Source organism: Pempheris klunzingeri, chromosome 8 (genome assembly GCF_042242105.1).
Source record: "Pempheris klunzingeri isolate RE-2024b chromosome 8, fPemKlu1.hap1, whole genome shotgun sequence".
Taxonomy (NCBI): Eukaryota; Metazoa; Chordata; class Actinopteri; order Acropomatiformes; family Pempheridae; genus Pempheris; species Pempheris klunzingeri.
In genome coordinates, this window is record NC_092019.1 from 4832296 (window position 1) to 4952997 (window position 120702).

General features: G+C 41.0%; 4 protein-coding genes across 7 annotated transcripts; 3 read left to right on the forward strand and 1 right to left on the reverse strand.

Moving 5' to 3' along the window:
- Nucleotides 1–21914: 21914 nt before the first annotated feature.
- Nucleotides 21915–82682, forward strand: ncalda (neurocalcin delta a). Of its 2 annotated transcripts, none has more exons than XM_070835027.1 (5): nt 21915–21998; nt 67423–67833; nt 77328–77433; nt 79195–79314; nt 80840–82682. In XM_070835027.1, exons 2-4 carry the CDS (start codon nt 67456–67458, stop codon nt 79290–79292), a joined length of 582 nt encoding a protein of 193 aa, XP_070691128.1. In that variant the 5' UTR covers nt 21915–21998; nt 67423–67455; the 3' UTR covers nt 79293–79314; nt 80840–82682. The 2 variants fall into 2 exon arrangements, with proteins under 2 accessions (XP_070691128.1, XP_070691127.1); XM_070835026.1 differs by lacking the exon at nt 21915–21998 and adding an exon at nt 45273–45532.
- Nucleotides 82683–83996: 1314 nt separating this feature from the next.
- LOC139205072 (grainyhead-like protein 2 homolog) lies at nt 83997–95112 on the reverse strand. Of its 2 annotated transcripts, none has more exons than XM_070835162.1 (15): nt 95014–95112; nt 94062–94248; nt 93506–93943; nt 93357–93412; nt 92667–92823; nt 92288–92399; nt 90932–91026; nt 86915–87073; nt 86728–86785; nt 86339–86478; nt 86201–86238; nt 85859–85950; nt 85672–85757; nt 85435–85499; nt 83997–85193 (listed from the first exon to the last, which is right to left on the reverse strand). In XM_070835162.1, exons 1-15 carry the CDS (start codon nt 95025–95027, stop codon nt 85079–85081), a joined length of 1812 nt encoding a protein of 603 aa, XP_070691263.1. In that variant the 5' UTR covers nt 95028–95112; the 3' UTR covers nt 83997–85078. The 2 variants fall into 2 exon arrangements, with proteins under 2 accessions (XP_070691263.1, XP_070691262.1); XM_070835161.1 differs by having other exon boundaries at nt 92565–92823.
- Nucleotides 95113–96220: 1108 nt separating this feature from the next.
- LOC139205107 (zinc finger protein 706) lies at nt 96221–99982 on the forward strand. Of its 2 annotated transcripts, XM_070835211.1 has the most exons (3): nt 96221–96325; nt 97278–97426; nt 98386–99982. In XM_070835211.1, exons 2-3 carry the CDS (start codon nt 97292–97294, stop codon nt 98479–98481), a joined length of 231 nt encoding a protein of 76 aa, XP_070691312.1. In that variant the 5' UTR covers nt 96221–96325; nt 97278–97291; the 3' UTR covers nt 98482–99982. The 2 variants fall into 2 exon arrangements, with proteins under 2 accessions (XP_070691312.1, XP_070691311.1); XM_070835210.1 differs by lacking the exon at nt 96221–96325 and having other exon boundaries at nt 97228–97426.
- A 4675-nt stretch (nt 99983–104657) lies between these two features.
- LOC139204933 (14-3-3 protein beta/alpha-1-like) lies at nt 104658–118731 on the forward strand. Its single transcript, XM_070834967.1, has 6 exons — nt 104658–104745; nt 107272–107583; nt 113264–113387; nt 115230–115393; nt 115571–115666; nt 117553–118731. Exons 2-6 carry the CDS (start codon nt 107281–107283, stop codon nt 117607–117609), a joined length of 744 nt encoding a protein of 247 aa, XP_070691068.1. The 5' UTR covers nt 104658–104745; nt 107272–107280; the 3' UTR covers nt 117610–118731.
- Nucleotides 118732–120702: the final 1971 nt, after the last annotated feature.

Here is a 120702-nt window from a genome sequence, read left to right on the forward strand (position 1 = left end):
TGCTGTCGGTGACGTTTAACACTTCATTGGTAGGATACGGTGTGGATTAAACTTGGATTTAGGGGTCTTAACATTTCTTATCTGTTCTCTTCAGTCAGTCAGCTCGTTTAATTAATCTCTTTTTCCAGTTTTGTGTTTAGTACTGACCTAGCTGAAAATACTTTCTAATTAGGTCAGAAAAAGTAAGTTTCTCTGTCTTGTCTTGGTCCATCCAAATCCTCCATTGTTTAACGCTCAGTTATGGTTCATAGAATCCTGGGCAGGACGTGACTGTATGTGGTTAACATCTTATGAAATGCAGAAGAAAGAAAGGATCACATACAACATAATCAGAAAAATATGAGTGAAAAATTTCCTTGCATCTTTGCAGTTCAGAGGAAAGAGCCATTATCTTGATACAGACATATTTGCATGGCCTGTGTTAATGCACTTGCCTGTATATGAAGCATTACTCTCTCCATTCTCTACGTGGACGTGGCCTACATTTTCATAAAACACATCACAGTGACACACTGAGATCTAATATGGCACAGAGGACGGACCAAACCGAGTGGATGAATCCCACTGCTTTTATATGGGCCATTTATTCACATCCATCACTTTCGATTTGGAGCATCGGGAACAGGGGAGACTGGTTAATTCATCAGTCGTCTTCCTCCTTGGTGGGTTCAGGAGCATGTGAGAAAGCCATGCATGCGGTACAGACTCAACACTGGCACAGTCCACAGTGAAAGACCATTTGACATCAATCAGAGTGGCAGTGTGACATGCACACTGCAGTTCCTTATAGGTGCAAATCAAAGACTTGAAATGTGCACATGTGCAAAAAGAGAAAATCAAAAGGAATTCCCTGGTGACAAAAAATCCCATATTATTTTTGCAATATGGTGTCATTATTATAGAAATGTCAAAAATATGTTTTCTGTTATGGTTGAATGAATGACAGTAATTAGAATAGTAGAGGTTGAGCTTACGAATCTGAGGCTTCGTATGGAGAGAGTGTAGAGTGTACAGATTTTCAGTCACTTTATTCATTTAGTGTTGGAGGAATGAATCTTTTTCTTTTCTTTAGGTACTGTTTGTCTTTTTTTCCCTCTTGCGTGAAATAAAGAAAGAATAGGAAGAAAAGTGGACGTCGATTCTCCTGAGTCTGAATTGATTTTGATACAATATCCTTGCAAAAGAAGAAAAAGAAATTGCGGTGAAGCACAGAAAGGTGAGAGAAGAGCATAAGAGACGTAGAAAAGAAGTGGCACAAGAAAGAAAGTGAGATAGCTGGGAATGAGAGGTGAAAAAGAAAGTACACAGACAGAGAAAGAAAGGGAGAGGGTGGGAGGGAGGGAGGGAGGGAGGGAGGGAGAAAGGAGGCCCTTTCTCCTCTTACCTCTGAAGAGAAAAAGGAGAGAAAGGTAGACTGGAGGATGACAGCAGGGTGTGAAAGCAGCAGCCTTCTGAGAGGATCATACCTCCTGTCAGACCATCACTCTGGATGTCATAAATTCTCTCTCCCTCACACACACACACACACACACACACACACACACACACACACACACACACACACACAACACACACACACACACACACACACACACACACACAGAGGCATAAAAGCAGACAGCTCAGTGGGACCTGTCTGAGGAAAACACGAGTGAATGGAGGAGAAAACACCGAGGTCAGCAGAGGTTGTCAGCAGAGGTGGACACACTGTAGTACACAACACATACACACACACACACACACACACACACACACACACACACACACACACACATACACGCATACACACATACACACTTTCTCCACTTTTCTACAACAACCATTAGCTGCCATTCAGGGAAAAATTGAGAGGCCTGAAAGGACAACTCTGTCTCATAAAAATCCCTCTAATATATAACCAATTTGGGAAATATGTGTTATAAGAAACACAAAGTATTTTTTTTCTAGCGTATAGCTCTACCTTTCCACAAATCAGCAACACATGAGGTGAGACATAGACATGTTTTCCAAAATGTAACAAAAGCCACAAACTGTCCCTAAACCCAGTAACCCAGATGTGAACCAGCGTTTTCTGGGGTCAGTCCTGTGCTTTGTAAGCCCAGATATGTCCGTGTACTTTTTACTTTTGGTCCTTGGCTGTTCATCATGGCAGGTTTGAGTGACGTTTTGCAACAACATACTGTATACTAGTGTTTTAGACAGTAGTGTGCCTCCAACATTTTACTGAAGGCCCTTTCCTGTTTCAACATGACAGTCCCCCTTGCACAAAGCTCAAAGTCCATAACAACAACACCTTTGGGATGAACCTGAGCCCTGACTGTGATCCAGACCTTATCACCGAACATCAGTGTTGGACCTCACTAATGCTCTTGTGTCTGAACGGAGATAATCCCTGCAGCCAGGTTCAACATCTGGTTGAAAGCCTGAAACCAGAAGAGCGAAGGCTGTTATAGCAGCACATTAATGCCTGTGGTTTTGGAAAGAAACGATCAACTACCACATACTGTATGGGTGTAACACTCCTGTGTCCATTAAGTGTACTTGCCAAAGCAAATTCGAAGTCTATATGTGAGGTTTTACGTCATTCTTGTTAACAAAATGATTGCAGTAGATACATTTTCCTCTGTAACTACTGTATGGAGGAGAAACAGCGATTTAATTATCACACTGTCTGAACAAATAGCCCACTGGGTGTAGGAATCAGCTCTGTCAAATATAAGATTAAGTGAGCAAACTCATTTCTGAGGTGTAGCTAACTATTCCGTGTCACCAGTGTCACTAGTGTGCTTTTTGAGTGTTACTGCTCTCGATACCAGAGAGGGCCAAACCTCTCCAGCACACCCCGAGCATCAAGAAAGAGCCTCTTCATGCCACTCCTCTGTATTCATTATCTTGTTCTGTGCTACACTAGGTGTGTTGTGCCGCGATGTGTTGTTCAGTGTCGCACTGAGCTGTGTTGCCTGTGTACACTTCCCTCCTCTCTGCTGCGCTCCCTATCACTAATGCAACAGACATTAGCATAGTGTTTGATGTTGAGTTAGGAGACATTTAGATGCTCTCTGTTTAACAACTGTGTCAAGTGTTTGCTTCGTCTATTTACCTCTAGAACAACATCAAACAATGCACACACAGGGCCACAATGACGCCCCGGCTGTGGAGGATGATGAGAGGAGGAGAGGGGGAGGGAGAGAGATAAAGAGGGAGAGAGAAAGAAATGAGAGAGGAGCCCTCCCTCTCCAACATCAGTCCCAGCTCTGTAGAAAATGTGAGTGCTGTGAATCAGCAGCACTGTGAGCAGACTGTGGTGTCCACTGCAGGTCTTCATTAGAGCACAGCCAAGACAGGAAGAGCCGACTGACGGCCCAACTGGGCTGTTCAATACATTTTTTCTCTTTTTCTACTGTAATTTAGAATCAATCTGCATGATCCTTGTGTGTGTGTGTGTGTGTGTGTGTGTGTGTCTTTGTGCATGTCATTAAATGCTTGCAAATAGAATTTCCATTGTGATTCCTTCCTTTATGAGTCTAGAGTGAAAAACTGGCACGACTAAATCTGTTTGTGCCCAGTCAAGAGAAGTGTATGGAAGATTAAAATGCAGATACATTAATTTAAACATTATAGGGATCCTGAAGAGAAAGAGAAGATATAATTGTGCAGATGTTTAAGTTTCCTGCTGCACATGGAGGTTTGGAAACGAAATCTGTTGCTTTCAGTGTGTGTCGCATGATCAACGTCTCACCTGAAGTATGCTTTATGAACTTGTTAAAAACTAAAGCTTAACGTCTTGCACGAAGAAATTCCTCAGAATGGGCTCTGTGTTACCATGTGCTTTTATATTGCTATTATTATCACAGCTATTTCACATTACTCTTATTTTTCTTCTCTTCTATTGTGTTTCTTTCTTTCTTTTGTTTTCCTATGAAGCTGTAAAGCACTTTGGATGAACAAAGTTGTGTGTGAAGTGCTGTATAAATAAAGTTGAATTGATTTGAATCAGGTTTCTGTGCTATATGGGCCCTTTGTACAGTTTGCAGTCTTTCTTTGCAATTCTACAGGGACGACTAGGGGAATTTTAAATGTAATAACTGAAGAAGACCTGTTTTTATCACTGGGGTTCATTTTAAAAGTTTTTCTTTCTGTTAATGTGTTCACCAGCTAGTGAGGTTAGTTCATCAATTTGATATTAAATTATAAAAAACAACACCAAAGCTCAGAAAAAATGCATATATTATTTGTTGAGTGTATTTGTTGTGTTATTTCTTATGTAATGTGTGTTTCTGTGTGCCCATCCTTTGTTCATATACATTATTTTGCATATAATTTGATAACTGAATTAACCATTTGCATTTGCAATTAATTGGCATGTAAAATTGTGTGTCATCTGCATAAATGCGTGCATGTGCTCAGATGAGTATGGGTCTGTTTGTGAGTTTATTTTCTCCACCATGAAAGAGGTGAAGGAGGGAGATAAGAACACCCAGAAAGAAAGAAGAGTGAGAGAGCGAAAGAAAAGGGAAAGCTCTGTGGAAGGAGGGAGATAAGAGAGAAAAGGTGAACAGCAACACTTGTCACTAACCCCAGCCCTTCAGATTGGGACGGCTGGAATTTAATCGAATCAAGGCAGGAATGGGATGGGCTACTGGGATCTTTCTGCTGGGATGCAGTGTTATGTTAAACAGCACTGTAACAAAAATAAAATAAGATACATAAAAAGTATTGTGGTTTCATTATTTTTGGTGACCTTCCAATGAATCATACATTTTTTATAGTGGTATGTGACTCATATTATAGGAAATTTTTCTGTTTCTATCTATAGAGAGCAAAGGGCACAGATCAGTTAGAGCCGTAAAGTACTCTGTTGTCGTTTTTTTTACACACAGTTCATCATTGTTCATGCCTGCATTTCACCCCTGCAATCAATACCTGTCCATCAACCTGACCCAGTGTTTCAGACTGGTGGCTGTGTCCAGTTATAGCAGGTGTTTCTCTGTTTGGGCTGTCAAGGACAAATGGTGGGAGACGGGAGGGTCTGCGGTAAGTAACAAACAGCAATCTGTAAGGCATCTCTACTCTATTCAGCTCCATCAGCCACAGACTAAATGAGGCTACAGTCTCTCTGGCAACCGGCACTGACAGACTAAGTCATAAGGCGCTGTTGATGTGTGTGTTTCAACTGCATTTGTGTGTGTCGTGTGCACAGGTTTTTTGTTTTTTTTTGCATTGCATGTGTGTGTATGTTAAATGGACGTGTGTGTGCTCTGAAGCATTGTCCTCTGAATCTCTACTTCCTGTATAACAATCCAGCAGAGGTGTGCAGTGGCCAGAGGCCTCTTTTCTTTGATATGAAGAGCATCCAAAAGGTCTTTGGCTGGAGGCTGATATATGTCAATCAGCATTTTTTTTTTTTCACCCCTCACACAGCAGCAGCACCAGCAGCAGCGTCTGCCGTCCTGTCCGTCTCTCTCACCTACAGCGAATCCCTCCCCGGCACTGATAACACTCCAAATAACAGGTGAGCGACTGCTGGCAGAAAGGAGATTGCCTGACCTTATTGTTTGCCTTCGCCTCCTCTTTGTTCTTCACAAATAAAGGGTTTTTTAATAAACTGAAAGGTCCTCTGCCGTGGCCCATAGAGAAAATGAAAGGGGGCAGTGAGGTATGGTACAATGTGGCAGGAAAAAAAGAGCAGCTCATCAGAAAATAACAAAGGTGCAAGTTAAAGATAAGGCGCCTGTCAGAGATTAATCCAGGCCTGCTTGATTGTTTTCTTTAATACCAGACCTGCTACAGCAAGCGATAAGTTTGCTGAGTAATTTGGTTTTCTAGGGGACGGGCAGCGAGTGGGTGGCTGGGTGCTCGAAATAATATTCAGGTGTGCTCCATAATTGATTTTTTTCCACCCCTCAGTTCTCAAAGAAAAATGAGATGAAACTCAAAACTGCTTTGACTTGCCTTTCTGCTCACCCTGCTCTCTCTCTCTCTCTCTCTCTCTCTCTCTCTCTCCTTTCTTTTCTCTCCTCTTTCTCTGTTCTCTTCTCTTCTCTCTTTCCCCTTTGGATTAATAAACTGGCTTTGTTGAAGACAATAAAGGGAAGGAGAGAGTGTGCCTGAGGAAGCAGTTTTCTCTTCTTGCTAGTAGCTCCATTGTGATGGTTTCTGAAAGAGGCAGAAAAGAGAGAAGGATGGGTAGCACACAGTGCAGACAGACATTATAGTGTGTGTGTGTGTGTGTGTGTGTGTGTGTGTGTGTGTGTGTGTGTGTCACGTCCTGATGAGTCGGAGGAAAATGAATGCAAAGAACAATAGATTAAAATCTATTAGTTTTGTAATGAAAAGCGCGGAAACAGTCACCCTATGTTAATTTGGATGCAGGAATAAAATATGTAAATACGGTATGGGAGGGAAAACGAGTTGAGGAAAAAAAAACGCTGCCTAACTCATCTGAAAGGACTTTTTAATTTTCTGCAGCAATTACCATCCTTTCCCCTTTCTATCTCTTCCCTTAGAGATCATTCTTGTTAAGTTGCACTCACTTACCGTATAGGAAATGCTTTGGGAGGTATACTTCAAATTAGATTTATCCTAAAAGACAGCAGACTCAACAGACAATACAGACATCAGCTGTGGGCAAAGTTTCCCAGATTGTATTTTGTTTTTATTCAAAGGTGAGAGATAGGCTTTTGCATTTTTGAAAAGTATGGCAGCATACAAGCTAAATCTCAGTGAAAAATGCATTGTTAAATCAATCATTCATCAGCATCATTTTCCAGCCTTTGTATGCCATCAGCACTGTGCCCATTTACCTCTGGGTGTTTGAATAAACAACTTGTTTTTACCCTGAAAGAGGGTCTGCAGAGACAGACACAGAGGAAAAGAAAAGGTTCTTATATTTTTCATAATTTGGTGCCAGAATTGATCCGCCTCACAAATCCCTGATCTCTCTGCTTCTCTCCCCCATTCTTCTCACCCTTTTTCTCTCTCTGCCTCTCTCTATCGCTCTCTCTCCTCCATCCCAGCCACTTCTGCAGAAGATGCCCTGTACTCTAGGGCTGTTTTCCAATTATGGTCCAACCTTTTCAGAGAAGGTCATTATAATTAGAGATCCATTTAGCTTTTCTGTGAAAAGCACGAAATAATTTTTTTGTGATTGTGGTCCCTGGAAGAAGAAAAAGAAAAAAAGCTGTAGTGCTGATCTCAAGTGGCTCTATTATTATGGTTGGGTGGACAGGTTGCATGCATTAATGGCTTCACTTGGGGGAGAGACTGGCCTTTTGCACATTACTAGCGCATGAATGGAAAAAGACATCTTGGAAATAGCTCTCCAAATCAATACGAGGCCTGTATGTGTCTGTGTGTTCACCTCAGCAGAGAGCTGATAATGAACAGGGGAGGACTTCATCAGGAGTGGAAGTTGCTGTTGACTATTAAAAAAATGAATTCTTTATGTGTAATCTGAGAAAAAATTATTACAGAGCTACTCAGTCCCGTGCAACAAGTCCTGCTAAGATTGCTTTCATTATAAAACTGCTCCCGTGGATATTATGTATAGTTCTGTAACAGTCATGGCCTGGATTACAACCAAAATACCTATTTTCTATGTAGTGGTCATCTTTTCTCAACATTCATTGACCATTTGCTGACAGCAACCATAGCTCTTAGCAACTGTAACAAGGCACAACAGCCCTTTAAAGCTTTGGATTTATGTAATGAGACCCACGGGTCCAAAACCTAAAACACAAAAGCAAATATGTACAAAAATAAGTGTGTTTGTCTGCTTTAGCATAAGCTACGCTCGATAGCATCTCATGATTGTAGCTTAAGCAGCTGATGATCCGCAACAGTAATCAAACATCACTTTAAAACCAGGGTCCACATATTAGTGTGTTCGGTCTGGGATGCTGACAGATTTTAGGCTAATGTTAGCAACTCTCTGCTCTCTATTGGTTTTGTGGAGGTTAACACCCCAGGACCCACAACAAAACCGTTACCCGAGACAGTTCGGTTCAGTTTTTGGCAAGTTACCTTCAGAATGTAATTTATGACGTATTACTAGTCACTTTCATTTGAAAATAATACGTTACTTCACAACATTACTGGTGGTGTAATGTGTTACACTACTTGTTACAGTACTTTTGCATTACATTCACCAATTGAGCCCAGCACTGACTCCCTGTCTCACAGGTGGATGTTGTAAATGTGGTTTAGGCCGACTGAAGGTCGCTTGTCCGGTGGCTTCGGTGGCATAAAGATCCTTTTTTGAAATCAAAATACAAATATATAGTAAATTACCTAATTGACTGCCAATGAGCTTATTGCCAGTTTGGTTTTGTGAGGTTCTAATATTATCTATTGTTTCTTGTCACCTGCATCCTTTGATAATAGCTGACAAGAGAGCGTGAATTAGCAGACTGAATGACAGTGCAACGATAAAAAGTTTCACAGTACCGTGCTGGGTCCAAAAACACAACCTGTGACATAACTGTTCTGCCAACGGTGTTCAGCGTAGCCAAACCGTAAATACCAGCACGAGACCAATACTCAACAAGTAGGCCCACCTTAAGGGAAAGTAGAAAAGAAATTTGAAGAGAGAGTTCGCGTGAAACCGCGGTATACAGAGGTATCCAGGTGGGGTCACAGGTCTGCCCTCGTCAATTCCTCCGGGGTGGGCTGGAGCACGGAGGCTGACATTGGGCGAGACATGGGGTACACTATAGAATGATCACAGTCATTCGCAGGACTTAAATGTAATTGATTGAGGGATTATTTTCGTGTCGTGCAGACAATGTGCAGACAAACCTTCTTGGGTGTACAAGATAATAGAATTACAGTTGTAATGTTGCAGCATTTACATACTTTTCATTTATTTGCAAAGTTGCAGGTTATTCTACAGCTCGTTCTTAAATGAAGTATTCTGCCTTTCATAATATTCACAATAACAAAAGTTCCCGCCCTACAACATAACTCAAGTTGTTCAGCCAAAATAAATCAGCAAAAATGGACATTTTACTAGGAAGAACATCTCCTGCGTCCTTGTAAGCTGGACAGTTTTCCTCATTGTACTAATAATACTCCGACTAACTAGCCTGCAATACGAGGGGCAAGGGAAGGGTTAATTCTGACTTTGACCGGTCAGCCACCTCATCTTATCTGTTAGTTGAACCCTTTTAATGTAGAACAGGTGAAAATAGTTGTTCCGTTGTCATGTTTCCCACCCCATGATGAAGGAATGTAGAGTCCACATTCATCGTCAGCACAGTGTGTGTGCTACAAAGGAGGTGCTTTTCACAAAATATATGAGGCTGCGTTTATGGACAAAGATCCTAATTTAGATTCCCTCAGCAGCCATAAGCAGATAGGAAGTGGATCCTGGCAGCATACAATCTATACAACAGTATGTTTTCCCCTCTCTGTATTACAGAAGCAGATGGCTGGGGACCAACACTCAGAAGTGGTGGAAACCAACTAATTGGTTTGAGGGGAATCGATATGGTGCAGCAAACCCCTTCTTTCCCCTCACAGTCCATCAGTCTCGCTCTGCAATTACCCCATTGATTGGCCACTGCTAATTGCAGGTCTCATTATTGCAGGTTTCAGCCAGTTGCTATCGCAGCAGCTGAGTTCGGGGGTTAACAGTGAGGAGTACCTGCAAAACGTATATAGCATGAATGAGACTGTATACAGGTGCTCTGGGGATATGTGGGCTGAAATCTATACTGGTATAACTGACCCGGATCGTGATAATGAGATATTTTATTGAACCTTGTAGAATAGTTCCCTAATGCTCCACAGCAGCAGGAGGTCAGAGGTCAACTCCACACATCAGCTGCTAGAGAGGCAGTGTGTTGTGTAATACCCCTGAATAAAAACATTGTTTCTTAGCACTCAGCTTCACATCAGATTAAATACAGCAGTAGTTTTTCATTCCTCTGCACAGAAATGACTGATGTGGTCTCTCTGCAGAGCTCCACAAGGGGCACAACACGACTACAGCATTACTCCAAACTGCATGAGAAGCCACATCTTGGGAGCCAAATACTGCGGTGACATCTATGACATCTGAACAAAGAGCACTTTTGTTGTGATGTTGGGAGCTTTGACTGGACAACTTCTTTTCTATTTGTATTTAAGTCTCAATTTTGTCTCTATCTCAAAGCTGCGGATGTTTATATTATGCGGTAGATATTGGCTCTCACTCAGAATATTTGGTGGATTCTGCTGAAGCTTCTTCATGGTCCTATTTGACCTCCACAGTGCCATTGTGGAGAACGTTGACACGGAGCTATATGGACATGCTTTGTAGACATACAGTATCCTCATTAGGGTCTACCTGTCCAGGGGGGAGAGGATAATAACAACATGTTTTATTTAGCACAGCAGCAGTGCATGTGCTTACAAATGGGAAGGTAAAGCTTGGGCCAGTATTTATCAGGTGGTTTCCTTTACTTCCAAGCCACCCTTCTGCCTCCCTTCTGCCACATAACAAGTCTTTTTTGTTCATTTCGGCTTCATTTTGTTTCATATGACAGCACTGCTGTCTGTCGCAGGAAGAGTAACTGCTGAATAATGACTGGCTTCACTGTTATGTTAGCCAAAATTGAACAGAAAGCAGACTGTATTTTCGACTGGTGACAAAGGGGAAGCTCTGCAGAACAATGGCCTAAAGCTCCAGCAACATTACTCTGTTCACATTTTCTTCCCACGCAATTTTATCCTCTTGCAGTATGAAATTCCTTGCAGGAGAAGACATGAAGCAAAACAGGCAGTAAGAATCTGTTGCGTTGTTGATTTTAGTTAATCATAAGCTGGTAAATCATCTCTACCTATAGATGTGTCTGATGGAGAACTGGTTCAATCATCCAGTGAAAGTAGAAAAGAAAAACATGCACCGCATCCACACATTTAAGCTACTTAGAGATAATATTATGGGAGTTTCATGACACTAATTTCATAATGTGTGTGTGGTTCTGCCGTATTTCACAAAATCATCAGTGGATTCTACAAAGCTCGTGCAACAAGTAAAGCAGAATAAGAATCACAAAGGCTAAACAATGACATTTAAAAGCTCAAAATATGGAGCTTATTATTATGTTTTACAATAAAGACATAAAGAATAAATGTGTGATTGTAACAGACTAGATTCTCAGCCATCCTTCCCACACAGCAGGTGCTTATCTACTTATCTGTTCTCTGAACTGCTAAGATTCACATAATAAATGTTCTTTTTAGTTTCATATATTACAGAACTGATTCGTCTGATCAAGAGTTAAAGAGAGAAAGTAGAGGGTTGTGGTGACTTTTACTTTGAATTAGTAAAAGGAGGCATAAGTAGCAACACCACAGTGTAAAAATACTCTGTGGAATCTACAACGATTCTATATTTCAAAGCTCAGTGAGACTTAGAAATTTATTTAGTTTAAAAATACATTTTATACATTCACTAACCAGAATTCCCACTGGCCAAACAAGGCATCCATCCATCCATCCATCCATTATCTATACTGCTCGCAGGGAGGCTGCAGCCAATCCCAGCTGACTTTGGGTGAGAGGTGGGGTACCAGGCATACAGATAGAGAAAAGTTAAATTGAATTGATGACTTTGATGCAGTTATTTCACCATTTCTGTCCCAGTTTTCTCTGAAGCCGGTCAGCTGGAAGTGACGGTCATTTCAACAGGTTGTGAACTAAAGCAGCTACTCTGTTCATCTACTCACACAGTAAATGCAGCCACTGTAGGGTAATGCATTCAGTACACACACAGGTAAATACATACATAAACATAAACACACACACACACACACACACACACACAAACAGGGTCTCTGCTCGTCCTGTTCACTCCCATGGGTCCCTGTTAGAATTGACCTTCTCTGCCTTTCATCACAGGAAAATATCACCCCTCAAAGAATAATAAGGCCAGCAGACACATTAATTAGAGAGCATCTATTTAGATAAACGTCAAACACACACTCACACACGCACACACTCACACACACACACATGTTTACTGCTTTCTGACATTTTCTCATTCTTTTTATTTATTTTATTTAATACATTTTATGTTTTGTCTCATTTCATTATTGAATTGTATTATCGTTGACGCTGCGGCAATAGTGTTCATCTGACATTCACGCCAATGAAACATACTGAATTGATTTGAGAGGGGGTGGAGGCTTTGTAAGGGAAGTTATTGCTATGCAGCATGAAAATAATTGCAAATTTTTTTCTTAATATGTGGAAATGGCACCTCTGCCTTTAGCAAATCTGTTTTCTTTTTTAAATTTTCATCTTTTTATGGATGGAAATGAATGAGAACAGCATTTTGTGAGGTATGCATTTCCTGTTTGTATTACCTTGGTTCCTGTGATTGAAAATCCTGCCGGCAGTGCGGCATTCTGCTCTGTCAGTGTGTTTTTCCAGCTCTGCAGACGTACTGAGCCTCAGTTTTCTTCAGGTTAGGACAGTAACATGTTGTAATTGTCCTGGCTTGTTGTCAGTGTGTGTGCGTCCTGCTTCACACGCACAGCTGGTGGGGAAACGACAAAAGTGACTGTTAATTATAAAAGTGACGGCACACAACACACATCACTCTTTTCTTTTACAATACGTCTGTGTATGCATGTACATGTGTGCAGGTGTATAATTACCTGTAAGCAGCCCGCGTGCTTAAATGTGTGAATATTGCTTTTTGTGTATCCACAGGAGTTCTTACATGCATGTGTGTGTGTGTGAGACCCTCTGAAAATAGGATTCTGTGTTGTCCATCTGGTCCCAGCCAGAACAGTTTGAGGCAGCGTCTCAATCAGAGCTGCTGATTGGTGTTGTTTTCATGTCGGTGCTGCAGCTGCCCGGCTCTCAGACTGGCATCAGCTCTGCTCACACCTTCTTCTCACACAGCCAACTGCACAAAACAGCCCACTCATGCATCATTTGCCTTTTGCGTCATGTGTGCAGTTCTTTTGATAAACAATTAGCATGCCTTGCAGCGCATGTTGAGTTGGATTCTGTGCGGGACACAAAAAAATTACACAAATGAACTTCTGCCTTAACAATTGAAGATTTTGTTGTCGTAGACATTTAAATCCCCCTTTTCCCTTTTGCTGCCTTCAAGTGCTGTTGAAAAAATTTTTTTCTTTATGAGTTGATGACATTTTTCTAAATTAAAGAGGTACCTATAACACGGAAAGTGGTAATTTCACAGTATATCTAAGAAGCAGAGCCAGTAATCTGACAGGAGCTGCCATGTATGCCATAATATATCTTTATGGTTTTGTATGCTTATTATATGTTTTATTGTTTGTTATGTTGGATTTTATTCCAGATGAAAAATAAGGGGGCGTTTTCTCTTCTTTTCTCTGCCAGCACCCAAATGAATCCAACATCCAAGCTTTTGTTTGTACGACAGGTCACAGGTGGAGCTTTTTTTTGTCTGAATATTTGAGTTGTTGCTTCAGTGCCAATTTTCAAACACCTCAGTCAGCTTTGGAGGAGCCGTCAGTATCCGCGGAACCAGACAAGTTGTGTTTCTGTGTGTGTGTGTGTGTGTGTGTGTGTGTGTGTGTGTGTGTGTGGTGGTGGGGGGGTAGCATGATGGTTACCAAGGCGACAGGAAAGATCTTTTCCCTGTTCTTTTACAGCGGGAAGCAGGAAGGCTTCATCAACTCTGGATGACCCCCCTCCCCTCATCCCCCCCCCCCCCCCCCCCCAGAAACACAGGTGCAACATCTTTCCCTTTTTCTCTCTCCTACACACACGAAACCATACACCACACCCATACTCACACACACACACACACACACACACACACCATCTGCATAGGGCAAGGGCAGTTAGTTGGTTCATTGATTGGTCGAGCAACAGAAAATAGGTAACTACTTTGTCAATTATTCAATATTTTCTAGCAAGGTAGCTGAACGTTCCCTGTAGTTCCAGCTTTTAGTTCTAGTTTTTTTTGTCTTACTTCAAAGTACACTTAGTGTCTGTGGGTTGTGGGTTGTTGGTCAAACAAGACTGAGGATTGAGGATTAGTTTAGTTTATTACTTTTATTTGTCAGGGATAATGTACAACAACAGTAACCTCACTTATGGAAAAGAGACGTCCAGTACTGCTTGTGCCCCTGCTGTCCCGGGGCAGGTCGACACAAATACCAATACAACTACTGCAATTAATACGACTTAAAGTTCAAAACACACTAAACATAAAAATCACTCATAGATGGGAATATACACCCAATATTCAATATCTCTAAATAATGATTCCCTCTCATTCCCACTCCCACAAAATGATTTCTTTTAGTAAGAAAGAAGGAAAGAAAGAAAGAAAGTACTGTAGGCTAAAAGTAACATCGTGCTAACTATACACTCTAATGCCAGTGTGCTGTTGACTCCATTGCTTTGACATTTTCAGTAATAAAAAACAAAAGGACAGAAATCAGCGATCTGTGTGTGTCACTCACTCACAAACCTGATTACAGCACCTGATGGAATTATCATATTTACAATAAGACCTTTCCATTATGACGCTCAGCTTTTGTGCTTCAGATAGCTGCGGTGCGTGATGAAATACAACATGGGCAAGATGCAGCCAGTAAATGTCAGACCAATTTGACAGACAGGGAGGAAAAAAGCTGAGATAGATGCCTGACAAAATGAAGAATGAAATGGGGGGAGAAAAAGAGCAAAACGACACAGTGATTGTGATCTGAGGTCCCTGTTTTATATGCATATTAAACCGCATAGCAGATCAGAACATTTAAGACAAAGTTTAAAAGGTGTTTTTATTAGACTCTCAAAAATAATTGCATGTATTACCAGGAAGGATGCGTCGTCAACAGGAAATGGGAGGTTGAAGTGTAATTCAGATTGCTCTTGGTCACCCCTTAGCCAGGAAGACTTAGGGAATGTTTAACATGCTGCACTCTGGTTTGGACCTTTTCTTGGCTCCGTGCCTCACGAGTGTAATTTGGATGAGTGCAGCTCGCTTGCCTTTGGGCTCATTAACAACAATATAAACAGTAATTACTGTGATCGCCTAATTAATTCATTTAAAAATGCTGCACGGCGTAAAAGGCATGAACAAATCTTTTCTGCAGATAACAATTTTACGGAATCATTGTTGACATAATTAGCAATTTCATGTTCCAAAATACAGCCAAAATAATTAAAAACTTTTTTTTTTTTGTCCTATTTCACACATTTACTCTTTTATTATTCAGATTGTTCCTGCTTTTCTTTCCCTATTCACTAAGCCTTCTTTCTGAGAGTTATCCTTCTCTGATCCGGTCTCTGTCTGCACGGCAGCTCTGCAGTCCTGATAAATGTAATCCTCCCCTCTGGACACATTCTTTTGTTTTTGGGCCATTTCGACGCGCTCTTCTCATCACCAAGCTTTACTTATTATAACATTCTCTGCCTTCATTCTGTGGGTTTTGTTGAGGTAAAGAATGGTCATTTGGCCCTCAATTGTCCATTAATTCTATCTACTTTATTGGCCAGTTAATTGTGATTAACAGTAATTAAGATTCAGCCGAACAAAAAGTGGATTTGTTGTGGCTCTGCTCAATGAATGATGAAATCTTTACATTTCTTCTGCCTCACCCTCATCCTACACAGCTTTTCTCTCCAAAAACAATGTTTCAATTAAGCCGGACATAAAGCAGCGTAGATATGTTCCACGATAAATAGTGTTGTGCTTTCTATATAAAGGATTAGGTCATCTAATATATGAAACTAGCGACCCAAAAGAAGAACATATCACATCCATGTGTTGTGTTTATTTTACTCCCAGCAGCTGTCAATCCTATAATGCATCAGATATATGTGAATATATATATATATATATATATATATATATATCTTATCATTAATAAATCTACTTTGTGGATTCATGCGACACTTTAATGGAAGAAACATCAGCACATAAGATGAGGAGCACAATGTGAGAAGCATGTGACAGACTGGTTTATGTTACAGGCGGAGTCCTCTGACCCTTCAAAACCCCAATTAGTATTCCTGCAGAATTTATTACCACGCCTGGCATCACTTCTTGTTGATTACCTCTCTACTCATTAAAGTGAGAGTAGATTTATGGATGGATCTGACTGATGCATGGTGGGGGGAGGGGGGTCACACTATGTCAAAATGGTGACAAATCTATATGTGATCCATTGGAGTGCAGCTGATGTTTTAAAAAGTGCCAGAGATTAATAAGCACCATTATTTTGATGTAAACAGAGGCAGGGGTTATATGGGGTAACCTGCTTTAACCAAAATAGAGAGCAGCGACTCTGAAGTACAAAATGCCTCGTCCACACACACACACACACACACACACACACACACACACATATATATATATATATATATATATAACATTAAATTATTCTGTTTTCTTGTTCTAAGTTTGATCATAAATATGATCACCTGCAGCTAAATCAGACTTATGGGCCACAACAGTAATTCTAACTGACTATACGCAAAGAGAAATGTCTTATAAATGCAACCGTGTTGAGAGAAGTTGATCAGGATAAATACAAAAAAATAAAGTGAACAAATTCATTTATTAATCAGTCAATTAATCTTATTTTTGATGTTTCAACTTGTTTGAGATGAAGTGAGATACAGAAAATGGCCAAATAATGTAAAGCACAGCACTTGATCACCACCTGCTGGTCTTACACATAAACACCATGCTTTGCCTTTAAAACACTTTATTTGAGTTGTTAATTGAAAATAATTCTGCTCACATTTGGCAGCAAAAGCCGTCACAGGCCTTCATCAGTGTGTCACTAATACAGTGTCACTATGGAGCACAGACGATGGTTTTGGGCCCCAGTGCACAGACCTGTATGTGGTTTGTGTTTTGTCTGTCTGTGCAGGTGAACTCACACTCTCAGGTGCTGCCTTTGGTTAAAACACTGCACCTCAACATCAGTATTCAGTCCACGCTGGAGATGAGGTGAGGCTGTCGTCCACTCACGCAGGTATCATACTAAATACAACAGTGCACAACAGAAAATATTATAGGAAACCATCAACTAAAGTTACCTTAAGGCAGAGCTGCTCTGATTTAAATTACTTTGCTCATTTTAATTTAACCAAGTGGTCCTGTAGCTTCGGTTTGCTGTGATGTTAAATGAAATGACAGATAAAACGAACAAATATTGGGCTGAGTTTGGTTGGCAGGAAAATACCACGATCAGGACATTTTAAATGGAGCTCTGTTGACTTTCCAGCAAGATTCAATCAGTCATCTGAGCCCTTGGCCTCCTGAATCTGTGCTCGACTGGAGCGGTTTCCAAATATGTGGAAACATCTTCGCTGCTAAATAACAGAAACATGTAATAATACAATTTTGAAAAATTCTATTTATTTCTGAGAATTTTTCTTGAGCTTTTTTTTCTGGAATATATAAATTAAAACTTGTAAACACTGAAAACTGTATTAGAAAAGAAGCACATAGGTTCACCACCACTGTCCAGGTTAACTCACAAGAAGAGGCTGTAGTAGATTTCACCAGTACCTTGCTAGATTAACCAAAAGTTATACCATTAGCCCCTAAACAGTCAGGAGTGGAAAATTAGTTGTACGAAACTATTTAATGTCCCTACTTATCCCATTTGCATCTAAATAAAACAATCCCACAAATGTTTTTTGGGAATATTTTGTATAATTCAGATTTTATGAGCTGTATCTCCCAGAATAGTTTACCCCATTAAGATTTAACTGAGTCAAAATGGTGACACATTCTTGTTTTCCCTTGAAGCTAGATTTTGAATACAACACATTAACTAACTTTCTATGTCTAATTTAGTCAGAATTACTGCATCAATTCATATTGTTGTGTTTGTATTGAATATGACTATAATTAATAGACCTGTATAGTTACATACCACCTGGGGAGCAAATCCTGCAGCAGTGGTGGTCGTGATGATTTCTGATCAGGCTGACTGAACAAAGTCACATGACCAAGAAACTACAACCACACTTTTGATAAATGATACTTTAATCAGATAAATCCTACTTTATAATAGGCAAAAACCTTCAATCACACCCCTTTTTCTTGGTGCATGTGGCCTGTTTAATGTTAAATTGATAAAATTCAGCGTTTAACCTCAGGAATTGCAATGCAGTTTAAATTTGGATTATGTTAGTTTTGTGATAGCAAATCCCTTTAAAGGTCCGTTATCATGCAAAATGCGCTTTTTCATGTCTTTTCAACATCAACACGTGTCCCCAGTGAGCCTCCAGACTGCCAAACTATGAGGAAAGACCATCCCCTCTCTTTTTTCTCCTGCTCCATCCTTCAGGAAATGTTTGTGAAAAGACACCGTTTGGTTTTGGCCAGATCCCCTTATGGCGTCATGAGGGGATCTGGTGCACATGTGACCTCCTCCAGCCCTTCAGTAGGGCGACTGTCTACATCCACTGAAAACCTACTGAATCTTGTTGTTTTTCCTCTCTAAGACCAGTTCAAAGTGACACGAAGATGTCTAGATGAGAGTAAAACATGCAGACTGTTCTGTTCTCTCTGGAGCGTTCAGACAGCAGCCATGTCTGCTGAGAGAAAAATAATGTGTTTTTTGAACATTAGACCATATAAATACAAGTTTGAACTTTAAAATGAGCAGACCTTTACATGAGGGAATGCTCAGGTTTCCCTAATGTGTCCACTTGATGGCGCCAGAGTCTAAAAAAGTCATAATGCAATTCAGTCTAACGTGACTAGAGATGTTTAATAAAATTGAGCTCTCACTCTGCTGTTTTTCTGTAGTCCAAAAAATATGGCCTCCACATATTACCTCCAGGGTGCAGAATAAAAAAAAAATCTAAAACCAGCTGCTACTTGTTTCATGTTTTATTAAAAAGAAACAAAACTCCAATGATAAAGTTAATTCCTTGTGTAAGAGACACATTTTTTTGTAAACCGGAAGATGAGCCAGTTTCCTCTCACCTGCAGATCATCTTTTTTTCCCCTATCTTTGCTGTAACTCTGCACAAACACTGACACTTGTTGGGGATGCATGTGTTCCTGTGAGTTCCTCTGCAGTTTACCAACCTACCGGCACATGAAGAAGCCTCTTGTGGGGACGTTTCTCACCTATTTAGTAAGTCTCCTGCTGGAGGGTTGCGATTTACCACATTTACAGCTCTTAAAAACCCGCATATGGACTGAATAAGTGAGCCGTGTCATGTTGTAGTGAACTCTGGTCAAATGCAGTGCGTGTCCTCTAACTGCTTCAAATCACAGCAGCACATAAAACAATCCTTCCTGCACTTATTGTCGTATATAAAACACTCAGCCGGCTGCTTTTCTTTTCTCACTGTTTGAGCTGCAGTTTGTCCACAAACAGCGTGATGTGTGTCGCTTTTTTTTTTTTTAGCATCTTAGCTTTGCCATGCTAGCCTTAAATGAGCTTTGTAGCGCAGAAACCAACTCGTTTGTGTGTCTGCGGGTTGATGCTGCAAGGTTTTAATGCTTTAAAGGTCTTTTGGTCCGCTGTTGTAACATTTGCAGTGCGGCGTTCAGGGCCCTCATGTGTAAAAGTGTGTGTTTCCAAATGCTGAGAGGATTTCCGCAGGTTGTGCAGCAGGCGGATATAAACTGAAACCACTCGGTCGTGTTGGTCGTTTCCTGCGCTGAGAGCAGAAAGTTTGCAGGGATTCATGTGGAAGTGAAGCAGTTTTTAATCCTCCAGAGGTATTTGTGAGGAGCCCAAGAGCCCACGGGGGCCTGTGTGTGTGTGTGGAGGGAGGATGCAGTGGAGATAACACAGCAACGAGTTCACTCGTGTTTTAACATGAAGCAAGAAATGAATGGTGGGATGGTGTGGAGCACATTCAGCACATGTCTGCATCTCAGAGATTCTTCACTCAGTGCTGAATTTACTCAAGAACTGCATTTAGGAGCTGTGTGCACTTTATAGTCTACTTCAGTGTGTGTGTCAGGGGGAAATATTGTGCTATTTTAAAGCTTTGGTTACTTGTTATTTGGCATAAATCAGCCTACGATCAGTGAATAAAGAAAAATTATCTTTAAAAGCTGCATCTATTATATACAGACATCAGCTATTATGATGAGAGTTTATTGTGTATGGACACCAGAGCTAAAATAATTGGCATTTTTACTTGAAAAATGAAAAAGTGCCTCAATCATCAAACAATAAAGGCTTAAATCTTTTCATTTTACAGGCAGAAGAGCAGGAGGAGGTTTATTCTTGTGGCTCATGTGTGATTGACAGCAGTCATGTCTGTATGTATGTACCAGGGTTCAGCTGATGGTTGTGATCCTCTCATCATGTTGTGACCGATACGACACGATGAGCGCGGCCTGTTTCAAAGTGCTCTGATTTTACTCTTTCGATGCAACTTTGTTCCATACTTTGCTTCGTAGTTTACTTTCACAAGCACGCTGTATTGTGTTTTCTCGGATAAATGTCTCATTGTCAGGTTTGCCAAGTTGTGCCATCTCTCCGCGTTGTCAAAAAAGTCTGAAAAATCCATGGGTGCACAGCAAGAAGGCTCCAGGGTCGAGTCTGCAGGCCGGCTTGGTTTGCAGTTTGAACCTTGGATCTTTCCTTTTGAATGTTCTCCCCATGCTTGGTTTTCCTCTGGTACTCTGGCTTCCTCCCACAGACCAAAGACATACAGGTTATCTGTGTGTGTTGGGCCTCAGACCAATGGATGGATGACTAGTCAGTCAGTTGTCTAATAGTTACGGTTCTATTTAATTTGCATGAGAAAACAACTGAAGTGTATGTGACTTATATCTCTGGTATGGATGTTAAAGCCAGTATGCTGCTGGAGCTCCTCTGTATTTCTATGGTTATAAGACCTCTTCAATTAAAATACTCACTACACCAGTATTCATTGGTGGTGTGGTTTGACATTCTCAGGTTGTGCTAATTATTTCCCTTCAACAGTCAGAAAAATGATTTCAGCACACCTCTCTAAATCTCCGTCAGTATGATCACATGTTTTATATGTTGTGAAAGAAGTGTAAAGCGTCTGGTCACAGCATTGAGGAGGTGTTGGTGGTTGGAGATCAACAACATGAACGCAGTGGTAGCAGCCAGCTTCTGGATGTGCAAAGAAGATTTCTCAAATTATCTCCTCAGTTTATTACATGTACGGGGAGCCAGATGAGCCGACATCTGGGGGAGGTCGCACATCACCAGGCAGGGTGGTATTCCTCACAGCTGTAGTCAGCATCAACAGGCTGAGCAGGTAGGCGTCTCACTGCCACTGCCAGGGTAGTAACGGTAGCTCTGGTCACATTTCACCATGGGTTAATGAAACAGAACATAAATGCATTTATTTAAAAAAGTGTATGAGCCCTGATGTTTCTGTTAACCCATATTTATTTAGACTTCATACATGTAACATCTTTATTATTCATTTGGTGAAGGTACTTCTATGGTAGCGTTTATTACAAATCCAGTAGGTGTGGACTTAACCTTGCAGTGCATGATGATATTTCTGCTATTATCTTTTAAATGACCCCTGTCTTGCGCATAGAGTAGTCAGTGAGCATCGAAGCAGCTATAGCAGAGTGAAGATGGTACAGTAACATCATCCATGCTTTCCCTCAGTCTCTGTTTCATCTAACCCCGAGTACGAACTCTGAAGTCAAGCCAGGATCTCGTGCTTCTGTCGGGTCTGCAGGTCAGTGATCCTGACCCACGCAGGCCACACATGTCTGGACCTCAGTCAGTGATCTACAACCACCCACCGACCCACTTATTAGCTCAGTACGCACACTCATTAAGCCATTAAGAGACGCAGGCACGTTTGTGCACCCACACTTACACTGGCTGTTTTCTGGTCAACTGAATACAAGTACGACTTCAAATCTGGCAGTGAAACTAAGGTTAAAAGCGTCTTTTCTTCTCTCCTCAGGTGCTGTTAACTTCTAAATAAACCCATTGGTGGCTAAGGAGGGACACACAGTAAACCCAGACAGCAGAAGGAGTGACCCTGCAGGCGTCCACACGTTCCACCTGGTGAGTGACAGAACTACCAGCGCTGAATTAGTTATTGCCTTCATGTGTTCTGTCTTGACTGTCGGTATGAGATGCTGTTCGAACATATGACGACATCAAACTTGCTAAACAGCTGCGTACATGAGAAATTCTCTGGGGCGTCGTGGAGGACAGCCACTGTAAAAGATTGATTTGACTACTGTGGATGTGTCTTTATTAGGGCAGCAGTGATTTCTCATGTCATCCCATTGCCTTCTGTCACACATGGCGTTTGTCAGTAAAAACGTTGGCGGTCTCAGAGTAAAACCTGTTTCTTGCTGCAGTCCAAAGACATGAGGTTTATGTGAATTGCCTATAGGTGTGTGATGTCTATTTACTGTTCGCTCTTTGATTGGCTGACCTCTTTCCCAAAGTATGCTGAGACAGGTGCCGTAACCTTAAACAGGATAAGGACTTTAGAGAATGGAGACATGGAAGGAGTGTAAAAGCTCCCTCATTCACTGACTGTTAGATAAAGAGACGTATGAGAGTAGGATCTGGTTAACCAGCTCGTCTTGAGACAGCATAGCGTAAAACACACCATTCCCTGTTGCCAGTTGGTGGCGCTATGTCTATAAGTGAAGATTGACGTGTGGACGTCTTCAGGACGGGACATTCGCACTGTACCACCACTTATTTCTACATTAGACTGTGGAAATAAGGACACAAGAGGACTCCTCTCACCCTGCTAGCCTTCTTTTTTAACTTCTCCGTTCTTTAAGGAGGCTAGAATATCAGAACCAGGATCTACAGCAGCACTCACCCATAACTCCTAAATCACTAATGTACTGTTTATACACGTCTGTAAGACACTGTAAAGGTATGCATACACTGCTCTACATCATACCTGGTTTGTGTAGCTGATAACACCCCCATAGCAACGCTTGTCTTATTATTTCCTCTTGTTATTACTATTCTTTAAACTCTTGTTTTATGTTCCAAGATGGTTACTTAATGCGATGGGAGGTTTTTGTTTGTTTTTATTTTATGTGGGCTCATTAAACCAAAATCCCATCAACTATGTTGAAATGGCAATAAATTACCATAAAGTGTGTAGAGAATGAAAAAAAAAAAAGTGTTAATTGTTTATTTGGAGCCCCATTAGTTGGGAATGCAGCAGCTACTCTTCCTGGGGTCCAAAAATGGCAGCAGGATGAGAGCAGTGGACATTCAGCCAGGGCCGACAGCATGGCATCACTTTTGGCTGGCTGTTTGGTTTTCTTTGGCTCTTTTTCTTTATCGAACATAGACACAGTGTGGGAAACAGTTTCTACATTTGTCCGTCAGTTTTCCCTGGATGGATGGCCAGAATTGTTGGCATTCCTCGCTGAAACCAAAGACACAGCTATACCGCAGCTCGCTGAGCACCCTGCTCATAATGAGACTCTCAAACGAGTCAAATTATAGGAAGATTTTATTTGTTTTTTTTTACTTGGCATGTCTGCCTTTACTGGCGGGTTAATCTTAAATGTTGAGACTGGAGAGATTGGGAGAATTCACACGGTATGTGCCTTTAGACCACAAAGCCAGCAGGGCGCTCCATATCAGGGAAACATAAAGACAAACTATTCTTCCATGTACTATACTTCCACGATGTCCTGTAAGGGAGAAAAAAAAGAACCCTCTGAGACTCTAAAAGTCGAGGCGTGTCCTTCATGAAATATCCTTGAAGCACAAGCGTACAGACAAATATCACAGCATCCCACCCGCCCTCAGTGTGCAGAGCTCTGCAGTTGTTCCCTCGCCCCTCTGCTCTGCTCGACACGAGCGGCTTAGTGGCGGAGATCAAACGGGATCATCAGCTGTCAGCCCCCTGCTGTCCACGGACACGGTGGTGACAGCTTGAACAGGGGAGCATGATGTGCTGCCCACTGCCTCCAGGAGAAGACCTGGCACACTACAGCTCCTCACTCCGTCCATTCATGGCCGGTTCATGTGTGAGTGTGTGGTGTGGCTCATTTATACGTGTGATTACCAACCGTTTGTGGTTATTTGTCATTTGTGTTTTTGTTTTTTTTTTACTTTTTTATTCTGTCATACTTTATATGAGGCTGCATTGAGCGTCTGTGGTGCATCTGCAGCAACACTACGCCTCCACTAGAATCCAAGAGCAGAGCTATGCCCTCCGAAAATCCGCCCTACAAAAGGAAAAGTAGTCCGTTCTTCTAGGCCATTTATATTTTTTACATAAAGTGGGCATTGCACTTTTACACAGAAATAACTAATTTAAGTTTTTTTTTTTAAATTAAACTACTGTGACACAGAAAATATCGCAGTTTACTTTGGCTGTACGATCTGGCGGTTGCTTAGTAACTTCCTCTCTTACATAGATAGTGTACTGCAGTGTGTTAACTTACCCATATTATATAAACTCAAGTTGAAGTTTCACAGCGCTATTCTGGGCCCAAAACACAGTTCCCAAACTGAAAGCTCTCCGTCTTGTGACTCACAAAGCCCTTTGCCGTACGTGCGCTGCAGGTGTAGCCAGTAAAAAGTTTACATGTTTAATTGATGGGAAAGTAGCCTTTATTCAATAAAAACTACTTTAAATCTACATGCAGCAATGATACCATTCTTTATACAGCCTGCCTATCAATTGTGTTTCTTTAAGCTCAATAAACACTGGTAATATTTCCTGGAATTTGTCCGGGACTTTGAAATCTTCCAGGACATGTAGGCCAGTGCCAGGTCGTCATAATCTAATTTAATATCATTGAGCTGCAGTGGATGTATCTTGTTTCGAGTTATACAACATAATGTATGGAGGGATTACATAAGATGAGGGGCAGTCGTCATGTGTCACATGTGTCATAGCCGGTCTGCAGTCCATAGATGACTGAGTACTGACACCTGGCCCTGTGATTGGTCGGATGACATTCACTGACCTGTGAGTCACCACAGCTATGCACTGACTGTGTTAGATCATAACAATGGCTGACAATAAAATGTGATGACAGACTGTTGTAAATCTCTGCAATGGGACTCGGCACCACTTGCTATTAAACACAACGCTCTAGTGTTTCTAATTTCTTTGCTACTATGCAAATAGCTGAATTATCGTGGTTAAGAGTCCCATACACATCAGCCTTTTTCCCCCTGTGGTGTTTTAGAGTGTGAAATTGTTTAATAAAACAGAATTTCTCTTATAAACAAGCGTATTTACCCGTATGTACGCTTCTTCTAGCTTTTCTATTAAAGGAGACTACAGGGAGAAAGCAAAGCCAGTCACTGAGTGCAAGTGTTAACACCAGTCTGTTTGTCTTTGTTACATGACATAACAGTTTACAGTTGTATCCTGTTGGCAGTAACACTCACAAAGAACTGCTAATTGAATTGTCTGGACAGTGAAGTTAAGCTCCCTAATAGCTCATACATTAAGTGGACTATAGAGTCATGGCTCCACATGGTTTAGCTTTTGTAGATCTTACAGTTTTTTCTGGCATCTTCTTGTATTTGATCATACTTATTTTTAGGATTTGCTGCGGATCACGGCTCCATCCTTTACTGCACACTTCTGTTGGTATCCCTGGAAGACCACATCCCTCTGCGGCCTCTCATTCAAATGTCAGCTGTACGCACCAGCTGGCTGTTATAACTCAGCTCCGTGTGTCTGTATATCTGTCTTACTGTCCATCTGTATGTCTGGCATGACTTTCCTCAATTAAGGTTGGATAGAAAGAGTCCAACTGCCAGTGTCTAACAATCTGGTGATGGCCTGATGCTAAGTGGAGTCAGGTTTCTCTTCCCTCATACACAATCAGAAAAGGATTCCAGTGGTGTCTGAGCTGCATTTGGCTGCTTATAGCCATACAGTGCGTATGATTCAGTCAAGGTTTGAATTAAACTGAACCCAAAAAGCTTGTCAGTGTGTCTGTCTTGTCCATACAAACACATTGTCAAGCATTCATCAGACCCACAGAGCTTTACTTTAAATTCTTGTCAAGATGCCAAATTTAGCTAAAACCCCTCACATGTCATGTCGAATCCCACGGGAATGGGAATGATAAAATTGAGAATGTTTCTATTTGGTTTGTGGTGTAAAAACATCTGGACTGAATGATGTTTTAGCATAGAAGTTCTTTCTTTACAGTGAACAGTATTTGAGACAAAACATCTAAACTAAAAAGCTCTCAGGCTAAAGTATGTCGACCTGTTGAGATTATTTTGTCGCACAGGTTTGACATTGCCTTTAAGTGACAATAATCAAAGTTTTTATTTTGACTAGATTAGATTAGTTGGTTCATTATGGGTCTTATTATGGTCTTATCTATGGGTCACATGACTATTTTCATGTGAAAGAAGTTGCTCGTGATGATGAACACACAGAGAACCATCAACATGATGGAGCATATTTTTCTCAAGTGTTTGTGGAAAGTAAAAGGGAACAAAACGAGTTAAAAGGAGAGTAAATATTGGACACACATTCATCACATGAACACACACCAAACTACTGTAAACAGCTGCGTCCAAGTGGCCAAAAAAGAACAGTTATTGCAGGTTAAATGAAGCCTTTGAAACGAGCAAATGAAGAGTCCGTTTTGTATTTGGCTTTGTAGAAGTCAGCTTTAGGATTTGGGTCTAAAGAGCTTATGAAGAAGTTACATCAGGGGGCAGTTTCACCAAATTAGCACCGTGTAAGCTCCGATCATTCGTGGAAGGAGTTGCAACTACCCAATTGGCCTCAGTATCCCAAAGGTAACCTATGCATATTGTCAGAGGCAAAGTAAAAGACCCTATCCCCAAATGCAAACAGGCCTCCTTTTTTTGGTACACCTCTGTCAACATCAGCCAGGTGTTCAAAGCCAGTGTGGAACATCTACCCCAGTGGGCAGCATACCATGGTGCATCCATTTATGAACTGCCCTAATGGGCGGCAGCTGTGGCATTTCACAGCAATCTCTCTTTGTCTTTGTCATTCTGCAGGCTCCAAATGTGCCTTCAAACTTTGTGTACAAATTTGAAGCACAGCGCAGTGTGGGTTCAAAAGATGAGTATTTAGCCAACAATTGACTGAGAGACTTTTATGAGACTTTTATTATGCATGTGTGCTGCTGCTTGTTTCCACACTGGGCCTATAATGGACCTAGATAGTTATCAGCATTTGTTGTTAGTTACTAGACATGAAACAGTCTGCCTCTCTGAAACTCACTTTGATATTTTTCTCCATAATAAACGTCATTGGAAGAATAAAGTAAACAGCAGCAGCAGTTGTTTTCACTTGTTGCTGTTGTTAACATCAGATGTGTGTGTAATCTTCTACAACAGCTGCTAAATTTCACTCCGAGGCCTATTTGGTCTCCACGCCATACATAGACTGAGACCGACTAATGCTCAGCGAAGGAGACACAGAATGCACACGCTGTATGTAGGCGTGATTGCAAATGTAAACATGCAGATGAAACCACACAAAGTCATGCTGTACTGTAGGCAGGCAGGCAGGCAGGCAGGCAGGCAGGCAGGCAGGCAGGCAGACAGACAGACAGCTGGATGATAAACAAGCAAGACAAGAGTCAAACAGTTAGTGACATTTTTAATCTGAGGTGCTAAAAATTGTATGCACTATAACACCCTTAAACCACACACTCCATTACCTCACTAGCTACACAGTGACACCTCCCCACAAAGGCCAGACAGAAGCGGTGGCATCGACGGCCGCTGGTTATTGGGAGAGCCGGGAGGAGTTGCTAAGCTTCACTGACAGGCTTTGGCTTCACACCTTGGCTGGCCGGGAGTTCATGGGCACGGCCTGAATTAGCACCGGGCTTTCCCACTAAGTGAGAATGCTGTGGCGGCTGGAGAGCGTCTGGTCTGGATATACAATTGACTTCAGAGGGATTTTTTTAGGGACACAGAGTGCCTGTGGTTTTGAGCCCTTGGGTGTTTTATGGTCCACAAGAATTAATAATGCGGATGATGATTTGTAAATAAACTGGAGAGTTCTATAAAACCACAGGATAGGAAAAACAATAGTGCGTTTGTGAACACTGTGTATTGTTAAAAAATCATTTGTCACTACTTTGACAAACTTTTGTCTCTATTTAAACTCCATTTTCGATAAAAAGTTTTTGCAGACCACTTAAAACAATTTTTGATGAACAAAGATTAGATAATGTTTTTCTTTTTGTAAACCTTTGAGAGACTCATTTTGCATTTGGAAACAGGGATGTTTCATATTGGTGGATGACTCTTTCAGGAGTTATATTAACACTGCCACCTCTGCCAGGACTTTTTTATTGACACAAGGAGAATATAGAAAACAAGACAGGGAACAGATATACAAAAATTAAGGTTGTAAGCCAGTCAGAAATGGTGGAGGTGATGCTGCAGTACATTCAGTTTTAAATAGTAAACTAAAGATGTACCATTATAATATATAGTTAGTACATAACAAACCACAGCAAAACACATGAGGAGGGAGCAAAGTTATAGAAATATATGTGGAAAACGTTTTGTGCTTTCTGGGTGCAGCGTTCCTCACTTATTGAAACAAGTAATTTGTCAATAGTTTGTCATATTTAAACCTCATTTAACTCCATGAGTCACATTCACAAACCTATTTCACTAACGCAGGTGAATACACACAATGCACATAGCCCCACACACTCACAGAATTTGGCCCACATTATCTTTATGTAATGCTCCAGTTTACCACCCAGTGTGCAGTAGAGGAGAGGTAGGATGAAAGCTTCTTGAAGCGACAGTTACATGAGAGAGGAGCGGGAACGAGTGGGCTGGAGACCGTGACAGCCGGTCTGCCGCAAGTAGGGGAGCGCGAAAGAGAGAGAGAGAGAGAGAATAAGAGGAGGGGGTTACACGTGGGAGTACGCCACAGCAAACATGGTAGGAAGACAGCACGTTGCAGCCGCAGCCCAGTTTTATTGAGCAGATGAGGGAATGAGCAAGGAAGCGTGTCTCGTCCAGACACCCACATTGCCTGGGCTGGTGTCCGAGGAGATTAGCAATACAATGTTATGTCTTTCTCAGTTGTTCTCGCTGTGCGTTAGATTGTTTTAATACCTCAAACTATTTCAGTATATGTCCATTCCTGAGATATTACACTGGCTTGGTGAAATCCCAATGTGATAAACAAGACTCGCTCTTTTGTTGCTGCAAAGCATAGTCCAGATTAATTTACACTGTTTGGGTAGCAGGGCCAACTAGTGTGGTGCACCTGTTTAAGCAGGTGGATTAGCTCAATAGTGGTCAAGGCCCTTTTGTCAGAGAGAGAGAAAATGTTTAAAAATGAGGTTTTATGAAAAGAGTTAAATTCTGCCCTTGTTGTAAAAGCCGCTCACATTTCTGTGCCCACATTTAGTGCAACAGATTTTATCATTGTGAGTGTTTTAGAGATGGAATATGTGGGTCGTGCTCTCTCTCACAATAGTGTGAAATATCTGTCCCAAACAGTGACCTGTGTGGAATCCATTCCTCTGTTTATGCAGAGTCAGAGCTGCTGGTAGGTGCAGTAGTAGTATACCGTGGTGATTTTTCTCTGTGATGAAAACTTCTCAATCAATTTTCATAAAGTACACCACTGATATGCCTCATTTCCATATGGCTGGAAACCCTGCGCCACACCACAAGCTTCAGAGCTACTGTGATCACAGTCTGCGATGGCGGCATGGCACAAGTGGTTTTCCACACAACAAAAATAGCACCGTGAAAATGTCTCCGTCCAGAGGAGAGAGGGACGAAACTTTCTGACACTAAAATTAAATGTTAGCTCATTGTTAAAACATGTTTAGCCTTTGAATTAAATGTGTTCAGCTGTCAGTATGAGCGGTGTTTGGACGTTTAGAAGGATGTTTTATCCTCGTGAATGTAACAGAAAAAGAGGCCAGAAGCGTGCTGCTAATGAAATGTTAATCCTTTGAATTACACAGTCTTCCTGCTCATTTGACACTGCTGCTGGTGTTTGATGTTTTTGCATGAATACACACACACACACACACACACACAGGTTTTTTGATCCTTGATCATTTTCTGAGTCGAACATTGTTCTAGTTTTTACACCTGATTGTAGCTGCTTTTACTTTCCTGCCATCTGCACAGAACATGTTGCCATGGCATCAGTGAAAAGGCTGAGGCCTCCCTGTTGTCACATTTTGTTCAAAGACAACCTGAGCTCTCCAACCCCTCTGCTTTACTGTATTTCCTTCTGTCTCTCCCCCCCGTCTCTCTCTCTCTCTCCCTTCTACCCTGAGACTGAAAGCATGTGTCTCCACAGGGGAGCTGGCCTCTTCCTTAGAGATTTATGGAAACAGAAAAATGATATATTTCCAAAAAAACAAAACAAAATGGAAGAAATGGAAAAAGCCACACTGTTACGGTGGTTCAAAGATAATTTTAATGTGATTACAGCCAGGATATTCTCACATAGTTATTTGAATTACTCTCAACTGTTACGGATATAAATGTCATCACTGTGGCTGCTGCCTGATTACAATAAGAATCTCTTATGTATACTATTATGCTTCTGTTGGCCGGCTTGAACGGCTCTGAGCTGATGTAATTGCATTGAGTATGATCTTGTGCGGGAAAACAAAAGCTTGACTTCATCATGGATTTTTAGTGAAGCAGGTCTATTTTTAGATTTGTTTTAGCTCTTTTTCCTGTACTGTAACATCATTGTTGAGTAATTTTGTTATTGAGCCAGACGGTGCATTCCATATACGGCAGTCAGGAAGGCTAACTCCTAGGTTAGTAGTGTTTGTGCAGTTTCACAAATGGTGTGTGAAAAATGCCCGAGCCCAGGCCGATCTGTGGTGTCTACATGTGTGTTTGCATGTGTGAGAGAGCAGGCGAGCGAGCGAGCGCGTGAATGTGCATAAACACTAGTGCTCCTGCTTTCACTCGTGGGACTATTAAAATTGCCCCGAGCCAAACCAGGTCCCACAGAACCAGACGAAATGATGCTGTGATTTGAAGGCATCAGTGGATTGAGGCAATTGTTGCTGGAATGTATTTTGATGGATTGGCTGTTATCTGTGACACAGATCCCACTGTGGCTTTTTCTCAGGAAGCCGTCTCTTTCCCACTCCTCTCCCTCCCTGGTGTTTGGTTGCACGATTGTGGTATTAGAGAGAGAAAATAGTCTCTGAATTTGTCACTGCAAAGACGAGAAGTGTTTGCTCCCGTGTTAGCAAACCTATTGTAGGATATTTATGTAGAAGCTCCCTAACATAATTACCCAACACTACAAAGTGTTGTATCACATGATAAAATGTGCTTCCACATATCTTATAAAGTGCAAAACCTTCCCACTGAGTAACTATTCTGGGAAAGCCACAGCAGCAACACCTCATTTTTCCAGTTATAGTTGGAGCTGTTACGGAGGCCCCTTCGCAGGGTTCTTCCCAAAGAACAAAGCTATGGCTCTGCACCATTATAATTATTCAAAAATAAACATCTGAATGCTTTCTGACTCACCCCCACGGTATAGGGTTTGCTTTGAAGTAACGTTTTCCTCCTCTCACCATCACTGAGGGGACAAACAAACCAAGAGCTAGATGCTACGAATGAACGTGTAGCTGTCACATACAGATTCTATCAGTCAGACTAACTTTCACTTTAAAGGTGTAATAACTAACATTTCCACATTAAAATGTCTGACAACAACAAGACCTATGCTGTACATTATCCCAAATGTTTCCAACAATGATCAAACCAAGCGAAATCTGTTATTTCATTCAAGGTAACAATGCTTTTCATTTGGTTAACGACGTCATATCCCATTTACCCCTTTTAGCTGCTATGACTTCAGGGGAAACACCAGATGATACAGAAAGGAACTCGGCACAACTAGCTAGTCACTCTGTTGTTGTTTTTTTACTACATATATATTTGTATTGCTCATTCATGATGGATCACAATTCTTCATTCGTGTGACAAGTTAAAGTTACATTAACTAACGTGACTCGTGGCTCATTCCTTAAAAAGGTTAATAAAACTTTAATATAGTTCTTCTCTCATGAACATGATTTCTGCCTGAGTCACGTTAGATGGATCCTCACCAGCAATGTTGGTGAAAACAACAACTCCCATGATCCCACGCCACTTGAAGACGTCATCAAACTTTAGAAGTAACTGATTGATTCTTCTGTGTGTGTAAGAGGCAAAATGTGTATTGCTCACAAAAGATTTTTCCCCCATTAAAAATATGTAAAATGTTGCACACACACACACACACACACACACACACACACACACACACACACACAAACTCCCTATTACTCACACATACGTTTTCAGTTTGCCAGAGTTTGTGGTTATCAAGCTGCGCTCTGCCAGAAGAGCTGTGTTATTTGCGAGCGCTCGGGGGAAGAGGGAGGACAGGAACCTCAGGAGGTGTTCTGTTCCTCAGCCGCTGCAACGGGGAAGATGGTTTTCCTCATACTTTCCCCTTCTCCACACACCCAGCAGGAAAAAAAAGCTTTAATGGCATCGGTTTGTGTTTTCATAGCTGACAAAAACACTTGCAGAGGTCATGCAGCTTGGTATTTAGATGGAATACCAAGAATTGAAGTGTAATTGCTATGAAATGACTCAGCTCTGCAGTAAAAAGTACAAATCCTCTATGAAATCCTCTGTTCTTAGAGAGATGTGTCAATCCTCCGTTCACTGCTCATCACATGTTACAGTCATGTCATTAATCACAGCTTCTTTTTGCTCCTGGTGCCTTTATGAGACTTTTTATTTTCACATGTCCACTTACTGGACAAACTCTTTTAATTTCAGTTCATGAATCTTTTCCATTGTCGATCACCATCTTGTTTTAATGTCCTCACGTGTCGACACACTCCTCTCTGATTTGTTATCTGCTAAAAGTCTCTAGTTGTGGCCATTTTAACTGTTTAACTCTACATCATATACTGTATATTGATGTTTTCCAGCGCATGTATAGCGGACATGTTTGATTCATTTAGGCTTTAGTCTATCTGCTCAACAACAGACCTGATGTTTTCTACCATGCCAACAGCACTCTGCTGCCCTGTACATACCTTTAATTTAGACTCACTTCATTTGACCTAAGTGAGATTTGAGCTTTGGGATTTTTCTGCCTCTCTTCTACCCTGATCTAAATATAGAGGACTCAAGGACAACTGACCATGCTTAATTCCAGTAACTCCTGGTTAAATTATATCTCCATGACAGTTACAGTAGCGATGTTTCCCAGGAGACAGGAAAAACTTGAATTCATACGACAACTGCTCGTATTAGCCCTGGCAGAAGCCCGGTTTGTCAGTCAATCTGCCCTAAAAGCATGTTGGTGCATGAACACCTCCACTAACAGTCAAGAAATGAGCAGCTAGAGCCTCATGTAACGTTACAAATAGAGCAGTGATCCCCTGAGTTTTTCATCTGGCAACATCGTCAAGGTAAAAAATGTACTGGTCCAATACTTTGGTAGCTGAACTTGATGTCTCAGCTGTACTTTGTACAAACTGTGAGATCTTAAATGCTTCATTAGTTCTACTTTTTAGATTATGATATTTAGTTATATTAAAACACTAAGAAATAGTTTGGCTCTCATCATGTTTAAATAATAATAAAGTTTAATTATATGGTTAAATCAGTATTTTACATAATATTGTTTCATGTTGATATTGAAATGATGCTGTCATTATATTATTTCCCAACAGTAGGAAAGCTGCAGAAAAGTGTTGATGACATATTCTTCAGTCTTTTTATCGGTGGCAGAAACTGGTTTGAGTTTCAGTCTAAACAGTATAATGTTGGGTTGGGGTTACTATCCCTGTTGTTTTTGGTCCGTGTTGTTTCCCATGACTCTGAGATGAGCCAGAGGAAGCCCAGTGTGATTTCCACACAGTTCCCAGGCCCCCAGATCTCCGCAAACACTGTCCATTACACACAGTCACACATACACACTCGCTCATAAATCGGGGATAAAAATGTGTGTGTGCGTGTGTCTGTGTGTGTTAGTAACATTAAAAGAGATAAATGGGCTGAACATCCTTTGCTCTTAGACACACACATGCTGGGGCTAAGTTGTCAGCCATAGACACACACACACACACACACACACACACACACAGGCCTGCAGAGCTCTTGGACTAAGGGACAGCTGCGGCCTGTCCAGTCAAGAGGCCCACTGCATAAAACAAGGCCTGACTGCAACTCTGCCCCAAATACTCGCACTTCAGGTCACTTGATGTCAGTGGAACCTCTGAACTTCCTAAAGATGTCGTCCACTTATCTCAGAGCTGCCGTGAACTAGAAGAACTTCACTCAGTTTAACGCTGAAACAATGAAACAAGGTTAATGTCTGGCCGGCTACTGGCCGCTTGTGTATTCAAGTCTAGATTTACAAGCTAATAGCATTTGATGGAGCTTAAAGTCAGTGTGAAACAGTAATAAATATGTGCTCTGAGTTTGTGACACTACAGAAAAATGTGTTATTAACTACATAGCCAAAGTTGAATAACCAGAGTATATGAAATAAGCAGCACTCTCTGAGGAGGAGTCCTGCTAAGGATGCTCCAGCGCGTCATCGAGCCTCTTAAGTTGTGAAAAACAGCTCTACAATTCAGTACAACCTAGTTGAGTCTTTCACATGTTTTCAGCAGCATTTCCTAACATGAAGAATGTGTGTAGAAATAAATCTTATATGTACCTTTTCAAGAAATTGTTTGATATCATGTAAAATAGCGTATTTGCTTTGTGGCATAGAGTTAAATGAGGTAGATGCCACTGTCATGCTAAATGTTAAATATAAAACTAGCTTAGCTTAGCACAAAGACTAGAAGCAGGGGGAATCGGCTAGCTTCATCCTGTCCAAAGGTCGAAAAACATCTGCCTAACACCTCTAAAGCCCACTAATAGACCCTTTCACAGCCGCCACGAAAAGGGCAAGTGTGGATAATACAATCAATGATGGCTCTATTCCTTTAAGTGTCCCAGTAACATATGTCAGGGAGCATGCACCAGACCAGAAACAGGTCCACCTAAATGGAATTGAGCCATCTTAATGCTATTAGTTGCACTGCTGCACAGAGACCAAAAAGTAAGAATTACAAATTGTGGTTTCACGGTGAGTTACGTGCTTGAACATCCTCAAGTCAAGAAATCGCTCCAGTTTTTTGTACAATATATATTAGTGGTATTGTTGCACTCTTTTCCCTTTTGAAATGGTCTCAGTCTTCTTAGCTAATCCATTCCTTGAAGAAACTAAACTTAACTTCTATAGAGGGAGAGAGAGAGAGAGAGAGAGAGAGAGAGAGAGAGAGAGATCTGTTGGTTTGTTTGTTTTGTCTCAAGTTGATTAATCCACTGTGTAGTTTTATTTCTTTTTCTATTTGAGATTATTTGGATGTTTGTAAGAAGCGTGACCTCTTCCCTGCTCCCTTGTTGTTTTGCAGAGCCCACAGGTCTCGTTCTGAGGTCAGGCTACACTACAACGAAGGATATGTTTGGAAGGATTACTTCACCCTCTCTGACCGCCTTTGACTCTTAGCAGGGGTTCACAGCAGTAAAAGCTGCTGGTGATATTTTGGGTTTTAATGAGATGCTGTGGTGGAGTTGGAGCTATTGTAGACTGGTGCTGTGATCTCCTTATTTACCATAGTTCTGAGGGGTCAACACAAATGATCAGCCAGAGTTGAGTTAATCCAGAGTTTAAAGGGGGTCAGAACAAATGGAAACTGGTATCAGTAACAGTATAATAAGAGTACTATACAGTTATTAAAGATTTATTATATAACTTTAAGTCCTCGTCTTTCCAGTCATGTTACATTCTTCCATGGTTCATGTAATAAATTATGATTTTAAAACTTTTTCTACTGGTTAAAAATGTTGTTTTGATATGAATATTGAACTTTCTTTATTGTATATACCAGTGGTTTCCAACTATTTTGGCTTTGACCCCTTATATGAAGCAGTGGGTACATCTCAATAATGTTGCAGCAGCAAATCGCCACATTTGAAGTAAAAAAAACATCTGGCACATTTTATTTTTGCTTGAAAAACGATGAATCGGTAATCAAAATGGTTGCCGATTATTTCTGTCAATTTCTTTGACTAATTGTTTCAGCTCCACTGCCAATAATCTAATCATCAGGACAATAATCCAGTTGCACAGTCCCAACAAAAGAAAACAAAAACAATATCAGCTACTTATATATTAATAGTATTCTTTTTTTATGATGAGATTTGTCCAAAGTTGGAAAAACTGTGTGACTCACAGGAAGTGCTTGCTGCAGTGAACTTGCTCCGTGAATCTAGTTGAGTCTGACATTTGATAGGCGAGCTGCAGCTGTCCATCTCCTCCATGCCAGTAGACAGTCGTCAATATGCAGAGACAACAGCTCTATTTCTGTTTGAATATTATTGATGCATGTGTGGGAGTGTGTGTATGTGTGCGTGTGTGTGTATGCTGTACGTATTCATTGTGTGTGTGTGTGTGTCAGTAATAGTGAGCAGAGGACCAGAGTGTGACTCATAGGGGAGGTGGTGATGTGTCTTTTTCTTGGTCCTGACTCCCAACCTGCTGCTTTCTGATAAGAGCAGAGCCTGAGACAGTGAGCTCTGGTTAATCCTCTCTCTCTGCATCGAACCTGCCGCCTGCCACAAAGAACAATAGATGGGACAGGTTGGTCATCCATTTTTTTATTCTGGCTTCTGTTAATAGCGCCTGAATCACCAAGGATGGAGTGGGTTGTAATGCTGTTGAGTAACTCTTAAGACACTTTGCAGATTGTATAACAAACCTTTTCACTCCCAATTTCCTGTTTATTCACAGCCCACCTCCCCAGCTATAAATGTGATTAAATAATAAATTCTATAATGTTCTTCTCACCACTCTGGAGAGATGAGAGAGTCCGAATGCTGCTTAGACACTTTGGAGGAGAAAGCGTTTGTCCATTGAGATTATTTTTTATGTTTGGAGTTTGGAGAGTTTGGATCGTTAGCATCACATGCGTGAGAACATAAAACAAAACTAGTCAAGAAAAAGGTAATAAAATGGCTCCAGGTAATGATCCGGGATCATTATTACACTATCCATTTAGTATGATGGTTCGTCACAACAGTTCTGATCAGGTGTGAGCAAACAGTGAGAGAATTCTTTTATAATCCAGTTCATCAGGTTCAGGAACAGCTCACTTAAGGTGCAGTGTGTAGGATTGAGGGGGATCTATTGGCAGGAATGGAGTATGATATTCATAATTATGTTTTCAGCCATGCAAAAGCACCTGAAACTAAAAGAGTGCATGTTTTCGTTGGCTCAGAATGAGTCTTTTATGTCTGCACAGAGAACCGATCCTCCATGTCCACCATGTTGTAGCGCAGAACAAACAAACAGGGCCCTCGTGTTTTTATGTTGGTTGGGGGACGAAAAGGACAAAGGGAGGAAACCATTTTGTGAAGAATTATGTTGAAACACAGTGTTAATAGACAAGAAAAAGGAAGGGAGCGGGAATCCGTGACGGCCACCATAGCTTCCCTTACATGTGTGGAAAGCGAGGAGTGAGCCAAGGGCTTCTCACTTGGTTGCACTCTCCATCCTCACTTCTAGATGCCACTAAATCCTACACACTTGTCCTTTAAGTTCACCCACTTCCAGCTCTCTGTTTGTAGATTTCACATCACCCACATTGCTGTATTCACCATCTCAACCAAACTTTTGTTTTTATTTTGTTTCTTTTCCTCTTATACACACTTACAATGATGTAAGGATCCGTGTTCTTTGGTCCAGACTGGAAACTTGTTAATTTTGAACTAACATTTAAGATTCCCAAACGATGAATCCTAATAACTGTGGGTCCCCTGACTTTTCCACAAGCACCACCATGACAGACATTTGTGGTGTTGAGTGAAATCTCACAACAACCATTGGATAGATTGCCCTTAAATCTGGTGCACACATTCACATCCTCCTCAGCATGAAATGTGCCAACTTTACTGATCTTCTGACTTTTCATCCAGCACCATACTCAGGTTTGTCTGTTACTAGTTTTTTGGCTAAATAGCTGCAAAACTAATGACTTTCCCATCATCCTCTGCTGTACTTTGTTTAGCAAATGTTAGCATACTAACAAGCTAAACTAAGATTGTGAACATGGTAAACATAAAACCAGTTAACCAGTAGCATGTTGGCGCCGTCTCTGTGAGCATGCTGACACATAGACTGTATAAAAGAAGTGGATGTGACATCACCCATTGGTTTGTGGACATCATGCTGACTTGAAACTACCAATTGATACCATAAACTCATTAGGAAAATGTTTATTGAGGTAATAAATCAAGTGAGAAATAAGCTCATTTCCCAATAGACTTCCATACAACCGGAAGTCAATTCGTAACAAGCATAGCCCCCCCCCCCCCCCCCCCTTGCTTGCCATTTGAAATAATGCAGAAGCTTCTCTATACAGTCTATGTGTTGACGTTAGCACTTAGTTCCAAGAACCGCTGTGCCGCAGTAAAGCCGCTAGTGTGGCGTTAGACTCTTCGAATTGGGTTTTGCTATAAAATAACAAATCCATACGGCATGTTGTTTCGACCAATTTGGAAATTAAATGTGCTCCAAACATGATAGCGTACTGATTTAGCATTCACAGTCCAGGGTTACAGCTGCGGCTGCTTTACTAATATATGAGGGACTAGGTAAAGGGAAGTTTGCACAGCGGCAACCTGTCATGATGTCTTTTTTATTACCATAGTTTGATTTTTAATGGCATTAAGGCAGATGAAATGAGTCATGGGCCTAAGTGTTGTTTTGACACATTTGGTATGAATTGGCTTTCTGCACCGAATACGGAGTAAATGCGTAATTTCTTCCATTTAACAATCATAATTTTTTTTTTTTCATTGACATTAACAACTTTTACTCTCCGCTCCTCTGCCAAATGCCTTAGCTTATCACTCCTCAAAAAAATCCTTCATACCACCATCAGCTTAAAAAACTTTTCCCCCGGGTCAGAGCTTTGACAATTTGGATTTACTCCTCCAACATAACAGGTTGTCTAGTCAGGAGGATCAAATATGGGTGACGGAAAACAAGTATGAAGCAAAGGATGGAGGGGGACAGTGGGCAATGCATCTTCTTTATATCTCTCAATGTTTCTCTCTAAATTCAGAATAATTTTTTGCTTGTTGGCATCAGCATGATTAAGTTGAGTATTGCCAAATCGACTTGTATAAGGTTTCACAAATCCAGTGTGCCAAATTCAGATGATGTAGTAGGCAGGAAAAGAAACAACAAAAACAAGTGAAATAAAAAAGTATAATAGAAGGATATGGTATGTGAGTATGGGATGATGTATGCTTCACCATGATGATCATGTATCTTTTACTGATCTGACTCATAAATGTCTGTACGGGAGTTTAAGAAGATGAATTTCTTCCCTGTGGGCTGACCACATCCTCTGTAGTAAAAGTTATGTTGCTGGATCTCGTTCAAAGGATCTCATTCATAAGATGTTTGAGTAAGAAGAATTAAAGAAATTATTAAAATTCACTCAATGTCCTAAATTACTTTTTACTACATTTACACTCAGTAACACAATCAAACATAAAAGTGGCCCAATTTCCCACCACAGCCAATATATCACCACCACCTCTAATATTAATTTGCAACAATCTCAGAGCTGCATTTTAATTACAAATTATGTCATAAAAATGTGAGTATTCCATTATCATTCTTCCTTTTCTAAATTATTGCCTATTTAATCAACAAATGGTTGTTTTCTTTAATTTGCATTTTTTTTTTAATCTTGTATTGATTAACATTATCTGCTTTATTGCACAACAACATAGACCTCTAAGATGCTTTCATCACTTGTTTTGGCAGGCGGTGCGGTACATTGGATTAGCCTGTTCAGCGAGGTGCATCGGCTCGCCCACCTCCTTGTGCGGTTACATAACACACAAGGAGGTGATTTGTTTTTAAACAATCTTGGCGAGTCACTATAGTGACGTGTGAATTAACTTACTGTACCGATGCACACGTAAAGCTACGAGAACAGCTGCTGTTTGTAATTTCTCTGTTTTTCCCCCCGTTAAAGGGGTTTTTTGGGGAGTTTGAGCTGAAAGTCCAAGGGCAGAGGGTGCAGTATATTGTACAGACTGTAAAGCCCCCTGAGGCAAATTTGATTTATGATTTTGGCCTGTGCAAATAAAATTTCCCTTGACTTAATTACAGTTGTGTGTCGTCACTAGTCGCCTCTCTCAGCCGACTGTGTTACGGTGCAGCTTCTTCAGATAAGGTGCCCTACAGCATGTGAGTTTATGCATGGCTGCACAGTTACATGTCTGGTGGTGGTGGGGGGTATGTGTGGATGTCCTTTTCCTCTCCCTCTCTCCTCTCGGGACAGGGCATTGTTATATCCCAACCATATGGTGTGTGGGAGATGAATTCACTTCCCTGTGTGCAGGCCAGGTTTCTGCTGATTCTTGTATGTGTCGTAATTGGCAGTTATGCGCCGCTTGTAGTTTTGCAACACGGTCTGACATCACCGTCGTCACTGTATCTGCCGTGCTGTGTGGACCGAAATGTGCAAAACAGTTCCCATGAAAGGTGGAGCAACAGTGCATCACAAAGCAGCTCTTTGATAAACCCAGAACGACCGATAACTTCAGACATTAAAGTTTCTGGGTGGTTTGGTGAATAAATGCTAACTCTCCTGAAATGTGAGGAATGCTTTACTTTGTGGGTTTCACACAGTGTGTTCTGTTTATGTCAAGGTGAAACCACTCACACTGCCGGGATCACAGCTTCTAACCACTGTTGCTCACTGTACACGATGGTGCAGCAATAGTGTCCCATTTGTATGGTAATTCAGCATTTTGGTGCTGAATTGATGTTATGAGAGATGTTCAAAACAGTTTCATCCTGGAGCAATGGGTCTGTTATTTATTCCATGCGGCAGTGATTTCTTTCCAAGTATCGCATTCAGTTTGTTGAGATGAGTGATGAAACACTTAATACCGCCATTCACTATTGTCAGAGATCGTAGGGGACTCTGTGAGTAGGTGTATGTATGCCTCTTCGTTTTCATTGATTTGTTAGATAAGACAGTTGAACCTTGTCAAGAGTTGCGGGCCTTCCCTCCCGACAGCTGATTATCTAATGTATAATCTGCTGTTATCTGAGCCTCCAGCTCAGCTGTTGAGAGTAACACGTCAGCTCTCTAATACAAGATCAACCTTCAGGTTTTAGGTCTCACAATGACAACTTTCACTCTTACAACAACGCGTACTACATAGCCATGAGCATTCATTTGTCATCTCTCACTGTTGCTTGTTTTAGGTTCATTTAGAGAGTCTATTGTTTCATACCTCTTCTTTTTTCTACCCTCGTCTGATTTTAGAAACATGCTGCAAACAATACCGGAGTTATTTAGAAGTGAGTTGCTAACACAGTATGGGGAGTGTTTCCTCTTCCAAAGCAACGACTTCTGAAGGGCTTGCCTTGGAAAGAGAAGTTGTTTTCTCTTCCGCCCATGCTGTTGCTTCCTGAGTCTTCTGGAGGAAGGAATTCCCTCTAGTGCCTGTTACCCACCCAACATCCTAAAACACACACACACACACACACACACACACACACACACACACACACACACACACACACAGAGAAGCTGGTTACTCTACAAAAGTGCTGTTCAGAACATGTAAACGCAGTGAAAAGGCCCTTTCAAAAGGTCAGATAAGGTCTACAGCACCAAACGTTTGTGTTTTTTCTAAATTGAAAATCAGACACTTACACTGTAAATGCAATCATTTTTCTACAGCACATTTATCTCCTGTATCACCCCCCAGCCTTTCATATAAAACAGTATATACAACTTGACTTTTTTCAGCAGAGGAGACGATGCTTCACTCTGAGAGCCCATGTTTTCTCCTTAAAGAGAAATGTTGCCACATTTTATGTGGATGTCCAGTCGCTGTTGATGGTAAAGCCAGTTGAAGCCATGAATACGTCAGTGTGAGCTATGTTGGCCCAGAAAAGCAGATTTTCTCCTGCTGCAATACGTGTTGTTCTTTTGACACCGTCATTTGACAAATACAATAACATAGTTGGGGGTTAGGAATAACTACAGGCTAGTTCATTTTTTGTTCTCTTAGCTTCTGTTGCAAACTAGCTACGTTTCCAACAGTGAAAATGGCATCCCAAAATATGAGTGGAGAGGATGTTATAGCCAAGGATACAGTGTACAGTGGTTGACTCAGATTTTCAGGTGTGTTTATTAGAGTGTATGGCCGAAGAAAAGTAACAAGAGAGACGGAGGCAGAGGCCATATTAGTCGTTTAAGAGGATATGGCCGGGAGCAAACAGCGACTGGTGGTGCCTTTGCTCAAATGCCCTCCGATGGCAACAGGAACTGAATCACTCTGCTGCATTGAATTTCAGCGTGGGCACTTTTTGTTGGATGCTGTCGCCGACTCTGCAGGCGACGACCCCAAGAGAGCTTGTGCGCAATGCATCTTGGTACACGTAGACGCCGGCGGCCTGGCTCTGAAAGCAGGACAACTCCGCTTTGTCGGTGAATGTAACACACACTGTATTTATTGCTTCAGCTGGCTGCATTTGTCCTCAGCACTGGTTGGACATCATGAACTTGTGGGTGAGATTTCCCTTTAAGGCATCAGCAGTCAGTTCTCTAATCCAAGGCTTTATTCTAAGTAATTTATCGCTTAATCAATTTACCCACCTGACCATCAGATTCTCATTTCAGTTTCTTCTCTCATCTCATCTCTTTGTGCTTTGCTCTTCTCTATCCTGATGTCTTCCACTCTACCTCGTCTGTGCTTTCCTCCCCTGCAGGATCTTTGCAGTCATATTTATCCTAGCTGCAGGCTTTATCAAATTACTTTTCCCTGCACTTTGTCCATTCTCTCTGCCTTGTGTCTCTGTCCATGTGCCTCTCACTCAGCCATACAAACTCTTGCTCACAGTGGTCCAGTGGGGGGTGGTTTTCACTTGGCTGACCTCGCCCCACCCGCCACAGCACCCCACCCTAATCTGGGCCCCACTGCCCTCCATTCAACTGCCCAGCAGACGCTATTCAGATGAATGTAATCAGCCCAAAGCTGTTCATACTCACAGCTTGGGTGAGTGGAGGATGGGATAAGGAGTTGAATGGCCCTGAAATAGTTTTTCTTCCCACACCGCACACCCTCAGTCTTTGTCTGGTACTCAAGCCCGGCCTCAGATAAACTTGACACAGTGCTGAGCACGTTTTGGAAGTGGAGGTATGGCGACACTTCAACGGATGAGTATGAAATAATGTTAACATTTTGCGATACAGATTTTGCTGTTAAAATATGTAAATGCTCCAAGTTTATCTGCTCCAGTTTAATAAATACTTTTTCGAATATGCAGTCCGTCAGAGGACAGACGAGACTTTTCCATGTCTTGAGAAGTTGCAGTATTCATTAGCTGACACACTGCAGCGTACGCTGTACATTTACTGCCCGGCTGACAACTTCCTACTAACCTTTTTCTCAACTTTCTCACTCGCACTCACTGCCACTTTACGGCCACTAACTCTCTCACACTTGCTTAAACCACACGCTCGCTATTCTATGTTGAATGAGGCGATGGGAGGATTTTAGCAGCGGCGCTCATAATTCTGCAGCTACTGAATGAACATTAGGGAACAAAAAACAGTAATTGAGCTCCACAGTTAATCAGAACTCACAAAATTGAGTTTAAATTGATAATGCAATTTGTTAATTGGATACAGTTTTCTTACTGCAACAAAAACATTTCAGACAGTAATCTGATGTTGACATTTTGGGACAGCAGCCCATTAGTTTCTTTTAGCACAGGCTTTAATGCTCACCAATTAACCTTAAGCCAATTTTGTTTCCTTTGGATGGAGCCAGACTAAGTGTTTGTTAGTTAGTTAGCTAAGCTAACCGCCTAGCTTCATATTAAACACACAAACGTGAGAATGTAATCTCTCCTCTCTGGAAAAAAAAAAAAAAAAGCAATTAAGTGTATTTCCCCAGATGTCAAATGATTGCTTTAATTTTCTTGTGAAAAACTGACTCATGGCAGTCTTGCAGCCCAAAGCCTATGTGAGAAGAAGTCTGTAATTTTGTGAGGACAGAAGTTTGTGAAATCTTTCTGCCAAACTCTGATACCTGAAAGAGTCGGGGCTCATTAACTCTGACAGTGAAAACAATATTCTATACTATGCTGTAGTCTCTGCTTTGCTAATGAGACTTCATGCTGTAAGAATACCCGAATCTACTGACGATTTTCTTATTGCTGTTATAGTTCGGCTAGTAATCATAGTGTGATACTCGAAAGCTGATTTTTTTTTGTTGAGGTGTGTGCTTCCTCATCTCATGGTATTTTTATATAAATAAAATAAAGGCACAAGTGAAACTGGAGCTACTGTATTCCCCTCCTCCCTAAAGTAATGAAAGTTATTAAGTTTCTTATTCATTTCCCCTCCATAGTCCTTTGTACAGATGGAGTTCTTTTATTATTATTATTATATCATTTGTTGCACTAATCACTGGAGTCACACTATAGAGGGAAATCCATTTCTAATAACTCAAGTCATGTTTTGGTTCTGATAAACATAAGCTCTTCTTTAGAACCAAAACCAAATATGTTCAATTTTGTTGCTAAAAAAACAATAAATAAGCTGAGAAGAATACAATATACTTCATCTTGTCATTGGCCTTCAAAAAGGTCATAAATTGTAATAGAAACAAACTTGGTGTAAAGAGCAGGACATGCTTCTTATTTTGGTTCAAGAAGTCGAGGCACGAGTTCAAAAGTGCACTTTGTCGGCTGCACATTCCTTTTTTTTCTTACATTTGTGGCTGAGACCTGGAGAAAAGGACATGAACCACTTTGTATCAGTTTCTAATTCTATTTCTATTTTCTCTCTTTAGCTCCTTCACCTGTTCACCTTTTCTAAAGCAGTCTGTCTGTGCAGCAGCGCTGAGCTTCTCTTTTACCACCGTGTCTGTATGTATGTATCTGTCTGTGTCTGCCTGTGTGTGTGTGTGTGTGTGTGTGTGTGTGTGTGTGTGTGTGTGTCAGATGACCTATTGAAATCATTGCGGTGCAGTGTGCCTGTTACCACGGCAACGCAGGCTTCTCCGTCTCTCTCTCTCTCTCTCTCTCTCTCTCCCTCTGTCTCTCTGTGTCTCCCCTCCCCTTTCGTTCCCCCCCTCCACACCAGAGCGAGGTCATGTGACCGCACTGACGTCAAGCTGGAGAGGGAGGCAGCCAGAGGAGCGACTTAGTTTGTGGGCTTTTAACAGACCTCCTGCTCAGACGAGGAATCTCTGGGAGTCTGTCAGTCACCATTAGCTCTTCCTCAGTCACTCAGTCCGTCTTCTCCTCCCCTCCCTCCGCTGGTCTCCCCCCCCTCTTTCTTGCTCTCATCTTTGTTTCTTTCCGGTGCTCTTCTTTATCCTCGCCTGTTGCTTCTTCTTCTTCTTCTGCTGCTGCTGCTGCTGCTGCTTCTACCACAAACTTAAGTCTAGAGAGAAAGTGCTAGGTGATGGACTGCTGAACGTTGCTACAAAGTGAGGTAAGCTTCCTGTGTTTTCTCTTTGTGTGTGTATTGTGTGCTTTAGCAGCAAGTGGTTGCTTCCAGAGACGTGTGCACCAAGTTAAAGCTGGATAAAGGAGAGCTTTCAGTTCATCACTTTGAGTCACATACTTGTCTAGAAGAGAAGTTTTTTTAGATGAATTCCCTGACAGAGAGTGAATGAGACTCTCTGTCTATGTTGGGAAACTCTTTTTGTCCCCCTTTTGCTCAGCTGCGGAGTCAAAGTGCAGAAATGTAGTGTGATGTTTAAGGTTTCAAGGGAGATCCCTGATCGGGGTGTGATCTCAAAGACTAGTTGCTTTCTTTCTCGGCAGACACAGCCAGATCTGTTTCACCCCCTGCAGGAAGTGAGTGCACGATAGAAGAGAGAGTGAGAAGGAGAGTGTGATCATTACGGGGGCTGAGTGTGTTATGTGTTGTGTAGCTGGAAGTGATGGGCAGCTCCACATGGCTTTTCCTCCCAAAGCGTTGCTAATGTTAGAGGCAGTAGTGTGGGCTGGAGCTGCTGGCTCTGTCTGCCAGAGAGTCAGAGGCAGGGAGGGGGCAGAGCAGCTGCCACCTGCCCCCCTCAGAGGCGATGGGAAAGCCTCAGAGGTATGCGCTGCAAAAACTCTCGCAGTCTCAAGGTCAGCTGTTTTGGTTATTTATTTATATTATGAAGACATTAAATATGGGCTGAGATTAGGGCATTTTTTTTCCAAGGAGTTTTAGATTTTGCAGGAATTTTCTTGACAAGTATCTAACTTGAGTTGGCCCCCCTCCCCATTGGCCTGCACACACACACACACACACACACACACACACACACACACACACACACACACACACACACACACACACACCCACCTCCCTGCGCGCCTCAAACAAAAGCATGCCAGCCCACACTTAGCCCAAATAGGGTGGAAAGAAAGGGAAATGTGCATAACAAGTGGTTTGGATGTCCCTACAATGCTCCACACTTTCTCATTCCCGTCTCCTGCTTCTCTCTCTGCTTCTCCCGAACTCATCCGCTCTCACTCCATCCTCAGCAGTGCCTCCCTCCTCCAACTTAATGAAGTGGAGACAAGCCAAGAGCATGTAACAGTTCTTTGTCACTGTCTGAAATATCCTAGCCACAGATATCTACTGACTCCATCCAATTAAATGCTCAGCACTGTTCAGGAGATTAGGGAACAAATTAGCATTTGCTGTGCTGATTAGATTGGATTTATGGTCTGGTTGTTGGAGAAAGGTTGTTGTGACATAATACCTTACATGGCCCATTTGAATACAGATGTTCTCTATCAGTGAATAACATTGGGTTAATCTCTGATCTCAGAGGCAGAATTTTGACACCCTACAGTCTTCCTTCAGTGTATATAGTCCGTGTTAAGGAGTTCCAAATGTCCTGTAAGCCTGAGGGTACACATTTCAGAAGTGTCTTCCTGTTGTGAAATGAGCTGCATGAACACCACAAGAGGCCATTTTGAGTCAAGAGACAGAAATATAATCCGATGTCTGTCTTCTGACTTCATGGTTGTCTAACACATTAATTAGCATGTGTTGTGTTTGTGCACAAGAATACTTTTTTCTAATTTTTGCACGTTATATGTGTGTGTGTGTGTGTGTGTGTGTGTGTGTGTGTGTGTGTGTAAGCTGGATATGTTGGCAGCTTTTACCCTGAAAAAAGAGTCACTGCCACACACACCTCTAGCATACAGCCAGTAGCTTTATCTAACATCCTGCAGCAGTGGAGAATTCTCCTGACACGTGTGTGTGTGTGTGTGTGTGTGTGTGTGTGTGTGTGTTTTCCAAGAATTGCACAGACAACTTTTTGCAAGAGTAGGCCACGTACAGTACAACCGAAATGAGTGCAAGTGTTTCATAATGTTGTAACCTTGCATGGGGAAAAGCTTAGCACTGATGGAGCTTAGAAGACTGAATCCATGAAGCGAAGGAGGTGGCAGCTTTAGATGATCACGTATGACATTTTAGCTTTTATCTATTGAAGCGGTGCCATGTTTTTTTTTTAATGTCAAAATGCCAAAAAGCGACACACGAGTGCACTGTTCCAAAGAGGAATTTTTAAGTGTGTGATGTCAAACCGTCTTCACACTATGAAGAATTTAAAAAGTTAACCCCGAGGCAGAGTTGCACACTCACATGTCACTGAAATCTGTTCTTCTACATTTTTATTTTATACCTCAAAGTGATTTCATGTCACGCTAACTGCTCAACACACACACACACACACACATGAGAGCAGGGGTAACGGGATGACTGAGTAGGGCGAGATGGTTACCATGATGTTGGCTCATTTTGGTCTCTGTCACACATTTACTCCGACCACCTGCACCGGGTCAGGTCGGGGTTTCTTCCCCCAGTTTTTTGGCCTTATCTCTGAATCCGTCTTAAGGTTACAACATTACATCTCCCTGCTAGAAGTAACATGTCGGTTTTTTGGAAAGCTGGTTCAGTGTTTAAACTCTTCACTGACCAACCATTTTAATTGTGTAATCGTTAAGATGGTTGTAGCTTCCTGTCGCCTTACTTTATGCTGGCAATACTTCACATGTTGTCACATAAATAATTAGGCTACATAAAGGTTAGGCAAACATTTACTCTTCAACAAATACGTTGGCGAGGATGCGTGTGTCCTAACATAAGGAAACTGGAAATACATTGTAAAATAAAGACTGAAGCACCGTTCTGGACTCTTTTGTTTCAGTGGTAGTTCAGTGTGTAGGGTTGTTTTAAACATGAAGGACATGGTTGAAAATGTGTGAACTACATCTAATAATGGTTAAGCTTAATGGTTAAAATGAGCGCTACGTAACCACAACATGACTGACTCTATTTCCTTCTCTCTCTCCTCGTTTCCTGTCTGTGTCGCTACAGTTTCTATCAGATAAATGTAAAATGCCCCAAAAATTATATTTAAAAAATGTTGGTTTCCTGGCCAACGGCCTGGGGGTGCACTGTGGCCATCATTAATACTGTCGCAACCCAAGAAATCATCACCAAATGACAGATTATAGGAAATAAAGATTAGATTTATTTATGTTTATTTACATATAGGTAAACGTTTTCTGCATCGCCACCAAGAATTTCAGACAAATTGAAAATATGCAATTGCAGACTGTACAATATTACAGAATTACATAATTACACATTGACATTCTGTATCGTTTGTGATTAGGTCCAAGGCTGCCATGTTTTATTTCTTTTTTCTGCTCTACAATTATTCCCATCAGAGCTCTGCACCACCTGAGTATAACTGTGTGTGTCTGCTTGGAGAGTAGAGTAGCAGTTACTTGCATGTATAAAACACTGAGTCTGTTTAACATACAAATTCAGATGTTTTCTGTGTCCAGGTGAGTGTTAATGTAGCTACATGAAACATTTACATGTTGAATAAAAGTCTAAATTGATTTAAGATCATGTATCATGGGGGAAAAAAAGGTGACTTGACTCCCTCCCAGTGTTGTTTTACATCAGACCCCTCACATACACACAGTTATATTTGTATATCATGTACTTATGCCCACATCCTTTTAAAAAAAACCTGGAGAAAATAGTTAAATTCTGCACACACACGCAGCTGAACTGTATGAACCAGGGTTCTTTAACATCCTGTTTTGTACTTAAGGGACTCTCATGTAACACTGGTGGAAACTAACTTTTGAAGGCAGTTTATGTAACCGTTGATTTATGACCAGAGCCAGAGATGGAGACAGTAACAGAGAGAAATATAAAGAAAGAGCAGTTACACGTTTTTCCTGTCTGGATTCCTTTCAGTGTTTTATCAAGTGTTAAAAAATGGCTGCTGTACACGATGGAGACCAGGAGACTGTATCATGGAGTGCAGGCTCCGTGTTTGATGTATTTAACCGTTATAATTCACAGAAAGAGATTGTTTCTGTTTGTTTAAGATGTCCAACATGAATTCAGTACCTGTCAAAGTTAAGTATAGACCGATAAGCTGTGGACATTTCATTGTAAAATGAATTTTATTTCATGTTTCTCCATTTATTCTGTTGTCAGCAGAACATGGGATGAAGAGAAGGCACCTGCTCATTAAAACATTGTTCTACACCACCGCCAGTGATCATAGAGTTTGTTAAATGGAGTGAAAATAAAGTTTTACGGGATCATTTGCAGTCCTGTGAAGCATACGGGTTTAATTTGAAGTGGGAAAGGCCTTAAAATGTGGCCACTTTCACATAAACACCAGCGCAGCTAGAGTGCCGCTCTGATTAGAGCTGCTGGTTTCACATGGGGAACACAGGCTTCACTGGATGTCACAGTCAGGCAAAATGTACTTGACACACTGGTTTTGAGAACTGTGAGATCTCCTCGCCGCTGTGCTGTATTTAACAATGAAAATGTCACTCTGTTAAGTATGTTACACTAAAATCTCACAGTGTGATGTGCAGAGTAAATCCTCAACTTAACTGAAGGAGCCGGTGTTGAAACACACATATCTGACTGAAGTGAGAAAATGTTAGTCGCTGTAGTTTCTGTGCTTCGGCTGCTGTGACGTGTGTCACTTCATTTCCTGTAACAAAAACCTGTAACAAAACGCAAGGCCGTTATTGGTCATAAGCTGACCAGTCATTGATCTTGTCTCCACGTCAGGCCCACTATATGTCGTTAAATGTTTCAGAGGGTGCATATGAGCATATGAGCACCAAAAAGCAGGTGGTTTCATGCAGAATTTAGCCTTTACTCTGTATTTCAAACTTATCAAGAATGCGTTTCATGAGTTTCTCTTTTATGATTCTACATGTGAATATTAATATTTGGATAAAACCTGATATTTTTATATACAAATTGTCCGTTAGTGGCTGTGGCCTGCGACTCGTCAGTGATTGTTAGAAGAGGAAAAAATACATTTCGAGATGTGAGGCATACTTATGGAAACATTTAACAAGTTCACTGGATGTTTGATGAACTGCAGCGCTCCATAGTCTTTTATAGTCTTCAGCCTGGACGCTTTTATAATTGGGTTTAAGGAATTTGGAAATCTTGGGCTGTATTTGACCTGGAGATGATTTGTTTAGACAGGAGACACCTGACTCGAGAGGTATATATCGATAAATTAAAGCGTGTCCCAGAACAGCACCGTATAAATAATTTCCCTCCCCATCCCCTGAGGAAGCATTCATCTCTTCGGAGTGCAAGTTGAGTGAGAGCTTGTAGAGAGACACATGTTCGTGACGGCTTCGAGGGGCAGCTGGTCGGCCAGGCTTTGGGCATTCTCCAATAGTTTTCTTTTATAAAGGGGTCACAGGTCAGTCAAGTGAAATTCAGCCCTAATGTGGCGCAGAATCTGTGAGAGATTGCCCCCAGCTAAAGGTTCCCACATAGCATGACACATGCCGACTAACAAAGCAGTTTTAAAGGATAACCTTGGCCTATAGGCTCCCATGCATCGGTTTAGGGGGACTATGGGAAACAGATGTTCTATTTTTAGCCACAGAGAGGAATTCACACACACTGTTGTAGCACGAGACACAAGACATAAATGATGGAGCTCTTTCTGTGAGCTGGTATCCTTGTTTAAAGAACTATATTGTGTTCTATTGTTGGTTGAATGGTTTCTTGTGTTGAGTTTTAAAGCCTGGCGTGGAGGGTTTATATCCCGTACCAGAAAAATCAAATTAAATTTCAATAAATGTATTGGCGGTACTTTTACATTGCAACAAGGGAGCTCCCTGTTGTCTTTATATGAGTCAGTTTCACTACACCACATATGACTATCATTATTAGTGTGTGTAGCGATGTAACTGAAAGAGGTGTTTTCACTTTTGATCTATAATTGGTGTGTTTGTTGCATTCAGCGTAGAGGTTGTTGGCTCTCTACGTTAAATAATTCCATATTTTTCTCTTCTCTCTTACAACTTTTTGTGTCCAGGATCTGAATTCAGTTGAATGTGTGGTTTGCTGCTTGATATTACTGCAATAAATGTATTTGTGTATCTAGTTGGAATTTATTTCCCTCAATATGAAGCATGAAAATGGAACTGCCATGTATAGTATAAAGTTTTTTTTTATACTTTACTTTGTGTATTGGGCCATTTTTTTTTACTTAGCTACACAGATAAAAGGAAGCTTGCTGTTCATTCTTTCCAACAAAATAGAAAGTCAGTCATGTGATGCATCTTTCATTTGTTTCTCTGTCTCCATTCTTCGTTTTGCTTGTGAGTGAATGAGAGAGAGGATGATATCGCTACACATCAACATACAAGATATCTCAGTGGTATAATGAATGTGTTTTGGGACTGTGAGAACATTAGCCACTTTAAACTTTCAAGAGGAAGCAGAAAAAAAAAGGTTCTTTTGCAGGATCACCCTGCATGTATTTCACTCTTACATACCTTATTATCAAAATGATTGTTCTGAGTTAAAGAATCCTGTTGCAAAGCGATCTCATCCAGGCTAAATTTAGTATATGTACTCACCGGGCCTGGATGTGTTTTGTGTTTGTCGAGGACCAGTCTGTGATCACTGACCAGAAGAAGAAGAAGAGGACTTTATGAAGGAACATTTGGTGCTGGGTCACTGTACACCCATCATAGATTAGGGCTTTAATAATTCAAGAATTCCCTCCTCCTAATTTAATTCAACATCACATTAGATCTTTTTTTGGGGAATGACTAGTAACATTAGAGCAAAAAGAGCATGCAGTAGTTTTGAATAAAAGACAAAGGGACTGATGTTTCATAAGAATTTGATGCTGATGAAAATTTGATGTCCAAAGACTGTTGACGTTATTTTGATACTAGCTGTTTTCTACCTCATCACACAGAGGCAGCTCTCAATATGGAAGATGTTGAATTATTCACAATGTAGCATTGAATTATTTCCCAAAGGGAGTGTTGCAAATGACAGTGTGGCAGCTAGGAGGTGATGGATCTCAGATGCACAACTACTTAGAATTCCTCACTGCTTGCAGCAGTCTTTGGCGGTGTGGATGCATGCCGCACTGGAGTATGTGAGGCGAAAGAAGATTGCTATCAGTGAGTCCTTACTTAAAAATCACTTGAATCCAGTATGTTTGGAAATTGCTTTGTGAAGCTGTGCATTTATTGTGAGCTGTCAGAAATGGAGATGCTATCATGGAGAGGGGATATTGAAGCGGAGTTCTTCCTTGTTATGTGTGAGCTTGTATGTTGTTGTGGCAGCTGCTCACAACACAAATAGAGATAGAGTAAGCCCACACAGATTAGTGATGCACTGATGTTGGTTCTGAATATATTTTTGCACAGATATGAAAAATGCTGTTAAGACTTAGTTTCTTTGTTAGTTACTTCCATACTCTGTGATTTTGTATCTACGCAGTAACTGAGACTTCCTCTTGGACTTAAGTCAATCCTAAATGCGTATTAAATCTGACTTTGTATAGAAGGAGAGAGTTTGACTGATAATAGCATTGGTGTATGGGTCCCGTGCTGTCTAAACCTGTTCTGTCCCTAATCCTATGCATGTACACATTTTATAGTAAACTGCAGATAATTCACAAACCATTTAATATTGGTGTAACCAGATGGGGATGTTAATCCAGGTAAAATACCGGGAAAAGCAAGGTACCCCATCACATTTATGCAAAAATCCGGTAAATTCAACATAACCGATCACTGATTTGCAGACAATGAAAACAAAAAAAACCTTATCAGATCATATTTGTATCAAATCACATCGCCAAACGACCTGGGTTACTAGTTTTTGACCACCAACATTTAAAGTCTGTTAATATGCATAAATTAAAGTGTAAATATGCAGAATATTGTATATTTATCACCTATGAAAATAAAGATCTGGAATTTGTTTCCAAGAAGCTGATCTACTGAGGCTTGGATTGGACCGAAGTTGTGTGTCGCTTTAGACAAAGGTGCAAATGAATGAATGTAAATGTGAATATAAGTAGGTTTATCGAACTGGATGGATGGACTTGCTGAGTAAAGCCTGGCACCTTCTTAAATCTGAACAAGGGCTTTTGTACTAAGAAAGACCAAGTTTGTAATACTGAAGATAAACGTATATCAATGTTGGTGTTTCTTTTTATTACCACATGGGAGCAGCACAATAACTCATCTTCTTAAATATTGTCATCATTTATTTACACATCCAGCAGACACAGAGACGTGTCTGTGCTGTAAATATGTTGTTTACCTCCACTAACTCCTGAGAAGAATATCTGCCCCTGTAGCTGCTAAATGCTCCACTATGTCCATCTGACTTTGTCTCCTCGGCTGTTTGGTGCTGGGCAGGAAGTTGAGAGTGGGTTCATTGGATATTTTCCTCTAAAACAGCTGCCGGAGTGAACCAAAACAGGGAATAAGACCAAGACAATGAGATGAAGGATGATGTGACAAGTTCAGTGATAATTCAGTGATAATCTGTGGCTTTGTCACTCTTAATGACCCCTTCCACACACTCATATCATTTCATCCATTGTTAATGAAAAATACAGTGACCTCTTACTGCAGTTCACGGCTACCATTTCCCATTCAAACTGTTGAATAGTGGGTGAGTGTGTAATTTGTTCTGTTTGATCATCTCAGGTGGTTACTCTGCTCTTATCTCTCACTGAAGGACAGAGACAGGTGTGTGTGTGTGTGTGTGTGTGTGTGTGTGTGTGTGTGTGTGTGTGTGTGTGTGTGTGTGTGTGTGTGTGTGTGTGTGTGTGTGTGTGTGTGTGTGTGTGTGTGTGTGTGTGTGCCGTGTATTACTCACTTTGTGGGAACATAAACCTGTTTTTAAAGTCGGATTTGGGGATAAAATTATTATATTAATATTAGTTATTATATTTCTATGAATTATAAGATGTAAATTATCAAACTTTGGGAAGACTTTAAGGTTTAAGGTTAGGTTTAGACAATTACTGGTTATGGTTGGGTAGTGTAAGTCTCCAGAAAATGTATGTAAATCAGTGTAATGTGTGTGTGTGTGTGTGCATAATCAATATATTTATACATCAAGTGGAATTATTTCATTTGCATGTGGGTGAAATCAACACAGTGGAAATCCCAGTAACTGCTGAGTGCTGACAATGTACCTTTATGAAGATGCTGCCAGTAGAACATTCCCATTAGTATATCAGTATGAAAATACATGCAATGCCGCATGCCAGTGATAGCAAAAGAAAAAATGTAACAGTAAACAGTAAACTGACCTTCACTGAACTTGGTCCACTATGCTAAATTATACTAATAATGATGGAGAGTTTTCCATTTTTAAATATGAGTAATATAGTTTTTTGGCAGCATCTTTATAAAAATGGTCACAGCTTCACACTTACACCCTAAACACACTGTAATCTAAAGGCTGGGACACACGTTGTGACTGTCGAGACGATTATGAATGCGCTCTGGGTCCATTTGTGCTGACAGTTAATTCAGATAAAATCATACAGTTTGTGATATGTAAAGATTGTAATCTTAAGTCTTCAGATCCAGTCAATGGTCATTCCAATAAAGATTTTTTTGAATATGATTGATATTTGCGACTTCTCTAATCTTGTAGATTTCATCCTGTCGTCCACTTTATTCCTATATTGTCATCTTCTGTCGTCTTCCCCTATCCTTAACGCTGTGCATGCTAATCCTTCTACATAAACAAGTAGCTGTGGCTGCTCCCATGAACATAAAGCATCACTGTGTTGTAGCTGTAGATCGAATCACTGGGATTCTGGAAAGAGCAGCAAAACTAATTCTATTCTAATTCCAAAATGTTTAACATCAAACTTTACTCTGTCAAGTGTTGCCACCTCTGGCTGGCTAATTATGGCTAAGTGTTTTGGAAGCTAACTTCAGTGCTAACTGTGCAGATATTTTGGTAACGGTATACATCCAGGGGTTAATTAGGGATTTTTTACGGAGCATGATGGAGCCTACTGATGCACGCGATAACACAGGCCCGACCATGCAGGCACAGGAGCACCGTGCCCCCCCCCGTGCTGTGTGCCGACCCCCAGGCTAATTTAGCATTAACCAAAGGATGGTCCTCATTGGTTTAAACAAAATCAATACACGTGCAAACAAAATAGATGCACAATATTCCAATGTTGATTTTAAAATTCAACAAAGCTTCAAAGTTTGGATCTACTCTAAAACTAATTATATTTTTATTAAGCAGTTACAGATTCCTACGTAAGTTGGTCCAACATGAGTCAAACTGCCTACCAGTCTATGTATTCAGACATCTAATCACTCCAACTCTTCCCTGAGTTCATCGTGACCCATGACCTCCACTGTGATGTAATTCCGTTCTGTTTGTTATTTTCCGTGATGTTACATCCTGTTTCTATATTTTTCTTTGACCACAGGAAGCAGAGTGAGCTTTGTTGCATCCCCAGGGGCGTTCTTCAATCAGAACCATCTCCAGACTCTGCCTGAGTCACATTTTCTCTTTCCCGCTCTCCTTTTTTCACCCTCTGTCTCTCCACTCTGTCTCTCAGAACGCACACACACTGCTAGACATGATAGACCCTGCAGTCATTGAGTAACAACCGTACATTCTCCAGCTGCTCTTATAGTTGCTCTGCAAACATATTTTATCAGTAATAGTTCAGGTTTGGCACATTTTACAGCCACCGCACTTTCGTCTTTCACGACGCTAATGGAAATTTGTATCCAGCAGGTGTGATGGAGTAGGAGGCAGTTCATTTTTATCGCTAATCTTCAGTTTTATGGAAAATTCACTTCGAACAAACAAAGTATAACCAAAACAGCAGCAGTTGGAGTATTAAACATTCAAAGTGATGAGTGCTTTGTCTGTTTTCTTTGGACTTTGATGCCTCCACGTGTTGGAGGAAGTGTGCATGGGGCTGTAGTAAGAGTGATACTCTGTACATAAAGAGGGTGGATGATGAGTTCAACATCTCCGAAACCAAAAATACAAGAAAAAAGGTGTCAGCAATGGGTTTAACACGCTGCTCTAAAGTAAGCTGGGTGTTTCATACTACATGATCATGTAGAATTACAGGTTACTCTTATAAAAGCACATCCACTGTGTAATATGTCCCCACTCTGTGGAAGCTGGTCCTGGATGCTTGCTTTAGTGTCGGCTACATGTCCAGCTCTATTGGATTTATGGACGTTTACAGCCCAGCTACTCCAGATAAACTTGTAATCTGATATACCTCTCCATTCACCAGACAGTAATTAGTCCTCAAACTTTAACTCTTTTCTCTTAATGTGAAAACACAATTTGAAAATGCAAACAATAAGGAATTTGTCTGGGTTGTTCAGATGTTTAAGCTACGCATCCAAACAGGGTTATTGTACAATGATGTAACCGTGTGATCTTTTTTGGATTACAACTACGCTGCAGTGCATAAAAGTGCTTTTTTTATTTCAATTTAATCTTCATTTCACCCAAAATATTCCCACTGAGATTCAAAATCTGTTTTACAAGGGAGTACCAGCCAAGACAGCAGCATGAAAAAGTTTCACAAACAGAAATGACACTAACGGGTGAATTAACAGTGATCAGTTATGTGCATGCAGTGGTTGAATATTCGTAATCCTGCTTTTAAAATGTTCCTTGCTTACACAATAATCCAGTTTAAGGTGACTCTGCAGCTCTCACCAAGCACAGTCACAAGACAGAGAGACTGTTTTTGTCTACGTCTGTCGGAAATTCAAATGAATTTCTAAGAATTTTGGTGGTAATATATCATGTACCATGGTAAACTGCATATTTACTGTGCAAGAATGGAGAGAACAGTGACTAAAGCTGGACTTGGAAAATGGTCAGTTGTGTGAATTTGAACAATAGTCTCACTAGACAGGCTGTATACTATAGCTAGCAGACTAGATCACAGAACCCTAAGAACTACAAAAACAGAGAGACATCTATTCTGTTTCCCCCCGGTGGGACCCAGGAGTTAGTCATCCAACCAATTAACCGAGCCCAACGATGCAGTGCCAGGCAGACAGAGCACTCCCACCAGGGCACCGCACACAGGGAGCCAAGAAAATAAGACACGACCTCGGAGTACAAGGCAGGGGTCTTTTTCTGTTGGACAAAGAGGAAGTGAAGAGATTCCACGTAGGCATGCAACCAGAGCGAATTCTCATAACAGTCCACCAAAATAGTCGTCAGATCTGAATCAGCTGAGAAATTACGTTACCCGCTGTTATCCTGGATCTTTATACAGTTATACAGCAGGCCACAATAAACACTAAAGATGTTATATAAATCTTATTTAATACCTCCAACACGGATGATAACACAGGCGCAGTGATCACAGATCTCTGCGCTGTGGCTACATAGATGAAATTACATAACCCCTTAAGTTGATTATGAAATTGACTTGAGGAAGTGTGTCATCTTGTGCTTCTCACTGGCTCACTCTTTTTCTCCTGAATCAATAGGCACAATGTGTGTGTTGCCTCCTCCTCCTCCTCCTCCTCCTCCTCCTGTCAGGTCTGTTACCATGGCAACCTAATGAAGGCTAAGGAGGCCATTTAAAACTATATGGGATGGAAATATCGACTATGGGCAGCTTTAGGCTAACCAGCTAACACCCCAAATCAATCTGACGACAAGACCTCCAGCGCTGTTTGTCTGCTGCCTCGGTGTGGTGTGGATTTGTCGGGAAGGAGCTTGCAGGAGTTTGGTCAGGTTCAGCTTAGGGCCGGCAGAAAAGGGAAGATTTGAGGAGTCAGATCCTAGAAAAGTTGGCTTCAGTCCAAGTAGTACAAACTTATCTGCCCCACTCTGGGGTGACCCTCTATCCAGCTACTGCCTGGCTGCCTGCCAGTGCCTGTCTCTGTGCTTTCACCTCCCAGTGCCAGAGCATTGTCAGGAAATTTTAGGGGAGAGGTTTCTCCTTTTGGAGCCAAGACACTTTTCAAACTGTAAGATTGTGTTTAGTAAAATCCCTCAGTGTGGTTCAGTAAGAATCTGCACCCTCACCAGAAGAAAGGCATAAAGCAGGTTCACTGGTGTGTAATTATCCCAGTCCAACAAATAGTGTAGCCTCTGTGAAGAATTATTATTAAATGGCCTGAACTGTCGTAGGCTTTTCCTGCTGGGACACAAAAAGAGAGAACAAAGGTGTGTCTCTTAAGGCCCAAGAGGATTTAGGCGCCATTCAGTCATCAGCATTTTCTTTCTTATTTTAATCTCTACATTTTCTTTATTTCTCTGTGTTCTTTGTGCCTCACCTCCCCACTCCCATCTCTGTTGTTCCTGCTGCCCATTGTTCTGGAGACTCAAGCTGCTGCCTTGCACTAAGAAGAATCAAGTGTACAGATGTTTCTTACAAAACAAAAGACACTCCCCCATTTTCCTAAGAAAACTTTCTCTTTTTTTTTGTCTTTTCTTTCTCATTCATCCACAAACCAAAACTATTAATACTATTACTGCCTTGAGGGCTGCATATCACAGTCCCTATTTGTGGTCAGCAATCAAATTATTTTTTGGTTTTCATGACAAACCGCTTTGGTTTTCCATTACAAATTTAGCAGCACAAGTTGGATCTCCATTAATAACTATTTGCAGTTAGTAGAGAGGTGAACAAAATCAAAAAGTAAACTGTGTCACTGTGTGCATATATTGACTATCAACACTTTGAGACTGAGGTGCAACTAGATGAAACAAAGGCGCACCAAGTGGTAACACAAGAGGCTTCCAAAGTGAAGTCCTACTTACACTAAACTTAAAAACTTGTTGAGATATAGTAAATGAAATTTAGTTTGCCATTGGCCTGCTACATGACAAGACATAATCAGTGCTTTTTAAACAGTGGTCCGAAGAGCCCTGTGCCACAGGTGTAGCAGACCAGAGCACAGCTGGACGAAACAAGCCTTTGCCGAGGGCTCTTTGAATCCAGCTAAAGTCAAGTTATTTCCTCTAAGCTGTGTTAGCATGGTGGGATTCATATGGTTAAGTCATTGACAGGCGCAGGCAACATAGAGGGCTCACCTCTACATACCTGCTGCTTTGCTGTGCTCCAGTGTTACATCAGAGAGAGAAACATCCCACTGTATTATTGAAGGTTACAAAAGGCAAGTCTGTTATTACTACCAGTGGATCTGTGACTACTTTGACTTGTTAAGCCTTGAAAAAATATATGAATGAGTGACTGATAAGTGGGCTCTGATTGAGCACAGGCTTGTCCTAATAAAAGGGCAGGATCTTCCAGAGGATTTACCACACAAAGGTGGATAACTTAAGAGGCGCTTGGTCAACTCAAGGTCTGAATTTTCAAGTTTTTGCCTGCAAATTGCCTTCAAATGATCAAAATGTAAGAGTGAAACCGTTTATTCCACATGATAGAATCAGATACTTCATCAGGCTAATGGCAACTATATAATATAATATATAGTTATAGAATAATATATATATTATATAACTTCTATATTTCAGTGACTAGAAGGAAGCTGCACTTCTCAGCCGCCTTCGAATGCCTTTAAAAATGCAACGTTCAAAAGATACAGCACCTGCACTGGGCGATGGCTAGTTGTTTGTTCTATAGTTGTTACTTTACAACCCAGATATCTGTACAGCCCGTCTATTAGTCTTCTCCATCTGAGATTCCTTCTCCACAGGAATCTGCTGCAGCTGGACCTTAAGTCCTTTTCACCCCCTGCAACAGCTGGTGCTAGAAGTTTGGGAGATGGAGGGGGGGCGAGGCTTAAAGGATCACGATAGGAGCTGTTTGACACATTGTGTTCACATGTATTTATTTTTAAATCTGTACACTTTTGTGATGTCAGGAAGTCCGACAGTATGCTGCGTGCTTTCTAGTAAAGTAGAGCAAAGATAAGTTATGGTTGAACATAATAATATAACATAATATAATAATATAGTAAAGGTGTAACCTTTGGCGATGCCTAGTGACCTGGCTGTAAGGCAATGACTATGGGTTGTGGCGTCCCCAGATTAGGGAATTTTTGTTTTGTTTGTTTTTTGCATGTTGTATCTCATTCACTTTTCCTTTCCTCTCATTCCTCCACCATGAAAACTCCAATAATGTTTTAAAATGCCCCCAAAAATAGATGCATGTCTCACATTTTAATGTATCCAGAGATGAAATGACAAAGTTTAATGGTATTCCCGTTTTTAGATTATCCACCTCTTTTATTTTGTACGTCATTACCTGAGTAGTTTAAACAACTTGGTTTAATGACTTGTTGTGTTAGTGTAGCAGAGCAGTTTTCCCTTGCTGTTTTTTACTTAAAACCAATTTTACACTCAGTCAGGTGGCGCACAATGAAAGGCAACGGTCTAGTTATGGGTAATATGCCAATGATGATAATTCATCGATGTAAAAAGAACGAGTAGCTGCTTAAAATGAGGGATGCATGCAGAATATACCCCTGCTCCATATTCTGTGTCTAAATTATGAATATTGTTTGACTCTCTGCTGTATATAAAGGATTTTTTAATACCTTTGACTTAATACAACTGTTGATTACAGTTGACTACTTTCTACTCACCTCACATACCTGCACCCACACAACCACCCATACGCCTACACACACATAGACACGCACATCCCGCGCTCACTGATTGTCTGTATTTGACTGGGAGTCGTGTGTGTGTGTGTGTGTGTGTGTGTGTTTGTGTGTGTGTGTGTGTGTGTATGTGTGTGCAGCGCACTCGGCCAGACAGCTCATCAATGGCTGTGAGGTTTTGCCGAATGTTACTATGGTAACTGCAGGAAAATTGCTTCATAAGAGAGTGAATTGTTCATGTGTAGGATGAAATAAAATGGAGGATGAAGAGTATGGAAATGAGGATCATGTGAGGTGGAAAAGAAAGGAGAAAGGAGTTTATGAATGGGAGAGTAGACAGACGGAAAAGATTTGTTGACGAGTAAAAGTGGGATCGATAAAGGACAGCTGGAGTATGCAGATGGGAAAAGAGGAAAGGTGCTGGAGGGAATTAATGTGTAAGCTGTACACACATATATATATATAAGGTAGACATTGTCTTTGGGTTTTCATCAGTGTCTCGTCTCAGTGTATGAGAGCCGACTCATAAATGTATTCATTCAGCATTAACATCAGTGTTAATGTGTTCAGGTCACATCCTTTCATCATGGAGAGGCTGTGTGTTTTACATACAAAAATTGTCCTGTCCGCTGAGGAATTGGCTGAAGTGTGTGTGTGTGTGTGTGTGTGTGTGTGTGTGTGTGTAGTGGTTAGGTTGTTACAATCTCAAGTGAATCTGAGCCATGGAAGCAGCTCTACCCGGCTTCTATTTTAAGGCTGAATCATCATCCGCGATTACTCGATTTGAATGATAATCCATTTGGTTGGAGTGTTTTGATTCAGAGTCCAAATGGTTTTGCAGCTGGCTTCAAGAGAGGAAATGTGACTGAATGAGAGCCAATCAAGTCACACAGCCATGTTGTCTTTACCTTTCCTGAAGTATAGCTAGAAATATGAAGATGAAGTCAGACAAAATAATTAACCCAATGGCTAATCCATGGCTAGCTTTGAATGTTATACGGTAACTTTATCAGCTCGATAGGAGCCACTGTTGCTCCATTGTCCACCAACTTTACTTTTTTTTACCTTTGACGTGACAGAGTGAAGCCTTGAGGTCTCTTGAGCTTTTTACTGTAAAGCAGCTGCAGGTTGTTTCTGTTCGTTAGATGACTGTTGAGAAGAACAGACTCAGAATCTCCTCCTATGCAGGAGCTAACAAATGTGGATAAAAACAATGGTCAGAGTAGCTGTGTACCAATTGGCACGTCTCTTATCAGGCTAGCCCACCTGAGCACACCTGCTGGTGAGGAAAGTGAGCAGAGACTGTCCGTTTTTGGAAAGTTAGGGTGGAAAATGTTTAGGTGTACCACCTCCAGCCCAACTGTGAGGAAGCAGCTTTACAACACGGTCTGATACTCTGAGCAGCTCACACGCTGCAGCCTTGAGAGGCACACAAACGTTTTCTGTCACTCACCAGCGCCTACTCATTTTAATGTCAGCTGCTGTCAATCTCAAACATACAGTCCGCTGAATACACAAGCTCTTGTTCTATGCACACCTTTATGTCTCTGCCCATGTTCTGCCTTCCTCTGACTGCATTTATCTCCTCATAACACAAAGCAAACCAAAGTTGATTTCAATGTGAAATTTAAACCAAAAACAAATCATACAACAGCGTCTTTAAAGCATCTACTTGTGCCGAAGGTCTGATATTTAAACTGAAGAGAGGTACCAACACACACACACACACGCACACACACACACATATATATACACATACAGGCAGAGCAGCTGAAAAAAAGACCATGTCACCACACAAGTGGGTTGCCAGCAGCATCCTCACTTGGCTGAGCATGTCATCAGTTGCGGCAGAATGGTTTCATTGCTATGGTTGTGTCTGTGTGTAAGTATACGTGTGTGTGTGTGTGTGTGTGTGTGTGTGTGTGTGTGTACAGACTGGAAATAGAGTGTATCATAGCAGGTGACAGGGCACCGGGGGTCAGTAATTAAGGCTTGGTGAGTGTGTGCTGTAGCCGTGGACAGGGTCGTGGCTGTGGATTCCATTAGTGAAGAGGCGACAGACTGAAGTGTTCTCACTCTGAGGGTCAGCGGCTGGAGCAGCACCTTAAACAGTAGTCAGCACGGTAATTGGCTTAGAGTCAGAGTTTTTTAAACTTTCTCAACCAAACCTTCAGTTATGCGGCTACACCTGCCATTATTCTGTAAGACAAGGACAATAAAAACATCCTGATACTGCTTGTACCAAAAGTGAACTCACCCAAAGCTCTGAAGTTTTTGTCTTGTTGTTTTGTTAACTCCAGTCTTAAAAGCTGGGCACATAAAAGCATTAGAGGTCTTTAATTTAACTCTGAAGGCCTTACATTTCTTTGTTTGCCTTGTTCTTTTGTTTGTGTCTTGCAATTCAGAGGCATTTGGTAAAAGAAGACTAAAAGGAAAGTGCAGAAACACTCTGGAGAACACGGATAAAATAAAACCTGTTGAAAGTCACCACTAATTAAATTTGCTGTGTGAATTGGATTCAGAAAATGCAGCAAAAGACTTCTAAAACTCACTCTTTCTTATTCTGAATAAGCTTTGCACCCACATTTAGGTTTGCAATGTCTTCTGTTTAGCATGTCAGCTCTCATGGTATGGCTTTCATTGACAACTACATCCAACTGGCCAAAAATCATTCTTGTATCATTGCGTGTTCCCCCCCCTGATCACGACTGCATCCCACCCAGACATCAGAGCCGCTTTTCGTCACCCTGTTGACCAAAGAGAGGCGTTAAAGGCCCGACTGGCTGGAGCTTGAGCTTTTCCATCAGGCTGTGAGAGTAGATAGTTCAACACTCAGATAAGTTATCACTTCTCAAATATCTTTGCTTACATTATGGAAGTTCTACTTGGTGGTAGCCTTGTGTGAACCTTGAGGCCTGCTTCTTTAGCGTCTGCCATGATTTCACTTGTTGCTTGTAGACTGAACACCTTATTTCTCAGTCTTTGAGACTGTAGTAGTGAACTAGACACTGTGGATGGTTCTGAGTACACAACTGACTCATTTCCTGAGACTTTTCAGCGTGAAGGCAAGCACGAGGCTAATTGCACAGAGCTGAATACATAAATTCATACAACCTAAACACATACAAGGTTAAGAATATGAGGGAAATTACTGCATGTGCATGGTTGGTTCTTGTGATTGCATTTTAATTCCATGAAGGTTTATGATAACACACACTAATGTATGAGCATGTATATGCTCACATATACAAAGAGAGCATGGTTACTGTACTGAGAGCACGATCTCACTGAGACCAGGAACTTCCTGTTTGTGTCACCAGAAGGGCAGATAAAAAACAGACTCCCACTTCTCACACTGTGGCTTTTGTCACTTTTTGCCTCGCTGTCAGTATTCCCCCATCAAACTCAGCTATCACCTTTTCCTGTGGAGAGGTCACACCTATGGAGACCCAAAGCAGCCAGTGTTACATAAATGAGACTATGAGACAAACAATCATACAAATAGATACAAACAATTTATGACATAGTGGAATAACCTTATAGAACATCTAGCCTACTTCATCCTGTTTTATTTGTAGTACTGACAACAACAGAACTAGAATGTGCAATATATTTATATATTTATCATTGTGTATTGGTGTATTATCATTTCAATGTGCACTATCAGTATTGTAATCTTATAATTTCAGCTGCTGAGTCTGTCTCTTGTCTATAGTGCTCCTAATTTATCCTACATTTTTAAATTAGGTGTTTCACATACTTTTTCATATTCCCTCATTTCTATTGCTCCTATTTTTATATTTTCTCTTGATTCAATTGTAGATGCACTACTTTTGCTACCCACCTTTTCCTGATGGAACAGTGTAAATGAATATCTAATGAAATCTAATCCAAAGTAAACATTTTTTTTGTTTAATTTCATTGCAGAAGTTTTATTTCAAAATACATTATTTAAAACTTCTTCAAAAAAAAATAATAATTTCACACTTTCCAATAACCATGTGTTTACTAATTCAGCCTGAAGCGACAGCCAATCACATAAGTGGCTCTGCCATGTTTGTCTTTATTAACAGAGAGTTTGAGATTAAAAGTGTCATTTTAAAATAAAAGCACCATTGGGAGAATATGGCATTGTGCAATAATAAAACTGCTTGGAGAATGACGAATCACAGATTATTTATTGAATCCTAGATTTGAAAATACGATACAGTTAGAATGTACTAATGATTTGATTAAACTAGTCGTCAATTTCTGCTCATTTCAATGTATCATGAGCGTCTGTCATAAACTAACCAGAGCAATGGATCTATGAAACATTTAATAGTTTCTATATTCTATAGTGAATTCACTTTTATGAGGATCATGAGGTTTATTGTCAGCAATATAAAACATGTATTTATTCTGGCTGAACTGCATATAGAGAATGACTCACCATTGTTACTGCTTTCAGTACATTTTATATTTTTCTCTCTGGCCAAACATTTAAATCGACTCCGAACACAGCGAACATGGACCATAAAGCTTTTTCTGCTCATAAAGATCTACAATACAAATACACCAATTCCAGGAAGAGAATTAAGAAATTGTCTCTCAAGACACCATGAATCTGAATGATGTTTGCAGAGCAGCTCAGCTTAAACATGATTTGACTGCACCACCTTTTCTGAGTCTGAGTTATTGAGCTGTGACCGTCGGCCCCCACTCATCTGCTGTCTGTAACTACTTATTAAAAACTCTTTATGTTTAATAAACAGAGGGGCTTATTTTCACCTCCTATAGCTTATTGTTCTGAAATATTAGGGGGACATCGTTGAATTTGAACCACTGATCTTTTTGCCACTTTGAGGCAGCAGAAATGAGCAGAAAACACAACACTGACATCACCTTTGTTAATTAAAAGTGTTGTTTATTTGCACATCCAGCAGATATGGAGCGGCATAAGTACAGTAGTCATTTGAAGTTATGTTTGTATTCACATAATGAATGTAATGAAAGTCTAATATTCTCTGTCCGTTTAGCTCTGTTCTTGGCCACTCGTAGTTTAGCTAGATGCTAACTTTGCCTTTAGTTCTGGGCAGGTAGCACACAGTGAGTTTTTGTCAAAAGAGTAACCACACTGATATGTGTAGTGAGCATGAACCAAAACCGTAAAACTGTGGGCTGTAAAAAATTCCAGGAAGAGAATTAAGAAATTGTCTCTCAAGACACTATGAATCTGAATGATGTTTGCAGAGCAGCTCAGCTTAAACATGATTTGACTGCACCACCTTTTCTGAGTTTAGTGTATGTGTGTGTATAGAGAGAGATTTTATAGACTAATTAAACCCATGTTGAGCATATGGCTAGTGTGTGTACTCCGAGTACACAGTGATCTTTTCCATGGAAAGTTCCAATAGTTAATAGTTAAAGTAAAAGGGGAGTAATTTTAGTCCTGATAAATGTAAAGACTGTAAAGACGGGTTGCTTATTTTTATTTTTGGTTCATACCTCAGTGAGGAGACATGAGGACATAGCAGGTGTGTCTGGTGGTTATCGAGCTGATTCAGGCTTTTTTTTTTTTTTTTTAATTAATGCTGTAATGCTGCAGAAATTACGTAATATAATTCTTGATGTGAGTAATGTTGGCTCCAGGAAATCTGAGTCTCTGAGTGCAACTGTTTGTGATTTTCCTCATATGAAATATTACAGTAACAACATGATGCATTTTCCATCCAAATCAACGAGGTAAACAAGTTTTAGATGGAACAGCAACAGGCTGCGAATCCATTAATGTCACCAGACTGTTGACAAAAACAGTAATTTTACCGCGGAGAGCACAGGACTTTGTGTGACTTTGGTGTTTTAACTCATAAATTTGGATCCAAACTAAACCTTTAAAACACCAAAGTCACACAATAACACAAATAAAGTGTTAGACCAGCAACTTCCGTGTTCTGCAAGGTAAAATTACACTTTTTGTCAGAGGGGTCTGGTAGTCTGGTGGTGACATATCGGCTGTTACTGGTTAAACAAAAATAATCTTAGTCTTTAGAGATCCTTTCTATCCTTTCCTTAATGTTGTCAGACAATTTGAACCACAATCTGAGCCTGTCTCTAAAACAAGCACTTTTAATAGATGTACTTTGATCTTGCAGCCCGCTTCTCTTCTGCAGCCTGAGGCGATCAATTCCTAAAGTCTTTTTTTAAACTCTTGCCCTTTTTTTGTCATTTAGAAACCAAATTAAAAATAGAGCCCAGGTTTAGAAATATCTGAATTTTCCTTTAAAATTAGTTTATCCTATTCAGTTAATAATTCTGGTATTGAAGATGTTTCATCTCTGTCCTTCAGAAATGAATTCCAAGAACTCATTCGAACTCTGTAATGTCTGTTGCTTATCCCGTCCTTAAACCAAACCTTCTCACCTCTTTCTCTCTCAGCTGTAAGCAGAGTGACTGACAGGACCGACAGACATGGGGAAGCAGAACAGCAAGCTCCGTCCTGAGGTGATGCAGGACCTCCTGGAGAGCACTGACTTCACCGAGCACGAGATCCAGGAATGGTACAAGGGCTTCCTGAGGGACTGCCCCAGCGGCAACCTCTCCATGGAGGAGTTCAAGAAGATCTACGGTAACTTCTTCCCTTACGGAGACGCTTCAAAGTTCGCCGAGCACGTCTTTCGCACATTTGATGCGAACGGTGATGGGACAATAGACTTCCGGGAGTTTATCATCGCACTAAGTGTGACGTCACGTGGCAAGCTGGAGCAGAAGCTGAAATGGGCCTTCAGTATGTACGACCTGGACGGAAATGGGTACATCAGTAAAGCTGAGATGCTGGAGATTGTTCAGGTGAGTGTGCAGATGGAGACATCAGAAATAACACTAACAGGAAGACGGTTTCTGTCACGTGGTAGCTTCAAGTGCCGTCTGTAACTGTGAGGCTTTCAGTTCTGAATTGACATCCGTCAGTTCATGCTTATCCAGATACACACTCGTGCACACACACACACACTAACTGTAACATAAACCAGGACAGTGATTGTTAGACACTGTTGTATTAACAGTACTGCCACTGTATCCATAACACACTCTTTATGAGACTAGGAAAAACAGCTCTGGCATTTTAAGAGCAGGAGGACGCACAGCTCCGCTCCATGGAGGGAGGAAGCTCTTACAGACACGGAGCAGGATGTGCCTCCATCTAACACATCATTTCTGAGCGATATGTCCTTCAGGACCTCATTTACTGCCGGCATTGAAATGTCAGTTTACTTAAAAGATGCATTTAGATATTGAGATTAATTGGAAACGTGCCTTGTCCTGACAATGGAAGCAGTTTTGGCAACAATCAGGAATTCATGAGCTTTACTCCTTCTTAAATGTGGCTTTTAGTCTTATCTAGAAGGGAAAAGGATTGGCTTTCCATCTGCTCTGCACCTTTTAAGTTCCACAAATAGACCTTAGCTTAGCTTAATACATGTTTCCTGAAACATCCACTGTATATGCTTTTCTGTTTGCATGTTTTAAAGGTTGGCTTGTAGTCTGTATTAAGATTATATCTTAATGTTTTATTAAGTACAATCATTAGTATAGTTTGTTAAGCCTATTTGGTTTCTGTTATAGATGCCAAAACTGCCTAATGCTGGAAAGAGGAGGAAGACTGTTTATATTGAATCCCTGACAGGGTTAAAAGCCCTGCATGCTAACCTGTTGTTACTCATTAAGGTAATGGAAGTAAATGTCAATGCCCAGCAGGCTACGTGGGCTCTCAGACTCTCTTACCAGCATATTTTGTGTCCGCTGGAAAAAGAATGAAACAGACACAGGCAACCGAAGAAAGCCCCGGTCATTTTGAAATGAGAGGTGTAGTTTATGTTCATAGTTTTATAGTATTGAATCCATTTTTTTGTCTCTGTGGAACATTCAGCAGTTGTACTTTAGGTTTACAGTAGAAGAATTGGAAGCGTTTTCTGCACAACCCACCTTTTTAAAAGAGAAAACAGCAAGGGGAAAGGAGAGGGGGGGGTATGGGTGGCATTTCCTGTCCAAGAGCTTCTCATGTAAACAGTTTTAGAGCCGCACACACACACACTATACAGTATATCAGTGTCTGTGGGTGTGTGTCAGACTTCCTCCCTCACTTTATTTCTTGCTTCCTCCACATTTGTGTCACAGCGGCTAGTTTGGTCCCATTTCAGCTTCACCTAGTTTCACCTCTCGTGTGTAATTTTAGAAGTAATGTTCATGCGGTTATTTGCTACCATCACCGCAGTACCAGCAGGGGGTTAATTTGCATTTTAATCGTAACACTCAGGAGTTGTTGTGCGCACCAACAACCCCCTGGTCGCATTTATGACTTATGATTTTGTTTATTTTAATCATCTGGAATCCGGAGTGCGGTGAAAATATTGTGACCGTCGGCCCCCCACTCATCTGCTGTCTGTAACTACTTATTAAAAACTCTTTATGTTTAATAAACAGAGGGGCTTATTTTCACCTCCTATAGCTTATTGTTCTGAGATGTTAGGGGGACATCGTTGAATTTGAACCACTGATCTTAACTGATCTTTTTTGCCACTTTGAGGCAGCAGAAATGAGCAGAAAACACAACACTGACATCACCTTTGTTAATTAAAAGTGTTGTTTATTTGCACATCCAGCAGATATGGAGCAGCATAAGTACAGTAGTCATTTGAAGTTATGTTTGTATTCACATAATGAATGTAATGAAAGTCTAATATTCTCTGTCCGTTTAGCTCTGTTCTTGGCCACTCGTAGTTTAGCTAGACGCTAACTTTGCCTTTAGTTCTGGGCAGGTAGCACACACTGAGTTTTTGTCAAAAGAGTAACCACACTGATATGTGTAGTGAGCATGAACCAAAACCGTAAAACTGTGGGCTGTAAAAAAAAAAAAAAAAAAAAAAAAAAAAAAAAAAAAAGTCCCTGTAGAGCTGAGGGGAACTACAGTCAGGTGGTAATTCTCTGTGGGTTTATTAAGAATAATGATAATGCAACATTTTATTTATAGAGCACTTTTCAGGAAACTCAAAGACACTTTACAAAAAGTTAAAACACTCACTGGGGAGAGAGCTCCAGTGGGGGGGCAGCTATGGAGAAGCCTCTGTGGCCTCAAGTCCAATGCTTGTCCTCGTCGATGAGTGACTTGAATAATATGACATGTAGCCATTCCATCTATTGCTATTCTGAAAATATAGATTACAGCAGCTTTCATGGCTTGTCAGATTGTTTGATCTTTCCCTGTTGAATATCACCCGTGTCTTTTCCCATAATGGCATCAAAGAGCCCTGGTTTGTATTTTGATATTTAGATCTTAGTTTCTTCTCTGATTCCCAGCCAGTCCGAGGAAATATGAACCCGTAATGCCTCACATGTGCCCACGAATCATCGCTTCATAGCCTCCCTACGTCAAGACCAGAGTGATTCAGACTTCAAACACTTCTTTCTACATTCTGACGCCATAAACTGCCCACTTTCCAATAAAAGGTGGTGCTGTTCCCAAGGACAAAAGAATAGAAAGCAATGACTCATGTTTGCTGTCTGAAGGGCTCATCAAGTGAAGTGAATAAGTGTTGACGCTCCTGCCTTAATGAGGAAACGTGTTTGAGTCGGTGATTCTTCAGATTTGTTTGTGTGTATGTGGCAGGTGGTAATTAGCTGCGGTTTTTTAACAACTCAGAAATGCTGCTCACCTCTACCATGCATACAGAAAGCAGTACTGGAGCTCTAACTGAACGTTGTAGCTTTTGAAAGGTAGAAGCCAGAAACACTGCTTAAGTGCAGTTTTAGAAAATTCCCAGGGCCATCTTAGTTTCTCTCTGTCTGTCTCAGACACACACTGCAGCACCTGTACACACACACACTACTCATCTATCTTCATGTCTGTCTACTCCCTCTCTGCATTTGGCTGTTTGACTCACCTGTTCACAGCCACACACCTCTGCAGAGAGACACCAGGCTTGAAAGAAAAGTTTTCAGGTAGCACTGACTTCTGCAAGTTAAAATGATGCCTGAGCTCAAAGTCTTTGAGTAAAGTCTGCAGCTTAGTGTGATCACAGTATCTGCTTTCAGCTGTATCCGAGGGCAGACTGGCAGGTGGAGCTCAGAAAGCTAAATCCATCAGTTTTCTGCTCCGTGTCAGGGTCGTGATTGTAGCAGGCAAAGCGAGGCAAAGCCGCCCCGGTGCCTTCCTACAAACCTCCCACCCTAAAGGCAACATAATGTTCCCAAGCTTCAGTGCAGTCACTGATGTAGTTCCTGCTCGGTTCAGGTTGAGGGGAGTGAGAAGCAAGTGATAATGAACTTTCCTGTTCCACTTCTTGCTAATTTTACTCCAGTATGAGCCTTGTTAGCGGTGTGGCTCTAGGGATGGCAATGTACAGTCAATCTGTCAGCTCAGACTATGATATCTTAACCATGACTTTCCTCTTTAGCGCCACCATGAGGTTCACATTGGTGGTTTTGAGTGAAATGTCTCAACAAACTTTGTGTAGAAAGCTGTGAACTTAAGTCCACACAGTCACATGTCACCTTGAGGATGGACTTTGATGAATCCTCTCACTTCATCTATCACCATACTCTGGGATTCATTTTGGCTGTTGATAAAAATGCAAAGAATTGTGTGAAACCAACTGCAGCCTAAAATTAGCGTCACTCTGGTTTACATTGGTCTTTATGGTTAATGGGTGGAGGAGTGTTTGTGGCTCTGCTGCTCTTCTACTGAACTCTGGGAAGCCCCCACTGAAATCTGATGCTATTAGCATTTGGGCAGCATTAAGATGCTTCCAGTTAATATTTATAGCCAGTTTGTTAGCCGCACCCAGACAAGCCTGGTTAGCCAAGTCTAGAAGCAGTGTTTAATCTTCCATGTTTTTGGTTAATGATCTTTGACCGCACTGAAACACAGAATCAATGGGAAAAAAACATGGCTGCATCTTGTCTCCATCCTTCTTTGTCCAGTGAACAAAAACTGTTGGTGACATTTATTCATCCTTTTCTCTGCAGCTTTTATTCTTTATTATCATGATTCAACAAGTTCCCCACTTTCTTTTCTCTCTGTTGCTTTAACTATTTATTTTCTTGTGCTTTTATTATCGTTTACATGCAATTTAATGTTTCTGTGTCTTGTTTTTAATTGTGTTTTATGTCCCTTTAAAGCTCTTTGAATTGCCTTGTGTCTGAAAGGTGCTATACAAATAAATTTGCCTTGCCATGCCTCTGTCAGGGACGTTGTCCACCATACGAGTATTACTGTGGCGAGTACTTGGAAATGCTTCACCCAAAGTATCCTGCCATTCCCCCCACAGTGTTTTCTATTCACACTCGCCTCCATTTGCTGTAGTGACTGGGAGCTGCGGCTCACTCCAGCCAGCTAATGGTCTCTCCTGCGGAGAGTGTGTGTAAATGCTGGTGATGGTCATAATTAGCCTTGCTGTGGGAGTAATTGAATGAGAAGGATCGCAGCCAGCCCGGCTCATCTTCCTCAGCTAATGACAAAATCTGAACGCAGGGAGACAGAAAACTGTCCCATCCACTCATCAGTAGTTGACGTCTAACCTCTGTCTACCTGTGAGCAGAGCAGATGGGCGCAGGGGGAACTTCATTGTCTCCTTTGGCGGAAAAGGAGGGAGAGGGTGTTTAAACTGGTAATTTAGTGAGATTGATCAGAATGGTGGGTTAGATGAATACATAGCTACAAATCTTTAGTGTGAGGTTGAGACGAGACTGTGCGGGTTGTGGATGTGAGCGTATTACTGCAGGACGACTCCCAAACGGTGCTCAGCTGGCTCTGTCGGCACAAATCAGTCTCAACAAGTGGGCACTTTCCCTCTTTCTTTCCATTCCCGTGTCTCTTAAAGTCTCCTTTCTACGCCTGTCTTTATCTGCATGATCAGATGTTGTTACGGTGTAGAAGGAAAAGTAATAACTTTCATGTGATGGCACTTCTGTCATTCATAAGTGGCCAGGTAATAGTCCACAGCTGCAGGTTAGCAGCTCCCTACTTAATTTCCCCCGTCTCTGTGTCCTCACTTTACTGTGGCTCAGGCTTTTTCGGCTCCACAGGAGATGATGTTGGAAGCTGGAAGGGTTGGAAAGAAACGTCTTTTTTATCCTGGTGGCATTCAGGTTATAGAACAGATCCTGAAGCTTAACAGAGACTGTCCGGTGTGGAGTTTTTACTGTTAAAAGAGAGAAATAAAGAGAGTCCCTAGTAGAAGGTGAGATGGAGTCATCCAGGGAGGATACACCAGCTGGCAGGGTGTCAGGTCTGGAGAACAAAAGATAGAAAGACACAGCCAATTAAGACAAAGGTTGTGGTCTGTGGATACAGTGGAGAACAGATCAAACCTAAATTACACTGGCTTCACTTCTGCTGCAGGAGAATTATTCTGCCTGATATTTTAACTGCTCAAGTTATGCTGTCTAAAAGCTGATGTTATTCTGTATTTCTAACTGACAAACAAATATAGAGATGATTTTTTTAAGGGCTCAGTAATTTCAGCTGAACACTGTAGTTTTTAGCAAAGAGAAGGAAGTAGTACATTTGTTGGGGACTATTTCCAGTTTTTCATGCATGAAAAATCTCATGACTCATGTTATTTTTTTCTTGGTGTAGTTAATCTCCTTTAGAAAACAGAAATAGCATTCCTGTTTTTCACAGTTGTTTTTTTTTTCAAGAATTTATTTATGTGTCCACTTGTTCATTTGCATTTTCAGTTGTAAGTAATATGTATTAATAGAGTAATAAATAAAACAAAACAACAGTGTAATAATACTGATGAAAAATTGATAACATGAATAAATAAAAGGGGATATTAGATGAAATGCTCAGTATAAATGTACCGTATCGATGCCAGGTAGCACACCCTCAACATCCTGCAGCCACATTGTCGTTACTCGGTCAGGATCTGCCTTCCTGTCTGGCTGCCGTTTGACATCAGTGTCAGCACTCTCACTTGAGTCACGTGATCTCTACCCCACCGTCCTGTAGGCCCGTCTTTCAGATGCTGCGCTCAAGCGCTACGAAGATAAACCTTAAAATATCTTCTGAATACTTTTCTCTTTGCTAAAGCTTTTGGAAACGTTTGATTTCTGTTTTGATTTGTACCCTTCATGTCTTTCATGAGGTTCTTTGACTTTATTCTCAGTTTATCCTCCTTGTCTACTGTTATTTTCTTTTGCAAAGCACTTTCTAACATTGTTTAAAGAAAGCTGGCACATAAATGTTTACGATTATTATCATTATTATAATTATCAAGATGCTAATTAAAAGTTGCACAAAATGCTGCTTTTGTAATAAACATGTTGCAGTTATAGCAGCAGAAACCAGCTGTTTTCATTTGCCAGAGAAAAGATCCTTTCAAAGCTTTAATACAGCATTGTACTGATATAACTGATCATGCACTATGTCTAATTTAAGGGGTGCATAATTAATCATTAGATTATTCCTTAGGTGTTGCTTAATGTTTTTTCAAATTGTATTTACCTATAAAGTTGTTCTTTAGAAGGACAGGACATATTTTCCTGAAACTCTCTTTGTCTGATCTGTGAATGCGTGTGTGGGACTGGGTCACAGTTTGTGTGTTCATGGTAATCAAGGCAGTGATGTTGTGGCTCATTAATGTGCTTTTAATAGTTTTGGACAACAAAGGAGCTCTATTGCACAGAGGAACAAGAAAATTCCTCTGTCTCTCTTTAGCTGTGTTCATAGCTCTGTGTGTCGACGGGAATATTGAGAGCTCTGTAAGCTCCAGATCGTTTCACTTCTTATTGGTTGCTTGTAATTTTTGGGATTTGGACATTTAAGCTTATTCCCCTGCGTTGCTCTGGATTAGACCAGCGGCTAAATCCGCGACATGTAATATTGGCTAAAAGTACCAAACACTCAGAGCAGTTTGAAGGATTTTGATTAATAACAGTACCCAGCTCCAAACTGAAATGAAGACTGATATTACCCATGGCTGCAGCGTGTTCCTCAGCTATCCTGTGACCCAGGAGCTGAGCCGCCCTGCTACTATGTAATAGTAGGCATAACCAGCACCTATTTAAAGCTCCCGCTGCACTGTAATCACAATCAGCTCTCCTCTGTTCACATGTCAGCTCCCATTCCCCTCAAATCCGCCTCCTTATTAGAGACAGAGAGAGTGGGCTGTGATTTCTCTGTTTACTGCCAAACAGCCTGCAATGCAACAGAGAGCAGAGGAGACACAACACTGATAAATAGTCTGTGAGGGATTGTGTATGTGCGTATGTTTGTCTCCACCCCTCCCTACCTAAACCACAAATATGTAATCACAGAAGAGTGATTCTCATCTGAGAGGGGCTAAGCTCTGTGAATGTATATATTGACTCACCTTTGCGTCGTGACACGGCAGAATAAATGTCACTTATATCAGTACATTAAACATCACTGGGACATGTTACATAAGATCCTGTCTGTCGCCTCCTGACGTCATATATGGAAAAGGGTGTTTTCTATTAACTTTATCAAGACACACAAGTTATTCCGTCTTTGCACGCGTAATTGCAGAATATTTATTTACTATGGTGGCTGAGCTGTGATGAGAGTTCTCTGTTGTCCAGGACCAGGAATGCACTTGCATCTGTAAACAGCAGGCTGGTTTCTGCGCCAATCAGATATCAGCCGTGATATGACTGATCTGCCTTTAATACAGTTTATTCAACAATATCAAATAGAGTGCCTCAGCTATCGGGTACAGTCATTGAGGCACAGTGGGCAGCTGGCTCAGATTTCAGTGCCTTAGTGATTCCTGCTTTTGAGTTTCCTCACAAAAAAAAATAATCCCAATAAGATCCACACAGTGAGGTTTCATAGTTTTTAATAATGCACAAGTATCAGAACCAGGTATCTGGATTGTTTTTGGTAGAAAACAATAGATCAGTACATAATTAGCCCTGGCCTGCTGCAGCCATAGTTTGTGTAGAAGGAATAAAATGAAAGCAGCCAATTCTCAGGTGATGTAAAAGATCAGTTTGCAGGCTTGTACATGGCAGACTTGGCCAAATTGAACACATAACCACATAAAGAGAGAAGTTTGACTATTTAAAACAGTTACGTTATTCATGATGACAGCATTTACAAAGGAAGTTTACCTTTCTTATCATTAGACCAGGGTGCGGTGCTACAAAAATGCAGTTTTATCAAGTTCAGAGCAAATGTTTGTAGGACATAATGCCCCTAAAAACATGGTTTCAAGTCTATGTATTCCTCTGAAACATTAGTGATTCATTCATGTGCGACAATCAAAAGTTAAAGTTTGAGATTTGTTATATTTGTTATTATCTATTGTGAGTTTAATACTCAAGAGCTGAGCCAATCTGCCTCATCAGAATGTGGCTGGTCAGATTTGATTGACAGTGGCCTGGTGACAGACACAAACAACCCGAGGCACATTTTGATCCAAATGTCGCTCAGTCCTGATTGGTGCACAGGAGTTTGTGACATCAACGTTTTTCAGTCTCAGAACAAAGCAAAAAAAAGCAGAACTTTGGCAGAAAATGTTCTTAGTCTTTGCTCTTAGCTCTTAGTCTGCAGTCCCACTGCTGGCTAAGAGGTTGATTTGGGAATTAGAGTTTTTGGGCCCTTTAAAAATCCACTTAGATTGTTTTGTACACTTAAATATGAAAAGGTGCATGTGAATCCTTCCAGTTAACAAACACTGACACGCAATGAGTTTGAGATCCACCGTTATAATAATATATAATAGATGAGGAGAAACTGACCTTTTCTCTTAGACTTTGCATCAATACATTCTGTAAGTATTGGTATCACAGGTGAATATGGATGTTACACAGACAGAATGAAATATTTGGTATTGTGATTTTTTTCCTCCCTTGAATGTGATTTTCTGATTAATCTGGTCAGCAGGTTTACACTGGGTGTAAACGTGTGTTTTTATCATAAGACAACAGTCATTTTAATTCCCCTTGAGGACTACATGGACCTGGTCTGATCCTCACTTGATGCTCTGTTGGAGCTTTTTATTATTGCTTCCATTTATTCTTGAGATGAATGGGAACGTTTCCCTGTAACACAAAGGTCAGTGCTGACAACATACACGTTGTTTAGTATCTGATGAGCTCTGTTCTGCTTTTGTGTTCTACTTAAACAAAAACTACAAAAATGATGTAGTAAAATGATAAATAAAAGATGAACGGTAGACAAGATCAAGTCTGTGCAGTAGCATTCTAACATCCATAGTAAGATACAGATATGTGGTCACTGTTGTTTTTAGAAAAACAAATGCTTTGGAGATCCATGGATTAACTTTTGATGATATGGCCTCACTTATGTCCCTCTGCAGGCAATCTATAAGATGGTGTCCTCTGTGATGAAGATGCCTGAGGACGAGTCGACACCTGAGAAGAGGACAGAGAAGATCTTCAGGCAGATGGACACCAACAGAGATGGTAGGCTAACCTCACCTTTATTATTGTTATTTAAGGGTAGTTTCACGTGGATTTAACAGTGGATTAATAGTAAAAAGTGTCCTTAAAGCAGCTTGTTGGTCATTTTGATGTCTGTTCTATACCTGCTATAACTGGATACCTTAAAAGTCCACATTGATTCAGCTAGTAAGAAAAAAAAAACTGTATAAACTTAGTTTATTGGTTGGTTGACTGGTTGATTCCAGTGAAATGGGACACAACATGCATTTAAATTGCAAATGTATGAACAGCTTGTCATTGCCACCTGGTTAGCCTTCCAGCAGCTGTTGTCATTGTACACACCGGCCGGGTTTTTCCACTACAGAGGCACTTGCAAAGCCCTCAAACCTGAAGCAGCAGTTCATTGACAACAGAATTGACACCCGACCTGCAAATCTGGTCATGCACAGCACGCTTCAGGCACACGCAGTTCTACTGTAGATACTCAGAGAGCACATTCATACAGCATAAACACTCCACTGGTAATCCTGAACACACGAGACGGAGAAACAAGATGGGAGTGAGGAACAAGAGGGGGGAGACGACGTAGCAAAAGATGAGTGGGTCGGAAGAGAGAAGAGGAGGGGGAGGAACTGTGAGAAATTGGCAACAGAACAGAGACGTCATTACAAAGAGAGGGGCTCTGACCTAGACATGAAAAACTCACAGGGAGGCGACTCCAGTCTGCCTGTTAAAGGGGTGGACAGGAGCAGGAGGAATTGTCTCAACACTGCCACCTGTTGGCGAGAAGTGTATCTTCGTCAGGATGCACTGAATCGGCTCGTGGACGCTCTGAAGTGTGAGAGCAGTCACAAAGAATCACCAGAGACTGAGCTTGAAATGTGTGTTTTTTTTTGTTATCATCTAAATAAAAGTCTCCAAATCCTCTTACTGGGTTTAATCCAGTCACTGACCCCTCAGGTAAACAGGTACACGGTTATTTGAGGCTTCCACCGCTTCCGTTTTCTCACCATGAGGTAGACTAGTGGCTCGTAGCCTTTTTAGTCACCCCACAGTCCTGTTCGCTGAGCTCAAGCACCCGCTCGTCGACACCACCTGCCATGTTCCAAATGTGTTCATTTTAAAGTGATTTTAAACTGGATACATTTTCAAACATTTGTCCATCGCTCTTGATAACAATTTTAATTGTTTATGTGTTGCTTTTAGCTGTTTTGTTAACTAGTTTTCTACACACTCCCATAGTTAGGCTCAATAAACCAAATGTTTTTAGATCATAATTTCTGTTTATTTGAGCTGCTGCTTACTTTCTCCATGTTCCCCATGGCAACAGAAGCACACCAGGGGGATTCAAGTAAGTTGGGAACCGCTGAGGTCGACTATAAAGCAGTCACATTTTTACAGCAGAATGATTAAACAAGCTAATTAGAAAAAAGATCCAACAGGAGCACATTTAGTGAAGAGCCACTGTAAAATAACCAGTAATTCTGTTAAGTGTCCGTGTAATTACTGTCATTCTCAGAATAGAATGTGTTTCAAGTAACATTATGCTCATTCAGTTCTGTATCTTGTTAAAACAGGGGATCATTTTGTGCTCTACGGAGCAGTTTACTTGTTGTACACTCAATATTTCAGCTCAGGGCCCCACGCTGCTGTGGAACTTCTCTTTTTTTTTACTTTTAAAAGTCAGCTGGTAAAAATTGCATTTTCTGGAGATCTGAATTTGATCTTACACTGCGAAATATGATAAATACATCTAAATGCATTTTGTGCTGTGTGTTTTAGGTAAGCTGTCTCTGGAGGAGTTCATCAAAGGAGCGAAGAGCGACCCCTCCATCGTCCGCCTGTTGCAGTGCGACCCCAGCAGTGCTGGACAGTTCTAGACCCGAGGCATCAACACAACCTGTAAGGCTCACATTCACCTCCATCTGCAGCACGGCTCTAAGCCAAAGCTTCACTTCTCTCAACTTTTTGAAAACAGCAAAGTGTAGAAAGCTCAGTGAGGTTGAGAGTGGGGCTGTGCGATATGACCAAAGCTTCATATCCCAATGTGCGTCATTTCATATCCATGTAGGGATGGATATCACAATATAGCACATCTTCTGTAAAGTCAGTGAATTTTATTGGAATTCAATGAGTTTATATAAATATTCTTTTATTATTCAGAGCCTTTGTGCAAATTTTCAATCAAGTATGTAACAAAATATAAAAGACTTATGTATAAAATCTAAGAAGTTTCCTGTTTGTCAGACTTTTTATACCTAAACAACGTCCATGAGACAGAAGTAGTAGAACGCAAAGCATCGTCCTAATGCCTAAAAGTGTTTCTGTAAGGAGTGCGATTTTCGTCTCTAAACAATAAGATGATATAACATGATACACTTTTTTCTGTCGTCACATAATATATATCGTCATGGCTGAGAGTTACTGGTGCTTTTATAGAAAGTCAGTTTCAGAGAGTCAGTAGGAGGCTGAGCTGCAGCCACAGAAACAAAGGTGTTTCTCCTACGAACAGTCGTGCCTCCTGGGCAGTGAAGATGCTGCTGGAGGGAGGCTATGCAGAGGCTGTGTGCACCTTGCAGGATGTGGGATGGATCATCCACCGTGTCGCTGGCTTTGTGACTATTTGTAGTTCATGGACTGATATTAGAGACTTTGTGGGAGGTGGTCTGTTATGTTGGAGCGGTTTTCGAAGGTGTTGATGCTCTGAAGAAGCCTCTTATTTTCAAAGTGTGTTCCCATGTGTAGGATTTGTCTATTTCTCAAGTACCGTCTTTGCACCTCTTGTAATGAACCCAAGTGTTTTTGAGAAATGTAATCTCCCTCCTAAAGAGTAAACACAGTGTGTGCTGCCTCTCCATGGGTGTGTGTGACACTTTCACAGACTTTATGTCTTGTGATGTCAAAAGGCACGCTGTAGAGTCAGGAAAGGCGTGCTGTGTGGTCTGCTGTGTGCAGTCAGAAGTTAGTGACTCATAAAATTGTAACAACTGGTGTTGTTACAGCCAGTTTCAGAGAGAGTTGGTAGTACGAGTCCTGCTGCTCAAGCAGTGAAGTTTATGCCCCTGGATAAACTTTAATATGTGCTACTTTATAAAGAAGCTTTTAATTTTGTGCATCTCTACATATGTCATATTACCCACCTTTGGCTGGCTGGGACTATGAGAAATCAGTTAATTGAAACAAGTATCAATATATGTTGATGTTTCAATTATCTTACTTGAAAACCGTGTATGAATGCAACAAATGTATTTTTGTTTGTAGAACCACAAAGTTAAAAAGTAGTGGACATCTTATTCCTATTATTGCTCTCTTTCATATTGTGTCATCATTGGAAACTTTGAAGTGCAGCCTGTGATGATAATGACCAACATCACGAACAGCTGTTGTCTCTGCGGTGCTAATCTCGCCTTCATCTGTCTCCTCACAGTGCTTCTTTGGGTGACTCTCGATGCCCTTAACTCTCCACTAAGGAGGAGACTGATGATGAAGAATGACAAGCGGATGACGATGAAGAAGACAGGCCTTCAGTATGCACTGAGGACTTCAAAGATAGGCACAGGAGCCACATCCTCCAGTTTACTCTCCCCCTGAGCTGTTTATCTAACCACCCCCACCCCCCCCCCCCGCAAACCCCAACAAAGACTAAACCTGAAGACTTTCCCAAATCCTCATCAGGTTATCAAACACCACTGATCATAGTTGACCCGGATCCCTCAGTTCTCCTATAGCCGTGTCAGAATACAAAGAAGGTCCACAGTAGGTTGTATATATACAGTATAAACTGGAGTCTCTGTATCAGTGTCTTTGCTTTGCTCTCTGTGCTCCTGGAGGCTCCAGCCGGGGCAACACAGAGCCTCTGTCACTCTAATGTGTATCATAGACAGAGTGTGTGCATGAGACAGCGAGAGAGAGAGAGAGAGAGACAGAGAGAGAGAGAGAGAGAGAGAGGTGTGATGGTGTTGAATAACAGGACAAACTGTAGGTGAGATTATTTAATCTGCAGAGAGGACTTGGTGAAGTTCGTGCTTCACTCAGAATGAGTACTGCTTTCCTCTTTTCTACCGTGAGAATGTGTACGTGTGTTTGTGTATTTTGCAAACTTGATAGACTTTGTTTCATATTTTGTCTTGAGACAAAATTACACAAACCTGTAATATTATGCTACTATGCATATGTGCCCTGATCAGTAGTTTGATTTTGTGAAGTCTCACTGATGTAATGAAGGATGATCCCTTTATCCATCATCTGTTCCAGTGGCTCCTCATACCAGTAAGAATTTGGCGGTGTGTTACAGCGCTCTAGTTTAAGGAGAATAGAAAACTAGTCTTGAAAGTCTTTGAGTACAGTGTAGATACATTAAAGGGCACCTACATTTTTAAAATGAGCTCAGATAGGCCAGATTGCTCAGTTCATAACAAATGTTGTGAAATAATGAAAAAAAAAAAAAGTCTGTTTATTTAAGCTGTTGCGGGATGTCAAGCATGCAAACCAGTTTCTTTTTTAACCTTTACTATGTGGAGAACAAAGACACACTTCTTCACGTTCACTTTTAGATGTTTTTAAATTCCGCATGTTGAATCAGTGGTTGAACAGTTGGGTTCAGGGGTGCAGATACTAAATAACACGTATGCATGTGACTTAATCGCATGTGTGTGTTTTCAGTATGTTTATGGAGTTTATCAGTGGCTAAACGGCCAGTCGCCCTTTTCCAGCTCTGTGCTCGCTTCTGTATGTTAATGTTGTCATCGTTAGTGCTACCAGTAGTCAGTGTTATTGACAGCGTATGGACTGCCAAAGCTGACACATCTAATGGTTCATATGAATAACCCGATGGAGGGAAACAAAGAGGAGCGTTAGGAAGGTCTCCGTGCACAACAGTCTGGTCCTGACACCAAGTCTGAGTACTCTTTTGGTGAAATAGCATGTTCGCAATTTACAGTATTACGTAAAACAAATGACATGTTATTTGTCACAGTCCCAATAATAAAAACACTCCCAATGAATTCAAACAGAAGGATTCGATTGACATTTTTTAAACCTCTTCCTCCCCCTTCTGAATGTAACTGATGGCAGAGCGAAGCCCTTTCAGTTATTGCTTTGTTCTCCAATTAGAAAAAAAAAAGCTTTGAATGTTTTATTTAAAAACTGCTGTTTTTTGTGAAGAATGAAAAAAGATGCAGACAAACAAACCGAGAATCACAACTACTGCTATGATACTGTCACAATGTGTTGCTGTTATTGTATTTCTATGATTTTTTTTTTTTTTTTTTCTGTTTTTTAAAAAACAAACAAAAAAAAAAGCTGAGTCAGGTGTAACTTTTCTGTTGAAACATAAAATAGCATCTTGTGGTCAAGTGCCAAATAAAAACAAAAACAGTATTGTATAAATTTATACTGTACAATTGTTATCTGTTGAACAAAATGTTTGTAATTGTTGCATTTTGTAGGTTTTGTATGGTATCCTGTATTTAGTGACCGCAGTTTTGGAACACAGGATTCTGTTTTTTGGTCAACTTTAAAAGGCAAGAATTAAATTTACAATTTATTGTGTGCAAGCATTAATGTGGTGTCTGGGTAATTGTTTAGTGTTGTGGGTTTAGTGACGGCGTGGCCAATAAAGCTCAGCCTGTGTTAGCTTACTGCAGTTACAGTGCAGTCAGAAAGCATTCAGACCCCTTCACTTTCTTCACATTTTGTAGCGTTGCAGCTTTGTGCTAAAATTTGATTTTTTTCCCTCGTCAAATTGCATCAATACCCCATAATGACAGAGCAAAAACTGGAGTTTAGAAGTGTTTTAGAAATAAAAAAAATTCAAGGTTTCTGCACCTTGATTGGAGTCCACCTGTGGTAAATTCAACTCATTGGACATGACTTGGAGAGGCACCCACTTGTCTGTATAAGGTCTGTGGCGAATAATGCATATCAGAGCAAAAACCAAGCCGTGAGGTCATAGGAACTGAAAATGGATTTTAAAAAAGAATTTAATCTGCATACTGTCTGAAAATGTACTGTGTATTGTATCTGTGTATGTGTTGGCCCATAAGTAAAAAGAAGCATCAGTGCAGAAATGTTTAAGACAGTTTTCAGATAGTTTTTACATAATTTTTACATTGTTTACTATGTGAGAGAGCACTGACTACATTTAATTTCAACTGTAAAATGTCCCACTCAGTACCTGTCTAGGTCTTAAATGTTCATAAAAAAAAAGAATCTAGGGAATCCTTATGTATAAGCATGTATTAAAAAAATGAATAGTTGCTGATGTCATATTTTTCAAACCTTTAAATACCAATATCGTTATTGGCCTCAAAGATCCAGCATGACCGCTTAACTTATGGAAAAGGCTGCGGTTAAACCCAAATAAGAAGTTATTACACATTAAAGGATAACTGCATTTATAAATCTATAAATAGGAATTAAAAGGGATTTTTCATAACCTTGTAACCAAAGTTTTGTTCTTATTAATGGCTTATAATTGATCTAAGAAGCAGTTAGAAGTAGTAGTAACGGATTAAAGTCAAAAAAGCCCATTAATTACAATTACAGCTTTTATGCTGCAAAAACAAATATATTGGAAACTCAAGTGACTGCATATAAAACTATATTTATTGGTTCATTTAAAAGACTGTACATCATGGTGCCTGGAGCAAACGAAGGATACAGAGGCTGTCAGTGAATCAGGTGTAAACACAGGCAGTGAGCAGGAACACAGCAATTAGACTGTTGAGCTTTGATGGTTCGCAGTGGCCTCAGAGAAGGATTGTGTAAATGGATGGACCAGTTGGGCCTAACTAATGTCATAAATACTAATGACTACAGTGTCTTCACGGAGAGGAAAAGCAATAAACACATGCACAGAGGAAGCAAAACAGTTTAACTGCATCCTGGAGACTTGCAGTCTTGGGTCCATAATGGCAGCTCATGTAATTATAGATGCTGAGACACCAGTATGTAATCACAACCTGGGATAACCGTTATTTCACTGGCACTGATCGAAAGCATTTAGTACACAGTAAAAATATAACCAATCAACCAAGAAAGATTAGAGATGGTCAGTTTGACATGAGAGCATTCAAGACACATCTTAAAATAATTATATACACACACACGTAACAATAAGCCATTACCTTGAACTGTTGAGTGCCAGCAAAAGATGCTGCACAGACTTGCTCCTAAGTGAGAGCAAACATTTGATCGAACCGTTTAAAAGCCTCCACTGCTAGAGGAGGTGACAGGCAGAAGGCTCAGAGGAAGTAAACAGTAATACCGGTTGTTAATCCAGTAAGACTACTGTGTACCGTCTTCTTCCTGTGAAACCACAACAAGCTGCCTAAATGTACTGTGGTGACCTGGATTGGGAAAGACATATCTATAAAGAAGTAGCTAGTCAGCCAGGAAATATGAAAGGTTTTCTCCCCTAGGCCACAAATCCAGGCACTTCAATACATTTAAAACTGAACTGATGAAGTTTTAAATCCGTGTTCCCACTACAAGATATCCTCGTACAGCAGGTTGACTAGAAAACAGGTACTCAGCAGGTGGGATTAGTTTAGCCGGTGATCCCTGTAGAAGGAAAGTAGACCCCAATGACGCCTTCCTCAAGGAATACGTTTTACACACAGCTTCAGTGATCGTCTCTGTCTGAGAATATAACTGAATGAAGGCATCAGATCACCGACAGAGTGACACGCAAGGAGTCTGCTGATCTCTCGATAGCCAGGATGAAGGTGTCCTCGTTGGAGTAGTGCTCGATGATGTTGTCATCCACGTTCACCAGGACCCTGAGGAAGAACGAAACGCATGAACAGATGAGAGACAAAGTCACCGGTGAACAAAAGCTTTTTTGAGGTAATTTGCATGTTTTGTTTTGTTTTTTCTGTGGAAAAAGGTTCGGTCAGCATTTAAGGTCCCTAAGGGGATGAATCCTAATGATTTTGGTGATCCTCTGACATGTAGCTCAGAGCACGTCCTTAATGTGGCCGACAGCTCTTCAGTCTTGGGTCAATAGTTTGACTTACTCACCCTTTTTTGCTTCTTTGGTAAATATTGGCCATCTTGTCGACTGGCACTGCATATTTCTCTGAGATCTGTGAAACACAGTGAAGAAATGGTGTCTTTTGAACATGCTGAAGCATTCGGAGGCCGTAGCTAAGGGTCATCATTATTTTTAAAAAATGTACCGGCATCTGCGATGGACTGTGTTTGTCTCATTATTATTAGTTGAGCCTGAAGAAGCTAAAACAACATATTAACACTCACTGCCTCCATCAGCGCTTTGCGGGTTGGGGTTCGCAGCATCAAGGCATCAAACACTTCATCGCTCTCCTTCCTCACATACAGCAGAACTGGTGCGGCATGGAACAGACGTGATGCACGAATTCATTCAGTCAAGTAATAAGATACAACACGGGAAACTATTAATGAGAGAAAAGTGACATTTGCAAACCTTTTCTTTCCACTTCCACTTTGGGCTTTTTAGGCTGAGGGGCACAGACATCTTCATCAGCAGCACTTGACATCCTTTTCATCAAAGCACTCCTGACACACACACACACATCATCCATCATCATCATTTAAAGGGACGACTACTGGATCCCCGCTTTGAATGACTAATTTCAACAACAGGGATGTTGTTTTTTCGTCATCTGTTCAATTTGCTCTGACGTGGGCAGAGTTCAATAATCCCACATCCATTTAACAATCTTTAACCATCAATCCGTGATGTTTTCATCAAAAATGAACCACTCAAGTGAGTTGTTACACAGATGCACCACAGCATGATACTCACCCATCTCTGTTGGCCTCCTCGGTGTTAAAAGCAAACACCTGCAAATGGATCGAGACTGGACAATGAGTGGACTGGACATATCCTGTGTGTGTGTGTGTGTGTGTGTGTGTGAGACAAAGACAAAGAGGGCTCCCTCACCTGCCCCGCTCTCTGCAGGTTTCCAAAGTGGACGTCAGGAATGAAGAGGACAGGCTGGGCGTCCAGGTCTATCATGCTTTTGAGCAGCGTGTTATCGGCCCTCTTGATGGGAGGGACTGGCCCCGAGCTGCCGTTTTTCCCTAACCCAGAGAGAGCGTGAACTCAGCATCTGTTGCCAGGCAACAACTCCAAGTACAGATCTGATGAGGTTTGATTGCATTTGCCTGCTTTTTAGTCTTCTGCTGAGCTCCTCTATTCAATTTCATGCTTCCCTGAAAAGTGCTTTGTAACCTTGTTTCAGTAGATTTTAAATCAAGCTTATTTCTGTACATAAAAACAAGTAATTAATATCATTCGATTCATTATTTCATTAAACCGAATCTTTTTACCTTTCATCCTCTTCCGGAGTTGCTTCTTCTCCTCATCACGAAGCTTCCTCTCAGCGCCCTGCAAAACACGCAAGGGGCTGACTGGGCAGAAAAGGCAGAATATGCTCAAGGACAGCAAATGTAAAGCAAGATGGATCTTTCATCTAAGTCTAAATTATCCGCTCGTCTTTGACTAAACCATCCTCACCTTGTCGCAGAAGACCTTGATCTGAGCGAAGGCCCTGTGAATAGGCCTGCTGCTGCAGCAGTTGTAGCTGTAGGTGTCCATCTGGATCATCAGAGGCATCCCCTTCACGCCCTTCTGAGAGGAGAAGTCTGTGCTCAGACAGTTCACAGAGATAAAGACCTAGGAAGCAAAGAGAAGACACACATCAGTGATTCACAAGCAGGGCTGCTTGTCATGGATACCTGGGAGCACTTCCACAGATGACATGGGGTCAAGACGGGATTAGAAAAAAATAGACTTTATTTAAAGTATCCTCATATTGAGTCGGTGGTGCCACTTTTATTCTTTATTTGGATCCCCAGTATCCACCACTAAGGTAGCAACTGCTCCTTCTCGGGTCCACACACACAAAAACAAAACATAGAACACGTAAAAAAATTATAATAATCTAATTAGCAAGCAAAGAGAGAGATCTAAAGCTTCCTAAAGGTAATGGAGAAATAGTTGATAGTTTAGTTGATAAACTAAAAGTAAGCAATACATACCCAGTTTTTCCCCATTTATTGATAAATGGTTGAAATTATTTCCTGAAAATAATTGCTATTTAGTGTAAGTTGAAACTGTAGTAAAAGATCAATGTTTGAAATAAATATATGGATATAAAAATGTACTTTCTTTTAAATATTACTTATTGAATGGATTAAATAGTTTTACGAAAATTAATGGATAAATGATTAAAATAAATGGCTAAAATTGTTACATAGTTTTTGCCATTAATAAATAGTTCAGTTAAAAAACATCAAGTTTCAAATAAAATGAACACATGTGGAACATGCTGGTGTTTTCAGGGTACTTGTGATCATCAGAGGGCCGTGAGAATCTAACGAAAACTGTACCTGACATATAGGTTGATTTGAATATGAAAAAGACATTAGACATTATTATTACACACATCCCTCGGGGTTGACAGCCAGACCTTTAATCTTGTCAAACAAGGCTTGTGGGACGTGGCACAAGCTTCTCCCCAAGCCGAGACTGAGAAATGCATCATTTTAATTCACTTTTTAGTTGCATGTAATAGCTGGTGATTTAAAGCCGATAATAAAGGGAATACTGCCTTTATTCTGATTTTATTATTTTGACTGTCATCAGTTCAGTTACAGTTAGTGTTTTAGTCGGATGGACCTGATGGAGATCTTTGTTCCCTTGTGAATCTCAACCTGACTCATAAATGGTGCAGTGAGTGAGAGGGTCACAGGGTCATGAGTCACTACAGCAGCAGCCATTCACAGGGCCAGGAGCAACACTCGTGCAAATGTTTCCCACCAACCATCACCGCTCCTTATATTAAATATCAAAATACTAACAAGTAAGTCTCCGGTCTGTAAGAGCACACTTCTGAATGACACTGATTTGGTAGATTTGTGTGCTGAAAATGCTGAATTACCAGTGGTTTATTATTGTTCCAGACCTGTCTGCGCCACAGCTTTTAGATATGTGAGGCCTCACTCCAACATCACTAAATAATGTAGTAAGGCAGAGCTACTGATCTGCTGTCATGCTGAGCTGCTGAATTTTTTAAAAGCTTGCGAGAGAACAAAACAAAAAAAACAGAATTCACAAAATCTCATCCAATTTGTCGTGCACATTTTAAACCATGAAGAGTAGGCCACAAAACAATACTACTAATACTTAGTTACATGATGGAACAGATTCCCATGATTAATGATGACACCTGTTTATTGCCAAAGCATCTAAAACCAACATCCTGATGAATTTTCCAGTTAAACAGGACCAACAGCCTGAGCAACAGGTCGGCAGAGACGGATAACGGTAAAGATTCCTCACTGTGGCTCAACAGCAATTTTCCCACTACGCGGCATCAACAGCATCGTGTCTGAACCTGCAAAGGTGAGGGCTCATTGCTGGAAAGGCCTGGAGCACAAATGAGCCTCCTACACACCTCCACAAATTCACACCTCCACAGAACCAAGCCATTTAAATTTCTCCAGAAGCACCGAACTCCTTGTGTGTGTGCGTGTGCGTGTGCGTCTGTGTGTGTGTGTGTGTGTATGTAGGAGGTTTGTTGTTTTCCACGTACTGCATGTATGAGCATTCAAATACCTTCCTAAAAAGAGAAAAGTTCACGAGGGCTCTGCTAAGTGGCTGTTCAGTGCCATACGCTCAGCTGGGAACAAACAAACACAAAAACACCACCGTGCTGCAGGAAGCAGCTCATATCTCCCTTACCTAACACATTTCACACTATTCCTCATTACAATGAGGATGATGATTGTTGCCTAGTAACAGCAGAGCCATGCCAAAACCCCAAAACAAAACTGATCATTTACACCTAAAATAACAATTTTGTACGTCAGCCCGTCAGAGCCTGATTGGACATCCAATTATGTTCGGAAACCAACATTTCTAAGTGGCACAATGCGAAAGCAGCGACATGTGAGGCCACATATCTCCTCACAATAAGAGGGGTGGTGCTTCTCAACATCCTCCACCAGCAGGCTCTGGTCCTGTGTGGAGGCTGAGGAGGGGAGGGGGGGACGGGACAGTCACTGTGCAGCAGCAAGGCTGATAATGATCATCTGGTTTGTATCAGGCAGCATATCCACACATTCACATTCACAAATCAACAAAACCAGAGGGAACCTGCTGGAAACCAAGCATCCAATATTATATATTAAACAGAATACTGATGACAATCAGACAATCAGTACTGATGACAATCAGTATCCTGGGGAACGTTTCTTTCACCCTTCAGTTTAAGAGAAATGCAGAGATTTTGGTCAGAAAAAGGGACATGTTAGGTTTTTTTTTCTCCTTTTCGCTGAAGGGAGGGTGGTCTGACGTTTTTCTCAACATATATTTATATTTCATTCAGCCTTCACTTGTCAGCTTCATTGAAAAAAAAATAGAAATAAAAGGATATAATAGTTACAAATGACAGCTTTAATGTGTGAATTTCCCACACCAGTCTCAATCAAACAGGGCCAACATGTCAGTGGGAGATTCAGCCAGTGGCACTAGATGGACATTCATGACACGATAAATGAAAAGACGTGGTCGTTCACCAGTCAAAGAGGGTCTATTGAAGATAAACTATCACCTTGTATTATGAGAACGGGCCTGTCAATCAAGCTGCAGAAACCCCTGCTCTAAAGCTGGAAGCTGTGCATGCACATTTCTCCAACTACTGATGATGATACCTGAAAGTATGTCTGAGATGTAGTTTCTTTCTGTTTACACAAAATTAACAGTGTATTCTCAAAATACTGGTACGTACTGGGTCCTGGTGGTCAGGTGTACAACATGTCTGCAGAAAAATAATTACACCACCACCTAAACACACTAAAACCAATTACAGTGAAGGGCAGGGTTATTCCAAACAGTAAATATTTATCCACAACCCCACAAAGCTGCAATTACCTCTCTGACAATGAGGCTGTTTGTGAACTTCTTATTACATTTGAGCTAAATGGGAGCCACAGCCTCAATCTCCTGAGCCCAAAACGCCCCGAGGGAGGGCTACTGCTGTATGTGTTTATGTGTTGCTCGCAATTAGTCTTTATCCAACTGACCACCTTTACAAAAGGTGAAATCCGAGCAGCTCCTTTCAGGGTCTGTTGCCGTGTGCCAGGCATGTCTGCAATCCCAAATCCTGACCCAACACAAAGCAAAAGACTCTGTCATGGAGGACAAAGGGGCTGGGGGGGGGATTGATGCGGGGGCCTGGCATATGCTCTGCTAACTATTCTGAAACCCTGAGGTGTCAACAGTCCACTGACACAAACAGCTGAGTGTAGCCACAGAGTCTCTACAGATTAAGAGTCCTCCAGACAGAAACTTGTGGTTTCATTGAGCAATCTTTCTGGCAAGTAGCTACAAGTTTTGTACAACCCCCAAAAAAAACCCAAAAAGCGTTGTTGTGGGTGTTGAAGTGAAGTTAAGATGATAAATAGTGAAGTAACCAGTTTTACTTGCAGATCAAATGTTTCTTGCTTTAATTTAAACAAGCAGATTCACCTTGGCTTCTTCACTGACGTCCCATGTGAAGGAGACAGCGTTGTAGGCGATTTCCTCCACATTCCCAATCGTGCTGAAGCTCTCCTTATAGTCGGCTGCGTGCACAGAGAAGAGAGAATACAGAGAATGTTGTTTCAGTTTGGTGTCACTGCCAATTTTGACATTTCGGGACACTTTCCAAACTTGTGACAAAATCTCTCTTCAGTAAAAGTAAAGAGGTGTTGGCAGCACAATGTACTTAAGTTACAAAGTAAAAACACATTTAATAGATCGTTAATTCTGATGCATCATTGCACAAGTATATCTTATTGGTTTAGCGGGTCAAAGTGCAACTCATTTACATTTTTATATACTTTTCAGTAGTTTAGTCCAGTGATTCCAAACCCGGAGGTCAGCGCCCTCCAAGACGTTACAAAATTAATCTGAGGTGTTGTGAGATCTTCATGAGGTTTGGAAAGAGGAAAAAAACAAAGCTCTACTATACAAATTTGTTTTTTGAACTTTACCCTAATCTTTGCTTTTCTGGGGAAACTTTACCTCTGGGCCTTGAATATTTAACTTAAATGAAACAAACTGGAATTGTTAACATAGTATCATAGATACTAAGTCTTTATGTGGTCACAAGCCAAAATGGTTGGAAAAACTGTTCTAATCTTTAACGTGTTTTTCCACCACTGTTAAGCTGCAATATGACTGTCAAATGTATCTGTTCACACCAGAGACTGTATATGGTTTACACTCATTTTGAAGTTTATCTCACAAACGGTATCGATGTCATAATCTAGCATCTTGTCACACATTTTGCCAATAAATCAAGTTCCAAATGAAGGTAAAAATTCCCACAAGAGTCTGCATTAGGGCAGGGATTTCACCGTGGTACTGGCATGAACTTGCAAAAGACTAAACCACCACCAGTGTCTGACGTCTCCGCTTCATTCCTTTGAATTTTCAACCACAGGCTGAGGCCTGTCCCTCGCTGATCGCACAGGATATGGCCTCAGTCCAGGCCCCCACCTATTTCTACTGTTAACGTCTATGCAAATGCAGACCCATTGGCTGTCTCTTTACGGTGCTTCTGTGGGAATCCAGGATTGACAGTTATTCAAATTGCGTCAGGTTTCTCCTCAGGGTATCCAGCAGGATTCTCCTGGAGGCTCCTGCAGGTTTGCCACCTGCTTACTCTCTTTTTACCTTGTGGTTCTGTGGAGCTTGGGTGTCACAATATCTATTATCTAAATATGATATTCAACACCAGAATGTGTGTGTGCCATTTTCTATGAGGGTCTATTTCCCATCTGTTTGACTTATAAACCCCTTCAGGCCTGTCAGTAAGGAGGATCACAATATTCATCATACCAATGTCCAGGACTCTCTGCTTAGCCGTGTGCTGGCGCGAGTGCCAGTATTTCCAATTCTTCAGCTGCTCATCCCTGCACTTGTCTTCCCCGAAGACAACCATGATGACACTCTGAAGTGGAAGCAAAGATACACAAAATATATTAAAATATAATCAGGATGGCACTTAATCTAAAACAAATATGACATTTCTAAGTGTAATCAGGCTTCCCACTCACCGACAATAAACAAACTTTGAAAGCCTCAACCTCTAAATCTACACTCTCCCCTCCCTCACCTGTACAATACTGTCCTGCTGCAGCTCACAGCCTCCCGTGGTGCATTTCTCACCACTGGATGGGCTCCCATCAGGCCCGTGTGACGGTGTCGGTCCACTCACCCGCACTCTGCCTCTGGGCTGATGTAGGGAGGATGTGAGGACGGCCTTCGACAGTGTCAAAGCGTAGAACTGGCCCCGGTTCAGGTAGACCATGGGTCCGTCTCCCTGCCGCGGCCGCAGCGACATGCTGGCCTCCAGACGGTACTGGAACCTGGAACTGTGAGAACAGAAACATGTGTGCAGACTTATCTTCTCTGACTCAAGAACAAACCATATTTTTGTATATAAACAAGTAAAATTTGCACAAATTGTGTCAACATTTTAATTGGAGCAAGTTTGTATTAAGTCACAACTGAAAATAGTCCCCACCAAACACAATCTAACTCTTGTTGGTGGTGTTTGCTAAAACATACAGAAATTACTTGGTCTTTTGAAAGAAATGAAACTATGTATTTGTGACCCAGGTTAAAGGAGATCTTGAGCTTTCCATCTTCAGTAGGAATGATTTAGCTTGAGGCTGAGAGCCACAGAAAGGCCGGGGAAGTCATAAAGTGACAGACAGAGTTTTGTCTTTTCATGGGATGTGTCTACAATAACAATAATAAAGAATATTAAAGCCTTATCCTTGAACACCTGATAAATACTTGAGCATCAGAACATGGTGTGCACACATGAAACCAGAGTAAATCTCTTTGATTTATACAGTCTGTGTGTTTTAATGACTTGGCTTATCTGTGAATGTGGTCTTACGCTGGTAGGCTGTACTGGAACTCATCAGCTTCAGACACCGGACTTCTGTCGTACATCTGTTAAAAAAGACAATATATAAAAAAACAATCCCACAAATGTGATCCAAAACAAGAGACACCTCCTCCACCTCACCAAATAACAAATCCCACCTCTTCTTCTGCAGCGTCCTCATACGTGCTGTCCGGAGTGCTTCTCTGTTCATCTTTCAAATACACAGTGGGGGGAAAATCGTACTGGTTCTGCTCATAAAGCATCCTCATCTGCACTCTGGGTTCTTCCTGGCAGGAACGTTCAGAACAGGACACTCCCATGGACGCCTGGCCCTCTGTTTTGACCAGAGGCAGAGCCTCCCCACCTCCCCCTTTATCGTCTCCTCCTCTGGTGTCTCCTGTGAGGCAGGCAGCTCCATACTTGGAGCCCTGAGGGTCTGTAGTGGTGCTGTTGTTTAGAGAGAGATTGACAGGCATGGATCTGAGAGCCTCAAGATGGTGATGAAGTATGCCCAAGCTGCCGTAGTTATCAGACCCAATATCCGAGGAATCTGTGGGTTTAACCCCGCTGGAGGCATATCTCCTCTCTCTGGGAACCTGACAGGGTTAAAGCAAATACAAAACAAAGAGAGTCTGTAACAAATCAAACATGTCATGTGAAAAAGCTCTTATCTATGTTATTGTTATTCTGTCTGGAGCGTCATGCTTCCCACACCTTGTAGTAGTCATACAGCAGCCCCAGCGCTGCTGCACTGTCCTCGTCTCCATTGATGCTCATCATGGCCTTAGTGGCAGCAGTCAGCGGGTTCTCCAGGTAGTTCTTCCAAGCCTCATCCTCGCTGCTGAACACCGTGCGTGAGGGCACCGCCACTTCGTTTGGGACAACCACCACCACCCTTTTACTAAGCCGACGGAGGGACAATGGGGAGAGACAATAGGCCGTGTTGTTATTGCAAAGCCAATCTGTCATTAACAGAAGCCACAACTGACAAACCACCAAGTCTGCCGCAGGCTGTTTCTCACCAAACTTCAAACTAACTGTCCGCTCCATGTGCAGTGTGTTTACGATAGTTCACCTCTGAGGGAAAACTGCTTGTATATCACATTAAAACAAAAATAAATAAATAAATGTACAGCTTCTGCTCTGAAAATGTCAAGCACACAGGAGTTATTTTTAAAATATGTATTTTCCAAGACATTCAGGGAGGCTGCCAAGAAGAGACACTGCATGTAAGATCTCAGTTTTTGAACATTTACATGGTTTTGATATTCAGTTAAGCGAAATCTGTATCAATATTCATAGCACACATAAAAACAGACATGTTTAGCCTTATTTCAGTGAATCACAATAACACAAAAATCACTATAATCTTACCATTATATTTATTTTATTCATTCCTGCAGTGTGCATCATAGCATTTAGGGCCTTGTGTCTCCAGCACCACTACTTGATAGAAACTACTCTTTATCAAAAATATTTTGATGTTACAGGAATTAACCATTGAAATTATGTGTTTTTAATGAGATTACAGAGGCTCTGAGGTATGTGTGCAAAGACCAAAGACACAAAAGATATTAAAATATTTTAAGCAGTGTAAAAATAAAAAATAAAACGACATGAAATTCTGACAGATATTATTACCAGTGATATTGAGTCTCTCTCTTACCTGTCCAGGTCCATGTTGCCTCCAGGACTCTGTGCTGGTTTCTAGGACTTGTTTGAGAAACTGGACTTTCTAGTTGGAGCAGGTGAGATGGTGAAAAGGCGGCGGGCGAGAGGCTGGCTGTGTTTAACCTCTCAGTCAAAAGAGCCAATAAAAATCACATTAAATGTATCCCAGTGTCTTTTTTGTCAGGTAAAATTTGAGCCTAACCTGACATATAGTTTTTGGGTAAAAAAAGGCTAGATTCCTTGCACGGGCCAGGTTTCTGTCCTGTTTGGTGAAGCTGGAAAATTAAGAGATTGGTTCTGCAGCATGTGAAAAAACAGAATAAACAAGGAAATGAAAGCGGCCTTGCTGATTGGTTGGGTGTTTCCACACAGGTGGCACAGCCGTCCTCCCATTGGCCAATTAGGAGGAACCTGGAAAGGTGGGAAAGGTGAGCGCGCCGATGTTAAATAGTTTTAGTTTTCGTTTCTTCTGACACTGGTGCTGTATATTGTGCTCTGAGTCTGTTGCACAGGATGATAAAACACTCCTCTCTCTCAGTTTGCCCACATTTTAAGGGACATTTGTATTCTGTTATATATCGATAAAAAAGTGGCAGATCAATCAGAGGTAAATTAAGTGACTTTACTGATACGATCCTCTCCCCTCTCCCCTGATGACGTGACTACACATGATTAATATAACCACACAATACAAAATAAAGAATTATAGTTTTAAAGCTTGTATTATACCGGCTAATAATACGCCAGAGATAATATAATCTCTTAATAATTACTATACTGCAGTATGTTAATATACAGTAGGAGGGTATTGTGGCTGGTCTGAGTAAACATGGCTTTATTGTCGTCTGTACCGTGACATCTTGTGGTCGGCATTTAATTTTGCACCTTGCAGACAGAAAATGTTTCTCATATGTGGAATCCACATGTGTGTTTATCGTCCCGTGTTATTTTTTTTTTTTTTAGAAATATTGATTTTAAATCTAAAGGGCGGATTTACGTTAATAAGCTTTGGTACGTTTGTATTTGGGTGTTTTTATTTTCACTGAGTGGCCTTGAAGGTTTAGGAACTGGTGCTGCCTTTAAGGACTGTCAGAAGATTCACCACCACTGTTCACATCCACACAAAACTGCCAACTGTTGGAATGTCTCTGCCTCGACACGCCGACAAAACTTGAAGGCAGCATTTCTGAGCATGCGCATTAGCGAGGACAAACCACTGGAAGTGGCGGAAGGTCCAGAGGACTTAACTTAGCTTTTCTTGAATTTTATATTAGTGGCTATATTCACTAATACATCCATTTTCATTGGTAAGGCATTTAAAATGGCTGTTGTGACTCATAATGCCTAAAAACTATCAAAATTCCTATTTTCTGTTTGTATTCCTCCATGTTGTTCGACCTAGCTAACCTAGCAATAGCAACCGGCTAACGCTAACAGAATGCTTGTCTCCTACTTTCAATCGGCTTTTTATATTGATTTATATTGTATTTATGCTATAAATCTGCTTAAGGATGTCAGTGCTGTGTTGTCAAGACTCTTAGGACTCTTAAACTAAACTTCCTAACACTGGCTAAACCAGTCTCCTCAGATAACGTTAGCTAAGGTTAGTTAGCCGTGTGAGAGCAGTGCATGGCGGAGACTGACCTCACATCCACCACAGTGCTCATGGGTGGATGAAATTTGTAACGTGACAGGCTGCAGGTAGATGAACATAACGTTACAAGCTCAGAGAGTCATTGTTACTCCTTTCCAATACGCACTGTTGTGATGATTTTGGGGATTGATAGACCCATTATTAGTCCCTCCTTCGTCACTATCAGTCACAAACAAAGTTCATATAACCAAAGCACTGACCTACTTCTGACAGTCTGTCTAACAACTCTGAATGTCTGTAGTCTCATTTTCTTAGGGGAAATTTCCCAGTTAATTGCCTCATCCCTGTGACCCAAAAAGCGGCAATTAACCTCGATCTTAAAGATGTTCCACAGCCGCTGCTGTCTTGCACATTTTGAAGTCTATTGATCGCATAAGACGGCTGTCTTCAACTTCTTTATCAGCAGGGTTGCTTCACCTGAAGCCTCTGCTGGTGTAACTACTTCTTGTTTCCACTTTGTGCATCTCTCAGTTGCATCATACTTTACAATTTCCTTTTCATTTCCTTCTCAGAAGTCTTTTTTTTTTTTTTTTTTTTTGCAAGCTACATCTTTCTCAGTTTATGGCTCATCACCCTCTTCGTGGTGTTGTGTATAAAATCTTCAGGTCCAGCATCAGATATGGCCCGTGGGCACCAGAAGTTCCAGTCCCAGCAGAAAAATGCCAAAAAACAGGCAGACATCAAGAAGAGCAAAGGCCATGACCAGAAGGCAGCAGCTAAGGCAGCTTTAGTATACACGTGCACGGTGTGTCGGGTAAGAGCGTAGGCAGAAGATAAAATTATTAATTTATGAGCTTGGTATTATTTAACCATGAAGTTGAGATGGGACTCAGTAGGTGGGTGGTAGGCAAAGGAGCCACATGTCTTCCAGTGCTGAGATACACTGAATTGCCTTTTTTTGTGCAATTTTGTATCAAAGAGGCTGTAGCGTAAGTATGATTCAGGCATGTGTTCCTAATGAACTGTCCCTCTGTGTTGACATACTGCTACCAAGCTTGCAGCTCTTCTTTTAAGTATTGATATGATTAAAATTTTAAGATCCATCAAAATCTCATTACACAGTCCCTGTAGTCTTTTGGGGACTATTCGAGCCTGTCTGACGGTCACATCCTCTTCAGTGATAATCTAGATGCATGTTGCAGGTATGAAAATGGGCAGTAAGCCAAGTGCTTCGTGAACTCTTCTGCACATTCCTTGGATTCCTACCTCCACCGCTGTCTGTGTTCGCCACTGAAATTGCACTGATCGTCTCTGTTGGCAGCGATGAAGGAACAAATATACGCCATCTCTTCATCGCTGCTTCTCTTTCTCTCTACATTTTTTTTAATTGAACACTTATCAAGAAAGGTGGCTACCTATATGTTGGCTGTAAATGCAATGCTTCAGTTGCCTCCCCTTGTCAAGTACTCTTGTGTGCCAGCGGTTACTGCCATCTTTACACTTCATCCATAAAGGTAGTTGCTCTGAACGTCTGTGTAAGTTTGTATAAGTTGACATTTTCTATGTGGTGTACGATGTGTCTTTTGATATCCATCTTCATGCAGTCAATGTACGTGGGTCATCTGATTTTATGAGTATATACAGTAAATAAGCAAGAATCAGCTGGATGCCTAGTATATTTATAGCATTTCTATTGGTGTGCTTTTCAGATAATGTCTGTTTGAATGTATATTTTCTAATTTTTCACTTTTTTTCTGTCTCACACTCTCTCAGACACAAATGCCTGACCCAAAGACCTTCAAGCAGCACTTTGAAAGCAAGCATCCAAAGTCCCCAATGCCCCCAGAGCTGGTCGACGTGGAGGCGTAACAGAATCACCTCTCTTTCAGTAAGACAGTTGGGGCTGATTCAGGACAGGCCTCTACATTTTGCAATGTTTCAGATAAAATCTCTTCAGTACTGCAATTATTCCTCATGCTGCTTAATTCGGTAATTGATAGAAAGGTGTTTTATGCAGGGCAGGCAAGCAAGAGCTGACTCGGTATAAAACAGAAGGTCAGCACACAGCAGACGACTACCATCTCTTGGCTTGTGCTTAAACAAATCACAGTTTCCTCCTTTGATTGTATGCAGTATTTCTATCTGATCATTTCAAAATGTTGCGTTCATAAGACCAGCTTGTCCTACCACCATTACACCGTCTCAGGGCTCCCACTGTTTCAAGACAGGCTTTGAATTTAGAAGAAAATATGAATTGGCACTGGCTCAACTGAACAAAGTTGATGTTTGAAGTCACCTGCATCTAAATCCAATGTACTATGAAATCCATTATGAATTTTTGACTGAATCTAATTTGTGATGCACCAGAGTTGGGTTCATTATTATAGTTTATTCAAAAAGGACTTTGGAGTCCATATTATGCTTCAGAACCACTAATGTCTTATTTTGAGTAGATTCAGATTTACTTCCAATCTGCACTGATTTTTTTCCCTTCCCTTTCCTAGAAAATTAAAAAAATTTCAAGACAAGTCTAGTTTTTGTTGATATGAAGAATATATGAAACACTTTGTGCTACACGGGTACTGAAATTGTGCATTTTCCTCTCAGATTGTCATGAAACATCTAGTTCATGTCCACTGTGTAACTTTCTCACATGCAAAAGAGTTGTAAAAGGCGACCAGAGAGGGCACTGCAAGTCTACTTAGAGAAAACCTTTCCATGACACAGTTTCTGCAACTTCTCTTTTCATAGAGCAATGTGATGACTGCATAAAACATTCATAACATCTTTCACCCTGTGAGAGTGGGCAGATGAGTGAATGAGGGCAAAAGTTTGCACTAGGTGTTGTATACGGTAACGCTAATTAGTTACTCCTATCCTCCCCATTTTGTCACTGTCATACATTGTGGCACAGTTGTGTGCACCACTGTAGTGTTTGAGAATGATTTAGTTCATCACTATTGTATTTTGCAGTGGAACCTGTCTCACACTGTCATTTCAGTGGCATAAGTGAAACCGATCCCTCGTGCAGCCTCACACTGTCATCCTGCGTTATCCCGTCATGATGGTGCAAAAGTATTTCACCTCTGAACCTGCATTAAAAGTCTGAACTACATTGTACACTGTAAGTTAGCTTTGGTTCTTACTTTTTGTATTAGTTTCTTTTCACAGCATGCTAACAGAGAATTAATTTATAGAAAGGAACTATTTTCAATACATCTGGACCTACTGGTCATTAACCACTGACATTGTATCACTGTGCTAAAGTCTGGGCTGACAACCAGCCATGTTTTTTTACTTTTGTAATAATCATATCTTTGTCCGCAATGTTATGTATAGCCTTTTAATAAAGGTGTTACTTTTATACGAACCACTACTAAGCTGTGTCTTTTTTTGATCATTTAGAAGTTTCCACCTGAATAGTTTGTGTGTTTGTGTGTGTGTGTTTTGTTTCATGGCCTAATGAGCTTCCACCTGCTCCATAGGTTATTATTGTAATGCTAATTCAGACCGTACCAGGTTGAAACTAATGTGTGCTATAGTTACTGTGAAACCCTTTCAATCACTTTCATGTATCACAGTGGATACTAATCTGCACCATCTACAAACTGTGCAATGAAGGTGGAAATTAATCAGTATAATAAATCACAATTCCTCTCCTCCTCCTGCTCTTTCAGTCCTTTCAGTTTGTGCTGGACCCCATAAATTTTATCTCAGTAATTTTATTTTTATTAGCCTCTCAGTTTATACCCTGGTGAGAGCACAAGAGCCCTCTTAGCAGCTGCTCGTCCACTCGGTTTATGATCAAACCAACTCTATATTTAAGAGTGAGAAATGTAGCATGAAGGTAATAATGAATCAATGCAGCAGTGGGAATGTTACAAGAACTGACAAACACCAATAATGTTGATCATACTTTTGATCTATTTATGCCCAACATCCCGTCGGTTGTTTTAGAAGACCTTTGTTGTCCAAATATACACACTCCATTGCCAGTTCATCAGGTTAACTGTTAAAGAGTAGTGTAGATTCAACTGTGTGGCTGTTGTGGAGGATGTAGTTTGTGGTGCTGTTGAACCGCGCTGCCTTATGCAGGGAGGTGTTAATTAGCCGACCCTCACTGATGCAGAGTGTACAAAATAATAACACAGTACAGTTCAACAGCTCTGCGAAGTACATCCTCCAAAATGACCCTACAGTTGAATCTACACCTCTCTGAAACAGTTTCAACAAAAACTGAACACAATAACCCTCATGAAGGGAGGATTTATTGCAGGGTTGTTACATGAGACTGCATTGTCTTTAGCTAGGTGTATGTATCAGGTTTTGTGTATAATCTTACACATTTGGAACATGCTTGGTTTTAACTATCATGTTTTCAAGGTTTGGAAAAGGCTTGAATTCAAATATAGTCCATTTCAACATTTTCAACATAATCTGGTTTTCAAACAAAGTAAATATGAACAGCTTGCACAGAAAAGACCACCAATGTATTTGTCACAAATGAATCACATAGAATCTTTGCTAATGTGGGTATAAAGGGAATTATGTAGTTCAATTCTTATAATTGTGGTTATTGTAGCAATTGATGTGATAATAAAGGCTTCAGGAGTGTGAAAGTCTTTTTTAGGTATCTGGAAAATGCTTGAAAAGTGCTTGAATTTTACTGTTCATGTTATCTTTATATATATGCACCCATTAAAGAACAGTGAAGGAAGTTGCACTTAGACTTTCTCTACAGTATGTAGTTGAACTACAGCTGGCACTGCATCCAACAGGAATACCACGTGCTAAATGTCTGTACTACAGTACTACAGCCTGGCTTGGCTGTATTTCTGTACATACAGTACACATTCTCCCAACTACATGTGATATATTGACTCACTGTGTTTCAGACGGACTCTAATGGGTCCTGCCATTGCTTTTCTAAGTCGTGATTTGGACTGACTCAAGTTTTTGTGTGCATTAGTTTGTGGTGCAGTATTTGTCACATTCAAGCCTGAGGAGTAAAGTATCCACAACAAGTGTGACAGGTGGCAGTGTTGTCATCCTGCTATTCTTTTTATAAGGGATCAAGTATGTTAAAAAAAAAAGTCAATTTAACTGGATCCAAAAGTATTTTCCATACAGTATTTCTAGTTGTTGCAGATGCACCCACATGCCCACAATCCTGGATACACAAAGCTCCACTACAACGTCTACTACTACAAGCATGTGTGCTGAAAAGATAATATACTATTGTACTAAGTTACAAAAGAGAGCAGTGGAGGAGAGGGGGAAATGTGTTTTTTTTGTGTTATTTTATACTGATTGTTTCTTTATTGTCTGGTAATGTAAATGTTTTTGTGCTTGACGACCTCAAAAATGAGATGATGTGTCTCAAGGCGTTTATCCTCAAACAGAATACTTCAGTGATTTAGTAATGCACTTTCATTAAGTTGGAGGACTCACAAGACACAGATGGTCAAAATTGCGAAATACAGGACTTTTTGTCGTGCTCCAAAACCGCTGGATCCTACATTTCCCATAATGCCTTTTATAAGATCCTCTTTGTCTGGTAAACACCTGGCTATCTTTGAAATTCCACAGCTCCAGCTTGTAACACAGGCGTCCTGCTATGAATAAGCCGCCTCTAAACCCAAGCTGAGACCACCCTGAAGCCCCTTTAGATTTTCACACAGAAACCTTACAGATCGTAGTAATTGTCTGAGACACATGAGACAAAAAGATGATTTAATGGAGCATTATGAGGAGTATAAGTGAGGTTAGGTGGGATTTTGCAGCTTCGGCCATGTGAATTCCCCCAATCATGGAGGCTTAAATCCTCCCAGTCATCAAAGGTCTCTGCTCTGCTGATCCAGACAATGCCGCTGATTTCAGTGACGAGAGTGATACACTGATGTGAGTTTATCTTCTCAAATAAATCCACCATTTGGTCAAGAACAGGCTACTATTATTAGAATGTGTGACAGTTTCCTCCAGGGATCTGACTATTGTTATAGAACATGAAGGCTGAGCGGCTCTTGCAGATTTGTGTATCACAGCAGCATTTTTAAAACTGAATGTATGTCCACCAGTTCAACTTAATGCTACTAGAAAGCATGTGAACTTTGCTAGTAATAAGTATGTACGTGTGTGAGTTCATGTGTGTTAAAGTTCTCAGTAAATGGTTGACAGAGCAAGTAAGAACCCATCTAACCTGTTATGTGTCTTTAGCTTATCACTCAGCTTGAACTTTTTTTCCTTCACTTGAAATGTCTGGCTTGGTACTCCACCCTTCCTGGGCCGCACCTTGACAAGTGAGAAGAGACTTTTACTTTTTAAGCACTGGTATCTCTGCATTTCTACAGCCGGCACTATCTGATCTACCCTTAAATAGGTTACAAGCTTGAAATCTTGGCCCGAGGGGAAATCATGTGACAAGGCAAAAATAGCTTCACTCTCTCCCCCTGGAAACCAACCAGAATGCAGAAATAGTAGGTTCTATTAGGCAAGATATGCAGTAGCACTGTGTCCTGTGTTCTAGTTTGTGATACCATTAGCATCTCCAGCAAATAATCCTAAATGCTCTTCCAGACACAATTTCACAACTGTGTGGAAAACGCCGAGTATCACTCTGGAAGCTACGGTGCTAACTGGTCTCTAGATAAAATCATTAACCTCCATACAGCCATATTATAGGTGCCATTCAAGGCTTAAGATTTCCTTTCTATGTTTGCCACTTCACTGTGTCTATGTCTGCCTCTGCTTTGATGAAAAGTTGTGATGTGCATTAAGACGAAGAATAGAATAGAATAGAATCAGCTTTATTTGTCAAGTATGTGAACACATACAAGGAATTTGACCTCAGTTTTCCACTGCTCTTATGTACTTACACACAAAGAGACAACCAGGGAAACAAGAACAACACAGCTGAGCAAAGTAAATAAAGTGATCACACATGTAACTTAAACTAGAAGCGTTTAACCTCTTTGTACAATGTAATATAACCTCTATGTTCAATGTAATATATGAAATATATATAAGTATATATGTAAAAATATAACAAAAGATGTTAAGAAGACAGTAGTGCAATGATGCTGGAATAAATATAAAGGAGAGCGTTTGCACCTGCAAGTGAAGTTGACTTCGATATCAAATGATGTTTAGAGGTGAGGTTTTCCTAAATTTGCATTGAATTTAACCAGAAGGGCCTGTATTGCAAATAGGGTTGTAGATTCATTACACTAAGGAGAGAGACAAAGATCATTGTTGTAATATACTTTACTTTGTAAGAAAAGAAAAACATCCAAATGTGCTTATGTTGACTTTGTTATTTGGAAGAATTTATGATCATTTGCCTCCAAAAGACGAGGGAAGTAATGGCGATGAGGGAGGAGACTCCAACTGCTCACCCAGACAATCACTCAGGTAAACCCCAGCAATTATTACATAGTCATGATGTTAGATGTTAGACATGTAGCACAGCCTGGCCTGGCTATACTTCTGTACATACAGCACACATTCTCCCAATACATACATGCGATATATTACAGAGTTGTTTTCATAAATTTGCATTGAATTTAATCAGAACTGGCTGTATTGCATTTGGGGTTGTAGATTAATTACACTAAGGAGAGTGACAAAGATCATTGTTGTAATATACTTAATATACTGTAATAACTGACAATGTGGCACTACAATGTACAGCAATGGTGCAATAGGTGAAGTAAAGCACCTCACACTGCAGTACCTTGTAATATCTCCCACTTGTACACTACATTGTTTCTATTTTTCTACCATAGCTGTACATATTTTTTTATATCTACTGCTATGACAATGAGTATCTTATCTTATCTTTACTTGAAAAGGAAAAAAAACCCATCAAAATGTGCTTATCTTGACAAGAATGTATCATTTGCCTGCAAAAGACAAGGGGATTAATGGTGACGAGGGAGGAGACTCCAACTCCCATAATGTCTCGGGTGTGGTTGCCTCGGTAACGTTGACGTCAGTTCCCCCCGCCCCTGCTCCGGCCGTGCCTTGGACTGGTGTGATTGGGGGAAACCCCGTGGACTGCATTCAGACTGACGGTGCTGAGAGAATCAGCTGTAACTCGGTACACCGACATCACTGCTATCTGCCAGCACTCAGGTATGAATGACTCACGGCCGTACAAACTGCACTTTTACATTAGCACGACTCCTTGCTTGGTCCTCTGTCTTATCCGAAAATGAAGCTTTGATGGTAGAGCGTTGTCTCCAATTGGTTTGTGTGGGGCTACGTGTAGCGCCGACAATCACCAGCCCGAAGAACAATGGCTAGCTTAGCTACATGTCGGGATGTGTCTAATAGCTGGTTTCTAAACGGAACATCAGACTGGGAAGGCGTGTCAGGTCGAAGGGTGAAGCTCTGATCATTTTCTGGTATTGCAGGCAAACGTTAAACACCTTAACTGAAGTCATTTCTAATGTAAATGATTATAAAATATCTTTAATCTGTATGTCATATTCCACGTAATGTGATCGTAATCTCAGTTTTAGCGTCAGCTATATTACAAATTCACTGTTAGCACCAGCCTTAGTTAGAATAATATTTGTGGTGAGGTATCATTAATGTATTGTATCAGTTTTATTGCTAACTGTAGGTGTTAAGTAGCACCAAGATAACGAGGATGAGTGTGAATGTTAACACCACCCGATTGGCAGCTAAACTAAGATGCTCATCTCTCTAAATGGTTTTTGTCGCACCGATTTAACAAATCAAACTCTTAATGTTTCAGTCCGAGGTTAACACAAATGCCCGAAGGTCTGTGTGGGCATTATGAGCGTGTCTTAGTAGCGATAAAGCTGGATATAACCTTCAGCACGTTTGTAAAAGCTGCCTGGCTCGGAATGCCCAGGTTTCAGGAAATAGCCGTCGCCATAACTGGAAACGGGTCACGAGGCCCAAACGGTAATAGCGGCAGCTTTTCATTCAAAGTGTGTTGTTTCTCGTCTCAACTGTGCAAGTAAATGTATGCTAAGCTCTTTTTGGGGGCCATGTCGGGCAGATATTCTGACTTTAGATGCAGTAAGCCGCTTTAATAAGGCACTTTTCCGCTTGTTGGGCGAGCCACAGGTACAGGGATGGGTGTGGTGTGTGTGTGTGTGTGTGTGTGTATGCGGGAGAAAGAGGGGGCCACATCTGCGTTTGCCCTGCAGGCTTAACAGCAATAGAAGAACAAGTTCTTCCTGCATGTGTCTGTACCATGACTGCAGCCTGCATTATCCCTGCAAATAGCCTCCATATTCACACAGGACCTAAGATGTAACTGCGATTTTTTTTTTTACTCTGCTGTTGCCTATTTATTTACGGGTTAAAATGCCTCCACACACCTATTTAACCATGTTACATCATAACCATGCCTCACCAAGCTGTCACTCAAACCAATTGACCAAAATCCCTTTGCGTTCTGTTTTTTAGGATTTAGCAGGATTGACATTGTAAACCAATTTGTGTGGTAAAGGTGGTATTGATGCTACAGCTGCTTTAAAATTTGGCATCCATCTTAATACGTAATTTGTTCCCTTCTATACACAGCATTTGTGATGTTATTTTATTATACAGTATGTCAATTCTGTTTGACAAATATACAGCTTGGGGCGGATTTTGAACACGCCTCACTACATGCACTGTGGAATGGGAAAAAGTGATTGATCCCGTGGAGGCCCACCGGCTATTTTAGATGGGTCAAACGGATGTAGGGTATTGATCTGGTGCTGAGAGAGAATTCCCCTGGGTTGGCGTGTGTATTAAGTTTACACCCAGACCTTTACGTTGTACTGCTAGTGTCTAACTTTATTCTTTTTCCAAACCCATTGCACGCAACACTGCTTAGTAACTTGCTCTGCTGATGTAGTGTCATAGTGTTGTGGCCAATAGTGGTATCACTAAGGCTTGTAACCATGAAAAGCATCTCAGTTGCATTTAAAAAAAAATTTTTAATTAGCTAACAAAGCTGCATTCCAAACAATGAATATTCTCTCATTTCTTTTGCTTAAGCACACTGTATGTATTTGTTCTGACTTGCTGTGTTTAGTATTTTTCACTCTCATGACCTTTAGCTGTCGTGGTGTCCATCTGTGTTTCTTCCTTCAGGAGGCCAGAAAGCCTCAAAACCAGCAGTTACATGATGTGCCACAACTTCAGTTAAATGTGTTAACCATGCGTGGTTGGTAGTTTCTGTGGGCTGAGTAGGGGACCCCATCTACTGATGAATTCAGTTGAGGGCCAACACAAATGATTTATCTTTTCCTGGTAGTTTGGACGCCCAGTGTTTCCCAACCCTGGTCATTGGGACACAGCCCTGTTTTTTTTTCTTCTCTGTAGACATTTCCCAGCCTCAACACACCTGATTTAAACGAATTCGCTGTTGGGCTTCTGTAGAGGGTTGATGACAAGCTGAAACATCTAAAACATGCAGGGCAGTGTGCCCCCAGGACCAGGGTTGGGAAACACTGCATTAGCCTCTTTAATTGCCCTTGAAATTCTATTTTTCACTCGCTTTTGCACCACTCATTTAGTAATGGGTACTTCTGGTAGACAGGTACTGGTCCAAATAGAAAAATGTCTGCTTGCCAGTTATGTAATTGACTTTCAGATCTCCCAATTTTTTCCTCTTTGCTTTCCTTCCCGCAGTGAGCAGTCATGAGCGAGGCACCCCAGAAGGAACTGGTACAAAAGGCCAAGCTCGCCGAGCAGGCCGAGCGCTATGATGACATGGCTGCCGCGATGAAGACGGTGACGGAGGAAAGCGATCAGCTGTCGAACGAGGAGCGCAACCTGCTGTCGGTGGCCTACAAGAACGTGGTGGGCGCCCGCCGCTCTTCATGGCGCGTGGTGTCCAGCATCGAGCAGAAGGCCGAGGGCAGCGAAAGGAAGCAGGTCATGGCCAAAGAGTACCGGGAAAAGATTGAGCAAGAGCTGAGAGAGATCTGCAAGGACGTGCTGGTGAGATACCATTTCATGACACAGCACATTAACAGTAATGGCTTTTTGTCATAGTTTTTAGACATGGGTGTCTGTAACGAAAATGTTCTTTACAGCTTGATTAAGACACAACAGGACTGTTAATGGGAAGAATCTCAAAATATGATATCAAGGCTGAAAAGCTTTTCTTGTTCAGTGCTCTTAAAAGGATGAAACAACGTTCCTTCAGTCTAAGTGTGTATTTAGCCTTAATGTTAATGTGACGGCATTTAATTTAGGCGTGTCATGTTGGACACAAGTCTAAACTTTCATGTTTTAAAGTGTTACAGAAATGTTACTTGGTACGACTAAATATGTAAAAGTGAGTTTGGCTCCAAGACGTGAAATCAGTACACTGTATAAATTTGCCGTCACGCTTACATAGCAACTTAGAGTCTCATTTCTCACCAGGGGCTTAACAATATTTGTCCATGACTGCATGATAAAACTCAGACAAATTAACTATTCAGTCCAATCCGATTGGATGAACCTTTTACTCTAGGCACAAACTGTATTTATAATCTTCAAGCGGCAAATTACTAGATGTTGGGTGTGTCAAAATTGTTTCATGACTGTTACTGATGAGCGAAAGGAAGCCCTCTCGACAAAATTTATAGCCACTGCTTTTGACGTTCAGATTATGTAAAGAAATGCTGACTGGGGAGTGAGTGTAACTCCACAGTCATACCTCCCTTCGACAGCTCATGTTAAGGGTGTGTCCTTTCTGTCAACAAGACACAGTGGACCTGGTAGAGAGGTGCCACGCATTGCTTCATTTCCACTCCTGGCTGTCTTACAGCAATAAGCTCAAGTTTTCTGGCTTTAATCATCTGTCATCAGTGATCACAAGAGATTGCCGTGCCATTCTTCCTTAACACGCCCCTGTGGAGTGAGTGTGCAAAATGACGAATATGATTTGCGTCATCGTTCATAGTCTAAGTTAGCCAGATTTTTCAACGGTTTGTGAGGTGGTAAGTGTGTTAAGCCTATTAAGGCAGCCAGGCCTGTTGGCCACTTTTGTAATGCTCCCAAATGGTCCCTTCTCATTACACCTACAGCAGCAGGTAATGTTTGATCAGCAGCGCAGGCCACAGAGAAGCTATAAATGAATAACCCAGAGATAAGGAAAGGAAAGTAAGAAAACACAGTAAGCATGAGCTCACCCAGTGCAGGAAGTTGTGTGTAAATACAGTTGGTGGCCACTTTATTAGGTACATTTATATAATCTAAAGCAGTCCAATACGCCAGCCCTGACATAATATCTATCTTTACAAAGCTCATAATGTAAACTCTACTGTCGGTAGGATGTTTCCTTAAGCTGCAACACTAACAAATCTGTTATTGAACATTATATCTCTTCATAAAATATTGTAAAGACCGATGTCAAACATTCAGATAAGGTTAGCAGGCCTCTCATTTAAAGCCCTTTTATAAAAGTACAGTCACCAGTGGTAGATTATATGAAGTAATGTTAATTCCATAACATCTATACTCAAAGTTTTATCTGTCTGGCTAATGTGCTCTCGTAGATCACTCACTCTGTAACGTCACTATACCACCACGAATGAAATGTGCTTTTGTAGTTCAGCAGGGTGGTGACTCTTCTCCTGAGAAATTATCTAGCTGATTGCTGCGCGCCATATACAGTAGAGTCTTTCAGTTTAACCTTTTATGCATATCAAATCGATATTTCCTAATTATGAGTGAGGACTCCCAGTATTTGGTCACGTAGCTGAAAAATCACAAGCAAAAGTCAGAATCTTAGTGACGTTCAGTTTGTCGGTACAATTGGAATCAGTGAACATTCAACATTTCTTATCTTCTGAAACTTCTCTCATTTTCAGGTTTTAGCTACAACTTGTGAACATTAATTGTACTAACTTCATTAATTATGTTAAGCTTAAATTAGTAGCTACCGGTAAAAACTGTCATCTTTCAGGCTTCTCAACCAGAAGCTGGTGACCACAGACCTAAACTGAGTCGTTGAATGTCGAAAGCTAAACTCAGTTAGGTTTGACAAAGGCATTAAAAAGGATTGGAAACTTGGGTCTGTCTAGATTAAATGCTGTTCAACTGTAACATATTTGTCACTGAGGTCTTGGTTAAAGGTGGACCACATTATATTGACTGATGTCTCTACAGTCTTGCCCTTTCTATCTGCACACTTGAGGGGCAGCAGAATATTAGAAATACCTCTCATCTTTCCTCTCAATATAATGCAGTCCATTATAACACCGTAAGTAACTGCAATCTCAGTGCTAACGTCATTTAAATTGATTGTAAAATTAGAATGTGAACGTTATGACCAAAGCTTTGTAGCTTCAGTCTATTCGCTGCAGCCCTATCAGACAGTAGAAGTGTACCTAATAAAGTGGCCACTTCATGTACGTCTTCTACTCCCGTGATTCATATACTGTCGTCATCTATTGGGCAAGGTAAGCACAGCTTTATTTATACCTCAGCTTAGGTTCTTCTGTGCTGTGGTGGAAAAGGTGTAGATTTAGTGTTTGTTCCTCACAAGAAAATAAAATTACTGTGGTATTTTAATATGAACTCCTTCACAAAGATTGGGGTTTTGCCTGTATGTCAAGCTGTTTCTGAATGAGAGAAGAATGTATTCTAAAGCAACAGGGGTAACTTGACTCTGGTGCTTAGCACTTTACAGACCCATTAGCAATCAACCCCCTAGATGTATTAGTATAGAGGGCATTGGAGAGCAATGTAGCCTTTTCTATACATATTTTAGGATAACGGGTTAAATCTGATCAGAAACGGATGAATAATCTAACATTTATGAATAATGTTGAATTACTTTTTCTTTTGTTTATTCATATTCTAAGGGCTCAATCAGACTGCTAGCACTGCCTGTTTCCTGTTAAAGGGATAGTTTGGATTATTTGATATGAGGTGCTTATCCATAGTTTGTATATTATCCACAGTTTGGAGAAGCACGCAGGCGTCCCGGCATAAATACGTCAGGTTCAGCGGAACAACTAATTTTAATTACTTAGAAAAAAAGATCAACACCAGTTTGTGCTATGTTAAGAATATTTTTGCCACTTTATACTGCCATCAGACAGCCCTTTCGATGGGGTACTGACGCTGCTCTCTTTGTCTTTACTTGCTTGTAAGCCACCAGGGACTCCTGCCTGCTCCTTCAAACTGAGGGCGTTCTGCATGCAATCTCCTTTAGATGATACACTGATACACTCATCAGAGCTTTGACGTACAAGAAACAATCCTCAGTGTAGCCAACTCCAGTTTCTGCCACGTTTGCCCCCACCTGATGTGTTAATAACCTTTTTTTTTTTTTTTTTTTTTAATTAAACCTGAGATAAAAGGGGACCGACCACAATCAGTTTGGCACCATGGCTTGGAATGATTAAAGGGATACTCGCTAATTTTCAACTGACTTTGTATCATTACAAAGGGTACTATATGCAAATGAACAATGTTTTACTGTTCTCTGTGTTGCCCGAGGCCAGAGCCACAGCTTGTTGTTCGCATCATCTGGTGAATAACTGACTTAACAAAATAACAGTAATGATTTTATTACTAGTTAAATCAATAGTTTTTGTTACAGATAATATCCTGTCTTAGTGTCTTATGTACATGTCTGTAGTACTGTAGCTATCTGTAGGACCTCTGCTACTCTGTTCCTCTCTCAGCCTGTGCATTATCTGCCTGGTGACTCACCAAGTCCTAATCCTATAATGACAGCAGCTGAGCCACCAGCGTTCTGGCTCACTGACCTCCACTTCGGCCCGAGCAGCCATATGGGGACAGAAATAGAGAGGGATGACGGTAGTAAGGAGGGCAGAGGAGGAGGGTTGTAGGACAGGGATGAGACCGAGGAATGCTTGAAGCAAACTACGTGGTACGAAGCGTCGCTGTCCAAAGAGAGCCGTGCTTTGACTCTGAGTTTAGCTATATGATGGTCCGATCTGAGTAGACTCGCACACTCAGTATGCACTGTAATGCTCCCTTTGAAGGTCAGTTAAGTAATGTCTGTCATTGCTGACGGAACTTATTGAGTAATCTAACGCTCACAGTGGTGTATCAATCCTGCTGCCCCGTGCTGCTTATGCACACAAGAGAACACACGGCCATGATGGTCACTTTGACTGAAATTAGATTTACAGGATGTGCTGCGCAAACAATACAAGTTCTATTGAAGCGGGCAGAGATCTGCACACATGCCCTGTCCAGGAATATCTCTCCCTTCCCTGAGTACGACAGGGATATAGAGCACAGTATGAAATGTGCATGTACAATTACTGAAAATGTGTGTTTAATTTGCTCTGAGCATTGCTGCCATGGTTGTAGTTTGATTTTAGCTATGCCCTTGCCAGTGGCACAGTTCTACATTCAGATCCCAGGGGGCTTCCCTGAGCCCTCACATCAGCCTAAGAGCAATGCAGTGCTCTTACATCAGCCTTGTTTATTCCATTATTCTGGGAATAATGTACAAATGATCTGTGTAATGCAAAAATTCATTTGGACCACTGGTCTTAAGTTTGAACTATCCCTTACGGAGCGACTCGTGGTCTTAACACCCAGCGTTAAATGAATTTCCGGGCCAAATGTATGCATCTTTCAACTTTATATTCGTCTGATACCTAGGGATCCAAATCAGGCCATTATGTAACTATTCCTATGTAGAGACCATTAGTCAGGCCTGTAATTTATGCTGCAGTAACCCACAGTTTTAGAAGGTTTGGTCTGGGTTTCTCAACAATATATCATCACTAATGTCATTATGCTTTATTTTAAGTCTGTAGCACACAGTTTTTGTCATGGTTGTCAAAACGTTCACATAGGAACTACAATGAAATACTCAGTTAAGCCATAAATAGATAAAATCTGCACTTAGTCTGAAGCATTAATTCCTGTTTTTGTAAAGGCAGTGTTTAACCCTCTTTGTCCCATATCGCTTTAACATAGTAGATTAACAACACTTAGTGGTGCATGCTTGTGTTGTAAAGAGCCTGGCTCTGTGAGTGACCTACTTCCGCAGCAAAAGCTCATCAGGAGTTCAGCAGCCTGGCTCTCTCCTCTCTTTCTCCACCCCCACCATCTTTCATCCATACTGCCATCCTCCCTCTCTTGCCTCCTCCGCCCTTCTCCACTCTCCACCATCTTCACTCCCCGCTCTTCTGTCCAGCCCGTCCCTTTTTCCTCCCCCATGCTTTCATGTTACCCACCATCCACACATATCCAGCCCCCTCAGTGGTCCCTGAAGCATCTGTGGCGTAGCTCAGGCAAAGTCTCAGGCTCAAGCCTCGAGGCTATTGGAGGTAGCCAGCTTGACTGTACCCTTATTTAGGTCTGGTGAGAAATGATGCTTTGAAATGTTGCCTATGATGTGTATTTATATGGGTTGAAGTAACAGCCACTGCTCCTGTAGGGTCAGTGGACAAGTGACAAATTAGCCGTTTTATGTAAAATTTGTATTCAGTCAATTATTAGTGTACACATTTTATACCCATAGTTAACAGATACAAATCAGTTCTGCTATTTCTACTTATTTTATGATCTGCGCACGCCGATTGTAAAGCAAGTTATATAAACCGCATTTGACACATGGGATTAAATATCCTCAAAAAGTCTCTTCTCCTCCAACAGTCTGTCACGTCTGTTTTGTTTGTTTTTTCTGCCACAGAGTCTCTTGGACAAATATCTCATTCCCAAAGCCACTGCAGCAGAGAGCAAAGTCTTCTATTTGAAAATGAAAGGAGATTACTACCGCTACTTGGCTGAGGTGGCTACAGGAGAGGAGAAGAAAAGTAAGCTGGGTGTTTTTATGCCATCTGTGTGCGGGGGTGGTGGTGGTGGTGGTTTATTTCATCTTCATTATTTATGTGTGTATGTTTGCAGGCTAGAACGCTGGATTGTAAGAACAGTTATCTACTACTCCTAGCCCAGCCAAATAAGACGTATTAGACAAGATCCTATTAAATGAACACTTAAGTATTGGGATTAGCTTTATGACACTGGCTCCTCAATGCTGATTACAACAGTATCACAGTATGCTCATCTGGCAGTAAGAAACGTAGAATAACTGCACTTGAATGTCAACACTTCCTGTCATTATTATTTACTGGTAACAGCCAACAACCAGTAGGTACATTTTTAAAGTTAGAAACTGAACTTAAAGCTGCTTCTTAGAAATTTAACTATTTACCATTTTAAGCCTATAAGAATTATAATCTGTTCAGATTCATTTCATTCCTTTATAGATGTCCACTTCCTCTTGGGTTAAAAATAAAAGCAGCTCAGCGGTGCAGAGAGTCTTCCTCTGCTTCAGCTTCTCTTAACAGATTTGCCTCCTAGTGGCTGTTGAGAGACATGTCAGCGTCTAATATTTTATTTTTTACAGTTTTTCACTGGTCTCTCTTCTAAACTAATTTGCTAGTCTTTCATTTCTGTCTAATAAGACAGTGGTCCCCAACCTGAGGTCTGGATCCGTAGTCTTCATGAGATGGAAAGAAGGAAAAGAAAAAAATCAGCCATACAGTTGTTTATTTTGACTTTAATCTGTTTTATATAGTATTGGATATTATGGAATTATTGAAATAAAAACAGTCAGTAGAGGAAAAGTCTCTACTCACATCTCATAGACAAGTACTTAAGCAGGTGGACACCGGCTTGTTTTAATGGGTTGTAAAGCCAAAACGTTTTGGAAATCACTTTTGTAATTAAATTTCTAGAGCAAATTGTAAGACGATGGATGGGAAAGTCTTCCCTCTTGGCTTCAGCTTTCCCGTAAGGTCTTGCCTCAATGGCAGAAGACAACTAAAGAAACTGTCTCCGTTGAGTTTGCATTTCATTCCTCTCTACACTCAGTAATACAGGGAGAGCAGGTGTTTCCAGTTTAGGGAACATTACTGAAATCAGCCACCTGAATTTATCAGCATGAGGCATGAATGACTTCAACCACAGAAAAGGGAAACTGAAAGGTCTCAGGCTGTTTAACTGCATGTTCGGTGTTGATTCTCAATCATATTAAGCCACACAGCCAATTAAAACCTCAGAAAGTAGTAGTCTGGTTATCAGTCTACATCCAGTCCAACTAAAGTTGTAGTGTTACGGTGTGTTGGGTGTGGAACCGTTTCTTTGCCGTGACTTCCTGGAGTCTTTTCAGGAAGTGGCATCACGCGATCAAATGCGAAGGCCTCGTCTCTTTTCAGGGGAAAGAACTGCAGTTTCACATGACGTCAGAAAAGTCTTTCACTCTGAGATTAGAGGCACATAAAATCCATGGATTACAGTCTAAGGCAGCCTCAGACTGTCGTCTCCAACTAAATCTCAGCCCAGCGTTAGATCAAATAGTTGGCTGCTAATAGGTTGGTTATTTACTGGTAACACTTAGCCAGATGTCCAGATAAGCAGACACTGTGTTGGGTCATTGATCCAATTGGATGGGGAATACTACAGAGGCGTGACAGCTGACTGATTAACCCTAATTTAGCAGGACTGGAAATGTTAAAGAATGGCAAGGTCCCAAAATGATTATTAGACATGTTGATAAAACAAAGGTTTGATAAATGTGGTAACTCGTGTACAAACTGTCACTGCTCACATGTTCTTAGGGTCCACAGTTCTCACACTGTCGTTTCCTCTCTCAGGCATCATTACAGACTCGAAGGACGCCTACCAAAAAGCCCTTGATATCAGCAAATGTGACATGCAGCCCACGCACCCAATCCGTCTGGGTCTTGCCCTGAATTTCTCAGTTTTCTACTACGAGATCCTCAACTCACCTGAGCAGGCCTGCCACCTGGCCAAAGGCGTAAGTCCACCACACCACAATCTCTCTTCACGCCTCTGAGGATGTCAAACTGCTGAGTGTAATGCAGATTTAATAACATCTGTGATAAAAGCTGTGTGCACAAGCTCACTTCGTAGCGGCTTGTTTTGAACCACCATGATTTTTCCAGCAGTTAATCGTGTGTTTTGAATCCTCCAGGCTTTTGATGATGCCATCGCAGAGCTCGACACACTGAGTGAAGATTCGTACAAAGACAGTACACTAATCATGCAGCTACTGAGAGACAACTTGACAGTAAGTTTCCACTTCTTAAACAACATGTACCAACACAAACAACATGGACAGATGTTGTGCAAAAAAGAATAATGTAGAGTATTCAAACTAAGACTGCAACTGATTATTACTGTCTTTCATTCTTTCTACCTATGATTCATTGAATCGTCTTAAAAATGCCAATCACAACTTCCAAAGCCTAGAAATTCACATTTGATGAGCTGAAACCAGAGATTAGTTTGCCAGTTTTGCATTTGATTATTTCAGGATAGATTAGTTATTAAAATTGATGCAGGTTAATTTTCTGGTGATTGACTAATCGATAGATCAACAAATCCTTGCAGCTACAATTGAAACAACACTCATTTGAGCTCATATGAGCTGAGTTTTCTCAGTGCCTCGACACAAATACAACCTGTGACCAGAATAAAAGGGATTACAAGGGATTTGGTAACATTTTTGGAGCCATGCAGATGGAAAACGCACTACAGCAGTTTAATCCACTCAGGTCACCCACATTTCCTCACTTTAACCTGGTGATGTGAAGCCATGCAGTTCTGATTTCACTCTGCAGGTGAATGGGATCAGTTTATGATGCTCAGAGCATTTGAAAATAACATTAAATTCAGCAGTAGAATTTCTCTCCAGAAATAATATATCACAACAATTATATCGTGTGCAGGGTAATGGGGACACTTTTGGATTTTGCAAATTAATTTGGTGCTTTGAGCTACGAAAAAAAAAAATTCTGTTGCCAGCCATTATATCAGAATCGGCAGCAATGGACGAATAGCAAGATACTTGTTTGTGTAGCATGGCTGCATAACCCTACAAGTAAGTGAGGACATTCTTACCAGTAAAGCTCATCAATTGTCAGGAATATTTCATTGAACATTCAGGTAAAATCTTGCCACAACAGTCCTTATGTCACCTTTGGTATGAACTCCAAACAGTGTCTACACAAAGGTCCATCACCCGTCAGTATTCAACAGCTTAGCATGAGCATCCAATAGGTTGCAGGTTAAATGACACAAAGACTAAATGTGTAACAGCTATTTAGTAGTTTGAATTTGTTACTTATAAATTTTTCTGGTCACTTGAGTGGAGACTATCCACTATGCTCTTAAAGGAGAACACCGGTGTGTTTTAAACCTGCGCCCTATGTGGCTATATTTTGCAGTTTAAATGACTGAAAAACAGTAAAAACATGTTTTGGCATTGGTCCGGTAGATTACCTCAGCAGGCAGCCGCCAAACAGGCTGCAAATGCTGCAACATAATCCTTCAAAGTATGTCCAGTAAAAGTGCTTTTCTTCCTCTAACAGGCACAGATTGTTGTTGTTCTAAGTGTCTGACAACATTACGGATAAGATCTCCACCAAGATGGATTTAAGATATGTTTTTGTTTAACTAGAAAAGGCAGTGATACTGCTACCTACAAAAAAACCATTAGACTCCCCTGTCATACCTCACAAAACATGGGACTAAATGTGACTTCAGGTTACACGACACAAACTACCCTGCAGAGGCAGTGGAAGAACAGCAGCTCTCATGTTTGGTGAGGTAAAATGGAGTCTGGTGGCTTTGAAGAGAGCAACATAACCGCTGTTCCTGATTTAAGAACAAGGATCCTACAGGTCTGTGTCTGTAGGGATCCTTTCCATATTGTCGGACACTTAAAGGAACAATCTGAGCCAGTCGGTGGCAAAAATAAGCACTTTTAGTGGACGTAGTTTGACATAATTTGTACCAGAATATGTACAAATTATGGTCCAGTTCTGCGTCCTTTGGTCTCTAAAAAGACACATAAATCCAAACTATTCTTCTTCTTTAACTCTCCATTAATATGAACATGAACAGTTTTAAGAGTAGGTATTAATGTTCTCCTGTTCTCCTCGCTCTCCTCAGCTGTGGACCTCTGATAACCAGGTCGAGGGAGAGGATACAGAGGAGCCCAGAGATTGAGCCAGACCCCCATAGTCATCCCCGTCTACCTGCCATCGTCCCGGCTCATCTTGATCATGATCATCAACACTGAGACCACCTCATTATCATCATCATCATCATTATCATCATCATCATCGCCGTCCAGCTCTCTCCATCTTTTTTCTATTTAGCTCTCTGAACTCTCGTCTCACTCCTACCGGTTTACTATTCCTCCTTTTGTAGTAACTGAGGGGGGTGGGGAGGGAGGGTAAGTTTTAAACTGCGTGGCAGGAGGGTCCATGTGGAAGGGTAAAGTGTGTTTGCGGTCGGTTGCTCGTCTGCTGACCTTTTCTGTGTGGGAGCAATAAGGGTGTTGCATTATTAAGGTGGTGGCCAAAAGGAGAAGCTCTCAACCCGTGAAACACGCAGCAGGTTGAGTTTCTAGAGTCAGACAACGGTTATACAGTATGTGTATCCTGTTCATACCAACGCTCCTGTTCTTAAATCAGCGCCATCTTTTTGATGATACATCCACGATTTCACCAAATCAGGAGTTGGCTCCTCACACCTTTAGGAGACAGCAGCCGTTAGTCTGTACCCGGCAAGAGGAGTGGCAGCAGAGGTGAGGACAGTGGAGGTGTAATGGGGGAGTGCTAGAGACGCGAGGCAAGGTTTTGTTGGAACACAAAGGTTACATTCCATTTACTGTCAGTTTCTCAACTTTCTACTCTTTATTATTATTATTTTGTTTTTTTCGGGTGACCTGCTTTTGTATTTCTATGTATCAATTACGAGGTATAGAAAACTTTGAAGAACAAAAGAGCACACACGCTTGTTATTGTTGATGTTTTTATGAGCACAGCAGTAAAACAAAAAAACAAACAAAAAAAAAATCCCACGTGCTTATCTAGTTACTGCTTTTTTCAAATTAAGATTTTTATTTGTTTTGTCTTTTATTCTCCTTTTTTTTTCTTTCAATACTTGCCTAAACTGCATGTTGGTAAGAAGTAGTTTGTGGAGATGTAAGGAAGGTTGTTGTCGGGCGGGCTAGTTTTGTTCATGTCTTTGAAATTTTCATACAGAACACCCAAGCATAACTGTTATTTGGGGGGAAATGTGTAATTTCATGTAAGTGGAATAATAAAAAATAATTTAAAAGTTTCAGCTTGTCCATTTGAAGTGATGCTCCTCTATTAGTGGATGGTTTAATGTTCAAAAACAGCGTTATTGTTCTCATACCAGACGTGGCTGCTGCTGTTTTGCCGTTGGTGAGGGGAAAAAACAATGGCGGCAGCGAGGTGGACTTGGGAGGTCCTTGATTGGATCGGTCACATGACCAACAGATACCCGTATGACATCATAAAGGGAGTGACATCTAAACAGTGCATTTTTGGACACTTACTTTAAAACACTGAAGCAGAAAGGTCATTAAAAAGTGCATTGTGGATAAAATGGGTGGTTTTCCTACCACTGAAACCACTATGTTTTGCTATATTTGGATAGTAACAACTGCAACAACCATAACTGCTTTCTGTGAATCACTGCAAGAAATAGTGAGTCACTGAGTGGAGGCTGGGCGCAGACAAAAGTCCTCTCTCCTTATTACAGTTTGATTCAGTGTCTCCAATGCAAATACCCTGCTGCTGTTGCTGTGGTCAATGATGCCTCTTGTTCCTTTGTGACCGTCCTCCCTGAACTTGGTGGAAAAACCAAAGATTTCCTTGTACCCAGGAAAATATAAGTACTACGCTGCAAACACAGGCCGCACCCTAGAGAGAGCACACTGAGCCCTCGGAGACACGGGAAGATTACAGCTGCAAAATCTCACTCGCTTGGAAGAGTGTAAGCTGAGTGAAGAACACTGAGCAGAGCAATGGGACGAAGAATTGTAAGAAAAGTTTATTAGCACAGCAAAATTCAACAACAAGGCAATTCAACATGCTTCATATAAAGGATTTAAAGCACTGGTACAAAGTGGAAAAGAAACAAACGGGATGTTTAAATGCAATAAAGTGCAAAGTCTAAAATAGAATAAGGCAGATGGTTACAGGAATAAAAGAGTTCAGTGGCAAACAGAAAAGTCTTCAGTGATCTTGATCTAGAAGTTTTGCAGTTTTCTGGGAGTTTGTTCCAGATTTGTGCTGCATGAAAACTGATCGCTGCCTCTCCAGGTTTGGTTTGGTGGCGGTATTATGAAATCAGTTGTCTGACGGACAGTCAGCCAGTGTAAAGATCTGAGGACTGGAGTCATGTGATCTACTGTCTTGATCTTAGTGAGTGGTCCGACCTGATCTGCTGCTCCAGAATCAAGAACCAGTTTGCTTCACTGCCGCTGCTCAGCTGTAGGAAGGGAGGAGGAAAAAAGAAAAAGCCCTCTGGGTGTGTCTGCCCCACTGCCTGCATGGAGGGAGGTCACAGCTCTGAAACCAGGAGTGAACAGAAACACACCTTCTCCCTCAGTCTGCACTCAGGTGTGAGCACAAGGTGACTCATTCAGCTGTGTCCGCTGGTGATGCAGAATAATAGACGACGTGTGGTAATAATAAGAAAGCTCAGTTTTATTAGACTAGACTGGATTATTATCATTTCTTTGATAGTCCGGTGATAACTAGGTTCATTAGGGATGACTGTTAGAAATAATGCTGCCGTTCCCCTAAATGACTCTAAAATGACTTTGATCTCAAAGCAGCTTCATTAGTGCTTAAAACCAGACACCAAAAGGCAAAACATCATTTCTGAGATTCTGGACTATTTTGCTTCCATAACATTTCTTCTTTCTGACAAGTGGACAGAAAATATCTAAAATATACATTTAGGAGTTTGTTTTACTACATTTAGGCTGTTTGGGTCTGTAGATTCCTCCTAAATCCTTTAACAGTGTCACATACACCTTTGCAGTCTATATTCTAATGGTTTTCACAGAGGGGTTTGCTCATGTATCATTCATAGTCTGATTTATGTAACATTTTATTCCAAAAATAAGGTGAAAATTGTTTTCAATAGTTGTTAACAGTTCTTTCAGGTTTATGGAACGACAAAAAGATCCCTCTGTAACAACTTTTGGCTCTAATATATCAGCGAAATTTACAAAAACCAAGAATTTTGAACCTGGATTTATCCCGTGTTCAGATT

Bases quoted from the DNA above. Each gene is read 5' to 3' on its own strand.
- ncalda (XM_070835027.1), top strand. From the start codon at position 67,456: ATGGGGAAGCAGAACAGCAAGCTCCGTCCTGAGGTGATGCAGGACCTC. The intron at 67,834-77,327 runs GTGAGTGTGCAG...GTCCCTCTGCAG, and splicing joins AGATGCTGGAGATTGTTCAG to GCAATCTATAAGATGGTGTC. The intron at 77,434-79,194 runs GTAGGCTAACCT...TGTGTGTTTTAG, and splicing joins GATGGACACCAACAGAGATG to GTAAGCTGTCTCTGGAGGAG.
- LOC139205072 (XM_070835161.1), bottom strand. The intron at 87,074-90,931 runs GTGAATCTGCTT...TTTGCTTCCTAG, and splicing joins ACGTCAGTGAAGAAGCCAAG to GTCTTTATCTCTGTGAACTG. The intron at 85,951-86,200 runs GTGAGTATCATG...TGTGTGTGTCAG, and splicing joins GAGGAGGCCAACAGAGATGG to GAGTGCTTTGATGAAAAGGA.
- LOC139205107 (XM_070835211.1), top strand. From the start codon at position 97,292: ATGGCCCGTGGGCACCAGAAGTTCCAGTCCCAGCAGAAAAATGCCAAA. The intron at 97,427-98,385 runs GTAAGAGCGTAG...ACACTCTCTCAG, and splicing joins ACACGTGCACGGTGTGTCGG to ACACAAATGCCTGACCCAAA.
- LOC139204933 (XM_070834967.1), top strand. From the start codon at position 107,281: ATGAGCGAGGCACCCCAGAAGGAACTGGTACAAAAGGCCAAGCTCGCC. The intron at 115,394-115,570 runs GTAAGTCCACCA...TGAATCCTCCAG, and splicing joins CCTGCCACCTGGCCAAAGGC to GCTTTTGATGATGCCATCGC. The intron at 115,667-117,552 runs GTAAGTTTCCAC...CGCTCTCCTCAG, and splicing joins TACTGAGAGACAACTTGACA to CTGTGGACCTCTGATAACCA.